Source organism: Grampus griseus (assembly GCF_964374135.1).
Source record: "Grampus griseus genome assembly, chromosome: 2".
NCBI classification, from domain to species: Eukaryota; Metazoa; Chordata; class Mammalia; order Artiodactyla; family Delphinidae; genus Grampus; species Grampus griseus.
Genome location: NC_139018.1, coordinates 49,566,825 through 49,711,003, shown reverse-complemented (window position 1 = coordinate 49,711,003; position 144,179 = coordinate 49,566,825). Strand labels below are relative to the sequence as shown.

General features: G+C 40.1%; 1 protein-coding gene across 9 annotated transcripts; it reads right to left on the bottom strand.

Moving 5' to 3' along the window:
• Positions 1-28,283: 28,283 nt before the first annotated feature.
• On the bottom strand, positions 28,284-133,211 carry NIN (ninein). 9 transcript variants are annotated; one of them, XR_014296334.1, is made up of 33 exons: positions 133,148-133,211; positions 132,591-132,644; positions 124,235-124,438; positions 113,423-113,504; positions 101,437-101,606; positions 82,719-82,758; positions 80,894-81,084; positions 76,912-77,058; positions 76,260-76,427; positions 75,648-75,784; positions 75,170-75,310; positions 74,741-74,915; positions 71,835-71,945; positions 71,372-71,461; positions 67,884-68,022; positions 65,907-66,088; positions 64,303-64,808; positions 61,236-63,380; positions 59,812-59,937; positions 59,634-59,703; positions 57,417-57,632; positions 54,544-54,657; positions 51,297-51,419; positions 48,821-48,934; positions 47,870-48,016; positions 46,449-46,628; positions 45,285-45,434; positions 44,298-44,345; positions 42,466-42,567; positions 38,234-38,434; positions 34,225-34,338; positions 31,871-32,140; positions 28,284-31,198 (listed from the first exon to the last, which is right to left on the bottom strand). XR_014296334.1 is itself a non-coding variant. In XM_082647872.1 (33 exons), exons 3-33 carry the CDS (start codon positions 124,415-124,417, stop codon positions 31,171-31,173), a joined length of 6,543 nt encoding a protein of 2,180 aa, XP_082503998.1. In that variant the 5' UTR covers positions 124,418-124,438; positions 132,591-132,644; positions 133,148-133,211; the 3' UTR covers positions 28,284-31,170. The 9 variants fall into 9 exon arrangements, 8 of the variants coding, with proteins under 8 accessions (XP_082503998.1, XP_082504000.1, XP_082503999.1 ...); XM_082647872.1 differs by having other exon boundaries at positions 31,938-32,140; XM_082647874.1 differs by having other exon boundaries at positions 31,938-32,140; positions 65,907-66,028.
• Between the last annotated feature and the right edge of the window lie 10,968 nt (positions 133,212-144,179).

Below are 144,179 nucleotides of genomic sequence, written 5' to 3'. Positions count from 1 at the left end.
GTCCTCTTTTGTATTCTCCCTTTCCACTCCTTCCCACAACCTTCCATCTTGTCTGCTTTATGTCACTACAGATTAGTTTGCAGGTAATTGAAGTTTATATAAATGAAATTATACATATGTACTCTTATTTTCTGGTTTCTTTTACTCAAAATAATTATTTTGACATTCATCCATGTTGTTTGTATGATAACTCATTGCTTTTTATTGGAATAGTAGTTCATTCTATGAACATACCACAGTTTGTTTGTACATTCATCTGTTGATGGACATTTGGGCTGTCCTTAGCTTTTTTTTTTTTTTTTTTTGCGGTACGCGGGCCTCTTACTGTTGTGGCCTCTCCCGTTGCGGAGCACAGGCTCCGTAAGCACAGGCTCAGCGGCCATGGCTCACGGGCCCAGCTGCTCTGCGGCATGTGGGATCTTCCCGGACCGGGGCACGAACCCATGTCCCCTGCCTCAGCAGGCGGACTGTCAACCACTGCGCCACCAGGGAAGCCCTGTCCTTAGTTTTTGGCCATCATAAAGCTACTATGACTACTCATGTACGTGCCTTAACATGAACATGTGCTTTCATTTCTCATGGTTAAATATCAGGAAAGCAATGACAAGGTATACATATATTTACCTTTTTAAGAAACTGCAAAACTGTTTTCCAAAGTACCATTTTACAGTTTCACCATCAGTGAGTGTGTGTGAGAATTTCAGTTACTCTACATCCTTACCCACACTTGTTTTGTTCACTCATTTATCGTTAGCCATTTTAGTAGGTATGTAGTGATATCTTATTGTGGTTTTAGTTAGCCTTTCTGTAATGACTAATGATATTAAGATTTTTTTCATGTGCTTATTTGCCATTCTTATATCTTATTTGGTGCCTCTTCAAATCTTTGTCAGTTTTTTTGGGGGGGGCAGGGCTGCCTTGGGTCTTCATTGCTGCACATGGACTTTCTCTAGTTGTGGTGAGCGGGGGCTACTCTTGGTTGTGGTGCGCAGGCTTCTCATTACAGTGGCTTCTCGTTGCAGAGCACAGGCTCTAGGTGCATGGGCTTCAGTAGTTGCAGCATGCGGGCTCAGTAGTTGCGGCATGCTCTAGAGTGCAGGCTCAGTAGTTGCAGCACACAGGCTTAGTTGCTCTGTGGCATATGGAATCGTCCCGGAGCAGGAATCAAACCCATGTCCCTTGCATTGGCAGGTGGATTCCTAACCACTGCACCACCAGGGAAGTCCCTTTGTCAGTTTTTATTGGGTTTATTTATTGTTGAGTTTTGAGAGTTCATCATACTTGGTAAAAATCTTTTAAAAGAAAATTTACTTTGTATAACTTGAATCCTCTTAAATGTATTGAGATTTGTTTTATGGCTCAGAACATGGTCTATTTTGGTAAATGTTCCATATGCACTTGAAAAGAATGTGTATTCTGCTGCTGTTGGGTGAGATGTTCCATAAATGTCAGTTTAAATTGGTTGATAGTGTTCAAGTCTTCTACATCTGTGGTAGGCACACTTATAATCCCCAAAGATATCCATGTCTTAATCCCCAAAATTGTGAATATGTTTCTTTACATGGCAAAGGGGACTCTGCAGACATGATCATGTTAAGGGTATTGAGATGGGAAGATGATCCTGGATTGTTCAGGTGGGTCCAATTTAATCACAGGTCCTTAACAGCAAAGAACTTTCCCCAGCTGTAATCATGTTACCAAGACAAAGCTCATACTGCTCCTGCACAACAGGCCAGTAAATCGAGAGGCAAGCTGTTAAGGCAAGGAATAGCACTTTTTCAGAAAGCCAGCAGACTGAGAAGATGGTGGATTAGTGTCCCAAAGGACCATCTTGCCTGGGTTTGGATGCTAGTTTCTTGTATAGAGCAAAGAGGAGGAGGTGAGAAGGTACCGTGAAAAAGGCCATAATCTGCTGCAAATATTTCTTGTTCTGGAGAGTCGCTGGAGAGAATGTGTTAATTTCTTCTTTCCTGCAGCTATTCACAGGTGGACCTGGTCAGGATGTTTCCTATGAGCTAAATAAGGGTATTTTAGCTTAAGCTCAGGCACAGGAGGCAGGGTCCCCGGGGGTGAGCCATTATGCAATATATTTTAAGCTATAGGCAACATTCCTTTAGTGATTAACTTGTAGCAAAAACAATAGAATACAAAAGTTAATGTAAAAGAAACAGATCCAATATGGAGTCAGATTTGTCCTTCCCTGTTACAATCAGAGGGAAACTTACTATGGAAAAAGGGTCAGAGAAATTCAACATTGCTAGCTTTAAAGAGGGAAAACACCAGAAAATGTAGGTGACCTCTAGAAACTGGAAAAGATCAAGAAATGGATTCTTTCCTAGAGGCTCCAGAAAGGAATGCAGCCCTGCTGACATCTTGATTTTTGGCCCAGTGAGACCTGTGTTGGACTCCTGATTTACAGAACTGTAAGATAAATATGTATTGTGTAAGCCACTGAAGTTGTGCTAATTTGTTACAGCAGCAAGAGAAAAATAATATGTTTGCCCATGTAGTTGGAATTTCCAGTGCTCTTCATTTTGTTTTTCTTTGTTTAGATCCAGATTTCCAATTGGTATAATTTTCTATCGATGTAAAACTTTCCTTTAACACTTTTTATAGTGCAGGTCTACTGGTGATGTAATATTTCAGCTTGTTTATGTCTGAAAAAGTCCTTGTTTCACTTTTTGTTATTTTAACAATTTTTTGTTTGTTTTTTCATTGGGTAAAGAATTCTAGGCTAGTAGTTTTATTTCCCTTCAATATTTTATAGATGTTATTCCAGTATATTCTTACTTACATTCTTGAAAATTCCACTGTCATTTTAGATTTTGTTACTCTCCATGTAATATGTCTTTTTCTCTTGCTGCAGAAAAATGAGTGGAATATAGATTGATAAATCATGGTTTATGGTACCATAAAAATGTATTGTTTGATGAAAAGTGGATAAAATAACATCAGGTTGACAAAATTAGATTTGTCTGTAGGCTAACAGTATATAACATGTAATAATGGTTCTCAAACTTTTTGGTCTCAGGACCACTTTGCCGTCTTAAGAATTATTGAGAACCTCAAAGAAATTTTGCTTACATGGCTTATATCTATCAACATTACCTATGTTAGAATTTCAAACTGAGAAAAGTTTTAAAGTATTATTTAAGACAATAATAATAAGCCCATTACATGTTAGTACAAATAACATATTTTTGTGAAATGACCTTATTTTCCAAAACAAAATTATCTGTTGAGAAGAGCTATAAATAAATCTCTTTAGCTTAATAGAGAATAGCTGAATTATTCCATCTGCTTCTGCATTCAATCTGTTGTATGTCTGTATTGTTTTGTTCGAAGAATATTAGGAAAACCTGGCCTCACATAGGTAAGTAGTTAGAAAAGGGAGGAATATTTTTATACCTTTTTCAGTTAATTACAGATATTATTTATTGATACTAAACCGAATACAACAAATTGTAGTTTCTCAAAGGTAGGTTGTAGTGTGGAATCTGAAACGATACCAGTGAACTTTTTGTACTCTGTTACATTAATACCCATTGGACTATCTTGGAATTTGTATCTTTTATCTACCCATGATTTTATAACACCATGCATTGGTCATTTGGAAACTACCGATACTGAGTTATGCAGGTCTTCTACCTGCTGATGCGTATCATTACAATATCTTAAAATCACATTCATAGATATCACCACTGATTTAACCTAAAATATCTTTAAATATTCGGAAGCTATCAAAGTCAGACAGCAGATACAAGTTTTTCAAAATTTTAACTTTCTCTTGAAAGCTTAAATTTGGTCACTGACAATAAATATAGTCAGTTGTTCTTGAAATTATAGGTTCACTTCATTCATTTTCAAGAAAATGTCCAGATATCAGATCTGAATAACTATAGTTTTCCTATCATTCTTTTTTTCAGCTTTATTGAGATATAAACAAGATATACAATATAACATTGTAAGTTAAGGTGTACAATGTGATGATAGGTTACATGTATATATTGCAAAATGATTACCACAATAAGGTTACCACATCCATTACCTCACATAGGTACAATTTTTGTATGTGTGTGGTGAGAACTTTTAAGATCTACTCTCTTAGCAACTTTCAAATATACAATACAGTATTGTTAACTGTAGTTGCTGTGCTGTACGTTACATACCCAGAAGGTATTTATCTTATAACTGGAAGTTTATACCCTTTGACCACTTTCACTAATTTCCTCCACACATCCCATCCCTACCCAACCTTTGTCAAGCTCCAATCTATTCTCTGTTTTCATGAGTTCAGTTTTTTCTACATATAAGTAAGATCATACAGTATTTGTCTTTCTCTGTCTGAAATTATTTCACAAGGTATAAGGCCCACAAGGCCCATTCATGTTGTCAAAAATGGCAGGGTTTCCTTCTTTTTATGGCTGAATAATATTCCATTGTATATATGTACCACATTTCCTTTTAAAAAAATTTTTATTGAAGTATGCTTGATTTACAATGTTAGTTTCAGTTTTACAACATAGTGACTCAATGTTTTTTATAGAGTATAATCCATTTAGAGTTAATATATCATTTAAAGTTAATATAAAATATTGGATATACTCTGTGTGCTATACAACATATCCCTGTACTTATTTATTTTTATACATAGGAGTTCATACATCTTTTTTTTTTTTTTTTTGTGGTACACAGCCCTCTCACTGTTGTGGCCTCTCCCGTTGTGGAGCACAGGCTCCGGACACGCAGGCTCAGCGGCCATGGCTCATGGGCCCAGCCGCTCCGCGGCATGTGGGATCTTCCCGGACCGGGGCACAAACCCGTGTCCCCTGCATTGGCAGGCGGACTCTCAACCGCTGCACCACCAGGGAAGCCCTGGAGTTCATACATCTTAATGCCCTATCTTGCCCCCTCCTCCCTTCTCTCGCCCCACTGGTAACTACTAGTTCACTGTATGTTTCTCATTTGTTAAACTCATTCCTTTGTTTTATATTTTAGATTCCACATATAGGTGATAACATTACAGTATTTGGCTTTCTCTATCTGACTTATTTCACTGAGAATAATACCCTGAAGTTCCATCCATGTGGTTACAAATGACAAAATTTCATTCATTCTTTTTTATGGCTGATTAGTGTTCCATTGTAGGTGTGTGTGTGTGTGTGTGTGTGTGTGTGTGTGTGTGTGTGTGTGTGTATCTCCCACATCCTTATCCATTTATGGACATTTAATCCCATTGATGGACACTTATGTTGCTTCTGTAGCTTGGCTATTATAAATAATGCTGTTGTGAACATTGGGGTGCATGTGTCTTTTCCAGTTAGTGTTTCTGTTTTCTTTGGATATATACCCAGAAATAGAATTGCTGGATCATATGGTAGTTTTAGTTTTTTGAGAAACCTCTATACTGTTTTCCATAGTCACTGCATCAATTTACTTTCCCACCAACTGTGTACAAGAGTAGACTTTCCTCATGCAGCTCAATATTAAAGAAACAAACAACCCAATCCAAAAATGGGCAGAAGACCTAAGTAGACATTCCCCAAAGAAGACATACAGGTGGACAAGAAGCACATGAAAAGCTGCTCAACATCACTAATTATTAGAGAAATGCAAATCAAAACTTCAATGAGGTGCCACCTCACACTGTTCAGAATGGCCATCATCCAAAAATCTACAAACAACAAATGCTGGAGAGGGTGTGGAGAAAAGGGAACCCTCTTGCACTGTAGGTGGGAATGTAAATTGATACAGCCACTATGGAGAACAGTATGGAGGTTCCTTAAAAAACTAAAAATAGAATTACCATATATCCAGCAATCCCACTACTGAGCATATACCCAGAGAAAACCATAATTCAAAAAGACACATGCGGGCTTCCCGGGTGGTGCAGTGGTTGAGAGTCTGCCTGCCGATGCAGGGGACACGGGTTCATGCCCCAGTCCGGGAGGATCCCGTGTGCTGCGGAGCGGCTGGGCCCGTGAGCCATGGCCACTGGGCCTGCACATGTGGAGCCTGTGCTCCGCAGCGGGAGAGGCCGCAGCAGTGAAAGCCCCGTGTACCGCAAAAAAAAAAAAGACACATGCATCCCAATGTTCATTGCAGCACTATTTACAATAGCCAGGTAATGGAAGCGACCTAAATGCCCATCAACAGACGAATGGATAAAGAAGATGTGGTACATATAGACAATGGAATATTACTCAGCCATAAAAAGGAACGAAATTGAGGCTTTTGTTGAGACGTGGATGGATCTAGAGACTGTCATACAGAGAGAAGTAAGTCAGAAAGAGATAAACAAATATCGTATATTAACGCATGTATGTGGAACCTAGAAAAATGGTACAGATAAACCAGTTTGCAGGGCAGAAGTTGAGACACAGATGTAGAGAACAAATGTATGGACACCAAGGGGGGAAAACCACGGTGGGGGGTGTATGGTGGTGTGCTGAATTGGGTGATTGGAATTGACATGTATACATTGATGTATATAAAATTGATGACTAATAAGAACCTGCAGTATAAAAATACAAACAAACAAACCAAAGAAACAAAAAATGAAAACAGTACACTTTTCTCCACATCCTCATCCTTATTTGTGGTCTTTTTCACCATAGCCATACTGATAGGTTTAAGGTGATACCTCATTGTGTGTGTGTGTGTGTGTGTGTGTGTGTTTAAAGTATAGCTGATTTACAGTGTTATATTAGTTTCAGGTATGCAGCATAATGATTCAGTATTTTCATAGATTATACTCCATTATAAGTTATTACAAAATAATGGCTATAATTCACTGTGCTGTACAATATACCCTTGTTGCTTATCTATTTTATACATATTAGTTTGTATCTCTTAATCCCCCACATACACATACACACCAAGTCTTTATCCATTCATCTGTTGATGGATACTTGGGTTACTTCCATATCTTGGCTATTGTAAATACTGTTGCTGTGAACACTGGGGTGCATTTATCTTTTCAAATAAGTGTTTTCCTTTTTTCTGGAAATATACCTAGGAGTTTTTTATGGTCTTTTTGACCATATCCATTCTGACAGCTATGACGTGATACCTCATTGTAGTTTTGCATTTCTCTGGTAATTAGCCATGTTTAGTATGTTTTCATGTGCCTGTTAGCTATCTGTGTGTCTCCTTTGGAGAAATGTTTATTTGGTTCTTCTGCCCATTTTTTCTTATAATTTCTTTAAAAAATTTATTTTATTTATCTTTGGCTGCATTGGGTCTTTGTTGTTGCATGCGGGCTTTCTCTAGGTGCAGCGAGTGGGGGCTACTCTTCGTTGAGGTGCATGGGCTTCTCATTGCAGTGGCTTCTCGTTGCAGAGCATGCTCTCTAGGCACACGGGCTCAGTGGTTGTGGCTCGCGGGCTCTAGAACGCAGGCTTAGTAGTTGTGACGCACGGGTTTAGTTGCTCTGTGGCATGTGGGATCTTCCTGGACCAGGGCTCAAACCTGTCTCCCCTGCATTGGCAGGCAGATTCTTAACCACTGTGCCACCAGGGAAGCCCTTCTGCGCATTTTTTGATTGGGTTGTTTGTTGTTTTGATATTGAGCTGTATGAGCTGTTTATATATTTTGGATACTAAGCCCTTGTTGGTCACATTGTTTGCAAATTTTTTCTACCATTCTGTGGGTTGTCTTTTTGTTTTGTTGGTTTCCTTTTCTGTGCAAAAGCTTTTAAGTTTAATTAGGTCCCATTTGTTGTTTTGTTTTTTTAAAAAAATTTTTATTTATTTACTTATTTTTTAACATCTTTATTGGAGTATAATTGCTTTACAATGGGGTGTTAGTTTCTGCTGTATAACAAAGTGAATCATCTATACATACACATATATCCCCATATCCCCTCCCTCCTGCATCTCCCTCCCACACTCCCTATCCCACCCCTCTAGGTGGTCACAAAGCACCGAGCTGATTTCCCTGTGTTATGCAGCTGCTTCCCACTAGCTATCTATTTTACATTTGATAGTGTATATATGTCCATGCCACTCTCTCGCTTCGTTGTAGCTTACACTTCCCCCTCCACATGGCCTCAAGTCCATTCTCTGTGTCTGTGTCTTTATTCCTGTCCTGCCCCTAGGTTCTTCAGAACCTTTTTCTTTTTTAGAATCCATATATATGTGTTAGCATACAGTATTAGTTTTTCTCTTTCTGACTTACTTCATTCTGTATGACAAACTCTAGGTCCATCCACCTCACTACAAATAATTCAATTTCATTTCTTTTTATGGGTGAGTAATATTCCATTGTGTATATGTGCCACATCTTCTTTATCCATTCATCTGTCAATGGACACTGAGATTGCTTCCATGTCCTGGCTATTCTAAATAGAGCTACAATGAACATTGTGGTACATGACTCTTTTTGAATTATGGTTTTCTCAGGGTATATGCCCAGTAGTGGGATTGCTAGATCGTATGGCAGTTCTACTTTTAGTTTTTTAAGGAACTTCCACACTGTTCTCCATAGTGGCTGTATCAATTTACATTCCCACCAACAGTGCCAGAGGGTTCGCTTTTCTCCACACCCTCTCCAGCATTTATTGTTTGTAGATTTTTTGATGATGGCCATTATGAACGGTGTGAGGTGATACCTCATTGTAGTTTTGATTTGCATTTCTCTAATGATTAGTGATATTGAGCATCCTTTCATGCGTTTGTTGGCAACCTGTATATCTTCTTTGGAGAAATGTCTGTTTAGGTCTTCTGCCCATTTTCAGATTAGGTTGTTTATTTTTTTGATATTGAGCTGCATGAACTGCTTGTATATTTTGGAGATTAATCCTTTGTCAGTTGCTTCATTTGCAAATATTTTCTCCCATTCTGAGGGTTGTCTTTTCGTCTTGTTTATGGTTTCCTTTGCTGTGCAAAAGCTTTGAAGTTTCATTAGGTCCTATTTGTTTTTTTCTGTTTTTATTTCCATTTCTCTAGGAGGTGGGTCAAAAAGGATCTTGCTGTGATTTATGTCATAGAGTGTTCTGCCTATGTTTTCCTCTAAGAGTTTGATAGTGTCTGGCCTTACATTTAGGTCTTTAATCCATTTTGAGTTTATATTTTGTGTATGGTGTTAAGGAGTGTTCTAATTTCATTCTTTTACATGTAGCTGTCCAGTTTTCCCAGCACCACTTATTGAAGAGGCTTTCTTTTCTCCATTGTATATTCTTGCCTCCTTTATGAAAAATAAGGTGACCCTATGTGCGTGGGTTTATCTCTGGGCTTTCTATCCTGTTTCATTGATCTATCTTTCTGTTTTTGTGCCAGTACCATACTGTCATGATTACTGTAGCTTTGTAGTATAATCTGAAGTCAGGGAGCCTGATTTCTCCAGCTCCGTTTTTCGTTCTCAAGATTGCTTTGGCTATTCGGGGTCTTTTGTGTTTCCATACAAATTGTGCAATTTTTTGTTCTAGTTCTGTGAAAAATGCCAGTGGTAGTTTGATAGGGATTGCATTGAATCTGTAGATTGCTTTGGGTAGTATAGTCATTTTTACAATGTAGATTCCTTCACCCCAAGAACATGGTATATCTCTCCATCTGTTTGTATCATGTTTAATTTCTTTCATCAGTGTCTTATAGTTTTCTGCATACAGGTTTTTTGTCTCCTTAGGTAAGTTTATTCCTAGGTATTTTATTCTTTTTGTTGCAATGGTAAATGGGAGTGTTTCCTTAATTTCTCTTTCAGTTTTTTCATCATTACTGTATAGGAATGCAAGAGATTTCTGTGCATTAATTTTGTATTCTAAAACTTTACCAAATTTATTGATTAGCCTTAGATGCTAAAGGCTAGTATATGATACTAGCCTTATAGTATATGATATGATACTATAAGGCTAGTATGATACTTATAGTATATGATACTATATATATCATATACATATACTTATAGTATATGATACTATACGTAGAGAATGCTAAAGATGCTAAAGTAGCATCTTTAGCATTCTCTACGTATAGTATCATATCATCTACAAACAGTGACAGCTTTACTTCTTCTCTGATTTGGATTCCTTTTATTTCTTTGTCTTCTCAGATTGCTGTGGCTAAAACTTCCACTACTATGTTAAATAATAATGGTGAGAGTGGGAAACCTTGTTTTGTTTCTGATCTTAGAGGAAATGGTTTCAGTTTTCACCATTTATAACGATGTTGGCTGTGGGTTTGTCATATATGGCTTTTATTATGTTGAGATAAGTTCCTTCTTTGCCTACTTTCTGGAGGGTTTTTATTATAAATGCGTGTTGAATTTTGTCGAAAGCTTTTTCTGCATGTATTGAGGTGATCATATGGTTTTTATCCTTCAATTTGTTAATATGGTGTATCACATTGATTGATTTGCATATATTGAAGAATTCTTGCATTCCTGAGATAAACCGCATTTGATCATGGTGTATGATCCTTTTAATATGCTTTTGGATTCTGTTTTCTAGTATTTTGTTGAGGATTTTTGCATCTATGTTCATCAGTGATATTGGCCTGTAGTTTTCTTTCTCTGTGACATCTATGTCTGGTTTTGGGTAAGGGTGATGGTGGCCTCATAGAATGAGTTTGGGAGTGTTCCTCCCTCAGATACATTTTGGAAGAGTTTGAGAAGGATAGGTATTAGCTGTTCTCTAAATGTTTGATAGAATTCGCCTGTGAAGCCATGTGGTCCTCGACTTTTGTTTGTTGGAAGATTTTTTTTTTTTTTTTGTGGTACTCAGGCCTGTCACTGCTATGGCCTCTCCCGTTGCAGAGTACAGGGTTCAGACACGCAGGCTCAGTAGCCATGGCTCATGGGCCCAGCGCTCTGCAGCACGTGGGATCTTCCCAGACCGGGGCATGAACCCTTGTCCCCTGCATCGGCAGGCGGACTCTCAACCACTGTGCCACCACGGAAGCCCTGTTGGAAGATTTTTAATCACAGTTTCAATTTCAGTGCTTGTGATTGGTGTGTTTATATTTTCTATTTCTTCCTGGTTCAGTCTCGGAAGGTTGTGCTTTTCTAAGAATTTGTCCATTTCTTCCACATTGTCCATTTTATTGCTATAAAGTTGCTTGTAGTAATCTCTCAGAATCCTTTGTATTTCTGCAGTATCAGTTGTTACTTCTCCTTTTTCATATCTCATCTATTGATTTGAGTCTCTCCCTTTCTTTTTTTATGAGTGTGGCTAATGGTTTATCAGTTTTGTTTATCTTCTCAAAGAACCAGCTTTTAGTTTTATTGATCTTTGCTATCATTTCCTTCATTTCTTTTTCATTTATTTGTCATCTGATCTTTATGATTTCTTTCCTTCTGTTAACTTTCCGGTTTTTTGGTCTTCTTTCTCTAATTGCTTTAGGTGTAAGTTTAGGTTGTTTATTCGAGATGTTTCTTGTTTCTTGAGGTAGAATTCTTTGCTTTAAACTTCCCTCTTAGAACTGCTTTTGCTGCATCCCATAGGTTTTGGGTCGTCGTGTCTCCATTGTCATTTGTTTCTTGGTATTTTTTGATTTCTTCTTTGATTTCTTCAGTGATCTCTCGGTTATTTAGTAGTGTATTGTTTAGTCTCCATGTCTTTGTATTTTTTACATATTTTCCCCCGTAATTGATAGCTAGTCTCATAGCGTTGTGGTCGGAAAAGATACTTGATACAATTTCAATTTTCTTTAATTTACCAAGGTTTGGTTTGTGACCTAGGATGTGATCTATCCTGGAGAATGTTCCATGAGCACTTGAGAATAAAGTGTATTCTATTGTTTTTTGATGGAATGTCGTATAAATATCAATTATGTTCATCTTGTTTAATGTGTCATTTAAAGCTTGTGTTTCCTTATTTCCATGCTCTTTTGATTACTGTAGCTTTGCAGTATAGTCTGAGGTCTGGGAGAGTGATATCTCCAGCTATGTTCTTTTTTCTCAAGATTGTTTTAGCAATTCTGGGTCTCTTGTTGTACCATATAAATCTAGGATTATTTGTTCAAAATAACTGTTCTAGGTCTGTGAAAATGTTATATTTTGATAAGGATTGCATTATATCTATAGATGACTTGGGGTAGTATGGCAATTTTAACAACATTAATTCTTCCAATCTAAGAGCACAGGGTATCTTTCCATTTCTTTGTATCATTTTCAATTTCCTTGTGAGTGTTTTATAATTTTCTGAGTATAGGTCTTTTACCTCTCTGGTTAAGTTTATTCTTAGGTATTTTATTCTTTTGATGCAATTTTAAATGGGATATTTTTAAACTTTCTCTTTCTGATAGTTCATTATTTGTGTATAGAAAAATAACAGGTATCTGTAGATTAATCTTGTATCCTGCAACTTTGCTGAATTCAGTTATTAGTTGGAATAGTTTTTTGATGGAGATTTTAAGGTTTTCTGTGGGAAGTGTATCATCTGCAAATAGTGACAGTTTTACGTCTTCTCTTCCAATTTAGATGCCTTTATCTATTTTCTCTTATCTGATTGCTGTGGCTAGGACTTCCAATACTCTGTTAAGTAGAAATGGTGAGAGTTGGCATCCTTATCCTGTTTCTGAATTTAGAGGAAATGCTTTCAGCTTTTCACTGTTGAGTATGATGTTAGCTGTGGATTTATCTTAAATGACCTTTATTATGTTGAGATATGTTTCCTCTTTACCCACTTTGGTGAGTTTTATAATGAATCGATGTTGAATATTGTTAAGTACTTTTTCCGCATCTATTGAGATAATCATGTGATTGTATTTTAGTCCTTACTTTTGTTAATGTAGTGTATCACTTGGATTGATTTGCAAATATTGAACCATCCTGTAGCTCCTGGAATAAATCTAATTTTATCATGGTGTATGATCCTTTTCATATATTGTTGGATTCAGTTTGCTAATTTTTTGTTGAGGCTTTTTGCATCTATATTCATCAAAGATACTGGCCTGTCATTTTCTTTTCTTCTCTTTTCCTTCTTTCTTTTTTTTCTTTGTGTGTGTGTGTGTGTGTGTGGTGTCTTTGTCTGGTTTTGGTATCAGGGTACTGGTGGCCTCATAGAATGAATTTGGGAGTGTTTTGTTCTCTTCAATTTTTTTGGAATAGTTTGAGAAGGCTAAGTATTTGTTCTACTTTATGTTTGGTAGAATTTCCCTGTGAAGCTCTCCAGTCTTGGACTTTTGTTTTCTGGGAGGTTTTTATTTTTTTAATTACAAACTCAGTTTTACTACTAGTGATCGGTCTGTTCAAATTGTCTATTTCTTCTTGATTCACTGTTGGAAAGTTGTATGTTTCCAGAAACTGTTCACTTCTTTTAGGTTGTTAGAATTTGTTGGCACGTAACTGTTCATGGTATTCTCTTATGATTTTTTTTTTATCTCTGTGGTATTTTTTGTTGTTTCTCCTCTTTCATTTCTTATTTTGTTTATTTGGGTTCTTTATCTTTTCTTCTTGGTGAACCTAAAGGTTGATCAATTATTTTTATCTTTTCAAAAATCAGTCCTTGGTTTCATTGATCTTTTAAATTGTTTTTTTTTTCTTTATTTTATTTCATCTCTGATCTTCATTATTTATTCCTTCTGGTGACTTTGGTCTTTGTTATTTTTCTAATTCCTTTAGGTGGGAGGTGAGGTGGTTTATTTGAGATTTTTCTGGTTTCTTGAGGAAGGCCTGTATTATTACAAACATCCTTCTTAGAACTGCTTTTGCCACATTCCATAGATTTTGGAATGTGTTTCCCTTTTCATTTGTCTAAAGGTATTTTCTGTTTTCTCCTTTGATTTCTTCATTGACCCTTTTTTTTTCTTTTTTAGTAGCATGTTGTTTGGCATTCACAGGTTTCTTTTCCCATTTTTCTTTCTGCAATTGATTTCTAGTTTTATAACTGTTGTGGTTAGCAAAACGTGCTTGATATAATTTCTATCGTTTTAAATTTGTTGAGACTTGTTTTGTAGCCTAGCATGTGATTTGACCTGGAGAACATTCCTTTTCATCTGAAAAGAATATGTATTCTGTTGTTTTGGGGTGGAATGTCCTGTGTATATCTGTTAAGTACATTTGATCCAATGTGTCATTTAATGCCAGTATTTACTGATTTTTCCGTCTAGAAGATCTGTCCATTGATGTAAGTGGGGTGTTAAGGTTTCCTACTATCGTTGTATTATTATTGTCAACTTCTCTCTTCATGTGTGTTAATATTTGCTTTATTATTAATGTGCTCCTGTATTAGGTGCATATATGTTAATGAATGTTATACCCTCTTCTTATATTGATCCCTTTCTCAGGACATAATGTCCTTCTTTGTCTTTTGTTATAGACTTTGTTTTAAAGTCTACTTTGATACAAGTATTGCTACCCAGCTTTCTTGTCGTTTCCATTTGCATGAAATTTCTTTTTCTATTCTTTCACTTTCAATCTGTGTGTGTCATTAAGCTCTAATGTGAGTCTCTTCTAAGCAACATATAGGTGGGACTTAATTTTTTATCCAATCAGCCACCCTATGTCTTTTGATTGGAGCATTTAGTCCATTGACATTTAAAGTCATTATTGAGAGGTATGTACTTACTGCCATTTTGTTACTTGTTTTCTGTTGTTTTTATACTTCTTCTGTTCTGTTATTTTTTTAAATTGAAGTATAATTAATTTACAATATTGTGTTAATTTCTGTTGTACAAAGTGATTTAGTTATACACACATATATAGATTCTTTTTTAAAATATTCTGTTCCATTATGGTTTATTATATGATATTGAATATAGTTGTCTGTGCTGTATAGTAGGACCTTGTTTATCCATTCTATGTATAATAGCTTACATCTACTAACCCCAACCTCCCACTCCATCCCTCTCCTAGCCCCCTCCCCCTGGGCAACCACAAGTCTGTTCTCTATGTCCATGTGTCTGCTTCTGTTTTATAGACACGTTCATTTGTATCATATTTTAGATGACCCATATAAATGATATCATATGGTATTTGTCTTTCTCTTAATGACTTCACTTAGTATGTTGATCTCTAGTTGCATCCAGTAATGCTGCAAATGGCATTATTTTGTTCTTTTTTATGGCTAAGTAGTATTCCATTTTATATATTTTACATATATAAATTTATATATATAAATTATATATATTTCATATATATTCTACCTTTACATATAATTTTTATGTGTATATATATATATATATATATATATATATATATATATATATATATATACACACACACACACACACACACATACCATATCTTCTTTATCCATTCACCTATCGATGGGCATTTAGGTTGCTTCCATGTCTTGGGTATTGTGAATAGTGCTGCCGTGAACACTGGGGTGCATGTATCTTTTTAAATTATAGTTTTGTCTTGATATATGTTCAGGAGTGGGATTGTTGGATCATATGTTAATTCTATTTTTAGTTTTCTGAGGAACCTCCATACTGGCCTCACCAAGTTACATTCCCACCAACATTGTAGGAGTGTTGCCTTTTCTCCACACGTTCTCTAGCATTTGTTATCTGTAGACTATTTAATGCTGGCCATTCTGACTGGAGTAAGGTAGTACCTTATTGTAGTTTTGATTTGTATTTCTCTAATAATTAGTGATGTTGAGCATGTTTTCATGTGCCTACTGGCCATTTGTATGTCTTTGGAGAAATGTCTATTTAGGTGTTTGCCCAGTTTTCTACTGGGTTTGTTTGCTATTTTTTGCTGTTGAGTTGTATGCGTTGTTTGTATATTTTGGAAATTAATCCCTTGTCGGTCTCATCATTTGCAAATATTTTCTCTCATTCTGTTGACTGTCTTTTCCTTTTGTTTATGGTTTCCTTTGCTGTGCAAAAGCTTGTAACTTTGATTAGGTCCCATTTGTTTATTTTTGTTTTTATTTCTATTGCCTTGGGAGATCTGACCTAAGAAAACGTTGGTACAGTTTATGTCAGAGAATATTTTGCCTTTGATCTCTTCTAGGAGTATTATGGTGTCATGTCTTATGTTTAAGCCTTTAAATCATTTTGAGTTTATTTTTCTGTATGGTGAGAGGGTGTGTTCTAACTGCATTGATTTACATGTTGCTGTCCAACTTTCCAAACACCACTTGTTGAAGAGACTGTGTCTTTCCCATAGTATATTCTTGTCTCCTTTGTTGAAGATTAATTGACTGTATGTGTGGGTTTACTTCTGGGTTATCTATTCTGTTCCATTGATCCATATGTCTGTTTTTGTGCCAATACAGTGCTGTTTTGTTTTCTTGTTTTTTGTTTGTTTGTTTTGGCCACGCCAGGTGGCCACATGTCTTGCAGGATCTTACTTCCCCAACCAGGGATTGAACCTGTGCCCCCTGCAGTGGAAGCACAGAGTCCTAACCACTGGATCACCAGGGAATTCCCAATACCATGCTCTTTTGATTACTGTAGCTTTATAGTATTGTCTGAAGTCCGGGAGGGTTATGCCTCCTGCTTTGTTTTTTTTTTTTTTTTTTAATTTTTAACATTTTTATTTATTTATTTTCGGCTTGCTGGGTCTTCGTTGCTGCGCGCAGACTTTCTCTAGTTGCGGCAAGCAGGGGCTACTTTTCGTTGTGGTGCGTGGGCTTCTCATTGCGATGGCTTCTCGTTGTGGAGCACAGGCTCTAGGTGTGCAGGCTTCAATAGTTGTGGCTCGCAGGCTCTAGAGCACAGGCTCAGTAGTTGTGGCACATGGGCTTAGTTGCTCCACAGCATGTGGGATCTTCCTGGACCAGGGAACGAACTGTGTCCGCTGCATTGGCAGGCAGATTCTTGTCCTCTGCACCACCAGGGAAGCCCTCCTCCTTTGTTCTTTCTCTTCAGGATGGTTTGTCAATTGTGGGTCTTTTATGGTTCCCTATAAATTTTAGGATTATTTGTTCTAGTTCTGTGAAAAATGTAATGGATAATTTGATAGGGATTGCATTAGATCTGTAGATTGCTTTTGGTAGTATGGCCATTTTAACAGTATTAATACTTCCAATCCAAGAGCATGGGCTATCTTTCCATTTCTTTGAATTGTGTTCAATTTCCTTTATTAATTTTTTATGGTTCTCAGAGTGTATAAGTGTTTCACCTCCTTCATCAGGTTTTTTCCAAATATTTTATTCTTTGGGGTGTGATTTTTTTTTAACATCTTTATTGGGGTATAATTGCTTTACAATGGTGTGTTAGTTTCTGCTTTATAACAAAGTGAATCAGTTATACATATACATATGTTCCCACATCTCTTCCCTCTTGCACCTTCCTCCCTCCCTCCCTCCCTCCCTATCCCACCCCTCCAGGCAGTCACAAAGCACCGAGCTGATATCCCTGTGCTATGTGGCTGCTTCCCACTAGCTATCTACCTTACGTTTGGTAGTGTATATATGTCCATGCCTCTCTCTCTCGCTTTGTCACAGCTCACCCTTCCCCCTCCCCATATCCTCAAGTCCATTCTCCAGTAGGTCTGTGTCTTTATTCCTGTCTTACCCATAGGTTCTTCATGACATTTTTTTTCTTAAATTCCATATATATGTGTTAGCATACGGTATTTGCCTTTCTCTTTCAGACTTACTTCACTCTGTGTGACAGACTCTAGGTATATCCACCTCATTACAAATAGCTCAATTTCATTTCTTTTTATGGCTGAGTAATATTCCATGGTATATATGTGCCACATCTTCTTTATCCATTCATCCGATGATGGGCACTTAGGTTGTTTCCATCTCTGGGCTATTGTAAATAGAGCTGCAATGACCATTTTGGTACATGACTCTTTTTGAATTTTGGTTTTCTCAGGGTATATGCCCAGTAGTGGGATTGCTGGGTCATATGGTAGTTCTATTTGTAGTTTTTTAAGGAACCTCCATATTGTTCTCCATAGTGGCTGTACCAATTCACATTCCCACCAGCAGTGCAAGAGGGTTCCCTTTTCTCCACACCCTCTCCAGCATTTATTGTTTCTAGATTTTTTGATTATGGCCATTCGGACTGGTGTGAGATGATATCTCATTGTAGTTTTGATTTCCATTTCCCTAATGATTAACGATGTTGAGCATTCTTTCATGTGTTTGTTGGCAGTCTGCATATCTTCTTTGGAGAAATGTCTATTTAGGTCTTCTGCCCATTTGTGGATTGGGTTGTTTGTTTTTTTGTTATTGAGCTGCATGAGCTGCTTGTAAATTTTGGAGATTAATCCTTTGTCAGTTGCTTCATTTGCAAATATTTTCTCCCATTCTGAGGGTTGTCTTTTCGTCTTGTTTATGGTTTCCTTTGCTGTGCAAAAGCTTTGAAGTTTCATTAGGTCCCATTTGTTTATTTTTGTTTTTATTTCCATTTCTCTAGGAGGTGGGTCAAAAAGGATCTTGCTGTGATTTATGTCATAGAGTGTTCTGCCTATGCTTTCCTGTAAGAGTTTGATAGTTTCTGGCTTTACATTTAGGTCTTTAATCCATTTTGAGCTTATTTTTGTGTATGGTGTTAGGGAGTGATCTAATCTCATACTTTTACATGTACCTGCCCAGTTTTCCCAGCACCACTTATTAAAGAGGCTGTCCTTTCTCCACTGTACATTCCTGCCTCCTTTATCAAAGATAAGGTGACCCTATGTGCGTGGGTTTATCTCTGGGCTTTCTATCCTGTTCCATTGATCTATCTTTCTGTTTTTGTGCCAGTACCATACTGTCATGATTACTGTAGCTTTGTAGTATAATCTGAAGTCAGGGAGCCTGATTTCTCCAGCTCCGTTTTTCGTTCTCAAGATTGCTTTGGCTATTCGGGGTCTTTTGTGTTTCCATACAAATTGTGCAATTTTTTGTTCTAGTTCTGTGAAAAATGCCAGTGGTAGTTTGATAGGGATTGCATTGAATCTGTAGATTGCTTTGGGTAGTATAGTCATTTTCACAATGTTGATTCTTCCAATCCAAGAACATGGTATATCTCTCCATCTATTTGTATCATCTTTAATTTCTTTCATCAGTGTCTTATAATTTTCTGCATACAGGTCTTTTGTCTCCTTAGGTAGGTTTATTCCTAGATATTTTATTCTTTTTGTTGCAGTGGTAAATGGGAGTGTTTTCTTGATTTCACTTTCAGATTTTTCATCATTAGTTTATAGGAATGCAAGTGATTTCTGTGCATTAATTATTTATCCTGCAACTTTACCAAATTCATTGATCAGCTCTAGTAGTTTTCTGGTAGCATCTTTAGGATTCTCTATGTATAGTATCATGTCATCTGCAAACAGTGACAGCTTTACTTCTTCTTTTCCGATTTGGATTCCTTTTATTTCCTTTTCTTCTCTGATTGCTGTGGCTAAAACTTCCAAAACTATATTGAATAAGAGTGGTGAGAGTGGGCAACCTTGTCTTGTTCCTGATCTTAGTGGAAATGCTTTCAGTTTTTCACCATTGAGGATGATGTTGGCTGTGGGTTTGTCATATATGGCCTTTATTATGTTGAGGAAAGTTCCCTCTATGCCTACATTCTGCAGGGTTTTTATCATAAATGGGTGTTGAATTTTGTCAAAAGCTTTCTCTGCATCTAATGAGATGATCATATGGTTTTTATCCTTCAATTTGTTAATATGGTTTATCACATTGGTTGATTTGCATATATTGAAGAATCCTTGCATTCCTGGAATAAACCCCACTTGATCATGGTATATGATCCTTTTAATGTGCTGTTGGATTCTGTTTGCTAGTATTTTGTTGAGGATTTTTGCATCTATGTTCATCAGTGATATTGGTCTGTAGTTTTCTTTCTTTGTGACATCCTTGTCTGGTTTTGGTATCAAGGTGATGGTGGCCTCGTAGAAGGAATTTGGGAGTGTTCCTCCCTCTGCTATATTTTGGAAGAGTTTGAGAAGGATAGGTGTTAGCTCTTCTCTAAATGTTTGACAGAATTCACCTGTGAAGCCATCTGGTCCTGGGCTTTTGTTTGTTGGAAGATTTTTAATCACAGTTTCAATTTCAGTGCTTGTGATTGGTCTCATATTTTCTATTTCTTCCTGATTCAGTCTGGGCAGGTTGTGCATTTCTAAGAAGTTCTCCATTTCTTCCAGGTTGTCCATTTTATTGGCATAGAGTTGCTTATAGTAATCTCTCATGATCTTTTTTTTTTTTCTCATGATCTTTTGTATTTCTGCAGTGTCAGTTGTTACTTCTCCTTTTTCATTTCTAATTCTATTGATTTGAGTCTTCTCCCTTTTTTCCTTGATGAGTCTGGCTAATGGTTTATCTATTTTGTTTATCTTCTCAAAGAAGCAGCTTTTAGTTTTATTGATCTTTGCTATTGTTTCCTTCATTTCTTTTTCATTTATTTCTGATCTGATTTTTATGATTTCTTTCCTTCTGCTAACTTCGGGGTTTTCTTGTTTTTCTTTCTCTAATTGCTTTAGGTGCAAGGTTAGGTTCTTTATTCGAGATGTTTCCTGTTTCTTAAGGTGGGCTTGTATTGCTATAAACTTCCCTCTTAGAACTGCTTTTGCTGCATCCCATAGGTTTTGGGTCATCGTGTCTCCATTGTCATTTGTTTCTTGGTATTTTTTGATTTCCTCTTTGATTTCTTCAGTGATCTCTTGGTCATTTAGTAGTGTATTGTTTAGTCTCCATGTGTTTGTATTTTTTACATATTTTTCCCCGTAATTGATATCTAGTCTCAGCATTGTGGTCGGAAAAGATACTTGATACAATTTCAATTTTCTTAAATTTTCCAAGGCTTGATTTGTGACCCAGGATATGATCTATCCTGGAGAATGTTCCATGAGCACTTGAGAATAAAGTGTATTCTATTGTTTTTTGATGGAATGTTGTATAAATATCAATTATGTTCATCTTGTTTAATGTGTCATTTAAAGCTTGTGTTTCCTTATTTCCATGCTCTTTTGATTACTGTAGCTTTGCAGTATAGTCTGAGGTCTGGGAGAGTGATATCTCCAGCTATGTTCTTTTTTCTCAAGATTGTTTTAGCAATTCTGGGTCTCTTGTACCATATTAATCTAGGATTATTTGTTCAAAATAACTGTTCTAGTTCTGCGAAAATGTTATATTTTGATAAGGATTGCATTATATCTATAGATGACTTGGGGTAGTATGGCAATTTTAACAACATTAATTCTTCCAATCTAAGAGCACAGGGTATCTTTCCATTTCTTTGTAACTTGATCGTGGTGTATGATCATTTATTGTTTTGTTGGATTTCGTTTGGTAGTATTTTGTTGTGGATTTTTGTGTCTGTGTTCATCAGTGTTATTGGCTTGTGATTTTCTTTTTTTTGTGGTATCTGTCTGGTTTTGGTATCCAGGTGATGATGGCCTCACAGAATGAGTTTGGGAGTATTCCCTCCTTTGCAATTTTTTGAAATAGTTTCAGAAGGATAGGTGTTAAGTCTTCTTTAAATGTTTCCTAGAATTCACCTGTGAAGCCATCTCATCCTGGACTTTTGTTTGTTGAGGGTGTTTTTGTTTTTTTTTGCGGTATGCAGGCCTCTCACTGTTGTGGCCTCTCCCATTGCGGAGCACAGGCTCCAGATGCACAGGCTCAGCGACCAAGGCTCACGGGCCCAGCTGCTCCGCAGCATGTGGGATATTCCTGGACCGGGGCATGAACCCGTGTCCCCTGCATTGGCAGATGGACTCTCAACCACTGCGCCACCAGGGGAGCCCTGTTGAGGTTTTTTTAATCACAGTTTCATTTTTAGTACTTGAGATTGGTCTGTTTATATTTTCTATTTCTTCCTGGTTCAGTCCTGGGAGATTGTACCTTTCTAAGAATTTGTCCATTTCTTCCTGGTTGTCCAAGTTTTGGGCATATAGTTGCTTGTAATAGTCTCTTATGATCCTCTGTATTTCTTTGGTGTCCACTGTAACTTCTCCTTTTTCATTTCTAATTTTATTGATTTGAGCCCTCTCCCTTTTTTTTCTTGATGAGTTTGGCTAAAGGTTTATCAATTTTGTTTATCTTTTCAAAGAACCAGCTTTTAGTTTCATTGATCTTTTGTATTGTTTTCTTTATCTCTATTTCATTTATTTCTGATTTGATCTTTATTATTTCTTTCCTTCTTCTAACTTTCGGTTTTGTTTGTTCTTCTTTCTCTAGTTGCTTTAGGTGTAAGCTTAGGTTGTTTGAGATTTTTCTTGTTTCCTAAGGTAAGCTTGTATTGCTATAAACTTCCCTCTTAGAACTGCTTTTGCTGCATCCCATAGATTTTGGATTGTTGTGCTTTCATTTTCATATGTCTCTAGGTATTTTTTTAACGTATTCTTTGAGTTCTTCAGTGATCCATTGGTTGCTTAGTAGTATATTGCTTAGCCTCCGTGTGTGTGTGTTTTTTTACAGCTTTTTCTTTGTACTTGATTTCTAATCTCATAGCATTGTGATCAGAAAGGATGCTTGATATGATTTCAATTTTCTTAAATTTACTGAGGCTCATTTTTGGGCCCAGTGTGTGATCAGTCCTGGAGAATGTTCCATATGCACTTGAAAATATAGTATTCTGATGCTTTTGGATGGAATGCTCTATAAATATCAATTAAGTCCATCTGGTCTAATGTGTCATTTAAGGCCTGTGTTTTCTTATTGATTTTCTGTCTGGATGATCTGCCCTAAGTCATATTAAAGAACAGAGATTGAACTTGAGGACATGGGGAGCCACTGAAAGATTTTAAACATTAGTGTGACATGCAATTTTATTTTAGGACTACTTTTTGAGGCTGTGTGGAGTACAGGTTGGAGTGGGGTAACTTTAAGATTCATGGTGACATTGGCAAGCAGATTTGGTGAAATAATGGGGACAGGCATCTGAGAAGAAAGCAGTCCCAAATCTTGGCCTTTCAGGTCCTTGATCTCATTTCTCCTGATCTTTTCCTCTACCCACTTTACCACCATTATGTAGACCACCTCAGAAGTCTTATATACATCACTTTTTACCTTCCAAACTCATCTACTTTAGCACCCTCACTTCAAAATGTCTTTACTCCAAAACACTGGCTCCATCACTTCTCAGCATACAGTCATCTCTCGGTTTCCACGGGATATTTGTTCTATGACACTCCCTCACCCCTCCTCAGATACCAAAATCTATAGATGCTCACCTCCTTTACAGTTGGCCCTCTGTATATCAACCACTTACCCATATCCAACTCCTGTCCTCACTGCCCTCTTTACCTAGCTTAGATTCCATGCTCCTCACTAAACCTCTGCCCTGGACACATCCCTAATTTTCTTGTCCTTTTCTCTTTATCATGACCATTATTTCTGTTATTCCCCCCTTTTCCACTGGCATCTTCTCACAGCATTTAAACTCAACCATCTCCTATCTGAAAAACAAGTCTTTTCTCTAGGCCATATCTCCCTCTACCACCTACTCTCCCTCCTCCCTTTCACAGCCCAACTTATTTGCTGCCTAAACTCTTTACTTCCTCTGCTCTTGTCATTTATGTGCAAATAGAAGTCACCAAGGATAATGATAGGAATATTTGTTGAGAATACAGTGACCCAGGTGCTAAACTCTTCAATAATGGGGGTAAAGGAATGCGATAGCCTAAAGGTCAGGAGATGGGACTGCTGTACAGTCTTAAAGAGGAGAAGGACCATTCAATTATGACTGATCACTGATATCAGAATGAGCAGCTTGAAGCCAGATTTATACTAGTTAAGGGAAATAATGTGGCATTCTTTACATAGAGGGAGGGGGAGGAAAACCACTGTGGAAGAAACTATATGTACATGTCTGTAAATATGTATATACATGTATGTGTATGCTATCATTTATATAAAATTGTGTAAGTGTGAATGTGTGTATGTGTGTCTGTAAGCATAAAATTATGTCTGGAAGAGAGTTCACCAAACTATTGATAGTGGCTACCACTGGGTGGTAGGATTTTGGGTAATCTTTACCTTTTTTATAGTGCTCTTTTTAAATGCTTGAATATTCTTTCAAAATATGTGTCATCTTTGAATTTAGGAAGATGCAAAGTTACTTATCATTTTGGGAGAAAATTTTAATGGATTGTTCTGAAGTGGCTCTGGTCCTTGCCTTATCTTCAATTTAACTACATGTATAATGAGCAGGAGAACAGAAATAAGGAGCAGATGGGAAGTGACTTAGTCTTCTTGTACCATGGGATTATTAGATTTAAGCAGGTGGGTGAAAATTTGTTGTAGGAAGACATCTGAATCACATCTAGGCACAAGCCTAGAGGCAGAGGCTCATCCCACTTCCTGACATCGGAAAATAAATCAACTTTCAAGTTTTTGCTTCCACCAGAAAAAAGGATAATGTTGGAATTTATTGAATAGCAAAAACTAAACATCACATTATATGAGATAACATAAGCCAAGCACCGCTACCAAAAAAAAGCCACAAGAATTTTGTTCTCTTCCTTTAGAAAATGTCATATTTAATTTGTTGCAGTTGTTACAAACCACTAATCTGAGTAAATATCATGAGCTTGTAGTACTTATTGTCAGAGTTATTAGATTGTGATTTATGGGCCCAAAAGGTATATATACTCTTTCAACTGCTAGAATATAGCACTTAATTTTTATCACACTGAAAGATGATGTTTCCTTAAATTACTTGGAAAAATTTCTTCAATTGCTTGCTAATACATTTAAAATTTTTTGATCTTTTAAAAAATAATAAAGACTGAAAACATTAAATTACATGCATAAAACAATTAGCATACATACTCTCCTGTGAGTGCCACTACAGGATGACAAACTCAAAATAGAAATGTACATACTCTTCCATCTGTATAATGAATATTGACCACCAGTTTTGTTTTCGGCATTGAGTTGGTAACTGGGAATAGCATGGTGATAAGACAGCAATCATTGTCTTAAAAGATGAGTCTAATGGAGATCAGACAAGTTAGTAGGCAGTTACACGGAGTGGCATCTGCTTTACCTGGGAATGTGCAGGGTGCTCATGTGAGCACATAGTAGGGGCTCCTACCCCATTCTTCAAGAGTAAGGGAAGGTATCTTGAAAAAGTTCAATAGAATTTTTTTATTCATGGTCTTAATACAAAATTTAAATCTCTTTTAATTATATTTTTCAAAAGACCTCTAACTTTTACCTTCTCTGGCAATATCTGAAATAAGTTACTTCAGGATTATGCCACTTAAGTAGGATATGATGGGTGGCATTTATTATACCCACTGTGACTTGGATGGACACCTTGATGAAACTCTATATGTGATATCTAGAGAATATGTAGGAATCAGGACAAAGGAGTATGGGCAAGGGACAAGGACAAAAGATAGGGTAACAGGAGTACTAGTGACATTTGTCACCAGGCAGCATTTTAAAATGGTGCTTCTCTTTGAATAGATAGTACACTTCCATAAAAATGTGAGTAAACATGAAAATCTTTATTTGAGATTCTACCTTTTAAAGCCATTTTTATCTACTGTCTACACATCTTGAGTCTAAATTTCCCTCACTAACTGCTCCAGCCCCTTATTTGTGAGAGTATTCTCTGTGATGTGGTGGCCTCTGCAGCTTGTATCCCAAGATCATGACCCTTGCTGGCCATAGTTGATTGGATTATGGGAAGACTATGCATGGTCAATCAGATTCCTTGAGAATTTGGAATTGTGACTTGGAAGTAATTGTTGGACTCCATTTGGCACTTAAACAAGAAAGTGAGATAAGACAGGAAAAACAAACAACAACTCCACCCCGCAACACTGCCAGCCTCAACAAACAGGTGCAGAGGAGGAAAAACAAGAGACCAAGTGATGAGAAGTAGGGATAGAGAAGGAGGGGGAGAGTAGGGAAGAGCACCAAAGGTCTTTGTTTTAATGCCTCGTGAAGTCTGTATTTCCTGCCCTTTGGTTCCATGAACCAAATATAATTCCTTATTTTATTATATAATTCCCCTTTCACATAGACTAGTCAGAACAGGTTTCTGTTTCTTTGTCAAATTCTTCCTAAGGTAGCAACAGAATAAAAGACATGCATAAAGTGTCTCTTTTACCTCAAGAAAAATACTTGTGTGCTATCAGGTGTAGAGATAGAGGAGGGGGCAGTGTATACTAGAGATATCCTGAGCCCCCACTGGACCTTTAGGTGTTGCTTCATGACTGTCATTTGCATGTGTGTGTGGGATTCATTTGCTTAACAGCCCCTCCTGTTCCTTATGCGCCCCCTTAATGCTTCATTTTGGCATTTACCTCTTCTGCCAACTGCCTCAGTTTCCCGTTTCCCCATTTTCTACACGCCCAGGGAAATAGGAAAAATGTCTGATTATGCTGAACTTTTCATAATAGACCACAGGCATGCGGATAGGCTGCCATAAATGGTTTCTAGTCAGTTTCCTCTTCTGTACCATTGAAATACCGTCTACTCTTCAGAATTGCTATGAGGGTAAGGAAGGTAAAGTTAAGTGCCTAGTACCACACTTAGTAAATTTCTATCTATAACATTTTAAATGTTTTATTTAGAAATAGTTTCAAACTTAAGATTGCAAGAATAATGCAAATAATGCTTGCATACCCATTACCTATTTTTTAAAACATTTTGCTTCATTGATTTGTTTATATCTTTCTGTAATTTTGTTATGAATCATTTGAGAATAATTTGCGTACATTACGGTTACATATCCCTAAATACTTCAGTGTGTATTTCCTTAGAATATAATCTTACATAAACACAGTACTTATAGACTTAAGTAAATCAACATTGATACAATACTGTTTTCTAATCTACCATCCATATCTAATGCTTATTTATTGCTTAAGATCTTAAAGACAGATACTCAAACAGGAAAGAAAAATGACTGGTAAATGCTCATCTGGGCTGTAAGGACTGTTCAGAGTTGTTTACTTTGCCTTAACTAGTAAAGCACATCTCATGTAATCATTTCTCAGAATTAAATATTATTTTAACCTAAGGGTTTCCAGCTCTGTTTTTACATTGTTGCCTACTCTTTAATTTATAGCATTTCACTGATTCAGTTTATAGTTCCTTTTTTGAAGTTTTAATTTTTTTTAACATGTCCATTTGTCAAAATTAGCCATTTTTCCTGATTGCAAAAGAGGCAAAACCAAACAAAGAATAAACAATTTTGTGACTTATAACATATTAACTATATTAAATTTAACTTTACAGATTATAGATATTTTGCATTAGGTCAAAATTCTGATCTTTTGGACAAAATTTGACCATTATTATGGGAAAATGTATATCAGGTATATATTAGAAAAATAAGACTTTTTCAATGCAAAATGAATAAAAGAGACTACAAAACAAACAGGTTACACTAATCTCAAATAAGTGCAGAATTATACTTAATGCTAGGTTAAGAACTTTTCCCATTTCCTGTATTAAAATACCTGAGGGCACTAATATTCCATATCTTAGTGCCTATAGCACTGAGTCCATCAATAAAACTTGATTGTCTTCTGTATCGATGTAATTTTTTCTAATTTTTTCTTGTGCATAAATCTCACTGCTCTACCCAAGTCTGTAAACAGAAAACCAAGAATTTTAAATATTTTTCTTTAGAGTGCAGTGCACAAGATAAGTATTCAATAGCACCAATTAAATGTTGTTTGCCGGAAAGAGAAATGGATACCTGTTGCAACATATTAATACAGACAAACCTGCTCAGAGAGTCCTGAGTCCCCTACTTAGCTGGCTCTGTGGCCTTGATTAAGTCATAACTTAGCTAAGTTTCAGTTTTCTCATCTGTAAAATGGGGTTAATAATAGTTATTGCCTCATAAAGGCAGTGTGAGATTGGTATAAAAGGTTTGCAAATAAAACAAGCCTTGTGAGATAAGTCTAGTTTGGCCAGTATTTCCATTCTAAATTTCAGTACTCAGCATATTAACTTAATGTGCTTTTAGGTTAACTTTTATACCAATAGTTGCATATATCTCATCATTTACAAGTAGCTCAACTGAAATAGTCTGAGTCACCCACAAATACGGCAAAGTGAAATAAAGCCACCTCTGAAGCTCCCAAACTCCCAAGCAGGGCCTCACCTGAGTTTGTCAGGATTTTAGAAGTAAATTATGAACCACCACAGGGTACAGGGATCTCAAACTGGCTGGTGTGAAAGTCATCAATTCTGTTACAGAAATGGAGTCCCAGTGCTCTAAATCACATAATTTGGGGATTTTTTTTTTTAATGCAGACTCTAATTCAGTAGGTCTGGAGTGAATGCTCCAGAGATTTTGCATTTATAAAATATGTTTAGTGCAATGTTTTGATGCTTTCACTCTAAAAACCAATGATAAACATACTGAAACTGTTTATAAAAGTTCAAGGTGTATAGAAAAAAAGAGCCATATTTGCAAAATTATTTATTTACATCTTAAGCTCATGGTAAAATCTTTATAGGATAGAATGGCTAAGATGAAATATACAAAGTCGATATAAACACATAAGCATTAATCTTTACATGAAAAGAATCTTAGTGATGGCTATCAGTGAACTCGGGTTTTCCTTTATAAAACCAATGTTCCCTTCAATCATGCTGTGATAATGTCTTCCAATAAGAACAGATTTAATGAATATCATTCAAAAAAAGCTGGGAAACAAAAAGCTAACTTGGATTTATTATTAAACCACTATCCATATGTCATAAAACCAAAACTGTTTTACAGGGCTGAGATGTTTGAATAGGTCCAAACATGATATAGTGAATAAGTTTTAAATAACGAATGCTTTGGTTATTAGGTTTTGACTTAGTTTTGGCATAACTTGTATAATTTATATCATTCTAGTGAGTCATTAGGTAATCCGTTCAAAACAAGACTTGCTTAATACTATCACGAAGCACTTAGCCTTGCCTTGAGTGAGACTACCTTTAAGATGCTGACAATAGCAACACATTTCTCTTTTCCTTTACTCAGAAAAAAGAAATCACAAAAATAAAAAAATCATTTTCACACGTTAAAGTCCACCATAAACTCTTATTCATTCTTAAAAAAACAAAAGTTCCTCATCATAATACCTGCCCTGGGTATTGGTACATTATTGAAATATTAGACCTGTAAGAACTCCTCATAAACCTTGAAAGCCTATGACTGTGATCTACTTATGTTTAAGGTTAAATATATAAACGATGCATTTGAAGCTTCTGGGAAGAATTCATATTTAAAATAGTTTTAAAAAAATCTGGGTTTATTAAGTTTTAGAAAAATAAATACTGTGATTGGTTCTACCCCTCCTCTTCTACTTCTCTTCCTTCACAAATTTGAACTTAATAGCTCAGGCTTCTAAAAAGCAGAAGAAAGCAAAATAGAACAATGTAGGTTTTATTATCCACACTTTCCTTTTCTAAGGGTAACATTATCACAAAGGCAAACTTGATTTTCTTTCCTTGAAATGAAGATCCTATCTCCTAAGACTTATTTAAATAACTGTTCTTAAGAAATCAAGAGAATTTAACAACCAGTACTTTTAATAAATGAGGAGTTAAATGCCTATAAGATATATAAGGTGACTGTAAAGAGTTCTATTATAAAGTCTGAAAGCAAAATCTAAACATTTAATAGTTTACATTTAATCTCTTTAAAAGGCCTTTTAAAAGCTGTAAGCTATATTATAAATTGCCAGTTAAATTCCCACTCTAGTCTACAAAAATAATCTGCTGCACAAATATATAATTTAAGGTAACTATATATTTCTTGTATTGATCTTTTTTCCAATTTTATGAGTGCAGTGAAGCAGAAGTAAGCACCGAGGTGTTAGTTAAATTAACTTTCATTTGAGCAGCATTTTGATTTTAGATAAAGGGATTCTAAATGTAGTCTAAAATTTTCCAGAAGTCATATTTACATTCATTGTACAACACTTTATATACACATACAGATTTATAAGAAACAAATTAATCTATACTTTTCATAATGTAAAAAATAAAGATAAAAAACACAACATGTGTGATCATATGGTAAGCCATCTATTTGAGAAATGTGCTTGGTGTTCAGTTCTGATGGCAAAAACCTTGAATAACTTAAAGCATATCACATAAATATACCACAGGTGCTTAGTTTATTTATGACCTTAACCTAGGCCTATCCACAGTTTTAAGTGTTAAAGTCAATGCCATACAAGTAGTTGAGTTTACTAGTAATGTTTGCACTGGAGAAAAATGATTAGGGGAGGCATGACAGCAGATATCAAATGTTTTGAAGTATAATTGTAGGGAGGGATTAAAATTAATTCTTTTCCAGGGGAAAATCGGGACTTTCTGATAATAGAGCTATTCAAAAGTGAGAAAGTCTGCTTCTGAAGCATGAACTCCCAGTCCCACAAATGACCTTGCCTTGTCAGGGCTCTTGTAGCAAGGACTCCTGTGTTGGCAGGTAGGACTAATAGTATATGGTTAGGCCCAAGGAACCCTAAAGTTCCTTAATGCAAATTATTTTGTTGATATTGAGTTTCTGACGTGGCTTCTTAAGCAGTTTGCTTCATCTTTTTTTCCTGCCCATAAGGCAGTGTTTGATTTTCCTGTGACACCTCTTATAAATTGATGGGCTTGGCTTTCCTGGAATTTATCAAAGTGAATTTTTCTGATCTAATTACTCTTCCACAAAAACAAATAGGTGGCTGTGATGAGCTCTTTAGGTGGCTGTGATGAGCTCTGTTTGTGTCCCACATAGTAAGTTCTTTACCAACCAACTCCTGGCTGAAGTAGGCTAGAAGCAGAGATTTTACCTGGGGAAAAAAGTTATTCAAAATGTTTACTGTTCTATAATGTTCTAGTCTTGAGACTGAATGGAAAAATCCTATTTGGCACTCCTTTACCTCAGATGGCATGCGAATGCTTATCACAGTAAGAAATTCTTATCAGATTTGAGGTGCAGAGGAATAGGAAGCATGGAAATTTTGACCTATATTAAACAAACAAGCAAACAATAACTCTTCCATATGTTAGAAGAGGTTTTTAACTCTAAAATCAAGGCCTTTTTCCAGAAAATTAAATTCACTAAAAATGTAGAAATAAAAATCCCACTATGGCTCTAAATATATGACAAATAAATAAGGTCACATGGTTTATACATTTCAAATTCTTAACGAGGCCCTACAGTATTTCAGGAAGACGTCTTAAAGTATTGTTCCCTGAGTTCTTGAGGCAACCCCAAATATAAGTTCATGAAATCCAAGACTTTAGAGAGAGAAAAACCCACATGGTTTACTTCTCTCTCTTCTAGGAGTAGCTGTTTACTCCAAAGCAGTTTGTTCAGTGCTTACCCTATAGTTCAAATGCTTTAAGAATGTGGCTTTATCCATTTCTTAGAAGACAAGCTCCCAAATGAAACTTCTAAGAAGGAAAAAAAAAAGAAAAAGACTGTTTAAAGAAGGTAAAGTTTTAACATTAGTTAACAGTGCAGTTGAATAAATGAGTTTTAGATCTCTAATACATAAAGAGTGGTAATACTGTCATAGGTGTTAGAAGGTAGAGTTCTATGGACTCTGGCATTTCTGACCTCAGTGGTATTAACACCAGCTTCTCTTACCAAACAGAACGTCTAACAATTAATTCAAAAAACCAGAACTATTAGAAACGGAATGACTTTTTCATATGTAAATGTATGAGAAGATGTACATTTGGTTATAAAATAAAGATCAAAACAGCCAGCTAATAATTTCTCAACTTTTAAATATCTGCAATTTACATATAAACTTATACATAATAGTAATTTTTAAAAATTCATTCAAAACTGGGGTTTTAAGATTCTTGAGTTGTTTTTGTATCACCTTCTTGATGGCTATTAGAATATTTTTAAAAATTCAAAGCTTGGGAATAATTCAAACAGTGAAGTATGTATTTGTTTGCAACTTCCATTATAGTCTATTTAGAAAAACTAATTACAATGAATGGAGATTTTAATTCTGTTGCTGGAAGTTTTACGTTAGGCTTAACTTTAAGCCATTAAAGTTTAAAAAAAAACCCAAGAAAACCCCACAAAAAACAACGGTTGAGAGAACATACTGAAATGCTCCATCCATTTCAGTAAAGTGCACAACTATGAGTGTTTATCCTTTGGCTTGGCTATGACCTTAAGGGAGGTGTAGAAGTCAATGGTGCTGGTGTCAGATTCCTGACTATATTACTGAGGCTGGCAATCTTCTCCTCTAGGAGGTAATTTTTCTTCTCTGCTGTTTTTTGTCGCTGTTCAGTTATTTCCAGAGCTTTCAACAACTGGGCATTTTCCACATACAAATCCTTCACCATCTCATCTGCTTTAGTATTCTTGCAGAGCTAGAAACAGAACCAGAAACATCTTGACTCCATTTCTGTAATTCTCTTAAATTTAAGGTCTGACATAGGACAGTTGTTTATAAAGGCAAATGGCTTCTATCAATTATATTCTTTCATTTTACAATACAGCTTTAACATCAGACCTGGCACCAGGGATACAAGTAGAGCAAATCCACTTATTCCAAGCTGTTTCTCTGCATAATATGTTTGTAGAAGTCACTAATAAAAAGAACAAATTGATATTTGAGGGCTCGAAAATGAAGGTATTTTTCAACCTAATAAATTAGGTATTATTTCTTTATTCATTCTCTAAAAATACCAAAATACTTTTATAACTTAAATTTCTGAGGGTGTGAACTGTGTTTGTTATTAACAATAGGTGCTTGAGTTTCCCATTCATAACCACATACAACCTACTGATTGTTATAATACATGAGCCAAATTTTAAAATAAAGAGAGAAGATTTGGCGGTTACTTCTCCTTAACTCTCCCTCTTTGTATAAAACCTTGTCTAGAAGAGATATTCTAATCTTTATTGTTAGAATATACAGTCTTGGTTAGGGCAGGAAAACTTGTCAGCAGCATTAGGATAATTTTATTATTGCTCCTGTTAGTTAATATCTTATAATCTCCTTTCCCTCATTATACCTTTAACTCCTCATTTTACACCCAGTTTCAGGCAGGGCATCTACAAGTATAAAGGTTTAAGGGAGTAAAGAAAACTAAGGAGTGGTTAATTAATTTACATAATAGCATTTCAAAGGGCAATGATAAAGACTATCACACTGAAGCCCAGAACCTAAGTGACTGGCAAGTTTAACATAATACTAACATACTTTCTATCGAACTGTTTTTATACAAACTTTCCTCCTTTCCTGCCATTAAAAAACGCTCTGATGACTCTTATCTACTACCGAATGAAATTCAAACTCTGTGGCTTAGCACTAAGACCCTCTACTGTCTGCTCTTCCCTATCTCTCATTTCTTTTTCTTCTCCCAGGACAGGATGAACAGTTAATGCTAGTGTTTGTAGATGACCACACCCCGTGTTACCCATTTTCTTTATTTTTGAAACTGCTATCTGGCCAAATGCTTGATACTGTGAACTACACTAGTAGCTGTAGTAAGTGAACTACTCTCCATATAGGCAGGATTTTGTTTTGTTCATTGCTGTATTTCTAGTGCTTAGAACAGAACCTGGCACGTAGTAACTATGTGTTGAATAAAGGATTAAAGGATTGAATCAATAAATGTAAATACAGGTCTTTCTCTCCATTTTGTGTATTAAGATATAGGGCTGAGGAAAGTTCCTGTCTACCTCTGCATTTAGACTTTCCCTTGGAATTCTTCTTCTTGGATTTTATATATCTGAAAAACCAGGTTGGGCAATTTCCACCTTCCCACTCCCGCCACAGTTTGTCTCAATCTCAGATTCCAGAGAAGTTATAAAACTTTCCTAGAAAGTAGTCCTTCTTGTATGTCTCTTCAGTGGATGCACAAATAATTTCTAAGCACTGAGGCCACACCTGCCACCAGCAGGAAAAAAGGATCAGGCTAACTAGTGGTCCTGAATTCAAGAGTCCAGATTCTAATTCAAAACACAACCTTTTGGGGTCTGGCTATAGCCATAAGGTTGTTTTTGAGGCTGTCATAGCTGTTGCAAACAGGAAAGCTAAAGTTATACTTATTATCCCCCAATTTTTTACCAATATAAAATTTCTTTTTATTTAAATAGGAATATTTCCTCTCTGGGGAAAAAAAAATCTATAAAATTTCAATTTAAATTGAACCTCATTAGAAATGCTTTAGGTCCATGAGAGTCACTGCTAGCAAATATACATTTTTTAAATTGTAGACAAACATATGACTCAAAAGAACTTTGGAAAAAAACAGTGTAGAATACAGAATTCATATTTTTGAAATGATATGGGAAAGAGTGACTCCTAAATTCTTCTAAACATTTATAATAGAATTTGCTTTTATTAGACAACAAAAGTTAACAAGTTAATAGCAATAGAGGAATGTAAAATTGGAGTTAAAGTTGAATATGAGGTGGGTGGGTAGAGATGACCTGGGAGGCTCACTTGTTCTTTGAGCTGATTCACTTTCTCCTGAAGAAGCCTTTTCACCAGTTTCAATTTTTGTTCAACTTCCATCATTCGTTCCTCCATGACAGTTACCAGGTGTTCCTGGTTTCCCTGAAGGAAAGAAAAAAATTTGTATTATCATTTGAAAATCATGCCACACAAAAGCACTAATAGTTAATTTTCCCCATAAAATGCCTAGAGAAAGGACAGCAAATGTTTGCCTTTGAACAGGAAGGGTGGATTTCTGATGAAATGGGAGCTCTGAACACTGCATGGGTTGCACATGTTAGAAAAGTAACCCTATTAGAGAAAGAATCAAAGACAAAAGAAGAATCTTACCTGTGTTACCATCTTCCCCTGAGATAAAGCAAAATTCTTAAAACCCATAATTTAAGATCTGTGTGTACTTATTATAGTAAAATAGGTATCCAAAGTAAATTAAAAGATGGTTCTCAACCTTTCATCTGTGATTTGAGTCTTTGCAATACTGTGGGCATCTCAACAACAAAATAATCAAAAACTGAGTTTATTTAGGATCACCTAACATTTCCAATTAGCTTGCAATATGTGTCTGTTTTTCCTTTGAAATGGCTGATTACTGTGAGGGTGTTAGTGTTTCTAATAGCCTCTTCCTGCTAGTTATTCTGGTTATTGGTTTCCTAATTTGACCTGTCAATGTGAAGCACATATCTGAATTGGAGGATGGGTTTATCATTAGAACAGATTTAAAACTGAAAATCTCCCCATAAAAAAACTCCTAGACAAAACAAGAGGGCAGAAAAAGGACCCTGGCTTCTCCTTCTCTCCTCATACAACAGTGATGGATTAAGGAGTGTGTGGGTTTTGGAGCGCAGAGTGACCTGGAACAAGATTTAGAGTGCAACTGACGGCCCTTTCTCCCAGTCCACCAAAATGTTCACGTAAAGAATTTCAGGGCTTCCCTGGTAGCGCACTGGTTGCGAGTCCGCCTGCTGATGCAGGGGACACGGGTTCGTGCCCCAGTCCGGGAAGATCCCACATGCCGCAGAGCGGCTGGGCCCGTGAGCCATGGCCGCTGAGCCTGCGCGTCTGGAGCCTGTGCTCCGCAACGGGAGAGGCCGCAGCAGTGAGAGGCCCGCGTACCAAAAAAAAAAAAAAAAAAAGAATTTCAGATTTTAAAAGGTTCTTCAAATGTTTAAGCAAGACTCAGGTATTAATGGCTGATGGCATAACCTGTCCTTAAAAATATTCCCGGGGCTTCCCTGGTGGCGCAGTGGTTGAGAGTCCGCCTGCCGATGCAGGGGACACGGGTTCGCGCCCCAGTCCGGGAAGATCCCACATGCCATGGAGCGGCTGGGCCCGTGAGCCATGGCCACTGAGCCTGTGTGTCCAGAGCCAGTGCTCCGCAATGGGAGAGGCCACAACAGTGAGAGGCCCGCGTACCGCAAAAAAATAAAATAAATAAAATAAAATAAAATAAAAAAATAAAAAAATATTCCCAAAAAGGTGTCCTTTAAAAAGCACAAAAAGAATGACCAAATGTGAGTGGAAAGCCAACATGTGTTTGGATATTAAATAATAACATTTATTCAAGCATAAAAGAAACAACTAAGCCATAAGACTAATTTGAAGAGAAAAATCGTAGTAGGCAAAAGAGTAATGCAAAATTTCAAGAAACCAGGTCTTAAGAACATCTAAAATCCTATATTTTAAAAGTTATAATGGCTTTTTAAAGTTCAAACATAAATGGAAAATGCCAGATTTCCACTTGCCTTAAAAGAAAAAAAAAAAGCTAAGCAAACCAAAAAAAACCCCAGATAATTAATTCAAAGAACACGGGGCATGGCAAAAGAGTGGGGAAAGAGGAAAAACAAAAGCAGTCATATATTTAAAATTTATTTTATTTCATCAAAAATTTCCTTTTTCCTGTCAAAAAAGTATTATACATCTTATATAAAACAGTATAAATAACCCTGATTTTCTTCAAATTTCACATATAAAAGTAGTACCTTTTGTTAAAAATAGTTACAACATATGGAATGAGAAAATATATAGAATACATCCTTTCAAGAATCTCAAGTCCACACTCTTTAAATCGTATAAATAATTACGTGTAACAAGCTGAAATTTGTGAATTTGATTCACAAAATCTGTCATTTCTACATAAATAGGAAACATAATACTGCAAAGGCTTAACAACAACAATAATAATAATAAACTTAAAAGAGCACTTGATTCCAAAACATTTCTCAGCTTATGTCTCTGTTTGTGTGGTGTGTGTGGGTGTGTGCATTTGAGTATCTGCCATGGTAAGAAATGCCAGCAATAACAGCCCAGTGTTCACAGGTGCCCAATCCTTCTGTAGGAATCTGCATGCACTGCTCGCTGCTCCGGTAGCAAGGCCTAGAGAAAGAAGGCAAGTGGTACACTTCACCCTGATGTCAAGATTATGTTTTTTGGGGGAGTCTAAATTCACACATTTATAATGCAAACAATTTTTAAAAGCAAACATCAATACTACATATGCAAGCAAAGCAACACAAGGCAGAAGAAATCACATCACTCCACACACACAGACAACGTGCAGATTCTAATAGCTTTCTATATTCTTAAAATTAGTGTCAGCTTAGTTACCAGAAACAGGAGAGCCTGCCATGGCATTCTAGTGAGAGCAATAAGCAGTCCACCCTGCCATCTGGAGAAATTCTTTCTTTCTTTCTTTTTTTTTAAGTACAAAAGTCTTAAATTTTGTCTATCTAATCCTCAAATAATTGAAGTAAAAGGATTAAACACTGGTGGGTGGGTTGGGAAGAGCATGTTTTGAAAATAGTGTATATGAAAGAGCAATGAGTAGGATCTTAGTCTAATCATTTGGTTTTAAATGTCCATTAAAAACTGAGGTCACTCAGTTTATAATGAAGAGTTGAAGCATCTGTCCAACACCCACCATCACAATTTTAATTCTGGAATTAAATTTTAGTATTTGGAAATTGAGTGTAGGAAGCTTCCAAAAACATGGATTTTAAGCCTCTGTTAGAAAGAATAGATGACAGAAGTACATCATGCAAAAGCACAGATATATACTAGTAGGAGAAGAAAACCAAGTTGTTACAATGTATAATTATGGTGCTAATGTGACTTTGCAAAGCCAGGGTGAGGGGATTACAGAAAGAGAGGTGGGAAATTCCTTGTCAAACGTCAACTGAAAAGTAAGGTATTTGAAAACAGAAGAAGAGCATCCAAACTAGAACAAACTAATTTAGAATTCTACAAACTAAGGAGTAGTTTTAATTTTATTCCTAATTCTGAATAAATGGGCAAGACCAAAGAGTCAAGAGACTTCTGAAAGAGGAGAATCATGAATGAAGCACTAAAGAGAAATAACTATTTGAAAACCTAGGTAATATAAGATTGTGTCTGGTAGTGAGCTGGGATAATGCTAATTCAAAGGGAAGAGGAAGAGGAAGAAGATCTTTATTTTCTTAAAAATAGAGTTTTTCAAACTAGATCATTAAAAAAATAAGTTAAATGAACTATGTCAACTAAAAAAGTCACTGATGACACATTTTACTTTATTAGTTGAGAAAAGTGCCCATTTGTGAATCCCATGGAACTCAGCAGGCTATACTCCTCTGGTACAAGAAAACTCAGGATGCTCTGTTAGTAATACATATCCTAGAGTTGCACTTGAATTCTGTAATATCTTTGGCATTAGACAAGAGTGTTAGGTCAATTGTGCAATATGCTCAAGTGATCCTGAGACTTCATCATCGATTACAAATGTGCAAAGGAGACCCAGAACACTTAATTACCTAGCTTAGAAGCTGAGAGCTCAAAAGCAGCACTGCAAAAAACCAAAACCAAAACAGCACTGCAGTTCCGTGGATTTGTAATTCAGGTAAGGTGTAACTGCCTGACAAAAGATTTAGGTTCTTCATCCCCACATGTGAACTGGTATAACTTTCAAATAAGCAGGTAAAATTAAATTAGGTGATCTGAGTTTACTATTAGAAAAAGATCCTCATACCTGTGGTGTGTTGATTTCAGAAGTCCTGTTTTCAAGTTCCTCCTGCAGGCACTGGTTTATCCTTTCTGGCTGTAGCAGCTGATATTGAAGCTGCAGAAATTGCTCCCTGGGAACCATTGGACAGGCTTGCTGCTGGAGCAGCTGCAGATCCCAAGCATGAGGGGATGGGCTAAGCATCACAGTGGACCTCAGGTGCTGCATCTAGAGGATAAGGGCAAAACCCTGGTCAGCTGCAGTGCCTTCAATCAGAGAGTTGCCCTTGAAAGTGGCAAGCAGAGATTAATGAAGTCTATGAATTCATTAATGGCCTCTCAGACTCACTGGTAACTTGAAAGCAGGCAGCACATGATCCTGAGTAAGAATAAAGAATCAATCATTTTGCTTAGGAGATAATACATTTAATGCATAAGCAGGCCTTAAAAGTTTTAGACTTAAACTGTACTTCCTCATTCTTAAGTGACTATAAGACATGAGGTACATGATGTACATATGTCTGAATTCTCCTTTTTTCTTCTTACACTAGAACATTTAATTATCCCTCTTTTTTTTTTAAAAAAAAAATGGTTGGAATAGGCAAAGGGGAGAATGAGATTATGCTTTAGAGTTTTGCCACTTACCACTCATAAAGATTCTTAAGAGTGAATGTTCAATGACTACATTTTTTCCAAGTTAGCAATTTGTTTTCAAGATTCTCATCTTGCATCTCAAATTATTTTAACCTATCTTAGTTTATCAGACAGGCAATTCCGGGGCATAAGGTGATACCCCAGAACATCTGGGAATTGAAGTACATGGAATGAAAGTATTTATTCAAGACAATGAGGAAACGGTATGTGTATCGCAAGCCAGTCAAAGTTGGGGCGAGGGAAAGGAGAAGGCACTGCATTTGGCTATTGAAGCATGCCACTTCACATCTGTCAACACATTCAGCAGACACAGAGCTCAATGGAAGACATGCAACAAATATGACCAAGTACTAAGCTCAAGAAGAAGCACCCCCAGGCATGTGAGAAGGGAAAAAGGCCCTCTAAGACACATCTATAATTAAATGTTATCATGAAACTTCAGAGCCACTATCCATTTCCTTAAATCTAAATTTCTGAGGTGGGGTGTTACCCATTTTGAAATATTTCTAGTTATAGATTTAGAAAACCCACCACTTTATTTTTAAGAATAAAGAATATGGAGAATTATGATCCCCTGATTTTATATCAGTGGGATGATTTTCTTCACACACGTCTTCAAATACTAAGGAAAATCCTGATGTAAATGTAAACAGATATATTCCAAAATTAAAGCAAAATGAAAATGAATATTGGCTCTTACCTTAAGTATTTATTAACTGTCATAGTGGCAGAAATGATTACATGAACAAGGAGTTTAATGAGATGTCTCCATGCCATGAAATTCATTGAAAGAATGTTCTACCTTCACACACTATCTCAGGCAGAGAACTGCACCCTTCTCTGCTAGTTCCAACCACAGAGTTCTAGGTACAGGTTAGCCACAGATAAAACAAAAACAAAAGAGAATTAAGGAGTTATACAAAGAGGAAGAAAATATGAGTTATAAAGAGAAAGAACAGTACAAATTGTGTATATTATATACCTGACCACATGTGCTCTAGTCAGTAGGAACTTAGAACCAACATTTACATTTCTCCGTATATAAATTTTACAGATATTAAAATGTCTCACAGCTCTAATTCTGCAGCCACTTCCTCATCTATTGCAATTTGGTTGGTTTACGAGCTTGCTACCTTTACCTCCACCCATCCCAATATAATAATTCAGAAGATTTCAAGTCCACTATGGAATGGACCTGATGTTAAACACCTTGCCATGTGGAGATGCAGAATATAAACTATAAAACATTTTTGTTGTTCCAGTGTCTGAACTGTTGGCTAAGAGGTACACAACAGACTTTAAGAATTGCTAATAGTCTATAACCCTGTTTTTGAGTGATCAAAATGAATTGCTTATAGAACCCTGCTTCATACAGTTGGAAAAAACCCTGGAGTGGGAGGCAGATTCTTCCATATTCTTGTCTAGTGATTTGGGATCTTTAATTACCCTGGGGTAGGGCTATGTATTATGTTACATCAGTGACTTTCAAACTGGCATATAGGGATGAGGAGAAACCCCTTCCCCCAAGGGGGTGCATACATCAGATTGAATCACCTAGAAAGCCTTCCCTAAATTTCTTGATCCCAAAGATTCTGATGTAGGAACATCTCCCTGCCTACTTACTGCCTCTCCCCCAAACCCGATGAGAATCAATGCCAGAGTGAGAGGCATGTACCTATCCCTCAGGTCAGGTGGGCACAAAAAATGGTGTGAAAACCACTGTTCATCCTCAAATTTGGCCTAATCTGTAGATATCATAACATAAATAAAAATCCAATTTACAGGTCTGGTGGGAAGGTGGAATGGAGTGATACTGGCGAATGGTTAGTGTTCCTGTCTGGGGTGATGAAAAAGTTTTGGAAGCAGTGGTGATGGTTGTAGAACATTGTGAAAGTAATTAATGCCACCGAATGCCACTTAACAAAATTTGTCATTTTAACCATTTATATCTATCTATCTATATGCTTAGCACAATTTTTAAAATAATGTAATATACCCAAACCACTGAATTAGACACTTTAAATGGATGAATTGTGTAGTGTGTGAGTTACATTTAATAAAGCTGCTGAAGAATCGAATTTATATGTCTGGACAGAATTCATAGCTCGGTCTTATTTCTAATGAAACTTTAATTAGAACAGTGTATGAGATGTTCTTTTCAGTGTTCCAATTAAAAATTCATGCTTTTTCTTTTTCCAGCTCCAGGGCCAGGAACACTCAATTTCCCTCATCCATTAGCAAATATTTACTACTAGATCAGGGAGAAGAGTAATGAGGGGAAATCGCTTATGATGATTAATCATGTAAAGTAGGATTGGGAGAGAAGGGGGCTTCTGAGGCCAGAGAGAATGGTGGGAGAAGAACTGGCCTGTTGACAGAGCATTTGGAGAGAATCTGACAGTGATTAAGTATACCCTTGTTACTTTTCAATCAGGTACCAGACATGTCACGCTTAGCTTCAGATATCTTATTCATTAGAGTATATAATTATTTCATCAGAAAAGCATATCTACATCTAAACACAGCCTGCAGCCCACGGTTTTAAACACATTTATTATACGCTGTCAGAGAAATAAAAAATGGTTTGGATTTCACTCTTTATAGTTTCACTAATCTCCCTATTAGTGGATAAATCAGAGAACATAAAATTGACAGAAACCTTAGCGGTCATTTAAATGTCAATGTGATATGTTTGCCCATATTTCGTATATAAAAACCGAGCATCAAACTTACCTTTGCATGTATCCAGCTTCATGAAAGAAAATATTTACATATCTCTCTTCCTTCCTATAATTCTGGCTTAAAAATATTTGTATACATAGTACTTTTTAAGAGCACAGAAAGACATTTTCTACCCAGGCCTCTATACCTTATATAAATTTTACAGGTCATTAAATGTTGGATTAATTAATATTTTCATTACCCAAAGCAAAGTATCTCAATGAAATTTTTACTTATTAAGGAGGATTTTACATAAGTTGTTTTACATCCTATAATTGTGCTTGGTATTCAGAAAGCAATCTATTAGACTGGAAACTCAATGTCCAAGCTGACAGGTTTTACAAATCCACTTTTATATTTATCAGATGTACCTCTCCCAAGGCAGTGCTGAGTTACAAATATAGTAATGAACAACAGCAGCCCTTGAAAATTAAACCTCTAAATGCTAATGCTCTTAAATTCCCTGCATACATTTCCCAACTGAACAGGTTGTTACAGAGCAATCACATCTATAAAACACTACACTGTGGGATGTATCAGGAAACTGTTAAAACCACAGCAATGGCGAGAGAGCTCTGAGCCTCTTGGTCAGTACTGAACAGAGTCCCTGCCACTTGAATTTGTTGAGGTACAGGTCCTTGCATTTTAAGATAGTCAACATTATTCCTTCCTCTGTGAAGCAGTATATATTCCTATGGCTGTATAATTAGCAAAAATATCTATCAAACTTGGTAAGACAGACCAAAGAATCCAGCTTGGCAATGTACTTAGATTTTCACTGTTTTCATAATAGGAATTTAATGCTATGCTAGTCTCTCTCAACAAATGGCTCATTCATGGATTAAAATATTCTTCATAGCTAAGGCCATTTGCTTAAAAACTTACCTCCATTAGCTGCTCATCCAGTTTTACTTGTTTCTTTTTCAGGCCTTCATTTTCCAAATGAATTGTTTCTAATTCTCGTTCAAGGGAATTCATCTGACTAACCTGTTAAAAAACAAAAAACTCCCTTAAAACCAAAAACAAAACACTTGAGTTGCTCTACTTTATTTTGACGAATTTACGCTAGTCACAAATCTCAACTCTTGGAAGAAAACTGAGTTCATTCATCAAGGGAAAACAACAAACAATATAATTCAGTGTACTGATTATATTTAGGTAGTCTAGTTTTAATCACCACTCCTCACATAGAACAGATTCCAAAGGCAGGTAGCTTTCAAACTTCAATGCCACTCACTGTAAGCAGCACATTTTCTCTTGCAACCCAGTACAAACACCCACACCCACATATGTGTGTGTGTGTGTGTGTGTGTGTGTATGAATATATATACGTAATCAGTTATAAGTATATATCACTAAGAGAAAAATTTCATGAAATTATCCTTACCATGAGCCATGCACTCTGATATTTTCTAGTATAATTTAATAACTTAAAATGCTGCTATTTAACTAGATTGATTTCATGATCCTCTACTATGGATCTGCAGTAGGGAAAAACATGTCTTAAGGCAAAGTTTAAAGGTTTAGAACTGAGAATACATAAAACCTGATTTAACTCCTTTCTCAATTTTAAAGAAGAAATTTGAAGATTTTATGAGTATCCTTTTTTGGAATTCTCTTTATTACAGAATCTTACGAGAATCTAATGAGCTAGAGGACACTGGGACTCAGAATATTGCTAAGTAGAAAACATATGACACTATTCTAGAGTGCTGATTTTTGTTTCTATCAAAAAGAACTGAGGAGGGGGCTTCCCTGGTGGCGCAGTGGTTGAGAGTCCGCCTGCCGATGCAGGGGACACGGGTTCGTGCCCCGGTCCGGGAAGATCCCACATGCCGTGGAGCGGCTGGGCCCGTGAGCCATGGCCGCTGAGCCTGCGTGTCCTGGAGCCTGTGCTCCGCAACGGGAGAGGCCACAACAGTGAGAGGCCCTCGTACCGCAAAAAAAAAAAAAAAAACTGAGGAGGGTAGCAAGAATTGTTAAATGGAATTAAGTGTAATCTTTCTAAGTACATTTAAATTCACTGTTATTTTAAAACCTATCATTAGACTTTTCCTTTGGTAAGCAGCTAGATGAAACCCAATGTCTTTCTGAAAAGTTTACTTGAATGTACCTAAACTTAAATGACATTTCAGCTTTAGAGCACAACCAGTCTCCTTACTGCCAATGGTCGTAACTTTCACAAACTTAAAAAAATTTTTTTGAAATATTTATAACAAAAGGAAATGACTGTTCATCATTCTTTCCAGATTTTTAAACAAACCATAATTTTCAGAAGAGGAAGGTAATACAGGCATACCTTGTTTTATTGCACTTCACTTTTATTGTGCTTCACAGATACGGAGTTTTTTACAAATTGAAGGTCTGTGGTAACCCTGTGTCGAGCAAGTCTATTGGTGCCATTTTTCCAATAGCATTTGCTCACTTTGTGTCTCTGTCACATTTTCATAATTCTCACAATATTTCAAACTTTTATTATTATTATTTTATTATTTTATTATTATATTTGTTATGGTCATCTGTGATTAGTGATCTTCAATGTTACTACTACAACTTGCTGAAGACGATGGTTATTAGCATTTTTAGCAATAAATATTCTTAAATTAAAATATGTACATTGTTTTTTTAGACATAATGCTATTGCACACTTAACAGACTACAGTATAGTGGAAACAATTTTATAGGCACTGGGAAACCAAAAAATTTGTGTGACTCACTTTATTGTGGTGGTCTGGAACTGAACCCAGAATATCTCCAAGGTGTGCCTGTAGTGAAAACTCTTGAGTTTAGTTTAGAAAAAGAAAGGAAAACAAGTAACAACAAGAACTCCCACGCTAACACTGGCCTAGAACTCTAACTTCATGGAACCAAGAATAGAAAACAAACTGAGTCATGCTACAGAGGTTTAACCACGTAGTAGCCAGCCTCCAAGAGGGTACCCCGTGATCCCTGTCTTCTGGTATTCAAACCCTTGCCTTGTCCCCTCCCCACTACACCAGGATTAGTCTGTGTGACCAATAGAATACAGCAGAAATGATTGTGTGTGACTTCTGGGATTAGCAAATAAAACATACTACAGCCTCCATCTTGGTCTTTTGGGGCCTCTCTCTCTTGGATCATTCATTGCCACAGCCTGAGAAAAGGCCAGGTGGTGAGGAGCTGAGCCTCTGGCGATCAGCTAGCAAAGAACAGAAGCCTCCTCCTAACAGTTATATGAATACATCTGGAACGGATTCTCTAGTACCAGTGAAGCCTTCAGATAAATGCAGTCTCAGCTGATATCTGGACTGCAGTCTCAGGAAAGACCCTAAGCCAAAACCACTCAGCTAAGTTGCTTCCAAATCCCTGACCCACAGAAACTGAGACAATAAATGTTCGTTGTTTTAATTTATTACACAGCAATAGTTAACTAATACAGACCATATTAAGATGTTCCTAATATTCAGGCTTATAGAAGCTTATGATACTAATGAAGATAATTAACCATCTTCTTTATAAAAACTTAAATTGCTCCTTTCTAGCGGTCACTCAATCAAAAAGAACTATGATACTGTTTTGACAAGATTACAAAAGCATAGATATAAGGAAGAACCAAAATATGCCATTGTAATCATTTCCTGGAAGCATGCAGGGGAAGAAACATACACTTAGGGATGCATCATAGTCAGAACACAGCCACTTGGTATTAACTCTCAAAAACTCACCTTCCTATTAGCAGGAGATCGTTCCTTTTGAAACTGTTCACACTCTCTCTTTAAGCTCAACTTTTCCTGCTCTGTGGGCTTCACAGTACCTGATGAGTTTAGATGTTTTGGGAGCTTAGGAGGAAGAAGGTTGGATTCCAGTTGACGGACCTAACAAGAACCAGTATAAGAGGAAGAAATGCTAATATAACCACCCAGCCAGGAAAAACAAAAAGCGAACATAAGGAAAGTTTGTATTCAGTGCTTGGGTTTTGTTGTATTAAGAAAACTTTTTCCAGTCAAGTCTGCCAATTCTTGAAGCTTATTACATTTTTGGATTTCAAAAGATCCTTTCTAGGTAAATCTATTTTTAGTCTGATGCAACACTGAGGATCAGAGAAGGACAAAGGGACTCCTGGCTCAGCCAAACAACTGGGAGTCAATAGTGTGACGTGGCTGCCAAAAAAACATAGTCTGTAGGCACCTCTGCTCTGACATGAGCATAACTTTTAGGAGTGAAGGGGGTGACAGTCCCATTGACTTTGTATTGGACTGTTCACACCTGAAACAATGCATTTACATCAACTAAGTTCCACGAGGACAGCAACCATGTTTAGTCTGTTCAACACTGCAACTTCAGTGATAGCAGAGTTTCTGGCACATGGTAGGTGTTCTAAATGAATATGTGACTCCTAAGAGAGTTCCTCCTCAAAAGAGGTATTTAAGCATAGGTTAAACATAGTTGGTCAACTGCTTAGCAGAGGTAAAGAATTTAAACATCAGCTTAGTGATGAAAAAGATGATCTTTAAAGACCATTCTAGCCTTGAAATGCTCTCTTTTAAAAGGGGCACCTTTTCTCTTACAAGAAGTTAGACCCACAAGAACTGAGTTTAGTTTTGCCATTTTTATACTACCAGTCTTGGCGGCTAGCCTATTTGAATGAGGAATATATGGTTAACATAATTTCCATTCATAAGATCACAGATTTTAATATAGAACTGCTTATACAAAATGAAAAATATTATATAAACACAGCATGATAAAATTATATTGCAAGTAAATGATAAATTATACATTCTTAAAATAAGTCTGCCACACCAGAATACTCAAATCCATACCCTAGAATCACCGTATCAAAGAATCATTTACAAACATATGCCACCATGTACAACTTTTCAAGTTACCTTCTCCCGGGAGTGTATGAGTTCCGCTTTGGTGTTCTGTACCACAGTTTGGAGTCTCTCATTCTCTTGCCAAAGCAGCTGTTGTTCCTCATTCATCAGGTGATCCAACTTGTCCCAGGACAGCCTTTGCTGTTGGTTATGGAATCCTGATGGATGGGTGCCTATTTCTGGGGCCCAGTTCTTAAGAGAGAATTGTAGAGTTAAGCCTTAAAAACAAGCTGATTTCTTTTTTGAGCATCTTCTAATGAGAGTGAGCACATGTATATCTAGATATAAGTAAAACAATATTCTTGAATGTTGATTTTAAAAAAAAAGGTTTGGAAACTCTCTGTTTAAAATGATCTTTGGCAAAATAGTCCCGTCAAATCTAATAGCAAAGATGATTGTAGGGCAAGTCCCAGTTCCATATAGGACCCAAGCGCATAGAGATTGGGGACCTTAAAAATTACCTCATTCTTATGAAGTTATGCTTTGAACCCAAATAACTATTCTTTTGGTTAACAGAGAACACAGAGAACTCTGAAATGCACTGCTAACTTGAAAGCTTTCCCTTGCTAAACTCTACTTTCATTTTCACATATGCAATCATATCCTTTTTTAGAATCCAAAGCACGTATCATCCACATAATTGAGGCCTGAACTCAGGAATATGCTTTAAGCTACCACGGTGATTTTTTTGGATCCTGAAAAATGCTTTAAAAAAAATTTTTTTAAAGGTAAAAAAAGGGTTAGGGTTAGGGTTTTTTCTTTTTCACGTTTTGCCTTTTAAGCCAAAACATGAAAAGGAAAAAAAAAAAAAAGGTACAATCTCATTTTGAAAAAATTTTCAGCCCAGAAGTAATTTTTTAAAAATGGAAGCAACTATTATGTTTTTTTAAAAAAACACAGTTTAAAAAAAAGTATCACCAAGAGATAAAGTAGCTGAATTTAGTGCCTACTTTTATGGTAGGACAAAGTCTTAACATCTACCCAAGACTGACATACATACATTGTTCTTAATTTATTTGCACATAGGTGAAACAGCATTGTGATATATTAAAACGAGACTTACTTTCTACAACATCAAAATGTTTTTATTACTACAAAACAACTCAGCCATGGTCTTCTGACTTGCACAATTACCTTGTCACTATAGTTCCATTTATGTGAGGTTCAGAAACAAGCATCCCTAACCTATGGTGGTTCCCTTGAGGTTATCAACTGAAGGGGACACAAGAGAGCCTCCTGGGTGCTGGAAATGTTCTTTATTTTGAGCTAGGTGGTGGTTACACAAAGACAAACATACATATATATTTTACCTATAACTGTGTATATTTACATATACATACATATATGTGTATAAAAACAATCAAGTTATAGAGTTAAAATTTATGCACTTTACTGTATAAAGTTAGATCTCAATAAAGAAGAAAAGAAATTACCTCGTCACCAGCATTCTGAAGTTGCTTGTGTAGAGACATCACTTCTTGTTTTAAAGCCTCCTTTTCCTGCTGAGTCACTCGTAGATCAGATTTAATTCGGGACATTTGCAGGTTTACATTCTGCAGGGTGTCTTCTAAATTCTGAACCTGCATCATGAGAACAGTCATATACTGCGACAAATCCTCATGGTCTCACCTATAGCATGTCCATGTATGAATGAGCTAAGACAAGAGAACTCCAAGGTCCCTTCTGCTTCTACTTACTATATCCAGGTCTTTTCAGTTGCTCAGTGCAAATCTAGGATATTATGTATCTTTACAGGATGTTAAGTTATATTTAGGACAATAATGAACTACACCTAGAGCAAGGTATTGCTGGTATAGTCATCTGGTATATTACCAAGTGATATCTTACAGAACCAAGGAGTACCAACAGGCATCATGACAGATGATTTTACTGAACTTTGTAGAAATTACATTTTAGACTGTGATGTTGGTTTGTAAAGGACCTCTTAGATGAAAATAAAAACATACTTTGTAGTACCCTACTCCATGCTAACAGCTCATATATATTTCAATTTTAAAAAATTTAAATTGGTAAACAGAATGTTAATAGAGAGCTTTAACTATAATAGGGCATGAACCTGCCTTAGAAATCCTAATTCTAAATTAGAAATAAGCAGTCATTTTTACACACTATTCTCAAGCTTTCATAAATAAATAATCTCATAATGATGAGATAATCTTATGATTATTTCATAATAATGAACTTTGGGAGAAACACTGTTCAAATTATTTTACTATACTGTAAGGTGTCAAATATTAGTTAAATTGAATCATTCTGAGCCCTCTTAGACCACAACCACCTGGAACATTCTTTCCACTTGGAGTTCTGTTGGGAGATATAGGAAAATATTAACTGTGCAGATGAAATAAGAATTGTCCACATACCTTTTCCTGTGAAGCCACTAGCTGTGATTTCAAGCTTTCGCTCTGGTGTTCCCAAGACTTCTGTTCTTGCTTCATAGTAGCAATTCTGTGCTCTAAAAGACTTGATTTTGCCAACTGATTCAGGAAAAGAAAAGAGGTAACAGCATTTCTACAAACATGTCTAGCCTCATTTCACGTGCCTTCACTTATACTGAAAAGATCAAGTACCATCTCTCTACAAAGGGGATCAAGACAAGGTAAAAGAGAGACATTTCCTTGACTCCCTTTGTACCTTTAATTTTGAGGAGTCTCTTCTCTTTGGGGATTTCAATTTTTCCTTCTCATTGCCTTATGTTTTTGGGTGAGACGTGGTGGGCTGGAAGGCAATTAGAAATCCCAAGAGTGTGCCATAATAGAAAAATATGGAATGCCTATTAAGGCAGGTGGCACAAAGGCAGTGTTTTTGGATTTGCTAGGGAAAATACAGTAGAAAAAAAAGTGTCTATGTAATGGATTTCAGATTATTAAACACATAATATTTATATTATTTATATTATATATAAGTAGAATAGTGATGTATTTAAATAATATATATTAAGTAGCATAGTTACTTATTAAAATAAGACAAACTTTATATTACCGTACTTAATATTTACTAAACAACTAATCTAGACTCCTGTTAAAATCATGGCTTCAGCAATCTACAGATTTAATGTGATCCCTATCAAATGACATTTTTCACAGAACGGGAACAAATAATCCTAAAATTTATATAGAACCACAAAAGACCCAAAATTGCCAAAGCAACCTTGAGAAAAATGAACAAAGCTAGAGGCATAACCCTTCCAGACTTCAGACAATACTACAAAGCTACAGTAATGAAAACAGTATGGTAATGGCACAAAAACAGACATATGGATCAATGTAACAGAATACAGAGTCCAGAAATAAACCCACACACCTACAGTCATTTAATCTTGGACAAAGGAGGCAAGAATATATAATGGAGAAAAAAGAGTGTTTCAATAAGCAGCATTGGGAAAGCTGGACAGCTACATGTAAAACAATGAAGTTAGAATACTCCCTCACACCATACACAAAAATAAACTCAAAATGGCTTAAAGACGTATATATAAGACATGACACCATAAAACTCCTAGAAGAGAAAATAGGCAAAACATTCTCTGACATAAATCGTAGCAATATTTTCTTAGGTCAGTCTCCCAAGGCAAAAGAAATAAAAGCAAAAATAAACAAATGGGACCTAATTAAACTTAAAAGCTTTTGCACAGCAAGGGAAACCATCAACAAAACAAAAGGACAACTTTAAGACTGGGAGAAAACATGCAGAAACGATGTGACCAACAAGGGATTAATTTTCAAAATATACAAACAACTCATACAACTAAATATCAAAACAAAACAAAAAAACAAAAACACTAAACAACCAAATCAAAAAATGGGCAGAAAACCTCAACAAACATTTCTTCAAAGAAGACATACAGATGGCCAACAGGCACATGAAAAGATGCTCAATATTGTTAGTAATTAGAGAAATGCAAGTCAAAACTACAGTGAGGGATTACCTCATACCAGTCAGAATGGCCATCATCAAAAAGTCTACAAATAATAAATGCTGGAGAGGGTGTGGAGAAAAGGGAACCCTCCTTCACTGTGGTGAGAATGTAAATTGGTGCAGACACTATGGAGAACAGTATGGAGCTTCCTTAAAAAACTAAAAATAGAGTTACCATATGATCCTGCAATCCCACTTCTGGGCATATATCCAGAAAAGACAAAAACTCTAATTAAAAAAGATATATGCACCCCAGTGTTAATAGCGGCACTATTTACAACAGCCAAGACATGGAAGGAACGTAAGTGTTCCTTCCTACAATGGAATATTACTCAGCCATAAAAAAGAATGAAATAATGTGGACCTAGAGGTTATCATACTAAGAGAAGTCAGTTAGACAGAGAAAGACAAATATTACATGATATCACTTATATCTGGAATGTAACAAATGGTACAAATGAACTATTTACAAAACAGAAACAGACTCACAGACATAGAAAACACACTTATGGTTACCAAAAGAGGAGGAGGAGGGAGGGATAAATTAGGAGTATGCGATTAACAGATGTACACTACCATATCTAAAATAAACAACAAGGATTGACTGTATAGCACAGGAAATTATATTCCATATCTTGTAATAATCTATAATGGAAAAGAATGGGAAAAAAGCAGTACATACACACACATACATGTATAACCGAATCACTGCTATGCACCTGAAACTAACACAATATTGTAAATCAACTATACTTCAATAAAAGAAAAAAAATCATGGCTTCAGGAGCTCTAAGGTCACAAAATGCTGTTCTAGGAGACTTTTAGGCTAACATGTAGCCCCCCACGTGCCACTGGTGTTAGAGAAATGCTCATTATGGTACACACTGTCCAATGATGGTAAAAAAGTCTTATTTTTACTACCTTATCAACACAGCTATTTAATTCTTCACTTAGAGCTTCCTTTTCTTTCAGCAGTTTTTCATTGTGGCTTAGAATACTAGAAATTTTTTGCTGGAAGTCAGAGAGATTGGGACATCTGTGCAGCTGTAAGAGATAAACAAGCCCACCCATCACGTCTCATGGTTGTATTTAAAAAGATGTATTTATAAACAGGACATTTTCATGGCTGCTGCTGTTTCCCTATCTGTAGATATTTCCCAGGACATATAAACTCTAGGGGACTATAATTAACTTTAACAAAATGTTCCCTGCTGGCTTCTCTCTATTCTTCAACTGACTGCTGAAATGTCTGCTTGGACAAAATCAACCAGACATTAAGTAATGGTCCTAGCTTTCTGTTTTACCTTCAGGATAAAATAAATAACATACTTCCATTCTGTCATGAATTTAACTTGTATACATATAGCACAAAACATTTTCCCCATGTTTTTTAACTAGAAAAAAATCTTTTTCAATCAAGACTATGGAATTGGCATCAACCAAGTACAATGTATCAACCAACAAAAGGGGAAGTTTTTTTTTTTTTAATATTTATTTATTTATTTGGCTGTGCCGGGTCTTAGCTGCGGCATGTAGGATCTAGTTCCCTGACCAGGGATCGAACCCGGGCCCCCTGCATTGGGAGCACGAAGTCTTTCATCGCTGGACCACCAGGGAAGTCCCAAGGGCAAGTTTAAAGATAAATCAAGCAGTGTTTTTCAGCACGTTCTGCATACCCTTCCCTTTGGAAGATGCCTAAATTGACTTGCTAAGAAAAAGGTTGCTGGTATGTACACACTGGCTTCGTCCTCTGCACTTTATGGCATCAAGACAAACGGAAAACTTTTTGTTCCTTTTCATCATCAGCCTTAGCACTACTGACATTTTGGGGCAGGTAATTCCTTGCTGTGGGAGACTGTCCTATGCACTGTAGGGTGGTTAGCAGCATCTCTGGTGTTACCTATTAGATTCCAGTAGCACAGCCTGCCTCCCCATACACTGGGTGTGAAACCCCAAAATGTCCCCAGACATTGCTAAACGTCTTGGGGTGGGGGAGCAATTTCCACCTCCCCACAACCACTGCTTTAAGGAGACTGATTGTTTCTTACACTTCTTAACCCTTCCCATAGTTCATATGTTTTCAATTTCCCTCTACTTCACTTGGCTTTCAATTTTCAGTTATTTATTGTCATTATGATTTTACGGCCATCTTTCAACTTTTTACCTAAAGTTCTTTTACATTTAGCTTTAGGAATAGTATGACAAAATGGACTTTAAGGATTGAATCTTGTCTTCAACTGGCAACAAATCCAGCATAATTTACAAATCTAAACAAGTCAGAAGGATGAAGGAAAGTGTAAAGAACCTGGGCATTGGTTAACAAAGGCCTTTTTTCCTTTGCTCACTACCCCATCCCCAGACCCTCACAAAGCCTGGTACCATTTTGGGTGTCTACAGACTGGTATGTGACTACTGCTGATGCTATTCGTGTTTCTTTTCAATGCAACAGATAATACAAATAAAAATGTTTTGTGAACAAGAAATTATTATGTCATACAGAGCAGCACAGGCTTTCTAGGTCCAAGCTGTGTGGAAGCAACAATGGGCTGACACCACCTTAACCCTTGTGATCCAAGAGTCCAGGTGCCTTGAACAACTGCCCACCAAAAGCAAAAGGGCTCACTGTTTTTCCATCTCACTATTTACATCAATGCTTCAAAAAAAAATGCAATAAAAATGTGCCAAATGATGTCCTCATCGTACTATTTTACTCCCAACTCGGCTCCTTTTCTTCTGATCCCTAGCTTGGCAAAATCACAAAGCATACATTTCCCATGCTATGGATTTGGAATCCACCATTATCATCTGAAAGGTTGAACAACAGACAGAAAATGATAAAGGAGAAAAGTATGCCCAAGTTAATTAGGATTAATTTAGTAATAACAGCTCTGGAATACTTATATACCACAGAAGAGCCTTTTAACTTCTGGAATGTTTATATGGACAGACAGCTTCTGCTATGGCAGAACAGATAAACTTTGCATAGCAGCATCTGGCTTGAAAAGGTTCTTATAAAGCACCTATCGGGTACCAGTACTGTATTAAGCACTGTAAGAGATACAAATTCCCTGAGAGTCTTATAATCCTATTAGGAAATCAAGACTTACAGGTGTCAATTAGGAATCAACATGAACATAACACACTCAGTGGTACAGACTCAGCATTCAGAGAAGGACACCTTTATGCTCATAGGCTGAATAGGTATAAGAATTTTATAATCTAAGGATATCATAATATTAAAGTAATCCTTTGGTGAAGCAAATAAATAAAATGGAAAAACTAAATTCTCCTAGTGTAAATCAGGATTGCTCAAACTGAGGGATTCATGTGCTCATTGAAAAATTCAGAATAAAGAATAAAATTGGACAACGTTCAGAATATATTAAGGTGAACCCTCTTTTATACTTAAAATTAGGTCTTTGTTTGAAACTTTGAAATGTGCTTCTTAAAGCCAAATTCATAGGTGAGACTGCATCCCTGATAATGTTCTAGAATCTACTCTCCTGCCCAAGATAGATGCCTCAAACTCACTATGAGAAAAAGGGATGATGAGGGACCAGCTTCACCTGTGTCTCACAAATCTGGGTGAATAGTTATTAAAGTTATGAGTAAGAAAGTCACCATCTTTTTAGACAAATTTATATTATTTAACACCTGGCCGGGAGAAGGTAGAGCAACAAATTTCCTTTTTTTTTTTTCCTGCTGTACGCGGGCCTCTCACTGCTGTGGCCTCTCCCATTGCGGAGTACAGGCTGTGCAGGCTCAGCGGCCATGGCTCACGGGCCCAGCCGCTCTGCGGCATGTGGGATCTTCCCGGACCGGGGCATGAACCCGTGTCCCCTGCATCAGCAGGCGGACTCTCAACCACTGCGCCACCAGTGAAGCCCAAATTTCTTAAACTGAAGTGGTTATGGTTCATTTATAGTAACAGAATGTCAGTCTACAACATGTAAGTTACATAACTAGAACAACATTTAGAGAATTAGCAATAGGAGCCCTTATAAATAGACTTGTACTGCAAGCCCTCAACTTTACTAAGTAATAAGCTAGTTAACAGGACTCAGTAAAAAGGACATTTGGTGGCTAGAAAAGTCAGACCATCAGGTGCATATTATTCTATGAGCCCCCCCATACCTCCTGTCCCCACCTAAGCAACACACAATCTTACTTGTTTCATTTTCTCCAGTTCATCTTTGAGAAGGAGGTTTTCCTGTTCCACAATATGAATTTGTAGTTTAACTTCAGAAAGTTCTGCCTCCAGAGAAGACACTAAAGTAGAAGACTAAGAAAAAATTTTAAAAGTCATATAATACACATATTCATTTAGCCTGGGGAAACTTAGTAAGTTCACAAAAGGCAGCATTAAGGAAACACTAGTACAAATTCAGTGACACACTGTTTAATATCATTTGTCCTTATACTCAATGGAACTAACCAAAACTATCTTTTAATAGACTTTCCACTAAAATGGCATGAACATGATTTCTAAGTTTTTGAAGATTTCTTCACTGTAAAGTTACTATCTTTCTCTGGGGGGAGATGCTTTGAGACCATGCAAATAGTGTGTTTCCTTAAGCTTTTGCTTATTGATTTTAGTGTCTATCAGTGGATTTTATCTACAACAATTATTACTCTGGTGTTTGCCTAATGAAGACTTTCTATTTCCTTCTTCATACATTTATTAATTGGAATTCTCTTGTAAGGAAGAGCTGTTATTTCTCCCCCCATTATTTATGTATTCAATTTTTTTATAACAGTATGGACCTATAGATATTTATTTTATTTTGCATTTTATAATTCTTTTATGCTATGTTTTATTTTATTGATCAAATTATTCCAGCTTTGGCCATTAAGAGCTTCTTCAGGTTGTGCCCTGTCCTTTTGACATACCCCATCTTTTGGGGGGCACCTTTTTCTTTCTGACACCATGAGATGTTCCAGGCTCATCTTGAATTGACCCTGCCCCAGCCTTGGGAGCAACCATTTTTCCAAGTAGCCCGGGCTCCTCTTATACGAGAATAGTGTTTAGAAACCAAGATCTGGGTACTCGATCCATATACACACATCTACATCTCTATATCTATCTATCTGTCTATATATTAAGAAATACGAGTTTATACTAATACCTCAAATTCCAATCCAATATCAGAGGGTTCATTTTAGCCTTCTCAGTTTCCCCACTTGCAACTTCCTTTTCCAAAAATGAGAAACACAGTTCTTATTATCTACACTACGTTTACTTATCTGTTCAATTCTAGTATACACAGAGTAGTTCCAGAATTACTAACATACACCCCCATGAGAAACACATTTACTCACTAGATTATTATTGCCTTTATGTACACTTCTTTTTGTCTTAACCCTACTGTATACAGTCAAGATACTAATTTCTAAATTACTTATTTTCTTCCACACTGTAGCTATGTTATCCATTTACAATACAGTTAGGTTCATTTGTTAGTGTTTGTGTTCCATTTTGGTACCCCCCCATCTTTGTTTTCTGGATTGGTTTTAATTGTGTGTTTATTTGAGGGGGTATGCGAAGAGTATGTAAAACATTACTATGGTTCTAAGCATCAGAGCTATGTGCAAATGTTCTCAGCAGTGTCACTCCCTTCCTCATTCCTTCTATCACATTCCCATTCCTCTCTTCCATCCCTTTCCCACTCGCCCTCTATAGGTAACCATCTCTTTAGTTATCTGGTTTATCATTCCCATATTTCTTTTACATAAATTTCTGTATTTCTTTTACACAAATACATGTGTATTGCCTAATATCCCCTTCTTTCTTACATGGACGGAGACATACTATCTTAGATACTCTATTGAGCTCTTCTTTTCTCACCTAACAGTATGTCCTGGAAATCATTTCACACGAAGAGATCTTTCTCATTTGTCCATTCTTTCTTTTTCTTTTTATATAGCTGTATAATACTACTCCATGTGTGGCTATACCCATCACATTTATCCAACAACTCTCCGATGTACGGGCATCTAGGTTGTTTCCAATATTTTGCAGTTACAAACAATGCTGCAATGAATAACCAACGCTTTGCGGTGAATTTTCATATTTTTAGAGGAATATCTTTAGGGTAAATTCCTAGAAGTCAGACTGCTAGGACAAAAGGTAAGTACATATGTAATTTTGTTAGATTTGCCAAATTTCCTTCCATAAATACAATATCAGTTTATATTCCAGCAGCAATGTATGAAAGTGCCTGTTTTCCCAAACCCTTGACAACAGAATATGTTGTTATATTTTTAAATTGTTGCCAATCACATAGGTGAGAAATGAGATATCAGCGTTATTTGCATTTCTAATTCTGAGTAATTTTGAACATTTTTTCAAGGTTTGAGGGCCATTTTTATCTCTTTTTTTGGTGTGTGAATTTTTGTTCATGCATTTTTTCCTATTTGGCTATCAGATTTTGCTCCTAAGCCCTTTGACTTTTAAGAGTTCTTTACATAGTAGGGATATTAGCTCCACTCTTGGTGGTATATGATGCAAATATTTTCTCCCAGTTTGTGAGCTGTCTTTTGACTTTGTTTATGGTATTTTCTTGGTCATGCAAAAATTTAAAAAATTTAATCAGGTCATTTTTTTGCCTCTAGTTTATGAGTCATAGTTACATAGCCTTTCTCTACACCAAGCCTAAAGATGAATTTGCCCAGTTTCTACTAGTACTTGAATGTTTTACCTTTTATATTTAGACTCCTAATCCAATTGGAGTTTACCCTTATGTATGGTATAAGATATGGATCTAATTTTATTTTCAGTTGTCTACCCAGTTATCTAGGCACCACTTATTAAAAACTCCATCTTTACCCCAGTGATTTGAGAAGCTACCTTTGTTATATACTAAGTTTCCATATGTATTTGGGTCTAATTCTAGACTTCTCTTCCACTTATCTGTCTATTCATGTGCGAACACCACACTGTTTTAATAATTGGGACTTTATGTATAAGAAATTAAATACAAGCATTTCTTTTATTTACTGGGATTTCCTCCAGAAAGGCTGTAGAGTGGCTGTAGACCATACCTGCACTTTACAGTGTTCCAGTTCTTCTTTTAGATTAGACTTCTCTTGTTCCCATTCCTCACATGTACTGTGTCCTGGCTCTTTATCCTTCTGACTTAGCATTTCTGCCAGACGTTGATTAACTTCTTGCAGTTCTTGCTGATTTTGAGAATTCTTTTGGCTAAGCTCCATATTTTCCAAATCCAACTGTTGGTTTTTGGTTTTTAATTCTGAAATCTAATTAAAATTGAAATAAGTCTTAAAAACTAGTTATCCTACTTCTGCTAAAAATATATTTAGAGACTAATTGTTTTACTTTCTCTATGTAAAGTTATACACACACACATTTAATAACAGAAAAAATACATACTCATTATTACAAAGTCAATCAGTTCAGAAGTGTATGAAGAAGTGACAGACACTCTGTCCAATCCCATTCCACAGGGGTAGCCACTGTTCACAGCTGGGTACGTATCCCTACAGATTGTTTTCTATGCATACACAGACCTATATACGTGTAGTTTTTTCCTTCTTTAGAACATGCTTTTTCCACTTATAATATCTTACAGGCTCTTATCTTTCCAAATCGGTGCATTCAGAAACCACTACATGCTATATTTTTAGTGGCTATAGGGCAGCGGTCGCCAACCTTTTTGGCACCAGGGACCAGTTTCATGGAAGACAATTTTTTCACGGACCTGGGCTGGGGAGGGGTGGGGGGTGGGTGGGGTCAGGGGAGGGGGATGGTTCAGGCGGTAACGCAAGTGATGGGGGGCGGCAGATGAAGCTTCACTCTCGACCAACCGCCGCTCACCTCCTGCTGTGTGCCCGGTTCCTAACAGGCTGCGGACCGGTAGTGGTCTACGGCCCAGGGGTTGGGGACCCCTGCTATAGGGTATTCCATGTATCAAGACATTCCATACTGTATTTATCCATTCCCACACTGATAGACATATAGGTTTATTATCATTTTTTCTTTTAATTATGAAGAAACAAAACAATCTTTTGGAAAATTCATTTACACATGGTAGCATTTTGTATTTAGGATCTTATTTTTGGAAGTAGGGCTGCTGGGTTAGAAGGCGTGCATATACATTACTGTTTTGATCGATATCCCCACAATGTCTTCCTCACAGACTACCAATTTATAGTCCTATCAACAATGTATGAGTATATTTGTTTCCTCAGTCCCTTTTTAATACTAGACCAGATCAATCTTTAATTTTTGCTAATCTGACAGATGAAAAAAAGAGACTCATTTAATTTGCCCTTCCCTAATTACTAATGAGGCTAACCATCCTTTTATATGTTCTCTTCTTTTTTTCTGACTTGACCAATCATATAAATTATTCACTTTTCTACTCCATTTTGCAATTTGTTTGTAACAGTACAGAATATATTTTGGATGTTAACACCTTGTCTATTTCAAGTGCTGAAAATAGTCTTTTCCCAGGATGTCCTTGTCTTTTGACTGTTTCAGATAGATTCTCAAATGGCTTTTCCCCACACAATTGCATATTGTTGAGATTATATAAATTGGGCACTGAACGGCACAAGCTATCTAAATAAATCATAATTCTGTGAAAATATACACAGATTAACTAGTATTCTATATCTGTAAAATGCTGTTCTTAACTTTCTGCTTTTAATTGTGGTGAGGAAAGAGGAAGGAGCTAACATGAATCAAAACCACATGTGGGGACCTCCCTGGTGGTCCAGCGGATAAGACTGTGCACTCCCAATGCAGGGGACCCTGGTTCGATCCCTGGTCGGGGAACTAGATGCATGCATGCTGCAACTAAGGAGTCTGCATGCTGGCAACAAAGATCCCGTGTGCTGTAACTAAGACCTGGTGCAGCCAAAATAAATAAATATTTTTTTTAAAAAAGCCATCTGCTACAAAGAGCACAACTGAATCTAATTAAAAACAAAACAAAACAAAACCAACATAGAGCTAGTATTTCACAGGTTCGGTTTTAGAGGTTATCACCTCCCCACTCCCACTGATTATAAAGCTAGTATTCAGCACCAGAGTCTAGAAATAATATATATATTATTATATTCACAAAAAACAGAAACCTAGTTTAGAATTAGCATGAGGTGAGTTTCCATTTTGAAACTCAGGATTTACAACCTTACCATTATTAGCTATGTTTCCAGTAGCATGTGCTGTAAATTTCAAATTTAAAAAAAGAAAATTTTAGAATCAGGAAACATTGGGAAATATTCTCTCCTTACCTGTTTCTTTAAATTTTCAACCATCTTCTGAACTGCAGCTTTTTCCTGTTTTACGGTTTCTATTTTTTGCCTAAAGGGACAATGAAAATATAACTTAAGAGTTAGGCTTTAACAGTTGAAGTAAAATAGCTTTAGTCCTCACAAAAATGCCTTAAGAACATTTAAATATATGTCTTACCACATTTCTTCCTGAGATCCATTTAATTTCCCTAATTTCAGGTTAGAAATGCTGTCTTCTTCATTTAAAGTAGTAATTTCATTTCTCAAAATAGAATTCTCCTCTTGAAGCTTCTCAGATTCATATCTGAAGTACAGAGATTTTTAAAAAATAGTTATAACAAGGCAGTCATCTGGCATCTTTGGAAAATACTTTATAGTAACTTCCAATTAAACACGTACTCCATGCCAGTTAAAAAGAAAAGCCTAAATTAGTAGTCTCTTGGTGCTTGGAAATCAAGCTACGACATATTGACTCATTTCTTTTGGGATGTAAGAATTTCACTAAAAGACATTAGGGAAGTGTGACTGAAACACCTGAGCATGGAGACAGAAAGGAGACTCAATGCCCATCCTGGTTGCTGACTTTCTCAGTGGCAAGCATATGCTTTGAGCAAATTATTTATTTCAGTCTGAAGTCCTGCCTGCTCCTAAAAGACAAAAGCCACATTACTAAGCTGTATGAGCTTCAGTTTTAAACCCCAGGGTACCTAGAGAAAGAAGATTCACTACATAAATGAAAGGGCCATGTCAAAATATGTACACTAATGTTTACTTTGTGATTTCTTTCATCTCATTATGGTTTTTAGAACTAAATATGGTCTGAAGTAAAACGAGGAAAAACTACGCCGAGAATTATTTTGTTTTTTCATATCTTTAAGATATTTCAGACATGATGTAGTATTTTACAAGTTTTTTTTGGAACCAAATTTGTTAGAAGGCTATTGCAATCATATTTTATAAAGTTGAGTGAGCAGTGGTTCAAATTAGTATGTTTTTTGTCTTTGTTCTTCAAGCACGTTTATTAGAATCTGATAGCTCCTCAAAAAATTATATGTTCTAAGATAAATTTCCAATGTTTACAGAATATCAGCCTGCACTTCAAGTGATATAAGTGAAAAACTATAAGCCATGAGACACAACACTTTTTTTCTATATTAGTGTAAGAAGAGACTCCTTATCTACCAAGTGAGTTAATGATACACGAAAGGCATTCATTCTCATATAACTTGTTTCATCAAAATGAAGAAAATAACCAACATTGAGCCAAAAAAACCCCACCAAAACTATCCATCCAAATGAAGTGCTACAGAAGAGTTAAAGACTTGACATACATTGATGATGCACATGGTTAAACAACTAACACTCTCCATCATGAACTTTCACACCCTAAATGAACGACATTTATGTCCTATAGAGGAAGCAGTGCCTCCTAGGCAGGGTTATTCTACTTGTTAATACGACACAGAAGCAGAAGGAAGTCTAAAGTACTGCTCTCTTCTTGAAGACTAACAGGTTAGTTTCTCTAGGCACAGCAAGCAGCCAAGTTAGATTTGGTGAGGTGCTCTGTGGGATTCCGTGAAGTGTAGAAGGTACATACATTACCTCAGAAGCTCAACTTTTTGCTGCATCTCACTGCACGTGATTTGCAAGTCATGCATCATTGCCTTCAGCTCTTCCTCCTTTTCTCCTTGAGAAGGTACATCTTTTTGCTTAACTAAAGCAGTGACTCTTTCCCTCAACTTTCTAGTCAGCTCCTGCAGCTTCTTTTTCTCCCGTTCTAACTCTGTGATTGTGGCCTGGCGCTGAAAATGTTTGTCCTGAAGGCTGAGGAGAGCGGTGTTTTCCTCCAGTATTACTTGGTTCTGTACTCCAGGCTTTTCTTGATGTGTCTGGAGTGTTCCATGTAGCCAGGCAATTTCATGTGCCTTTACTTTTTCTAAGAGCTCTGTATTCTCCTGCTCTAGGTACTGGTTTTCTTGACAGTGTTCTTCTATAATATGGTGTACATTCATAATCTTTGGTACACACTCTTCCGGCGTCTGATTTAGTTCCAGGATCTTTTCATCAGGTCCGACTTCCAGGTTATCTAAATGGGCTTCCCATAAGGAGAAGCAGTCATACTGCAGCACTGCTCTTTCTTGCAGTTTCTCCATCTTGTCTTGAAGTCTCAAAACCAGAACATGCAGTTCCTCATTTTCTCTTTTGACCTCGTCATAACTCTTTTCCAGGCTAAGGAATGTTTCAGTCACTTCTTCAACTTTCTTTAGCTCATCCTGTAATCGGAACATTTCTGAAGTGAGTTCTTTGTTATTTTCTAGTGCTTCATCGTACCGCGTCTCCATCACTCTCAGCTCCTCCTGAAGACACTCATTTTCTCTACTAGCATCTTCATATAACAATTTATACTTGGCGGAAGCCTCAGGGATTCTTTCAAGCGTCTTTAATTTCTTTTTTAGCACAGAAACATCAAAAAGTAAGTCCTGTTTCTTTTCAGAAGCTCTATCACAGTCTGCACGTAAGATCATTAGCTGTTCCTGAAGCTGGCCAATCTGATTCTTTAGGTCCCAGGTTTCAGTCCTGGTCTCCTCACTATTTTCAAGCTCAGAAAAACTCTCTATTGATGCTTCAGACTCCTCTCTTCTGACCTCCTGTCTCTGACCAGAGCTTGTCCCCGTACTTTCCAGATCCCGGACCTCATCGCCTTGCAGGTCACTTAGGACGTGCTGCATGGTTCCACCTTCTACTTGTTTCATTCGGTTTGGCAGTAAAAATGGCTCTGTTTGTTCCACGGAATTTCCAAAAAACCCAGTAGTTGGCTCATCTAAACAAGAAGACATTACCGACTCTGGCTCTAATTTTTGCAGCCTCTGTTGCAACCTAGAAATTTCAGTTGCCATTTTCACATTTTCCTTCACTGCTCGTTCATGAGCTCTTTGCAGGCTTAAGAGGACATCTCCGTTCTCTTCCAACAGCTGCTCTCCTTGCTGGAGCAGGGACATGGCTCCACTTCCTTCCACTTCCTCCCTTCCCATTGCCTGGCAGCCATTCTGAAGCCTGGAGGGAGGAGATCCCACCTGCTCCATTTCCTTAATTTTGTTCTGAAGCCTGGAGATTTCTGTGCTCATCTCAGCCCTCTCTCGATCTGCTTTCTCACAGGTCGCTTTGTAGACACTCTCCATGGCCAGAAGCTTGGACATCATTTCCTGCCTCTCCTGGTCACGTTCCCTTTCGAGCCTTTCGAGCCTCTGGCTGGCCAGCTGCTCCGAGGCGCCTGCTTGGCACAGGACCTGCTCACGGTCCTTCAGTTCTCTTTCGTGACTGCTCTTCAGCTCAAGTATCTGGCTGGACAGCAGACTTTGCTGACTTTCCGACACAGTTCTTAGATCTTCCAGGTCTTTGAGTAGCTGCTGTCTCTCAACAACCATGCTATTCAAATGTTCTGTGTATGTTTTCTCCAGCATCTCTCTCTCCTGGGTCAGGACCAGAGAAGTCGCTTTCTCTCTCTGGAGAGTCTCTTTAAGCTGCTCCTGGGCTTCTGCACACTCCTGGGTGAGCTCATCCTTCTCAAACTCCCACTGGGATCTCTCCTCGCGCTGTTGTTCCAGGACCTCCTTCAGCTCTCGGTGGTAGTGCCCCTCCAGGCTTCGCAGAGCATTTTCATATCTCTCAGCGACTTTCTGACAGTCAGCCTGAAACTGGGCTTCTATCTGAGAGGTTCTTCTATTACACTCAGTTTCCATTTTTTCCCTAAATGTGGTCAACATACAGCATTACTGAAACTGCCATCAACTCCAGAAGCAAACAAAAAACATTTTCCCATGCATAGAAGAAGCAGCCAAGCAAACAATTCAAATATTTTCTAAACATGGTCTCCACTTATTCCTATGTGATTCAGTTATACTGAGAAGGGATCTCATTTCTGAGAGCCAGTGCTGGCAGCCATAATTAATTTAAAAGACTGACTTACCTCTCTCTGCATTTGGAAGGAAAATTTAGAAACCCAGTTCTTTGGTTTACTCCCAGACGTATTTGTTTATGGATTTTTAGCAAAAACGTAGGCTGATGTTTCACATTAAATGTTCAAATGCATATTAGCCTAAACCCTAATTTGGGAAATACATAAAATTCTTCCATTTTACTTAAGTAGACATTGGTGGATAAACAGTCATATAAACCACACATATTAACAAATTCATTATGTTTTGCTTTTTATTTAATAAAGTAGCACCGGGTTAAAGTATGAAGCACCGAAGCCCTGAAAAGTACCTGAGATTTCACGTGAGGAAAGTAAGCACAAAATGGTGTTTCATAACTCTGGAAGGAAATGTCACTTTGCCCAGAATCTAGCTTATAAATGGCCTTTCCCAGAAAACAGCAAGACTGAACTAGGAAGAAATCACATTTGTGATAATCTTATCCTCATCTGGAACCTTAAAAAGTACATGCCTGATACAAAAAATACTTTCCTCTTTCTAAAAAAAAGTTTCAATACCCCAAGGTAGGCTTATATCTAAACCACGGCAAAACAATCTGAAAAACTAAAAAAGAATCTAGTCAGTCAGTGGGCTATTATGTCTTCTGATTTTTCAAAGTCTCCTTAATTGACTGGGATTTCTGGTGCCCCCAAGGAATGGTGCCCCATGTTCCTCCATTTCCCCCATTTTCTTACCTTCCCTCATGTAGTTCCCTTTGGTGTTTTTCCAAGAGCTCTTTTTGCAATTCCTCTTTCTCAAGAGTATGCTTCTCCACCAGGCTTTTCAGCTGCTCCTGGTGAACTTGTTCTAGTTCCTGAGTCAAGCTTCTCACCTTCTCTTCTGTCCAGGCACCATTTTGAATGAGTTTTTCCCTCTCTTCATTAAAGCTTTCCTCTGCCTGCTGCAGCCTAGCCCTCAGCTCCATCTCATGCTCCAGCCTCAACTCCTCCTGCAGGTGAGCCTTTTCCTCATCCCACTTCATTTCCAGTTGTTTTTTCTCCTCCTCATGTCTGCAGATAGCCGTGTGTTGTACCTCCTTGAGTACCACTGTCTGGCCCTGAAGTTCTGCAATTTCATTTTTAAGGTCACTTATTTGTTCTTCCAAGATGTGCACTTCATCCTCATACTTTTGCTTCACGTTCTCCTGCTCCTTTTTACAGGCAACCTTGGTTTCATCTAGCTGCTTTTCATAATGATGCACCTAAAGCCGGAAAGTAAAACCACCCCAATGTTATTCAACTCAAGGCCATGGAAAGGTGATGGGGCAGTAATTACTTTTCTCCTACAAGACATTCCTCAGTTTTCCCATTTTTTGTTCTAAAGTAACAATTCAAAAACACATTAAATAAGATATTTTTAAGTCAGGCATGGTTTGATTACCTTTTTAACTTGGTTGAATTTTATTAGTTTCTGAACAACCCTATTAAAACTGACTAGACCTTCACAGAGATACCATTTGTCTCCACGGGCAAACTCAGGGCCTTAACATAGTTAATTAAATTTAAGTATTTGTTTAACACCTGTCAGGTACCCTGCAGGCCTCGTGAGGACACAAAGTTGGGTAAGACATAGCCCCTGTCATTAAGGAAAAACCACTCTAGACATGCTCATGACAACTACAAAAAAGTATACTACAAGTCAGAATAAAACATATCAAAGGTATAGGAAAAATAGTTACAATGTAACCTGGGATTCAAAGGAGGGAAAAATCACATTTGGTTGGGAGAATTCAGGAATGTAAGAGGTAGCATTTGATATAAACTCTCAAGGTTAAGTAGACTTTCAAGAGGTAGAAAGAAATAATAACACAGCACGTAATAGCATGAGCAAAAGAGGACAGTTTGATGAAGAGCAGCAAACTACCTAGTTTGGCTGGAAGATAAGGTAACTCAAATGAATGGTAAAACAGAAGACTGGAAATATAACCTAAAGCAACACGGTAAAGGGTTTTGAAGGCCAAGATTCACCTAATTTAGGAAGTAATGCTATATCAAAGGGCTTTTTAGTTTTATTAAGATGTCTTTCAATGAGGTGGAAATAATGTAATTGTCTGCAAGTTCCATGCTTGCTAGGACTGAAGGTACTACATTTTAAAGAAGCTCTCTCCTATGAGGAAAAGGCCTCACCCTTGGCCTGTGAAGCCATGCTGAGGTAGTGCGTTCCTGGTAGCCAACAGGACACAAGAGGAAATGTATAGAAAGTGCTGCTCTTTGAGGGAAAAGAATTGAGAATGTCCTACATGCAAACGCTTGTCAGAGCTCAAAGAAATCAGAGAACAGGACTGATAAAAAGGTCTTACTTTATCTTCAAGCTCCAGTCTCAGGCAACACAAGTCCCTGTGATGTTGTTCTTTCATCTGTTCGATGACCAGCTCCGCCTCGATGCTCATATTCAATGGATTGCATTCTTCAGAACCAAGCCCTGAAAACACATCGGATCTGTTGACCCTGCAGCAGGTTCTTTCAATAACACAACTGGCATCTAAGGAAGGATATCCAGTTTAATTGAGGAATAATTTTTAGCTTAAATTACTACAGATGAGATCTACTAGGAAACAACAGAAGCCAAGTATTAGGGGAAACAAGAAAAAGTGAAGGTGAACAGATTCTTTCATGTACAGGCAATGTACCAAACCTTAATAGAATCCAACAAAATAGGAGGTGGGAGTAGATGTGGAAATTGTTGCTTAAAGGTGACCTCCTCCTAATGAAAATCCTGCAGAGTGAGGTAGTTAGGTCAAACCAACCAGCCTTCTTTCCATCCAATGAATACTGAGTGACAAATTAGCAGAGGGGCAATGTGGCAGGAGAATGCATGGCCAGCATACTTGCTATGCTTTGAGGTGTTAACTTCATGGGTCAAGATATCCAACCCACCCCTCAACATTACAAAAGATTCAGTATTGTAATATTAATTTCCTGTAGTGCAGATAGGGCCTTACCTTAAATTATCAGCTAAAATTTTTTAAAGACTAGGGCATAGGTTAGGAACCTGGATGTAGGCAGATTCGACAGAAAATTCTCGACTCATTCATATGAGTTCACCTCTGCAACTGCCCATGATGATGACTGAGAAGGACACTGAAATGTGGAGCATAAGCTGAGGGCTGAGCTAGTACAAGGACAAAATGATTACATCTACTACTACGCAGAAATCTCTTAAGGCAGGCGACACAAAAAGGCTTTTCATGTGGAGATACACAGGCAGATGCAAGAAAGAGCATAAGTCTAGCATCTGGAATTGACAGTCCTGCTCTGGGCTTTCTCTTCATCTATCATGGCACATCCCCAACTGAGAAGTGATACCTGGGGTGTAAACCACCCCAAGATGACACAGCCTCATGTACCCATGAGGAGAACTCCCAGCCCTTGGTCATCTATGGAAAAGCCCAGAAAAGCTTCTGAGATACATCATATCAGTTGGGCTCCATTCTTATACCACAGTAAGGCTACAGAGTACAGACTTAGAGGAAAGGTGTTCAAGCCTGTCCCTGTCCCCCCCCCCATCCCTTATCTATTCCAGAATAAATAGGTAAGGAGAAGAATAAACAACCCTTGTAAGAACCTGTACTCCTGTTCCAAGGAGCAGTGGGGAAAACTACTTATGATGAAGAATTTATTATAAACCCTTTCTGAAACTGAAATTCAACACACGGGAGGAAAGGGGCAGGATGCCAGGAGGGAGGAAAAGAGCTGATAATGAATGTAGGAGGGTTCCCAAATGACTCTGCCTTCCAACCTTGCGACTCAAAATCCTCCTCAAAGGTACAGGCAACCAAGGTTTATTTATCTTATTTGTTGTTTTGCAGACATTTAGCACAGCCAGCATAAGGAAATCAAATTTTGTGGTTTCTGGCTGGCTCGCTCTCCAAAACACTGTCATACCAGTTAGGCACTCTTTTAGAAAGGGAGGATTCAGCAATAACTCAGTGACTGAATTCTAACACTCCCAAGGCCTGGATTCTCAGACTTGTGGCCAGTTTTTTTTTTTTTTTAAACGAAGCAAATATCCTTGTGGTTTGATTTTTCCATTTCTTTGTTGATGCATATAAAAATCAGATGGAAATACTCTCATAAAGACTTCAAGGACAAATGAAAAAACAGACCACAAGTGAAACAGCTCAAGAAAACAGCACTGCCAAAGTCTTTTTTTTTGACGGGGGGAGGGCTGGGGTGGGGTGGGATTGCCAACATTTTGCAATTCTACATTCAACCACGGTTTTAAAAACAAAAGTCAAAGGCAGAGACTCTGAAAAGATGGCGTCTGAATGGCTTACCCTGGTCAGGCTCGACGCAACCACTGTTAATATCAAGTTCTTCTGATGGTGAGTTTTTCGAGGGAAGTCTGAGCACTTTGCCTTGTGCACGATATTCTTCCAGCTCAGACTGGAGTTCATCTACTTGGTCTTGTAATAGCTGGAGTTTAAAAACCAATACAAGTCTTAGATGTGATGTCAAAAACACAAGCAACAAAAGAAAAAATAAATAAACTGTACATCATCAAAATTAAAAACTTTTGTGCTTCAAAGGATACCAACAAGAAAGTAAAAACACAACCCACAGAATGGGAGAAAAGTTTTTGTAAATTATATATCTGATAAGGGACTTGCTTGTAGAATATATAAAGAACTATTACAACTTAATAATAAAAAGACAAATAACACATTTCAATATTCAACAAAGGACCCAAAGACACATTTCTCCAAAGAAGATAAGCAAATGAAAAGATACTCAGTGTTATTAGCCATCAGGGAAATGCAAATCAAACTCACAATGAGATACCACTTAATACCCACTAGGATGGCTAAAATAAAAAAGACATACATGTATCCCCATATCCCCTCCTTCTTGAGCCTCCCTCCGTATCCCACCCCTCTAGGTGGTCACAAAGCACTGAGCTGATCTCCCTGTGCTATGCAGCAGCTTCCCACTGGCCATCATTTTACATTTGGTAGTGTATATATGTGCATACCACTCTCTCACTTCGGCCCAGCTTCCCCTCCCCCACGTGTCCTCAAGTCCATTTTCTACATCTGTATCTTTTTTCCTGCCCTGCCACTAGGTTCATCAGTACCATTTTTTTAGATTCCATGTATGTGCATTAGCATACAATATTTGTTTTTCTCTGTCTGACTTACTTCACTCTGTATGACAGACTCTAGGTCCATCCACCTCACTACAAATAACTCAGTTTCGTTTCTTTTTATGGCTGAATAATATTCCATTGTATATATGTGCCACATCTGCTTTATCCATTCATCTGTCAATGGACACTTAGGTTGCTTCCATGTCCTGGCTATTGTAAATAGAGCTGCAATGAACATTGTGGTTCATTGCCACAATGAACATGACTGAATGAAACATGACTCTTTTTCAATTATGGTTTTCTCAGGGTATATGCCCAGTGGTGGGAATGCATATGTATACATATAGCTGATTCACTTTGTTTGTGGTACGGCAGAAACTAATACAACACTGTAAAGCAATTATACTCCAATAAAGATATTTTTTTAAAAAGACATATAATAACAACTGTTGGCAAGGATGTGGAGAAATTGCAACTCTCATATTGGTGGGAATGTAAAATGGTGCAAACATCTTGGAAAAAATTTGGCACTTCCTCAAAAGGTTAAACATACAGTGATCATATGACCCACGAATTCCACTCCTAGGTACATACCCAAGAGAAATGAAAGCGTATGTCCACACAAAAATTTGCACACAGGACTTCCCTGGTGTCACAGTGGTTAAGAATTCACCTGCCAATGCAGGGGACATGGGTTCGACCCCTGGTCTGGGAAGATCCCACATGCCGTGGAGCAACTAAGCCCATGCACAACTACTGAGCCTGCGCTCTAGAGCCCATGAGCCACAACTACTGAGCCCATGAACCACAACTACTGAAGCCCGCGCACCCTAGCGCCCTCACGCTGCAACTACTGAGCCCACGCACCGCAAATACTGAGCCCACGCACTGCAACTACTGAAGCCCACGTGCTCTAGGACCCGTGTGCCGCAACTGCTGAGCCCGTGTGCTGCAGCCAGTGAAGCCCGTGTGCCTGGAGCCCGTGTGCCACAACAAGAGAAGCCACCGCAATGAGAAGCCCGCACACCGCAATGAAGAGTAGCCCCCACTCACCACAACTAGAGAAAGCCCACACAGCAACAAAGCAGCCAAAATAAATAAATAAATAAATAAACAAACCAGTGTGTACGTGTCCATCCCAAACTCCCAGTCTATCCCTCCCTCCCACCCTTCCCTGCTGGTAACCATAAGTTTGTTCTCTAAGTCTGTGAGTCTGTTTCTGTTTAAAAAAAACAAAACAAAACCAAACTTGCACACAAGTGTTCACAGCAGCATTGTTCACAATATTCAAGATAACCCAATGTCCATCAACTAATGAATGGTTAAATAAAATGTGGTAGAGCTATATAATGGAATATTATTCAGCAATGGAAAGAAATGAACTACTGATACATGCTACAGTATGGATGAACCTTGAAAACGTATGCCAAATGAAGGAAGCCAGTCACAAAGGATGACATATTGTATCATTCCATTTATAGGAAATGTAAAGAATAGGCAAAATCAAAGAGACAGCAAGTAGATTATTAGTCGTCTAGGGCTGGGGGTCATGGGAGAGATTACAGCTAGGTGGAGAGGTAGTTTCCTTTTGGGTGATGAAAATGTTCTAAAATGAATTATGGTAATGGTTGCACAATTCTGTGAATATACTAAAAGAGACTGAATTATACACCTTCAATGGGTGAATTGTATGGTTATGAAAAACTGTTTAAAAAAATAAATAAGTGGACAAATTTGGGGAATTTTTGGAGGTAGAGCTGACAGATTTTACTGATGAAATAACTAAAAGCATAGGAGAAAACACCTCTACTTGATTAGAGTCAAGAGCCATAACTTATTTATAAGAGTGGCATAAATGTTTCGTTTCTTTTCTCAAAGCGTGCACGTGTATTTCCTGAGAAGGCAGGCTATGAACAACCTCATAAGGAGGTGATTGTTTTCTTCATTTTTGCCCAAGTACAATGTTCACCTAAAGCAGTTAGAACTCAGTTATGCCTACCTTGTTAAAATAAACAAGTGTCTGTGGCTTAAGGAAAAAAAAATACCCCACATTCCTGAGCTTCGGAGAGTTACTTTTTTAAAAAATCAAAGATTCCTATTATTTATAAGGATGTTTTTGTGTCCTCTGGTAGGAATTTGTAATGCCTTACTACTTAAAGACTTGAGTGGTTTCTGCTCCATTTGCATTTTGTAAATAAAATAAGGACTGTATTCAGGAAAAAAAACCACAGAACAAAAGCAAATTATATCAGCCTGCGTTGATTGCTCAGGAAAGACTAGTTTTGGAATAAGCACATCAACATGACCACGTTTTCCTTCTCTTAGAATAAAACTTTATTTTCCTCCAATTACTGGCAATTTCCGACCCAGATAAAGCAGACAAATGCAGTTTGCATGATTCTCTCGTATTTCAGGATACTAAACAATAACATTAACAACCAGCACGTAGGTTAAGTGTTTTCTGTGTCTCAGGCTCTGTTCTAAGCACTTTACATATATTTACTCATTGACTCTCCACAACAACCTTATCTGGTGGGTACTCTTATTTTTGCTATCTCATAGGTGAGGAATTGAAACACCCGCAGATTAAGTGATGTGCTCATGGCCACACAGCTAGTAAATGGTGAAGCAGTATTTGAACCCAGGCACTCCTCCGCTAAGTTCTCTTCAGTCACTCACCCTGCACTGCTGCCCATATTCATTTCTCATCTGTGTCAGCCTTTCTTCTTGCAAAAAGAATTCAGCACTGCTGGGATCAAGGTCACCAAACTAGAAAATGAAAAGGGCAAAGTTGTCATTTTTTCCAAGTGTCCTTCTTTGACCTATAATGTACCAAAGACCCAAGTTTCTGGTGTTCACCCAGTGTCTGGAGTATGAAAGGAATGTGACATTTAAGCAGAAACACCATCAATTAGATGATGGGGAGAAGATTCTAGAGTGATGTGTTCAGTCAAAGCAGAGATTGTTTCTCAGTGCCACGCCATGTTTCCCTCGTATAAATTAAATCCCTGCAAAAATGACAGCTTCCTTTAGTCACATAAATAATTCCATAGAAGAAATTTTCTTGGTGGCATAGCTTCTGTTCTTTTGAGTGAACTACACTTTGGGGCTACATAGCAGGAAATCAAATTTAAAGACTTACCTTTTCTGCCAAAACATTTTCCAAATTTCGCTTAAGTTTGTTTGTCAGATTCTCATACTCTGCCAACTTCTCTGCATTTTCCAGAAGCTCATTTTCTAGACGACTGTTTTCCTGAAGAAATTTGAGGAAATTAAGTGGGCACAGATTAAGAAATAAACTGTTGTACCATTTTATAGCACACATACATCAATGCTCTAGATCGAGAAAATGTGTTCATCTTGAAAGTTTCAGTACATTAGAGCAGAAAAAGTAAATATTAAAAAACTTATATCTATCTTATAACCTCAAAGCATGTCTCCTGGAGGCATGCTTTTCTTGATCCTACAGAACCATGCTGCCCAACAGTGGTCACAAGCAGTCACAGGTAACTATGGAGCACCTGAAATGTATACAGCACAAACTGAGATGTGCTGTGAATATAAAATATTCACCAGATACTGAAGAGTTAGAACAAAAACTCAGTAATAATTTCTGTAGATGAATTACAAGTCAAAAAGATACTGTTTTGGAGATATTAGATTAAATAAAAATGATTTAAAATGAAATTCACCTGTTTCTTTTTACCTTTTAATGTGCCTGTTTGAAAATTTGAAATTACATATATGGCTTGCATTGTATTTCCAATTCGACAGCATTGCAGTAGAAAATTTAATGAGGTGAAAAACATTCTCAATAAACTGTCAGATGAAAGACTGGTTGCAGAATACCTTGTTCATCTGACAGCAAAAGAGAACTCAAAAAAACTATAAAAAGTAGGATAGCTCTAACAATTTTCATTTAATGATGATATAGATATGTTATATTTAATTTGCAATTTTATTTTGGTTTAAAGATGTAAAAACTATACATACAGGTTTTTCATAATTTTTATTTTGAATTATTATAATAAAATAACATATCAACCAAAGTCCACAAAAGGTGGGGTTTTTCTGTATATAAAACACTTGTAAGATTTCCACCCACATTTGTCAAAAAAATAAATGTGCCATTTGACATAGTTTCTATTCCAATGCTATAGGATAATTGGAAGAACATTATTTTCAAAATATATTTTGCCAAAAGGATATAGAGCCAATATATCTTAAATACATTCTTGTTCACACCCTCACACAGTAACATGGAGTGAAAAAGAATGTGCCTGAAGTGTTTTTGAAAAATACTACTTCCCCCAAAATGCAAGTTCTACAACTCTAATCTTCCAAAGTGTGTCTAAATTTAGATGTTAAAACCATCAGGAGCAGGGCTTCCCTGGTGGCGCAGTGGTTGAGAGTCCGCCTGCCGATGCGGGGGACACGAGTTCGTGCCCCGGTCCGGGAAGATCCCACATGCTGCGGAGCGGCTGGGCCCGTGAGCCATGGCCGCTGAGCCTGCGCGTCCGGAGCCTGTGCTCCGCAATGGGAGAGGCCACAACAGTGAGAGACCCGCGTACCGCAAAAAAAAAACAAAAAACAAAAAACAACCAATCAGGAGCAATTTCTGTGTATCGGGCCTGTGTTGATGCTCTGGAAACTGACCAATCAGCTTCTGTTGCTGACCACAGGGAACACACAATGGGGACCGTGACCGGAGAGGCAGATATGGATACAATTATCTATGATGTGATAGAAAATACGCTATCTTCTGGCAAGAAAAAAAAAAAAAGTGTAATGGGAATGAAAAAGTAGTTTGGCCTGCAGTGTTGGAGAAAGCAGTGAAGGAGCCTAAAAGCTTACTGAGGAACTGAGACAGCTGATGGCAGGTGCAGCAGGGTTGAGGGCATGGCCCTGGGGGTTGCTGGCAGGATCTGAGGTTAGAAAGGCATGAGGACAAGCCCCCTTTCAGGGCCCTTCAGTGCTGCCATGTTGCACTTTTACAGAGGGAACAGCATGATTTTAAGTGTTCTTAAGTAAGGTAACTCCGGTGACAATATGGAGGTTGGATAGATGGAAAAAAGGATGCACGTAGGTCAGCTGAGAAATCGTGATGAATTGTGAACCTCTTCAGAGGCTGTGGAAATGGAGAGATGGGATAAATCTGAGAAGCATTTCAGAGCATCAACGGGACTCAGAAACTGATAATCAAGGATGACTGAGGACTTTAGCTTCTATGACTTTCAGCACAGGTGGTGATGTAGATTAGGGAGAAGATTCCAGAGAGGAAGCAGTTTGATGGTTAGGAAGTGAGAATTAGCTCAGTTTTTGATGTGTGGAGTTTCAGGAACCTTTTATAACTTCAACAGTAGTGAATATTCCATAGGTACTTATTACCTTCTAGATACTGTAATATGTAGCAACTCATTTAATCTCCAAATCAATGCTATGGGGGTAGGTATTACGATGGTGCCTCTTTTGTGCATTAAGAAACAGGTTTGAGTAACTTGATCAAGGTTTTCTGTAAGTAGTGGTATCCAGATTGGGACCAGGCAGTCTTGAGGCCAGACCCCCTCCTACCCTGCCCACCCTTTATCTCTAGATAACACTGTACCATATTATCTGGTGTCAGAGTCCAATAAAGAGAAGGATCACTTCCTCTACAGAGGCACAGGGAAGGACAGGAGGATGTATAAGGGAAAAGGTACATTTGGAAGCAAAGAAACAAAGCTGATGGCCTCTGTGTGGCAGGAAATAAAGTCATCTGCTAAGAATGAGGAAGGGGGAGTGCAAGGAAGGAACAGAGCATCAACCAGGAGCCAAACAGCTCTGAGGACCCAGTGCAACTTCAGGGGGTAAGAACAAGATACGCTGTTGGCAAACCAGAAGCCTAGACACCCCTGAAATCTAGCTCCCAGTGGGGGCTCTACCATGTCCGGTCATGACCCAGCTGGGCAGACTTATGAGCCCCGTGCAGACCTGTCCTCTTACAGAGCTGTGGTTTTCCATGTGTATTCCCAGCAGGGACACAGGCTGTACAACCAATAGGATAATTACCTTTAAAGAGAGGGCAAGGCGGTCCCGGGTGTAATTCTCTTCTGTTTTTGCCTTTTCAATTTCCTGCTCAAGTTCCAAACGCTGCTTGCCCACCTGTTGTAGGATCTGTTCTCTCTCCTTTCGAAGCTCATTCTTTAAGGCTGCTATTCGTTCCTTGTACTCTTCATCCAGTTTCCTGTGAGGAGGAAAGACTGACAAGCTGCCATCAGATCCCTCAGAGGTCCCTACATGGATCCACCAAAAATGGAAACACAGAGTCACAGACATGGGAAGCTCCTTGAGAAAGTGTCTAGTGAATCCTGCTTTCCTTGAGGCTTAGCCACACCTAAGTCACTCCGGCCAGGTGTGGCCAAGCGGGCAGGCAGGCTGAGCCCCACTGCCCTGGGCCAGGGCGGTGGGAAAGGAGGGTCCTGGCCGAGCCAGTCGTACCTGAGGTTGTACTCATTCCGCCGCTCTATGGCTGCGTGGTGATCGTCCACCTCTGAGGCCATTAGAGACTTGAGCTTCTCAGCTTTTTCCAGATCTGACCGTAGCTTCTCTTTTTCTCTGACCACTTGATCAACTTGCTCCCTAGAATCAGAAAGAAACCAAGTATGAGGGAAACTGTTTCTAAGCAACAAGTAGACCCCAAAAAGCTCTCATCTGGCTTGCTTCAATACAAACACAAAACCAAGACAACCAAAACCCTTCAAAAACACACAGACATTCCACACAGACATTGAAGAGACATTCCTCTTCAACAGACTACATGCAAATCTAAGCTCTACCTCATTTTCACAGAAGTGAGATGATAGGCGATTAGCCACAACTGCGTACAGGATGGAAGAATGTATGCCACAGGCATCTGAATGACTTGCTCGACAAGTAGGAAAGGGAATAGAGCAGGTGAACCTTCTGCTTAACTCACAGCAAATGCCGGATCTCAGCCTTAAAGCTGGCCAGAGCTGCCTGGTGAATGCTGTTCTTGGTAACCAAAAGTTCATTTTCAAGAGCCAGCGTCAGTTCTGTCAAATTAACATTTCCATCAAGGCTGAAATCCAAGGCCTAGAAATCAGAACAAGTTCAAGACAATCACAAGTTCTATCCTGTGAAAGCAGAAAATGTGAAGCTGAATTTACAGTCTCCAGGCTGGATGCTACATTTCTTTAGTGATTGCTTAGAAACAATATTCAATCCACAGCATAACTAAGCTCTCTCTAAGAAAAACATAACATGATTATTTGCATGTTTAAAAAAATTGCTCTCTGGCACTGTAAATAAACACCACGGTAAAACTCTAATCTTTACCAACCAGAGATCAGCTAAGAAATTTCTTATCAATAATTTAGGGGATAAAAACATGGAAAGAGGTTATCGATAATCCTGGTTGAAGTGGGTAGGAAAAGTTACCTCTTACGTCTGAGATCTTGTGAATAGAAGAATCATTAAGGAGAAATCGAATCAAATCACAGTTTTAAAAAAATGGAATTTTTCAACCCTGCCCCAATTCGTCATTTTTCTCTCATTTTAGCTGCCACACCTTCAGGATCTCCTGGCTGTTCTCAATGCCCTCTTCATGCCAGGTGTCAAGTATTCTCTCCACTGATGCATAGCCCATCCCATCGTCCAGGCAGGAGAAGACCCGAAAGCCAATGGTACTTGTCATCGCAGACGGGGTTGTGGTCCGTCGTCCACTCTCATCGAAAGACTGGAAGAAGAAAGAGACTTAAGCAAGCTCAGGCATTGCAACATGGTGTTGGTCAAGACCAAAACTGGTCAGTCCTGACCACAAGGAGCAGAAGGCGTGTCTCTCTAATTTATACTGCTAGGATAAGAAGTCACGCAGCCCCTTTGATCTCCCTTTCCTAAGTCAGCCTAGAATGCAAAGCTTATCAACAGTTGACCTGGCCGAGAGTTCCTTCATACAGATGAAATGTGCCTCTACTTAACACCAGGTTTCTTCTGACCTACAGCCAACAAGAAGGGGCATAATTAGTGGTCTGCCTACTGTAATTTATGGTCATTTCTCAAACCCAGCTTTTCCTTCCCCAATGGTTCAGTCTTTCTTTACTACTCTTCTTTTGCCTCTCTTTCTCCTCAGTATTTTTCTTTAGACAGCAGATTAATTCATTAGAAATTATTCAAATGGATTTTAACTTCTACTCACAAAGAAACCACTTCCTATTTCTTACCTGCATGGAGAGGTGCCTTTTCAATTGTCTATATGGGGTAGATGCTGATGGGGTAAGGGATTTTCCATTTTTGAACAAGCCGTAGAAAAAATCTTCTACACTCATCGTACCATCAGGATCAAGATTATGGAAGACTTCTTCAAGCATCTAGAAAAGGGCAACCATATATTTTAACTATTTCACTCAAAAAACCCCAAAGGCCCAGAGTACACTTCCAGCCAACAGAACTTGGCACCACTCTTGATCCCAGGACTCCAGAAATATAACATGTCCCTTTATTCTCACTTGACTGAATTTTTTTTCCTTTCTAGTAATATGTCCTTCCCCCTCACATAAACTAAATAAAATTCATTTTCAACACCTTCATAGTTTTATGCAATTTAGCATTTAACTGTTTTCTCTTTTGCTCACACTGTTAGAACGGGTAATCTTTAATGTTACTACACGTTATTCTTGCGAATTAAAGAATTACTTAAAAATATAAAGATATAGCGTCCCAGTGTTGTAACAACAGAAAATAGTTAGACGTTCATTAAGCCGTTATATTACGGTGACTCCACATGATATTTTGCTGATATTGAATTTTGGAAATTGGTACGTCAGCACGGCAGAATTGGGTCTGGGACAGATGGCAATGATCTAACAGTTGGGGTCTGAAACCCGTGACTTGGCATTTAGAACATTACTTGGAACAGCACTGCGTGTTTGGGGTCTTTATTTCTTTTAATGCTTTAGCACAGGAGAAGTGAGGACTGGATAGGAAGGATGTCATGTGTATGCAATAGAAGGGTCCCTCCAAGAGATGTAAAGAGAAGGGACTTTTGCCTGACTGCTTTGCACCCTGTGACAGTAATCAAGTAGTCCTCACCACATACAGTCCCTTCTAGAGGCTTGCCTAGGAGATGGTTTGTTCCCCAGCTTGACAGAGGAATGGAAAAGGGAATAAGCAGCACGAATCGTGGATACCGCAAAACAGGGAGGGAAGGCGAAGACCTCCACCCTCACAGTCGGCTTCCTCTTTATTTGGGGGGCTAACATTTTTCTATAGGACATGCCCCCAGTGTACAAAATAGAAATCACCTGAGAATCCTGTTAAAATGCAGACTCTGATGTAGTTAAATCTGGGGGTAGGGCCTAAGATTCTGCATTTCTAACAAGGTGATGCCCAGTTTGCTGAGTAGCGAGGACTAGAACAAGCAACAAACTTACTCTTGTTGCATTTGAGCCTACACCTGGTTCCATTCTCACAAAGGCCTCTTTGTAACAAATCCTCAAATTTTCAATATTCACTTCTTAAGTCCGGACTATGGCTAGGACTCCTGTCATCTCATAATTGTTGATTTTATCCTTCATCTAAGTGCCTGAGGCACTTCTTTTATCCAATGCTTCTTTTTCCAATTCATACCCAATAGGAAACATCTGTCTCTATTCTTGTTTTTATACCACTTCCTCTGGAGAGGACTCTGAAACAAGAAAATCATTCTAAAGAGTGGAAATCTTGGGAAGAAGCAACAGTTCCTAATAGAGGAGCATATGATGAAACAGATGGAAAGGTAGTTGGGGCAAAATTCTGAAGTTGCCAAGCTCCCTTAGCTTCTCCGTCTGGTTCTTATCAACCAAAAGAACACTTTCTTAGAGGACTAGGCTTTCAGGACTGTCAAACCGTAAGTCACAGTAAAATCCAAGTGTGCTGACTGAAGTGAATCAGCATATTTGGCTCTAACCTTAGCTCCACGTGGGTTGGCCCTGTGACCTTGGCCAAATCAATGCACAGCTTCCTGACTGCCTAAACACCCATCACCTGATCCACCTGAAGTGGTGGAGTAAGTAAATCCCGCCAGTTACTGTACGTGGGGGAGTGGACAAGCAGTGAATAAAGGGATGTGGATTCAGAAGAGGGTGGATGGGCAGGGCTGGGCTGACAAGAATGCAAGTCAGTGGGCAACTAGGGCACCGCCTGCAGTCTGTGCAGGAGCTGAATCTAGAACCCTGAGGACATTCTTACTCCCCATCACCAGCCAGGTCTTTGGATGGTTGATTTCCCAATGTGTAAGTTGGGAAATAATGCACTAGAATAGGGATCACAAATACCTCGAGGGGCCAGGAAGGTGATGTAAATAAATGAGGCAGGATGGTCTTGAGACATTAGGAAGTGGTGCCTTTTAAACCAGCGAACGGAACACGAGTGCATGCCCTGTCCAAAGGGGCTAGCTGCTTCTCACTGCCAGCAAAATGGAGCCAAATCTTCTGATTTTTAGAAAAATCTCCTGATTTTAAAAAGTATAGCAAAAAATTCAATTTTTAAACATTGGGTAGGCGACGTAGCCCTTAGGTCACATTTGGCAGCTAGGGTGACAGTTTGCCATCCCTGCCCTACAGTCGTCCTTGCTTCTGGAAAGCAGGGCACTAGTTTTAGCCTTAAGACAGTGAATCTAGTTTCCCTTCGTGATGATGGCAACAGGCAGCAGTGATCTCTTTCTTTATCTATAAAATGAGGGGTGACTAGATCTAAAATTGCTTTCAGTCGTAAAATTCTAGGATTCCAAGTTGTATGCTGATGAGATCATCTTGAACTTTCAGCTCCGCTGTGGTCTAGAGCTAGTAATACAAAGTACTATAGTGTTTCATGATTTTGGTGGGGAGGAAAAACACTAAGTAAAAGCTACGTTCAATTAGCAATCCTTTACTCATCCTCACATCAGAAGAAAATAAATGTGCTGCTTCTTTTCCTGGGTTCTGGAGTCTCCACCACAGAAGAAAATGCAACTCCCCACAAATAGCTAAGTTTATTCCAAGATTCGTTCTTAGATAAATAATCCAAGTTTGTGCAATATTTCTTGGCAGAACAACCCAAGGTTCTGCATACTGCGCTGGTTTATAATTTAGGAGGATGAATTTAATTTTATGACTCAACAGCCATCCCTGAAAAATAAATGACGACTGAGCCATTGAAATGTAGTCAGAGGGTGTGCAATGGTCACATACACAAGGGAGAAGGCGGGGAAAGAACTTTTCTGCAAGCTACACTACTTGGAAGCTTTTGATAATAAACCTCTTTCTGGTTTAGGAAAATAATACCACTTATCCTCTGAGCAAGCAGATAACATGGTTTCAAATATCATTATAATCAAAGTTTCCCAAAGCTACAACTGTAGCCCTAACCTCTAAGTCCCTCCAATCCTTATTTTCAGCTCTTTGAAAGACATATCTTGGAATTAATTACATTCTTATGTTTCATGGCTGTTCACGCACCCAGTCCTGCCACCCCTCTTAATTTTTTAGAAAACGTGAAGTTCAGAATTTTACCGAGCAAGAGTCTTCCGGGGGCTCCTTCAGGACTCTTCTGTTGTACATTTTCAAAACCACCAACCTACCCTTTTCCCTTTCCTCATGACCAGATTATTGTGATGGCTCCTGGCTGGTCTCCTAATCTAAGGCTCTCTTTACACCACTATACCCCATAAAAGAAGTTCAGACCACCCTCATTAAGTAAGTTTTTCCTACGTACTATTACTTAATCTGCTTAAGAACCCAGGGGTGATACTGAGATCTTCTCTCCAACAAACTAAACTTATTAGCCTGGCCTTCAAAATATTCCAACTCAAATCTCCTGAACTCCCCTCTTCGTCCTTCCTCGACACCTTTCCCACATTTTGCTCCGTGAATGCCACATCTACACATAGATTGACATCATGCTACACTGAACTGGTGTCTGATAGTAATGTGGGGTAATGTGCTTAGCACAGTGAGGGGCACACAGTACGGGTTCAGTAAGTGTCAGCTATTGTCAGTTTTTCTTTTCCACAATACAACATGAGGTCCTCAGAGACAGGATCTTCATGGCTGACTTCCCAGGAAAAAAAGAGAATGGAGTCTCTGTAACATGCTGCAGGAAACCGAAATATGGCTATTCCTAGCCTGTGGCCAGTTTAGCTTTTATCATGATTACTATTCCTGAATAAAAATATGATGCAAGGCTTACCTCTCCATCGACATTCTGCAAACCATACTGCTCACAGATGGAGATCAGCTTCTTCCGGTTTAGGTGACCATCACGGGTGATCCCCAAATCTTCACAAACCTCCTGCAGTTTCTCTTCTATCCAGTCTTGGGGAGGGGAAGGCCCACTTTGTGAGGCATTCAAATCATCTGGGTTCCAAAATCTTAACTGGCCTAAAATAAAAGCATACAGTGTGTTGTCCCTAAAGGAACTGAGAGCCTATTCTCAAAGAAAAATGTGCTTTTTGAAAATAAATGCTATAATAAAGAGACTACAGATGTTGATTTGATTTGATCCTGAAGTTCAAATGAAGTGGAACCACTGGTTCTTAGGCTGCAACTAGGGCCAACAGACACTTTTTTGTTCATTGGCAGCCATACCTATGTAAGAAATACCATCTCCTGTGCAGTAATGCCAAGGTTCTAGGCTCATTTTATTCCAAAGGAAAATATGCACAGGCTTAGGCTTTGGTGTGATCGGAAGGAAGGCTGGTTGAGAGCCATTCTAAGGAGCTTTATATGCCCTACCTCAGCTATAGCTACCAGACTTTATTATCTCCACTTTCTTTCTAGTCTAAGCTCTGCTTCTACTGCGAAGGAAATAATTTCATGATAAATATCATAACATGATTATAAAAGGCGAGATTAGCCTGTTTCCAAATCTTTACACATACAAATATTCTGACCTATAAGGATTCCAACTTGAAAGAATAAATGTTTGCCAGGGCAAGCTATTAATTACTGGTATATTAAGGATAAGCTCTATTTGAAGATTTAAGGATCAAACTACTTATTTAAAAATAAAAATTTATTTATCCTCTATTAAAAGTTCTCACTTCTAGTTAAAATTTACTTCCATATTAGAGATTCTGTAAAGTCATTACTTAAACATGAGCTAATTACTGACAAGATTGTGTGTGCCTGGAAGAACCTCAGAGAGTTGAGAAGAGCATTTAGTGCTACCCCTACTATTAATCAAAGCCATTAAGCCCATCACCGCTGTGTCTTCACAGGTTGGAAACCTAGAGAACGTGTAATTACACTTAAGTACAGTTAATCCAGGGTAGGCTGTGAAGTGGGCTGAGGTTCCGTCAGCTGAACCACAGTGCCATCTGCTGGCCAGAAGATCAACGTGTTTTGATCTATCTTAAATACATCTGAAACTTGCCAAGGGATACATTTTTTTAAACATAAACTTATTTATTTATTTTGGCTGCGTTGGGTCTTCGTTGCTGCGCGCGGGCTTTCTCTAGTTGTGGCGAGCGGGGTCTACTCTTGGTTGTGGTGCGCAGGCTCCCCACTGCAGTGGCTTCTCTTGTTGCGGAGCACGGGCTCTAGAGCGCAGGCTCAGTAGCCGTGGCGCACGGGCTTAGTTGCTCCGCGGCATGTGGGATTTTCCCGGACCAGGGCTCGAACCCGTGCCCCCTGCACTGGCAGGCGGATTCTTAACCACTGCGCCACCAGGGAAGCCCTGTCAAGGGATACATTTTAATAGGTAACTATTTAGTTTTGGACTGTTCATAGATTAATGTGAAAGTCTATGTAAGAGAGTAATTAACCCATAAGTGAAATTCTACATCTTAGTTGCCACATCTTGCATGATGCTAAATGCAAGGATTTAAAACTATGAGCTCTCAACTGGGAATGAATTTTTTGTTGCTGTTGTTCTTCAGGTTATTTCTCAGTTGGCCTCCAGCAGGCAAGGTGGTTAGTAAGAAGGCAAGGGATGCAGGAAGGGGATGCGGAGAGCGCCCTGTGAATGGCAGCCCCTCCTTCCCAGGCAGGTCCCACGCACACTCAATTCCTACCTTCTGCTTCATACTCCTCGCTGCGCTGCGTCTTCCAGTTCTAGAGGAGGCAAGAGAAGATGAGTGCGTTTTAGAACTAATTCTGTTCTCCAAGACCCGATCACTCTCTGGCTCTGAAATCATCATCTGAGGGAGTCACATGATTCGGGACCCTTCAGTGCCTTCACAGTTCTGTATTTCACAGTTCTGTATTTCACTCAGAAAGATACTGAAGACAGCACCAGTTCAAAGTGTTCACCAAACTTTGCCACACTAAGCTGAAACCCCAGACTGACAGCACTGAGATAAATTATTCTTGCCACAGAGAGACATTAAAAAGGCTATAATTCAAAATATATTAGCTCACTACAACTCATTCAGATTACAACTGAAAGTCACTAATATACATGGTATATCTATGGAAGGTGAATTGGTGCACAGTGTGATTTTTTACTTGTTTGTGATTACAATTATATCAGGCTACATTTCCCCATAAAGACGTATCTCAACCCTGATGGATGGATATGAGGTGTGAGGGTGGGGAGGGAGCAATGGAGGAAATAGCACTCTAGATTTTCTTACTATTGATTCTGGGCAGAATTCAATTGTTTTTACTTTTTTTATTTTTTAACATTTTTATTGGAGTATAATTGCTTTACAATGGTGTGTTAGTTTCTGCTGTATAACAAAGTGAATCAGCTATACATATACATATATCCCCATATCTCCTCCCTCTTGTGTCTCCCTCCCACCCTCCCTATCCCACCCCTCTAGGTGGTCACAAAGCACCGAGCTGATCTCCCCGTGCTATGTGGCTGCTTCCCACTAGCTATCTGTTTTACATTTGGAAGTGTATATATGTCAATGCTACTCTCTCACTTCGTCCCAGCTCACCCTTCCCCCTCCCCGTGTCCTCAACTCCATTCTCTACATCTGCATCTTTATTCCTGTCCTGCCCCTAGGTTCTTCAGAACCATTTATTTTTTAGGTTCCATACATACGTGTTAGCATACAGTATTTGTTTTTCTCTTTCTGACTCACTTCATTCTGTATGACAAACTCTAGGTCCTTCCACCACACTACAAATAACTCAATTTCATTTCTTTTTATGGGTGAGTAATATTCCATTGTGTATATGTGCCACATGTTCTTTATCCATTCATCTATCGATGGACACTTAGGTTGCTTCCATATCCTGGCTATTGTAAATAGAGCTGCAAAGAACATTGTGGTACATGACTTTTTTGGATTATGGTTTTCTCACAGTATATGCCCAGTAGTGGGATTGCTGGGTCATATAGTAGTTTTATTTTTAGTTTCTTAAGGAACCTCCATACTGTTCTCCATAGTGGCTGTATCAATTTACATTCCCACCAACAGTGCAAGAGGGTTCCCTTTTCTCCACAACCTCTCCAGCATTTACTGTTTGTAGATTTTTTGATGATGGCCATTCTGACTGGTGTGAGGTGATATCTCATTGTAATTTTGATTTGCATTTCTCTAATGATAAGTGATATTGAGCATCCTTTCATGTGTTTGTTGGCATTCTGTATATCTTCTTTGGAGAAATGTCTGTTTAGGTCTTCTGCCCATTTTCGGATTAGGTTGTTTGTTTTTTTGATATTGAGCTGCATGAGCTGCTTGTATATTTTGGAGATTAATGCTTTGTCAGTTGCTTCATTTGCAAATATTTTCTCCCATTCTGAGGACTGTCTTTTCGTCTTGTTTATGGTTTCCTTGCTGTGCAAAAGCTTTTAAGTCTCATTACGTCCCGTTTGTTTATCTTTGTTTTTATTTCCATTTCTCTAGGAGGATCTTGCTGTGATTTATATCAAAGAATGTTCTGCCTATGTTTTCCTTTAAGAGTTTAATAGTGTCTGGCCTTACACTTAGGTCTTTAATCCATTTTGAGTTTACTGTTTGTGTATGGTGTTAGGGAGTGTTCTAATATCATTCTTTTACATGTAGCTGTCCAGTTTTCCCAGCACCACTTATTGAAGAGGCTGTCTTTCCTCCATTGTATATTCTTGCCTCCTTTATCAAAGATAAGGTGACCATACGTGTGTAGGTTTATCTCTGGGCTTTCTAACCTGTTCCACTGATCTGTATTTCTTTTTTTTTTTTTGCCAGTACCATACTGTCTTGATTATGGTAGCTTTGTAGTATAGTCTGAAGTCAGGGAGTCTGACTTCTCCAGCTCTGTTTTTCTTTCTCAAGATTGCTTTGGCTATTTGGGGTCTTCTGTGTTTCCATACAAATTGTGCAGTTTTTTGTTCTACTTCTGTGAAAAATGCCATTGGTAGTTTGATAGGAATTGCACTGAATCTGTAGATTGCTTTGGGTAGTATAGTCATTTTCACAATGTTGATTCTTCCAATCCAAGAACATGGTATATCTCTCCATCTGTTTGTATCATCTTTAATTTCTTTCTTCAGTGTCTTATAGTTTTGCGCATACAGGTCTTTTGTCTCCTTAGGTAGGTTTATTCCTAGGTATTTTATTCTGTTTGTTGCAATGGTAAATAATTTCTCTTTCAGATTTTTCATCATTACTGTATAGAAATGCAAGAGATTTCTGTGCATTAATTTTGTATCCTGCAACTCTACCACACTCATTGATTAGCTCTAGTAGTTTTCTGGTAGCATCTTTAGGATTCTCTATGTACAGTATCATGTCATCTGCAAAGAGTGACAGTTTTACTTCTTCTTTTCCAATCTGGATTCCTTTTATTTCTTTTTCTTCTCTGATTGTTGGGGCTAAAATTTCCAAAACTATGCTGAATAATAGTGGTGAGAGTGGGCAACCTTGTCTTGTTCCTGATCTTAGAGGAAATGGTTTCAGTTTTTCACCACTGAGAACAATGTTGGCTGTGGGTTTGTCATATATGGCCTTTATTATGCTGAGGTAAGTTCCCTCTATGCCTACTTTCTGGAGGGTTTTTATCATAAATGGGTGTTGAATTTTGTCAAAAGCTTTTCTGCATCTATTGAGATGATTATATTGTTTTTCACCTTCAATTTGTTAATATGGTGTATCACATTGATTGATTTGCATATACTGAAGAATCCTGCATTCCTGGGATAAACCTCACTTGATCATGGTGTATGATCCTTTTAATGTGCTGTTGGATTCTGTTTGCTAGTATTTTGCTGAGGATTTTTGCATCTATGTTCATCAGTGATACTGGCCTGTAGTTTTCTTTCTTTGTGACATCTTTGTCTGGTTTTGGTATCAGGGTGATGGTGGCTTCGTAGAATGAGTTTGGGAGTATTCCTCCCTCTGCTATATTTTGGACGAGTTTTAGAAGGATAGGTTTTAGCTCTTCTCTAAATGTTTGATAGAATGCGCCTGTGAACCCATCTGACCCTGGATTTTTGTTTGTTGGAAGATTTTTTATCACAGTTTCAATTTCAGTGCTTCTGATTGGTCTGTTTATATTTTCTATTTCTTCCTGGTTCTGTCTCGGAAGGTTGTGCTTTTCTAAGAATTTGTCCATTTCTTCCAGGTTGTCCATTTTATTGGCATACAGTTGCTTGTAGTAATCTCTCATGATCTTTTGTATTTCTGCAGTGTCAGGTGTTACTTCTTTTTCATTTCTAATTCTATTGGTTTGAGTCTTCACCCTTTTTTTTCTTAATGAGTCTGGCTAATGGTTTATCAATTTTGTTTATCTTCTTAAAGAACTAGCTTTTAGTTTTACTGATCTTTGCTATTGTTTTTTCGTTTCTTTTTCATTTATTTCTAATCTGATCTTTATGATTTCTTTCCTTCTGGTAACTCTGGGTTTTCTTTTGTTCTTCTTTCTCTAATTGCTTTAGGTTTAAAGTCAGGCCATTTATTTGAGACGTTTCTTGTTTCTTGAGATAGGACTGTATTGCTATAAACTTCCCTCTTAGAACTGTTTTTGCTGCATCCCATAGGTTTTGGGTTGTCGTGTCTCCATTGTCATTTGTTTCTAGGTATTTTTTGATTTCCTCTTTGATTTCTTCAGTGATCACTTGGTTATTAAGTAGTGTATTGTTTAGCCTCCATGTGTTTGTATTTTTTACAGTTTTTTTCCTGTAATTGATATCGAGTCTCACAGTGTTGTGGTTGGAAAAGATACTTCATACGATTTCAATTTTCTTAAATTTACCAAGGCTTGATTTGTGACCCAAGATATGATCTATCCTGGAGAATGTTCCATGAGCACTTGAGAAGAAAGTGTATTCTGTTGTTTTTCGATGGAATGTCCTATAAATATCAATTAAGTCCATCTTGTTTAATGTGTCATTTAAAGCTTGTGTTTCCTTATTTATTTTCATTTGGATGAAATGGTGAAAGTGGGGTGTTAAAGTCCCCTACTATGATTGTGTTCCTGTCAATTTCCCCTTTTATGGCTGTTAGCATTTGCCTTATAAATTGCGGTGCTCCTATGTTGGGTGCATAAATATTTACAATTGTTATATCTTCTTCTTGGATTGATTGATCCCTTGGTCATTATGTAGTGTCCTTTGTCTCCTGTAATAGTCTTTATTTTAAAGTCTATTATGTCTGATATGAGAATTGCTACTCCAGCTTTCTCTTGATTCCCATTTACATGGGATATCTTTTTCCATCCCCTCACTTTCAGTCTGTATGTGTCCCTAGGTCTGAAGTGGGTTTCTTGTAGACAGCATATACACGGGTCTTGTTTTTGTATCCATTCAGCCAGTCTATGTCTTTCGGTTGGAGCATTTATCCATTTACATTCAAGGTAGTTATTCATATGTATGTTCCTATTACCATTTTCTTAATTGTTTTGGGTTTGTTATTGTAGGTCTTTTCCTTCTCTTGTGTTTCCTGCCTAGAGAAGTTCCTTTAGCATTTGTTCTAAAGCTGGTTTCATGGTGCTGAGTTCTCTTAGCTTTTGCTTGTCTGTAAAGGTTTTAATTTCTCCGTTGAATCTGAATGAGATCCTTGCTGGGTAGAGTAATCTTGGTTGTAGATTCTTCCCTTTCATCACTTTAAGTATGTCCTGCCACTCCTTTCTGGCTTGCAGTTTCTGCTGAAAGATCAGTTGTTAACCTTATGAGGATTCCTTTGTATGTTATTTGTTGCTTTTCCCTTGCTGCTTTTAATATTTTTCCTTTGTATTTAATTTTTGATAGTTTGATTAATATGTGTCTTGGCGTGTTTCTCCTTAGATTTATCCTGTATGGGACTCTCTGTGCTTCCTGGACTTGATTAACTATTTCCTTTCCCATATTAGGGAAGTTTTCAACTATAATCTCTTCAAATATTTTCTCAGTCCCTTTTCTTTTCTCTTCTTCTTCTGGGACCCCTATAATTTGAATGTTGATGCGTTTAATGTTGTCCCAGAGGTCTCTGAGACTGTCCTCAATTGTTTTCATTCTTTTTTCTTTATTCTGCTCTGTGGTAGTTATTTCCACTATTTTATCTTCTAGGTCACTTATCCATTCTTTTGCCTCAGTTATTCTGCTATTGATTCCTCCCAGAGAATTTTAAATTTCATTTATTGTGTTGTTCATCATTGTTTGTTTGCTCTTTAGTTTTTCTAGGTCCTTGTTAAACGTTTCTTGTATTTTTTCCATTCCATTTCCAAGATTTTGGATCATCTTTACTATCATTATTCTGAATTCTTTTTCAGGTAGGCTACCTATTTCCTCTTCATTTGTTTGGTCTGGTGGGTTCTTACCCTGCTCCTTCATCTGGTGTGTATTTCTCTGTCTTCTCATTTTGCTTAACTTCCTGTGTTTGGGGTGTCCTTTTCACAGGCTGCAGGTTCGTAGTTCCTGTTGTTTTTGGTGTCTGCCCCCAGTGGGTAAGGCTGGTTCAGTGTGTTGTGTAGGCTTTCTGGTGGAGGGAACTGATGCCTGTGTTCTGGTAGATGAGGCTGGATCTTGTATTTCTGGTGGGCAGGACCGCCTCCGGTGGTGTGTTTTGGGGGATCTGTGAATTTATTATGATTTTAGGCAGCCTCTCTGCTAATGGGCTGGGTTGTGTTCCTGTCTTGCTATTGTTTGGCATAGGGTGTCCAGCACTGGAGCTTGCTGGTTGTTGTGTGGAGCTGGGTCTTAGCGTTGAGATGGAGATCTCTGGGAGAGCTTTTGCTGTTTGGTATTACATGGGGCTGGGAGGCCTCTGGTGGACCAATGTCCTGAACTCGGCTCTCCCACCTCAGAGGCTCAGGCCTGACACCCAGCCGGAGCACCAAGACTCTGTCAGCCACTTGGCCAGGTATGTGGGGAGTTTCCTGCCTTTGGGGAAGTCTGAGGTCTTCTGCCAGCATTCAGTAGGTGTTCTGTAGGAGTTGTTCCATGTGTAGATGTATTTATGATGTATTTGTGGGAAGGAAGGTGATCTCCACGTCTTACTCCTCCACCATCTTGAAGGTTCCCTCCTGTTTTTATTTTTAAAGTTTAAGTCAATAAAACCCCACTAATAAAAGCATCCTGTCTGTCCCTCCACATTTATTTCCTCACCCAACAGAGCAAATGACTGAAATGCTCGTACTACTTTGGCACCCAAAATGGTGAAAATTCAGTATTCAATATATAAGTTGGAAACACCCTAAAATGAAATCCATTCGGTCAGTCCACCTAACACAAATAAAATAGTGGTGTTGGGAAAGTTGGACAGCTACATGTAAATCAATGAAATTAGAACACACCCTCAAACCATCCACAAAAATAAACTGAAAATGGCTTAAAGAGTTAAACATAAAACATGACACCATAAAACTCCTAGAAGAGAGCATAGGCAAAATATTCTCTGACATAAATTGTACCAATGTTTTCTTAGGTCAGTCTCCCAGGGCAATAGAAACGAAAACAAAAATAAACAAATGGGACCTAATCAAACGTACAGGCTTTTGCACAGCAAAGGAAACCATAAAAACAACAACGAAAACAAAAACAAAAATGAAAAGACAACCTATGGAATGAGAGAAAATATTTGCAAATGATGCAACAGACAAGGGCTTAATCTCCAAGATATACAAACAGCTCATACAACTCAACAACAGAAAAACAACCCAATTGAAAAATGGGCTGAAGACCTTAATAGACATTTCTCCAAAGAAGACATGCAGATGGCCAGTAGACACATGAAAAGATGCACACCATCACTAATTATTAGAGAAATGGAAATCAAAACTACAATGACCACCTCACACCAGTCAGAATGGCCATCATTAAAAAGTCTACACATAACAAATGCTAGAGAGAGTGTGGAGAAAAGAGAACACTCCTACACTATTGGTGGGAATGTAAGCTGGTGCAGCCACTATGGAAAACAGTGTGGAGGTTCCTCAGAAAACTAAAAATAGAATTACTATATGATCCAGCAATCCCACTCCTGGGCATATACCCAGACAAAACTATAATTCAAAAAGGTACATGCACCCTTATGTTCATAGCAGCACTATTCACAATAGCCAAAACATGAAAACAACCAAAATGTCCATTGACAGATGAATGGATAAAGAAGATGTGGTACATATATACAATGGAATACTACTCGGCCATAAGAAAGGGGGAGGGAAGGATTGGGAGTTTGGGATTAGCAGATGTAAACTATTATATATAGGATGGATAAACAACAAGGTCCTACTGTATAACACAGGGAACTATATTTAATATCCTGTGATAAACCATAATGGAAAAGAATGTTAAAAAAAGAATGTATGTGTATAACTGAGTCACTTTGCTGTACAGCAGAGATCAGCACAGCATTGTAGGTCAACTATGCTTCAATTAAAAAAAAATAATAAAGTTTTAAAGAAAACAAAAAAAATAGGTTTCTATCATCTAAGAACCATCAAGATAAAACCTACCAAATTACTAGTAGGGGATGATTTTTAACAGCACAAGCTGACATGAGAAATGGCAGGAGAATATGCATCACTGGACAAGTCCCTGCTGGGATACACAGCTGGAAAAATGCAAACACATACCTTCAAAAAATCCTTGGTAAGAAAGCAACAAGGTTATATTGCTACAGAAAAGTTTATTTCTTATATTTGCTCACCTACTTCTTGATTCATTTGAAACTAGTGAGCAATTAATTAGTTCAAAGGAGCAAGAGGCTCCAATATACTGTTTCCAACATCTCATGAGTTTATGCAACTGGGTGCCTCATCTGATCCACTCTTCCCGGATGCCCTCTTGCCCTGATTCTCACCTCTAACTAGTAAGAAATCGAGGGTGGAAGCCAGACTGCCTGGCTCTGAATCCTGGCTTACTTACTGGGTTAAGCTTGGATAAGTTTCTTAACCTCTTTTGCCTCAGCTTCTCCATCTATAAAATAGGAATAAAGCAGTACATATTTCACAGAGCTGGGTAAAATGTTTAGAATTGTGCCTGGCACCTAATAAGCACTATAAATTTTGATATTATTTTTCTTGGACACATGTTTATGTAGTATATATTAAGTTTATATTTGCAGGTTTTTTTCATTACCATGTTCAAACTTAAAGCATTAATTTGAGTGACGCTGGGGAGTACCAGTTATTTATATAAATTTGTAAGAAAAGTGCCAAGTATCCAGCAGATATGCAAAGAATACAGACAGACAATTCACATAAGAGGCAACACAATTAAACAGATATGGGGAAAGGTTCATTTCAATAGCAATTAAAGAAGTATAAATTAAAACCAAGGAATCTTTTTGTTCCCATTAAATTAGCAAAGTATTTAAGAATATAACTCCTATTACCAACAAGGTTATGATTTAAAATAGGCCTGTTTATGTTACTGGTAACAATGTAAATGGATATTACCCTTTTAGTAAAGAAAATGGCTTTATGTATCAAAAGTCATGAAAATGTTCATGCTCTTTGATCCAGTTTCATATGATTTCTGATGGCAATAAAATCAAAGAAAGAAAAAAAGTGTATATATAAATATGTACATTTAGCACTTTTTGTAAAAGTACAGTACTGAAAACAATTTAATATTCAACAATGGGGCATAAAGTATAATGATACGTCATAAAGTAGTCGATAAAAGTATAATTATAAAACAATGTAGGAGCATGAAAAACATGAAATGTTAAATGAAAGACCACAACAAAAATGTCATCAACACTATGATGGAAAAAAATATTTATACAATTAGACAAAGACTGGAAGGAAACAGAGACAATAAATATATATATATATACTTGGTTGAGGGAATATGGGAAACCATTTTATTTCCTTTACTGTTATAAATGTTGTTTATACCATATAAATAGGTACAACTTCACTATTTCTTTTGCCCACCTGCCCCTGAATTCTCACTAAATGAATTCCCTGTGACCTGGGGGTGGGGACAAAGGGAAACTTCTGTCCCCTTGGTATGTACCACTCTGCTAGTCAGCCACGTCCTCCTGTACTGTGACCTGTGATGGAGAGACCATGCTTGGTGGGAGGTCCAGGCACTTTCAGGAGGGTGAAAGCTGCTCTGTGCCAATGCCTCCTAAACTTAGCAGAGTGTGGGAAGATCAAGGACACTCGTCTGAGATCTGCCTCAGGGACTGTGACCACAGCCATCCAAAGAGGCATTCTTCAGACAGCCTAACCCAATGGCGTCAGGTACAGCAGTTTAAGTGATTTCACACGAACTCTTAGGGCAAGTAGTGGCAAGGTAAGGGATAACTTATTTTAACATCTCCAAGGGTAACGATTTCCCAAGCATTTCTCCATGGCCCTGTGTAAGAAGCCTAGATCCAGCTAAGACCAGCCCTGCTAGAAGGAGAAGCAAGCTTATGCTAAGGGCTACATTTTCATTCCAAGACCACTTCAACCGGAGATTGAGTTTGCCACCCAGATGTTTTGCTATGCTTCTTCCCCATCTCCCCCAAGGGCCTATTCCTTTAAGAAGGGGTAAGCACATGGTGGCTGAATGTTTGTTATTAAATTGCATTTTCGGTGGGATAGGGGGTGGGTGGGAGCAGATTCAATTCACTCACAGCTCTTTTATTTTCATTCTCACTGCCTGGGGCCAGTAGTTCCAATTAAAAAGCAGGGGGAGAGGGAAGGGAAGGCAGGTTAGAAGGTTGGGGGGGGCGGGGGGGGATTTGATCATTTGGCTACTGGAACACCACCAATAAAAGGAGGCATCACTCTGGAACAAGGTCTTTTAATTGCTGAGGGTTTACCCAGCACAGTGAAAGCCTGGCAGGTGGCCTCTAGACACAGATCAGCCATGAGTACTGGAAGGGGGGTGATCACGAACATCTCTGGAAAAGTGGGAGAGGAAGGGGGTGGCAATTGCTGGGATGTGTTCTCCATACTATTCATAAAAGGAGAGTAAAAGGAGTTTCAACTTCTTCCTTTGAAATCTTATGTAGCCTCTCACTGGAGAAAGAATGGATATGAATAAGTTTTTAAAAATCATTCAGCAATTCCTGACTCTGGAGGCAAAATGGTAGCCGGGGGAGACTGCTGGGGTTAAGTCTGGCCCTGCCACTTTATGTGACCCCTCGACACCTTACTTCATCTGCAAAGTGGGAGTGACCCGTCTGATAGGGACACGGAGGCATATGCCTGGCTCTTAGGAAATGTTAGCTCTTGTTATTATTTCAGCCAGAACAATGACGTGGTTAAGGGTTTAGACTCCAGAGCCGGACTCTTCACTTACTGGCTGTGCAAGCTTGGGCAAGTTACTTAATCCCTGTGTGCCTCAGTTTCCTCGGGGGTAAGTGAATAATACCTACCTACGAGGGTGTGCTAGTATTTGGAAAGCACTTGAAACAGTGCCTGCTGCGAATTAAGTGCTGTCTGTTAAGTAAATAAATTTTATAATTACTATTCCTACTACCTGGGTGTTCAACACTAGGACAAGGGCAGAGGAAAGAAACAGCAGACAGACCAGTGCCAGCTTTAAGAACAAACCCAGAAGAAACTCTGCAGAAACTCCAGCTTTGAGTGTGTTAGTTCTGATGAAGCAATCAACTGTTGATTCAACGTAGGAGCAGGGCCTCCCCTGGGGCCCTCCGCACTGTGGACAGTGTCCCCTGGGTGGCCACATCTGTCAGGGCCCACCATGCTATGTGTGCTGGCCAACAGGCCCCGTGAGAGCGGACAGAGGGGAGACGGTCAGAGGTTGCCCGGTCCTAAAAAGGCTGCTGCAGAAAGAAGTGCCCAGCACCGCCAGGTAGGCTGACAAAGGGAGTGCCACACACCGCCGCCGTGGGCTGCGCGTCTCAGTAACGCTGGCCACTGTGGTCAACTCTCGGGCTGTCCTACAGCTGGACAAGGGTGCCCTGCACCTGTGGGCTGCACTGCTTTCAGGAATGCTTTCTTTGGAGGGACACCTGCTTCACTGGACGGTGGAACAGATGGCCCGAGCCTCTTGGATCCCGGGGCTTCCAGCCCCGAGGCCGGGCCAGCATCTGCAGACTGCGGGTCTGGTGCAGCCCCTTCCCACAAGAGCCCAGCCGCAGACCCACCAGCCATCTGCTCCGGCGCAGACCTTTGTGCCCCTCAGAATGTTCGGCTAATTAAAGCGATTACGGGGGGCGCACACGGGGCTATTCTTTCCCAGCAGAGGTTGCTGAACTGATCTCAGCAGCCTTAAGCAGATTTTTTTTTTTTTTGTAAAAGGGAAAGTCCTGCAAGCCCAGAGAGAAGAGAAATTTATTAAAGCAACAAAGCTCCCGCAGCACACTGAGCCCTGGTGTCCATTTTACAAGAGCAGCGCACTTAAGTAAGCACAGGAAGTCTCTGCAGAAAAACAGGATCCGTTTAGGAGATACTTACGATGGAAACCTTAGGACTTTTAAAAACACAGCATCTATCTCATAGTTAACTAACAATCCTAAATACTGATAAAGCCCGTGCTCTGGGCAGGGAAGCTAAGTGCACCCAGCAAGGCTGGCTACTGTTTCTGCAGCGACACGCTTCTTAGGACTTCATCTCCCCCTCTCCCGCATGTGAAGGAAGGCAACGGGGCGATGAAAGGGGGCCTGACAGCCCCGCTCCCAATCTCTCTATTCTGAACCCAGGGACAAGCTGCTCAGTTGCAGGGCTGTCATGACTAGAATGCAAATCAGTTCCTTTATCTTTAAAAGCAGTTAAGAGCTACAAGTAAGTGTTGGGGATAACAAGAATCGATGTATGACTTTTAAGTGCACACACATTTAGATGAGTCCCGCTACGGTGCCAAACAGCCTTCAGTACCGCCAGTGTGAAGAAATGCTGAATTTCAAGAAATCTGAGACTTAAGCCTCTTCTACCAAGGTTGGGGACTGGTTTTGTTTCACTGGATTTTAAAGTCCTTAAAGGAAAGGGATTCTTTCATACATCTGCTTGTGGTATCCTGCTTATCAGAGTTGCTCTCAACAGATAGTGAATACTGCTCTCCTATTTGAAAAATACTTAATGGTATAGTTGGAAAATGTTACTATTATCATTAAAATTAACTTGTTCACTTTTGATGTGTTGTCGATTTTATTTTCTAGTTGGAAAATAAATACTAGAAATTGTTGACCTGCAAGGAGGTGAGAATGAGGGCTAGACTCCAAGGGAACTTCCTCTGGGGCCAAGACAGGAGGACTTAGCAGAACAGCAAAGGCTGAAAGTCTGAAAGCTGAATCTGTGTTAGAATGAAAACATCTTATTAGCTTTGAAGGGGCTTCTTTATATCACTTTCAAGTGATTTATAGTTGCTTCTTGAATGAGTGTTTCATCTCTGAGAATAGCCAGAGATGATCTAATAATACTCAAGAAATATAAAGGGAAACACTGGAATTCCATTAATAAAAAACCTATCCTGATGATGTCATATTATTTGATGGAAACAAATGGCATCAGTAATGAAATTGCTTACTTTGTCAAGGACTAGAACAAAAAATGTAACGGGCGAGTAATTGGAAAATAGGTGCATTTCAACTACAAAAGCTCTTAGAAAAACTTCTCTCAGTCATTAAGAAGTTTGCGCCAGAATGAAATCTTTACTCTATACAATGTAAATGAATAATTTATGAAGTTCAACCGCAAAGTTATGCATATATGAAAATGGAAATAAGGGGGACACAAGTCAGTTTCGCACTTCTGGAAGAAGATTGATTTTATGGAGGGCAGTAAAATCAGTTTGGGGGTTCTTTGTGTTTCTGTTTTTGTTTTTAAATAATGACCACTCATCCTCCTACCCTCACAGTCCGACACAAGGGCTTGGTTTGCTTGTCCATTCTCCGCTGAATGAAGCAATTGGCTTTAACTTTTCTCTCAGGTCCTCACTTAAACTGCATGGTTTTGGCTTACACTACTATTGTCTACAGTTGAAGAAATCATTGTTTAAAGCCTCTGGCTCTTGATAAGAATCTTACTAGACCCAATTTATTCCCTGTGGAGGAAAACAGTTAACAAGGTATCCCCTGTTTTGAACAAGGGCAGAAAGCAAAGTGGCCCTGCCCCAATTGTATTCATTGTCAACCTTTCCTACCACGCCTGAGTAATACAGAATAAAACCAAGAATTAGTTTTGTTTTTGTCCCCGACTTCCAGCTACCCTTAGAAGAAACCCTTATAAAATTCAAGGTCAGTTCAGTAGCCACTGCATATATGGGGGGCGGGAATATATACTCTTCAGAATCTAAAAACTCCAGAATGTGCCCTTTGTTAGTCTGGATTAATCCAGAATAGAATGTCTAACTGAATTGCCTTGAGTGAAAATGATCCCACAAACAAAGAAAAATCACCACTTTCCTTTCAATACCACCCCAGATGAGAGGTCAGACTCCCAAGGGATCCATTTGCCAGGTAAACACAGTAAATTGGAAGGTGAATGCACATTTCAGCCAGACAGTGGAACCCACCTGTCACTTGTGAACTAGCACATTTTGCTTCGGGGTTTCTAAATGAAATTCTGAAATACACATATTAGTGCTGAAAATTTAGCAAGATTACAGTGGTCTTTCCCTGTACAAAGGCTTTATGGCCTTGTAAAGTAAACTTGGTAGGGGAGACACACTTAATAGTTATGTTAGATATTTTCTGGTTCATCAGGAAAGAAACTGACTGAATAAAGACGGGGGGAGGGGAGGGTGGAGATGATTAAAATGTTTACAATTTATGTTAGGGCTTTAACATGCAGACTGAAACAAAAGTCGAACACAACCACCTAACAAGGTTAAGACTTATATATTCTATTCAGCGGATGAGGCCAAAGCGTGAAGCACTTGCGATCCCACAGTCACAACATGGGTTCTCACCCAAGCCATCACAATGGTGCACCATGAATGGTCATGGGGGGAGTTCCAAACTGCTGTAACTAAAGAAGACTGGATACTCACATGGAACTTACGTTAAAAATTTAGGTGCTTGAAAGCAACCTCTACAATAGCATCACTCTTACTTGCCTTCATTTCTGTTTTCTTGGATGAGGCAGAAATGGTGGAGTTACAAGTAGACTACAGAGAATCATGACTACTGAGAATTACCTATAAATTTATTGTACATGGGCTTCCCTGGTGGCACAGTGGTTAAGAATCTGCCTGACAATGCAGGGACATGGGTTCGAGCCCTGGTCCGGGAAGATCCCACATGCCGCGGAGCAACTAAGCCCGTGTACCACAACTACTGAGCCTGCGCTCTAGAGCTCGCGAGCCACAACTACTGAGCCCACGTGCCACAACTACTGAAGCCCGGGAGCCTAGAGCCCATGCTCTGCAACAAGAGAAGCCACCGCAATAAGAAGCCCATGCACCGCAACGAAGAGTAGCCCCTGCTCGCCACAACTAGAGGAAGCCCGTGCACATCAACGAAGGCCCAACACAGCCCAAAATAAAATAAATAAATAAAAATTTGTTGTACATGTGGGAGAAGGCCTTCCAAACAAGGATGCATAAAGAACATCGTGAACCACTAGTCCAGGAGCCTAGGAATGAAATGTCCACTCTTAGCAATTCCCCAACTCTTGAACAACCCCAGAGGGAAGCAGGGAAGGGATTACTCTTTTATCCCTTCAGATGACTGTCTGCTCACATATCCCTACAGGATGAGTTCCTAGAAGGAAGCGAGCCACCCTGAGGACAGCTTGTATAGGTGGCTTGTGACACCATTCCATTGCACTGCACCCCTCCCAAGTCCTCAGATACATGAGATAATTACTTGATTCATCTTAGGGCTGAAATTAGTCTCCTGTTGGGTAGCAACAGCCAGACTTCTCCACAGACCTTCTGACAACAGATTCAGGTTCTTTGGTCTTCAGGAAAAATGAGGCCTGTCTGAGGACAGGAGAAACTGCAGTCTCAGGGCAAGCTAGGAACCCCTAAGCCAGGACCCAGGAGTCAAAAGAAACCCACAATCAAACCAAGAAGGCTTGTCTCCAGCTCCCCATCTCACTACTCCTCATGAAATATTCATGTCATGGGAGACCCAGCCCCCTCCCACCTTCAATACTGCCCAGCAGCACTGAGATGAGGTATGAGTCCCTGATCACAAACACACCCAAGGAAGAAATTCTTTTTTTTCTTTTTTTTGCGGTACGCGGGCCTCTCACTGTTGCGGCCTCTCCCGTTGCGGAGCGCAGGCTCAGCGGCCACGGCTCACGGGCCCAGCCGCTCCGCGGTACGTGGGATCTTCCCGGACCGGGGCACGAACCCGTGTCCCCTGCATCGGCAGGCAGACTCTCAACCACTGCGCCACCAGGGAAGCCCAAGGAAGAAATTCTTAACACCCATGGGCAGGAGACAAATGGGCCTGAAGCAACCAAAAGGGAGAAAAAAAGCCAGAAGTTCAATAAAGAACTCCTGACAGGTTCTGAACTCCTTGTAAGTTAAGAACAAATAAATCCCACAGTTCATTGAGAATCTTGCTCTCCTCATCTTCCCCACCTGAGGGCCACTCTAGAATAGGGAAGATGACCTGGCACTCCGCTGAGCCCTAGGCAGCTTCTGTAGAAGGGAGGAGGGTTTCTACGGCAAGGCTATGCTGCCCAGAGCGTGAACTGTGTTGGCCAACTGAGTGGCCCTCAACCGCTGAGGCTACTGCAGAAACTGGCCAGGAAACAGGAGCGCTATCTTGACACAACAGGATGCAACAAGACCGACGCTGAAGAAACTATGCCACAGCCCGTGAGGGCAGCGCATGTGACCCATGGCCATGGTTACTGCATGAAGCTGGGGCTGGCCCTTCTTACTGCCCAGAGGAACATCAAAAACATCACACATGGGTCTATTAACTTTGTAAAATGATGAATCAACTTGAAAACTGACAGGCTCCATTCAGCTAGCAAAACACTTCATTTTTAGGCAAGAAAGCAGCTGGATGAACTTTGGTTTGAGTCCACTTTCAGCAATTAAAAAAAGGGGGGGAGGTAAAAATGTGTTATGTGATTCTACTAGAGGCTTTCTGGTTGGGATATAACAGACTCTCAAAGTCAAGTCAGTAGAGTCCTTGGGGAGAGCAGACACAGAGATAAATGACTCTCTACAGCACTCTATTTGCTCTCTATTGATGGTGGGTCGTTACATTAAAGCTTCTGTGGCTAGTGTCAAAAGGTCACACTTGGGCTTCCCTGGTGGCGCAGTGGTTGAGAGTCCGCCTGCCGATGCAGGGGACATGGGTTCGTGCCCCGGTCCGCGGGGATCCCACGTGCTGCGGAGCGCCTGGGCCCGTGAGCCATGGCCGCTGAGCCTGCGCATCCGGAGCCTGTGCTCCGCAACGGGAGAGGCCACAACAGTGAGAGGCCCGCGTACCGCAAAAAAAAAAAAAAAAAAGGTCACGCCTAAGAGGTTTCTGGAGGAGTTAGGGAAGCTGAAGTTCATTGGGGGTGAAATGATTCTCCCAACATACCCTCTCACTAAGACAAAAGCAGCAAGATTTTGCCCAGACTCAGGCCTCAACCCTTCATTTTATTTACACATAAAACCAAAGCCTCACTTTTTAAACAGTACATCTCCCTGGAAATCAGTAAATATTAGATTAAATAAGGATAAAAGAAATATCCTGCCAGCAACAAAATCAGCTCTGCCCAAGAAGATTTCTGAGTATCCCCAGGTGGTAACTAGAAACTCTCTTCTCAAAAAAACAAGCAACCATTTAATTTGTGAGCACCAAGTAACAGTGCCTCAGGTATTGAAAATAGTTGGAGAAAGGAGATACTAGACTTAAAGGTGTTTTCTGTATAAGAAAAGCTTCCCCCGTAAAGTGTTGAGACCTATTTTAACCATTTTTTTCACAGAGAAATGTCTCAGATACATTCCACACTCTTTAGGGTTATGAAACAGATTTAATGTTATAAAATGATACCCTTCCTGATAGCAAGATATTATGAACACTGCAATAACTGAAGTATGCAAATTACTTGCCTCCCTGAAATAGTACATATAACACTTTTGTGCATGTGAGTCTATGTGTTTTCTGGGGAAAGGGCCCTACCTAAATTCTCAAAGAGACCCAAGAAAGGGTCTCAAAACGACTGAACCAAGATGGGAAGTAGCCTCTGCCCCAGACCCATTGGTCCCCAGTGCTGTGATGTTCTAGGCAATGTTTTCCTTTTTGCTTCTCATGGTCTTTCTGTTTTCAGCTGTCACTTCTCACCCGCACCACTCACACCATTTTTGTGGTTTCTGTCTCCCTTCTCCCCTCTAGCTGCTTTTCTTCCTCTCTTCTCACTCACATTTCTGCCAGTGCTCCTTTACTTCTATTGTGAGGATAGGTATCACTGGATTTTAAAAAAAAAGGTGATCTGATCAGCAGACCAGTCACGTGTCTTCTAACTCGCAGTACTTGTGGTTGTTTTCATTTTTGCTCAATACTTGAGCCCTTTCCAGTTACCTTTGAGTTTGTGGGGTTTGTAGGTATCTTTGGGTTTGTGAAGATGCCAGATGTCTGACTGCTGGGGACATTACTGGAGCAAGCTTCTTGCAGATTTCAGCAAGCTGAACATGGACTTGAGACAGCAACAAACACTCATTCCCCCCCCATCAACCTACGATCTAAAGACTACTTTAAGAAACTTGAGGCACTTTGTCTCCTTCCCAGCTTATTATGAGCATCTGAAGTATCTGCATCCCCAGTCTAAGCTGGGATTTACAAGAAATATTTAGAGCTTGCTCAGCATGGCACCTTCAATCATGTTCTATAAATGGTATGCTGGTAAATGAGCCGTAAAGAAACAAGAAAATGTCACTGCTTCTCCTTAATTGGTAGATTATAGCACCATGTCAAATGGAAAGAAGGGAGATGAGGGAGGCAGGGTAATCTCTGACTGCTAGGGAGCCAGACATGCCAGGTGGGACAGAACCACTAAGAACCCTGGTAACTGCCGGGCACTGGGACAAGGATGAAGTTGCAGAGCTGCTTCGTCCCACCACAGAAGACAAGATGCTGGCTCTTGAAATGCCTAACCACACTGCCTTCATTTCTTACCTGTCACGGCGGCTGTCTTATAGTCTGCGGGGAAGGAGCTGGTTAGCTTTTTACGTAACTAAAAATAACAGTGCTGTGGAGGAGAGAGATATTCCCAAGAAGAGCTAGAAGTGGCAGACCTCAGATAGTATAAAAATAACTGAATTCAAAAATGTATAAACATAAAGCATGCACAGAAAGGTCAGCTCTCCAAAAGTTGAAACAGATGAAACGTATAAACAACAGAAAAAGTAGTCACATATATCCAAAAGGCAAGTAATAAGATCAGCAAGTAGTTGAAAAAAATGGCTGAGAAAAGCCATAAACCCCTCAGTTCTCCTGTCTCTGCACCACTGTGATGTGGCTATCCATGGCTATCCACACCTGTGATCCAGAAGGATGTGCCTGTCCAATTTCTTACCTCACCGCGGTCGCTGGCTGGGATGTGTGAAGGCCTTGCTTCTTCATCGAGTGGCTCAATCACTGTCACCTCTGCAAATTCCTCCACGGATCCTTGAAACTCGGGTAAGGACCTTCGTCCATAACGCTTCCCACCTCTAACATATTTGGGCTGAGCTTCGAGAGTGCAGTCTGGGCAAGGAGACAAGAGTTGAGGCCACATTACATGACAATCTCAGCCCCTATCTGACACACAGCCTTCGGACACAGCCTCTTATACCAGCCCCAAAATAAACCACCACCGTTTGCCAGTTGCGGTGGACGTGGGCGTATATGAGCCAGTAAGTCAGATGCAGAGCACAGCTTCTAATTCCGAATGATTTATAGCACCCCGAGTATATCTCAGCATGTGGTGGGAGAGATGAGGAGCCAGCAGTGAGGGATTTGTTTAAAACTAGGGAATTAAGATCAGGACAAAGCAAGCGGTCATATGTGTTCTTCTGTTTATTAAGCTCTGTTTTGCAGACAGAGGGAACAGGAGAGGGAAGGATCATACTACCAGAGACATGTTGGAAAATGATGATTAAAAAGAACACCTTATCAGCACTGTAAAGTTAGCATTCACACCAATTAGTCTGGAACACACCCCTCTAGTACCTTAGTGAGTCCTTTGTTAACCATCCCACTTTCTGATCCATCAGACAAGCAGGAAGACAGAACAAAGAAACTGACACAGTGGATCCTAATCAATTAATGACAGCTCACTGTTCATATGAAACTTGTCATCAAGATCTCATTATAAAATTAAAAGCTGTGGAACAAAATAGCAAACGCAAAACTGCATTAAGAAAATAATATATGATGTTCTTTTCTCTTCATGAGCTTTGTGTTGTACAAAATAAAAGGAATGTGTGTAAGGGGAAAGTCATCTCTTGACCCTGAAGGACTTCAGCGTTCAGCAGAACATGTCTCAGGTTCAGCCTTCACCACCACCCCACCATCATCACCACCAACACCACCAACACCATCACCATCACCACCACCACCACCACCGCCACCACCGCCACCACTGCCACCATCACCACCACCATCAACATCACCATCACCACCACCACCACCACCAACATCACCACCACCATCACCACCACCACCACTACCACCGCCATCACCACCAAAATCACCATCACCACCACCACCATCACCACCACCACCACCACAATCACCATCACTACCACCACAATCATCACCATCACCACCACCACCACCACAATCACCATCACTACCACCACAATCATCACCACCACCACCACCACCACCATCATCACCACCACCACCATCACCACCACCACCATCACCACCACCACCACCACCGCCATCATCACCACCACCACCGCCATCATCACCACCACCACCACCACAATCACCATCACCACCACCACAATCATCACCACCATCACCACCACCATCACCACCACCACCACCACACCACCACCATCACCACCACCACCACCACCATCACCACCATCATCAGCACCACCGCCACCATCACCACCACCACCATCATCACCACCACCATCACCACCAACATCACCACCACCACAACCACCACCACAACCACCATCACCACCACCATCACCACCATCACCACCACCACATACTAACCTTTCTCTACAATGGTAGCTTTAGAGCAATAAAATAAATACTTCACTCATTAGAAATGTCAGCTTAGAGACACACTTTTTTTAGCACCTTGAACAGAATTAGGAGAACAAAATATTCCATTAAAATATAAAACTGGCAATGCTTTGATTTCAGTTCTTATCACTCACATGGACATACTGTCTCTCTGGAGAACATAATATGTGTTCTGTTTGAACATGACAGTCTTAACAAGGTATGTCTGAACTCAGACATGTAGATTTTTAGATGAGGGCTGTACACAGATCATCAAAACAAGGGTAACTGATTAGATAAGAACTAAAAGAACAAAACCTTTCCTTTATCACCACTGAAACCATGTTGGGGGTAGCTATTACTTTGTAGTCTCCCTGGGAGGACTGGTGATCCTGCGTGACTAACTCTGTCCTCCCCGCTCCCATGCCCTTCCTCTGGGATAAGCTTAGGTTTCACAATTGTGGTCAGAAACATCCTGAAAATGCTCGGCAGAGCTCAGAGTGAAGTATTTATGCTTGCTCTATAATTTCTAGCAATATTTATATCCAAAGTTCCAGCCAAGTCATTTTATTAGGTCGAGCGATTCTCTTACAGGAAGTGTTCAAGCATACAAAAGTTATATTGAAAGTCGCATGCATATTTGAAGGTACCTTTTATCAGAAGACAGTGTGTCAGCTTGTGAGCGTTCAGGAGCGGCCCAGACACCCGAGCTACTTGTTGGCAGCTGACACCCACAGATGCTAGTCAGATAAAAGGCAATGTAGAACCATCCTTAATTTATTACATATTCTTAAATTTTAGTGGCAGACAACAAGATACACCATTAGTGATGATGGGGGTTTGGAAAAGATTAAAGGGAAAATGTATAACGTCAGAAAATGGAACGTGGGATTTTCCCGGTATGAGAACATAAGTCATGGTCTGGGGAAGGAAGTGGCAGAGGAACTCTGAATGCATGCCGCACTTTTTCAGAGGAAAAAAAGCAGTGGGGAAAAGCCACAGTCTTAAAACAAACAAACAAACAAAACCACAACCCACTGTGATTTAATCCAAAATCCACCTGTGGATGAAATATTTACTACTAAATGTTTCATGCTGTGTAGGGAGCAGTGGTAGATTTGAAATAGCTCTTTTTCTAAGCAATGAAAGATAACAGACTGTGAAACATTAGGGATCCTGTGGAGTTCTGGTTTATTTATACACTTACTTATTTTTGCATTGCCAGGAACTTTAAATTAATTCTTAAAACTCGAAGTTAATATCTTTCACAGAATGTGCATACATCACAAAGTCAATTTCTAGAGAAATCTATTAAAATGTAGAATCTTTTTGAATAAAGATATTAGCACAAAGGAAAAATGGGGCATTAAAGTTTCCTCGTAAGAAATTTCACAACACTTCCATACAATAAAGAATTAGACTAATCACACCAATTACAAATAGTTATATTTTAGACTTGAACACACTCCTACAGCCTTCTTTTATTTAGAGCATCAGCCTCATTGTATTTACAAGATAAGAAGGGGAAGAAAGGCATTAAAAGTAAGGAGATCCAGAGAGAACATTCATGGTCAACAGCCATTGTTGTGCTAAGCCTTTGAAAACTCCAGCGTTCTCCTGATGAATTTCAAGCAGGGCTTTACAAGTGCACAGTAGCAGTCCACCAAACAGGAGGCCTTCGTGGGGATTTCAAGACACTCCTGCCCACCCAAATTAAAGAATGCCTTACCCCTCCCTTACCATGCCCAACAAAGACTTGCCAAACCACAGCCCTGGGGCAAAGTGTCTTTACTTTAATGGGCACATCCAGATGTGATGTATGTATTTCAGGGGTTTAGCCTGGAACAATTTTATCTATGCCAGATAATATAGGGTTATTTAATTTATTAAGAAATGAAATTATTTACACACAGCTTCCTTTAACATAAGTGTAAGTAACTGCACCGATCGTAAGCTCCAAGGAGGGACATGAAATGCCAGCGGAAAAAAAAAAACCAAGATATAAAGGACTGCTTGTACTTCCGGTATTTTATTTCCTTGAATGTATATTTATGATTCTACCTAGATTGTCAAGCTTCTGAGCCAGTTCCCCTTCTTTCCTATTTTCCCTGTTTGGCATCACTACATAAAAATACAAATGAGCTTTGAAGGAAAGCAGACAGGCCCGGCCTGCCCAGAGGAGTCTTAGACTCCTGGAGCCCCTGGCGAGCTCACAATGAGACGCACCAAGAAGAGAAACTCCAGAGGTGTGATCATGTTCACTTTCCAGAACCAGGATGAACCACAGTGCACATGTATGACTTGTGACCAGAAGGTCTTGCACTTACAATAAAAGAAAAATTGAAATTCAATGTTAATGAGGATGACCACTTGGCACGGGCCAGCTGCAGCCAGGGAAAACAACCAGCCCCCCACCTGTCCCTTCGCCTCTCCCTCCCTTCCCCCCTCTAACTGAGCAGGGCAGTTCACACTCTGTACTCTCTCCCAGAACTGCCCCAGCCACCTGTGTGATGTGGATGGCCACTTGGAACACGCAGTTCTTCCAATGACCAAAGGCGAAGCAATGAGGACCCAAGAGGAAGGTGAAATCGTTACCCAAAAACCTCAACACTATTTATTCCATCAACGTTTTTCTTGAAAAACACAAGGCTTAGGACATGGGATGAGGTACCATCCTCAGCACATACATGGGAAGTTAGAGGAGAGTTTCAAAGATGCACTCCAGTATTAGGTGGATTCATTTAACTTATATCTATCAGACACCTGCCGTGGGCAAAGCATTCTATCATACTTGTGGAGGGATAAGATGGATATTGTTAACACTTTTTGATTCAAACTTCCCTGTTTGACCTGAGGATGCTTCCAGGGTGAAGAAGAAAGCCCTGCCTTTATGGTGCCTGATCTTCCTGTTTTGGAATTGCTCATGTAGACCCCCTTGCTTTCTACTTCCCTTCCTGCCCCATTTCGTTAACCTGGGAAATCATTCCCAGAGACCCCACCCCCTTCCAAAGGACCTGGGCACGGGGGATCATCTGAGGCCCTGTCTATACTACATTTCTGCTGAACTCACGGGATTCCTGAAACCCCTCTGAAAATAAGGAGTCAAAAATGAAGCACGTGTAAACCGCAGGACAAGCCCCCCACGAGAGGCAGTCACGCAGCAAATGAGCACCACCAGCCCCACTGCACCTGCCACCTCCTCGCCTACTCTGAACGCACCGTTGCACAGGGCTTACACAGTCAGAGTGCAAACCCACACCTGATACTAAATAAGAGAAAAGGGAAGAAAAGAATCAAATCAAAGAGAAAAGGGAAGAAAAGAATCAAATCAATTGTTGATCATCAAATTATCAACACAGAAGGAGACAGAGAGATCGAGACCAATAGCAAGGGAAGGGGGTGAGGGACAGAAGACAGGCAGAGAGCTGGAGGCCTATGTGGGGATGGGGGAGGGGAAGCAGGAGGAACTGATGGATTGGGGACCAAGAGGTAGGAGAAGAATGGAGTGAGGGGCCAAGAAGGAGAGGAGAGGAGGGTGGAGGTGAGTTGGAGAAGTAGAAAGAAGGGATGGGGAGGGAGATGTCCCAAGGAAGCGAGGAGAGAAGAGAAGCCAAGAGAGAATGAATGACATAAAAAGAGACACCCGGAAAGCCTTTGGACACTATCGGCCATTCCTTCTGCCTCCCAGTGTGCCCCGCCTCTGCAGGGACCGTCAGCAGGCAGGCTCCCCACCCCAACACTTAGTGTGCACACAGCCCTTGCCAAGGCAGCTGCTTCCCAGCCACTAGCACCCCACTCCCCAATCACGCCTCTCTTCCAGAATCTTCACACGAGATGCAGAGGTCAACTGGAGCTTTCAGGTCCTCCCCGGATGCAAGGACAGAATTTTAGGAGCAGTCTTCACATCATTTCTTACCAATCTGCGTGATGTTTCCTGCACGAACACAGGGGCTTCTGGGCACAAAGGTAATAAGGTGGCTCTGATTAGCCCTGCCTGGAAGGAAGCATCGAGGGGAAGGTTAGCACCCCGCAAGGGTGCTGAGGATGGTGGATGGGTGTGGTCTGGCAACCCCCAGGGCTGACTGGTCTGATCAGATGGTCTATCTAAGCCCTAGAGCAGGTGAAGGTCCGTCAGTAAGAAAAACTCTTCGAGTTGATAATGATGATGTGATTGTTCCCCAACCTTCTTCCCAGGAGGATCGGCCTGCCTGCATCTTGAGCCATTTGGGGGATAAAGGCAGAGATTCACTTATCACCTAACTGAGTCCTCCCCATCGTTCAAGGCTCAACTCAAAACTCATTTCTTTCAAGTAACTGCTTGGCGCAAGTTTCACGGAACGTTTTTTTCTGTGAATTTAGTGCGACCCATACTGTTGACAGCTCCCGATTTAATAACGATCACGGTCATATTTTTCTAAAAGCATCTTACATGTTAGAATTACCTACCCAGCTGGACTGAATGCTTTCCAGGGCAGCAGTGCTTCATGGAAAGAGCCTGTGGGCTCTGCATTCAAACAGACCTGGACCCTCTGTCCTTATCAAGGTGAGGAGGACCTAACGTCCTGAGGCTTGGTCTCCTCATCCGGAGGAAGGGAATACAACAGGAGTTCCGTGGGGCAAGGTCACTATTCTGTCAGGTAGTGTCCTCCCACCCAGACTCCTGGGGGTCAGCGGTGGCTCAAAGCCAGCAGAGCAGAGTCAGGGAGAGCCTCACAGCCCCCAGTCCCGCAGTAGATTCCCTGACCTCATCTGTCGCCATGGGTGAGATTACTGGCGAACACACAGTGACGACATCCAGTCTGTCATCTCAGAAACTGAGGCTGCCTCCGACTCATTCATGCCCTAATTTTCTCTTCCTTGTCATCTCCTTTCCCTTCATCAATGGGCTGACATGAGAGGACACACCAATTCTCTAAGACTCCCTGCAGAAAACTACCATTTTCATGTCCCCAGTTTGGAAACCTTCTCATACACTGGAATTGAAATAAACTTACATCAGCACAACTCCCAAGCAAACTGTTTCATTATCAACATTCGCACCAGCCCTATTTATTTAATTTTAAATAACAGGAGTATCTTTTTTGCACATACACATATTTTTAAAAGAGTGCCTTCTTACTCCTTGTAAAATCATAACAATAAGTATTCTTCTATAGGACAGCTGAATAGTTGCTTAGTCTTTGATTCCACAGATACATTATAATTTGCCTAACCAAAATACACTGTCAAATATTTATTCTTGAGATATATATATATAGTTTTGGGTTTGTTTTTTTTTTACTATTTTAAATGACTATCCTTACACACACATCTTCATGCACATCCATAATTATTTCCATAGCATAAAATCTGAGAGTGGCATTGATTGGCCAAAGGCATTTTTATGGTATTGTTTTACATGATTCTAGGAAGGTTTTATCAGTTTACATGACCACCAGTGGGCGTGAACGTTTCCAATTCCCTCTGACCTTAGGAAATGGGTCCTCACACCCTCTTTTGATAGTGGTGGTGGTTAGTGGTAGTGATTTTACCTTACTTTTAATTTTTGGAGAAATTTTCTGGTGCTCACTGTTAGCATCTCATACATACCAAAGGAACCGAGGACTAAGCCCTTACTCAACCAGAGAGAGGACAAGAGAACACGCCTGTTGGGCCATCTGTGTATATCTCCTAAAAACAGGGTCCTCAGCCAGAGTTCAGTTCAACTCTGAATACAGCTGCAAACACAAATCTTCAATCACTGCAAACCAGGATCTAGCCCACTGTCTGGCCATGAGACCTGCCTTGCTGAGTGAATGAAGAGATATTTGTTTATTATATTTATAGCTTCCCAAAATATAAGGAAAATAACTAGAAATAGGGCAGTTTCTGGAATCAGTAATGTTTATGACCAAAAAAAAAAAAAAAGAAAAAGAAAAAAACAATCATCTGCCGTGCCTTTTTTTCTAATGATTTGGTTTTTCCAAACCTGAGTTTTCCCTCACCAAATAAACAAAGGAGAGATATTTTACATTAACCGCATGAGGGAAAGAAAGAGCTTCCTGCATTATGCTAACATCTACTACAGAACACAAATCTAATGTAAGATGCATCAAACAAGGACAAAATCTCTGGAGAACAGATCCAGACAGCATGTTGGTACCACGTAACTTAGAGCCTGTGCCAGCATCTCCATTATAAAAATTAAATTGTACACATAGACATGAGGGAGCGACGCCATCGGTGACGTTAATCAGTTTGGAATTTACAAAGGACTCTCTACATCCCCAACCCATTTTTCTGACCTTATCTGAATTTCAGTACTTTTCATTGTGTACTATTGTTGTTTTAGGGAAAAAACTCTCTCCTAGGGGTCTTAGAATCATACACATCAGCATTAAAAAGATGCTGGAAATCATCTAGTTCGTACCCGCTAATTTTAAAAATAAAGACACTGTACCGCAGAGACGTTACAAATGGCACAACCCAAGACTACATAAATAATGACTTAATTCCATCTCCTCTGACATCCTATTATAGCTCTGTGTTTGTATTATTTATATACAACTGCCTTTTATTAGAAGAATATGAAAGCATGAACTATACTGGGCATTTGTCCTTAGGAAGCAGACCCTTATAGTGTCAACTTATGTTGGGTGAAATTTTATAGAAACACAAAGCTAGCTTTCTGCTAAATGTAGATGTCATTTAGATATTAGGAGACAACACAACTGAATCTTGGAGCTGAATGGATTTTAAGTATTTTCCAGCACAACTACTTTCACATACGAGGCAACTGAAGACCACAGAGGTTGTGACGTATAAGGCCACCAGATTAGAGGAGCAGGGCCGGTATTTTGTAACTCCTGGTTCAAGGGTCTTTCTACCTCATCAAGCTGGATTTTCTGTATTACAGTCAGGTGCAACACCTGATATTTTTAACTTATAAAAATCTTGGATGTTATAAAATATCAATTCATGACCCACTCAATGTCTAAGGCTGTGCACCATGGCCCTCCGATTTTTGCAGTCACCTTCCATAGTTGAAGAGTAACCTTTTCCCTCAAAGTCTAGGAGGTCCACTGATTTGAAAAGGCAAGACAAAAATACAACAGCCCTGGCCCCTTACGGCAGAAGATGAATTAAGTCCTGAACAGCCAAATAATGTCACTAATGATCAGGTGAAACCTGCTCTTATTTGCTCCTTCCTTCTGCCTCTGGCCGCCTGTCAGAATCTTTCCGGCCAGGCTGCACTGACTGAGGACTGCTGCCCCCAGCTCATCCATCTGAGGGTTAACATCCTCAAGCCAAAGCCTCCTGGAGTCCCATCCCTTGGTGATACAGTGTCAGCATCCTCCCCTGCTACTATCTGTGAGACTTCAATTAAGCCACATCCCTCTTTGAGCCTCAATTTGCTCATGAATAAAATGGCAGCATTTGCTCCAGCCCTACAATCATATGGTCTATGAGTTAAGGGAGAGTTATTTTCATAAAGGGGAAGGAGGGGGCGAACTCAAGGGGCCTCTCGATATACAGCATTTGAGTCCTGATTCTTCTTTCTCTGTCTTTCGCCAGCCAAGCCAGACAGCCTATGGGGGTGGAGTCACATTTTCAAGTGGGTGGGAGAACATCTGAGTGGAAAGCGATGCACGATCCCCAAAAACAACTGGAAGGGCCAGGGAGCGATGGGCAAAAGATAGAAGAAGCAGAGATTCTCAGGAACAAAGAAGGAATGACTCCCAGCCTCATATGAGATAAAACACTCTTAAGGCACAGGCTCAATCCTGGATTTTACGCTGCCAGGCCAAACCTTAGGAAGTCGCATACACGCTGGATGAAATGCTATAATTACTTTGCTGCTTCATTACACTGATTTGGGGCAGCTCAGTACAAAGGTTTGCTGCAGCCCACCCAAAGGATGGAGCACACGGTGACCTATAAAACTCCCTCTGCGTGTCCCCCTGGAAGATTTGTCCAAATGATGGCCTCAGCCTGCACAGCACTGAGGCATATACATAACTCTGAAACTACCGCCTGGAGCTGAATTCATAAACCTTACTTCCGAGCTGTTACCAAGCTCAGCCAGCCATTGTCTACCTCCCCATCATGCAGAGCCCTCTATGGGGCACCCTTCACATTTGTGGTCACATCAATCTGTACATTTATGATGACACTTTTCTGGCAGGTGATAGGAGAGGTTTTGAAGAAAGAGCAGCAAAAGGACCACATGAACTAGTGGTAGCACTGCCTGTTCCAAACCCATATTATGGTAATACAGAAGAACACTTAACTTAAGCTTACGTTACCTATGCTCACATGAAATAAAATAGATGTGGTAATGTCACCATAGCTCTAGTCAGGGTCCCTAGATCTTGCACTATTGTCATCAAGATGACAACCTTGGGGCTTCCCTGGTGGCGCAGTGGTTAAGAATCCACCTGCCAATGCAGGGGACATGGGTTCGAGCCCTGTTCCGGGAAGATTCCACATGCCACGGAGCAACTAAGCCCACGCGCCACAACTACTGAGCCTGCGCTCTAGAGCCTGCGAGCCACAACTACTGAACCCATGTGCCACAACTACTGAAGCCCGTGTGCCTAGAGCCCGTGTTCCACAACAAGAGAAGCCACCGCAATGAGAAGCCTGCACACCGCAGCGAAGAGTAGCCCCTGCTTGCTGCAACTAGAGAAAGCCCGCGCACAGCAACGAAGACCCAACACAGCCAAAAATAAATAAGTTAAATAAATAAATTTTTTTAAAAAAAGATGACAACCTTGATTTCAAATTTTTATTTATTTATTTTTGGCCGCGGGATCTTAGTTCCCTGACCAGGGATTGAATCTGGGCCCCAGCAGTGAAAGCGCCAAGTCCTAATCACCGGACTGCCAGGGAATTCCCAAGATGACAACTTTAAAAAAGTGAAACTGCCAATAAAATGTGAGACCCCATAAGAACAAAAGTCCATGTTCCAGCAGTGGTCACCTACAGAAATTCTACTTTTTGTCTGGAAAATCTCTAGAATGCAGTAACCTCCCTCCTAGGCCCACTGGGGGCTTGCAGAGAGCTCTGGAAAGCCTCAGAGTTGGCAATAACCTTAGCAAAAAGGGGGAGACTCCATCTGGAATCCAAAACACTGCTAAATGCAGAGTTCACACATATGACACAAATCTGGGGCATTTCAGAAGATACGATGAAGAACTAGATCACCAGTGAGGATGAGACATGAGTTCCCATTGGTGCTTCTTCTAAATAGGTCACACTGAGTGACTCCTTACAGTGACAAACTGTCAATGATTTCTCCTCAGTCTCAGCACTGGACTATATTTTTAGTGAGCAACTCTATGGGTTACACACACTGGTAAGATCTGTAGCCACCACCACAATCAAGATATAAAACAGTTTCATCACCCCCCAAATTCCCTTGTGCCCCTTTATAGTCAACCTCTAATAACCTCTAACAACCCCTAATAACCTCTAACAACCTCTAACAACCCCTAATAACCACTGATTATTTTTTTATAAAACCAGACTGTATTATAATATAAATTCCAACACTGTTTTAGACTTCCCCTTAAATATTTACCATATTTCATTGATTTTAAGACATAACCTCCCCCCACACACCCCTAGATTAGAATATTTTGAAATTATTATGTGTCTTACAAACAATGGCATTTTACCATTATAATTGAGAATAATTTTTCTTTTTAGAGGTATATAAAACAATTGTGTCATAATTTATGGTGCCTTTAAAAAAATCAGTGAAGTATAATATTAAGTTTTTCATTTCATAACGTTCATTGGATACTTACTATGTGCTAAACGTCCTATTAGGCACTAAAAGTACAAAAATGAATAAACGTGGACCATAAGGAACTATCACTCAAGCGGAGATAGAGAAACAATTATAATATAATGTGATAAGGTCTGTAACAGAGGGCTATCCGCTCAATAGGACTGAATAAAATTATCTCTTCATTGGCCAACCTTCTTCTTTCAGACAAAACTCCCCCCCAGTTCATACCGTTCCTCGTTCACAGGAAATGAGGGGGGAGGAAGTACCATCCAGCCCCACTCTGCTCATTCCTAGAATGAGTTTTGGCCACACCATCTGACACATCTCCTAGGAACAATCCAGTGATTTCTTCCACAATTCGCTGCTGTGGTAGAGAAGGCTCATCGTAGTGGGCAACAGCTGCAAGGCTTTTATGACCATGTCAAAAGACCAAAAATAACCACTCAATCTGTGGGAGGCGGATGCCCCAAAGCTTTCACAGACATGCTTCAAGGTCCCCAAATTCTTCCCTGGACAAATTTTAAAGCAGAAGGAAGAGAGGAAAAGTTAGTGTGCTTACCTGGTTCTTGAAAGTGTTCTTCATTTGATAGAGTTCTAGACAAGATAAGTATTAATGCTTCTTTAAATTGGTCAAAATGCACCTAAAAATAAACAATTCAAAAGAAATTCAAAATAGTTTCCACAGCCTTAAGGAAGCAAATCCATCTACAAGGTTCCAGAACCATTTGTTAGCATCTGACAGCCTTGAAGTGAGTCGTATAACCTGTTTTTGTTCCTTTTTTTCTTCATTTCTCTAAAGCACTAAAGGGAAAATAGGCTGATCATTTTACACGCCAGTGTCACCAACACTAATATCAATATTTATTCAACCCTGAGGGGGAAAACTACACATCAAAACCCTCTTTATAAACTCAGAAAAAGATAGGTTTTGAATTCTTAGCTCCTTTAATTTTTCTAAACAAGACCGGAAGAGAAAGATGTTAGGTTAGGTACTAGGAAAAACTTTCCAAGTAAATGATCCTCTGTAACAATGTCCCAAAGATGCTTTCATCTCTTAAGATATTCTAGAAGAGGGGAAACTACCTTTCGAAGATGACTTGAAATACAGTCTTGCTTGAGGCAGGAATATGTTATATATTTATCTCCCAAGGCCCCTGTAATTCTATAAACAAATAGAAATCAATAGCAAACACAAAGAATAAAAGAACCTTGGGAAGCATTCTCCTGAATTCTTAAAAATACAATTACCTTGACTGAAGTAGGAAAGAACCTGAGTTTCACTTAAGTGAATACTCAGAATTGGGATATTACTTTGGTTAACGGGATAAAATAGTTTTCTTTATGGTCAAGTACATTCTTCTATAACTTAAATTTACATGATCTCACCATGCGGCAGAAGGGAGAGATGGTATTTCTTCTCATCATAATTGTAGTTTAATAACGTGGTGCCTATTTATACAGAACCCTGTATGTAAATACAAAGTTGGTAAATTTATAACTTGTGCTGCTATGGGTCTCTTTAGACATCATTACAAAACGTTGCCTAGGAGATTAAATATAGTGACAGATAAAAACCACTTCTGAATTAAATGTGGAAAAGCAGCAAACCTTGTTAGTTATCTAAACAACGAAGGAAACCAATCATATGTCTTATTCACGCAAATCAGTGCAAAGGAGAGGAATCCACTGAGATTCACATGTCATAAAATAGCATATGCTTGCAGTTTACCACTCTCTCCCAAAGAATATGTGATTTCTCTACCACATTCATTTTGATTACTTGAAATTGCTTTCTAAAATCATATTCCTTTAGATCACACAGACTAAAAGTCAGCATATTTGTGCAGCCAGAGCAGAAGTCTGTTCAGGAAGGGAGGGCATCTGCTAAAGAGCCAGGGTGGTACAATCAGTGAAGGACTAAAAGATTACAGAATTATAAACTGTGCTAATTAGGTTTCATAGCTGATGAATCACAGAGAAGCCTGGGGGAGGAAGGAGAACTAGGTTCCGCCAGAGTCAGGGATGGGCTTCAGGCACCGTGGCATCCAGCTTCAGTTACCGGGGGCGAGGCCATCTTCCCAACCAGCCGGCCCACAAACAGCACCTACCCAAGCCTCTCCCACTCAGGGGCATCTCCCACCCTGGCATCTACTATTTCCTACCAGAATCAGGCTTTCCTCTTAGGGTGGGCAGGAGAAGGGTGAGGAGTGAAAGCTCTAAGCTGGGGCAGCTGGGTCTAGGTCCTGACTCTGGCTCAGCCTCTGTGAATTGGCTCAATTACCAAACCTCTCCAAGTTTTAGTTTGTTCCACTTGAAAAATGGGTTATCTAACAACTCATCTTTATGATTCACTCAACAGATATTTATTGGGCCACTGCTATGGGCCAGGCCCTATCCTAGGCCCCGGTGATAGAGCCGCCATGGAGCACGTAGTCTCAAGAACTGTCACAGGGAATCAGGTAGGTACTGCTAAGGGCACTGCATGTATTTTATGTTATTTATACTACCGCCTCCCTCATAGTGGCTTTAGGGAGATAAAATGAGAGTTATGGAAAGTGTCTAGAACTTTCTGGGACTTGCTAGGTAGTCAGCAAGTGGTAGTTAACACTACTAACAGGACTAGTAATGGGGGTGACTGTTCTCACCACTTTCACAGAGAAACAGGGCCATATTTCAAGCAAAGCAACTGGCCATGAGAGTGACCCAACCAGCCACGTGGTAGGGCGGGGGTGACAGCAGGAGGCCCAGGAGCCTGCCTCCCCCCAGGACCTGTGCAGCTGGCCAGCATCAGAGAAATGGATCCGGTCTGCTGTGTTCAGGGACCCCAACTCCGAGATTCTCCTCTCCCTTAGGGTATCAGTGGACACAACCCAAATGAAACCAGAGTCCCTCACTGCCACAGTAATGAGTTGAACAGAAAGAGGCTCCTGTTTCAAAAGGGACGTGGTTGCCTTGAGACTTCCACATCCTTTATATCTGACTCTGTGGGTCTCTGCTGGGTCTCCTCAACGTGTCAGTTTTGACAGAGGTCATTGGAAAGAGCCCTTCGGAATTTAGTCCTAACATAGTTCAACTCGGCGAGGATTAGCCATGCAGGTAACTCAAGGGTTTCTGTATCTCAAGTTTACTTCCCCCAACCTCCAAACATGACAAAAACGTCAATAACCTGGAAGTTAATTCTAACCAACTTCTAAGACTTTATTATACCAGATTCAAGGGACACTTAGGCCTCATACAAACACACCCACTTCTGAGACAGTATGTACCTCACTGACATAGAGGTTGCTCCTCTCTCAGCCTCAGTCCTCTAGAGCATGGCAGACAATCGGGAAGCGGACACGTGGTGTCCAAAGCTGAGGAAGGTGTCGTAAAGCCCACTCGCTCTTCTTGTAGAATATGCCCTGGAACCGACTCAGAAGCTATTTCCTCTCACTCTACATGATTTATTATCAGCTTCATTTTCCTGCTTCCCAACCCCCTACAGATTAGAAACAGCAACTAAAAGACAGAGACACTTCCAGGTAAGTACAAGAAGTAGCTACTGACATACTGGGATTGAGAGAAGACATTAACTATACCCCCTCGAACAAAAGTAAAGTATAATTTTTTATACTTAAAAAAAGTTTAAAAGACATACGCACTCAAAACCTAATAGGCTGGGGTTATTTAGTATTGAGGCAAGGATCTACGTGCTGCTAAATAAATCCTGAGGGTATTGTTCTTATAATACAGAAGAATAACTGACAGACCAAGAAGATTTTAAATGATCAAGAATAACCTCATGATGTTTATTATTCTATTTGGTAGGGTAAAACTTTAATAAAATTTTCTCAATCCCCAATGGTTAACCCCTTTTTAATTTTTTTAAAGTTTGCCACTAAATGGGGTAAGAGATCCAGTTATTAGAAAATTATATTAATGCGAGTTCTGGGAGCATTACTGTAGGCTCATTCTGTCCTGGATATTTGGCCAGTTGAATCTCACGACATCCATGAGAGACGGTCAAGGTCCCTCCTTTGAACTGAGGGGAGAGAGGCTCAGAGGAAGCATGTGCCTTGCCCAAGGCCACCTGTCTTGAAGTGATAGAGTTACCGGGAGAACTGAGGCCTTCTGAATGGACTCATCAAAGTCCAGCCACCCTGCCTGCCCCAGGCCCTCTTCACTCCTGGTCTGACCTCTCAGGGAAATCCCTCTGCTGCTCCAGGTCAAATCCTCAACTTTACACAATGTCACCAGGTACAAAGTAGGACACTGGGGACTCAGAGGACACAAGAGCAAGAGAATATATAAGATTCTAGAGTGTGGGAGGGTGGAATGGGGAAGAAGAGAAGAAAGTTGATTAGTAACTATAATACAAGGCAGAATCTAGCAAATACTTTGAGAGAGACAGAAAAAGCTGGTAGGGGCCTCTGATAAATGAGTATGTCCTAGTAGGCCAGCGGGGAGGAAAAGAGGGACAGTTTTGTGACATCTGACTTCTACAAGATGTTCACAGGCAGAGCTTAAAGGTTTCCAAATGGACTTAGGATGTATTAAATCAGCCACATTTTAGAAGGAAAAAAATCTATAAAAAACTAAACACGGGGGCTTCCCTGGTGGCGCAGTGGTTGAGAGTCTGCCTGCCGATGCAGGGGACACGGGTTCGTGCCCCGGTCCGGGAGGATCCCACATGCCGCGGAGCGGCTAGGCCCGTGAGCCATGGCCGCTGAGCCTGCGCGTCCGGAGCCTGTGCTCCGCAACGGGAGAGGCCACAACAGTGAGAGGCCCGCTACCGTAAAAACAAACAAACAAACAAACAAAAAACTAAACATGATTATTAACTCAGGGGTTCTTCACAATCCAGCAATGCCTATCTGGGTGACACCCTTCTTCCCCCACAAAAAGAATCTAAAAATCCAAAACAGAAAACCTGGCAAGCTGATCCAAAAACAATTGGAGCAGCTTGAAGTCTTAAACTGCCCTTTATTTTCCTTCTTGTGAGGGCAGAGACACCGGACCCTCTGCTTTAAATAGCAGTAAATTCCACATCTTTCAAGAGAGTTCTCTAATAGAGGCCGGTGACTACTATTTTCCATCAATGCTCATGAATACAGATGGGGCAGAAAAGCCCCTCAGGGCACAACCAAGAACCAAAATGTGAATAAACGCCCTCTATTGTGAAGAAATGCACGTCAGTGGGCTCAACTCAGTTCAGTCCCTGTAATTTTGAAGTACCATTTTTTCTCCTCCAGGGGAGCTTTACTACTGTATTCTGTTAAAATTTAGAAATCTTCAGAAATATACAATGCGATTAAATCTCACATGGTAACCAGCGAGAGCCATGTGTACCTCGGCTGGTACCCCCTCATTTGAATAATAATTGCCACCATTCATTTTACAAGCATTCTTATACCTTGTATGCCTCAAAGGGCAGTTTGCAGCAATGGGAAAATTACATGACTGACTAAAAACACACATGACATTTACACTAAATTAACAGGAAGACTAGTTAAATCTGATATTTTTTGTCATGTGTCACCACCGCTTAATAGAAATTTACCTCATCACTTTTCCTCCCCAAATTTCATAGGAATGCTTTTTGAGAAACATAATTTGCCTTTCTGAAAAAAATAATTTAAGCACAGCATAAGAAACAAATTCTATTTCAAACCACACACAAAAAACCCTGTAACAGGAAGTAGAATGAGGAACTTAACGTTGCATAAAATCATCTCGAGCAATCATGGAGATCAGATGCATACGGTTTCCCCATGTGTGCAGGCAGCACTTCAAACAGACCTGAGATGACAGGGCTCAAGCCGGCGTTCAACAAAGTGGGCTTATTAGACCAGACAAAGGCCCACGTAACTCTCATCACACTTAGGAGGCTTGCAGCTATTAATACACAGGGAAATCAAAGAAAGGACATTCAAAACATTAAGTGGTAGCTAAAATGGGTACAGAAATATGGACTCACCAGAAGGTCAATGTAGAGGAAAATAACTGACAGCATTATGCAAAGAGAAATGACACAGAAGAACAAAGAGACATGGTTTCATAATGAAAGATACAGTTACAAATGTTTTCTCCTAAATACAGCATTTAGGTTTTTGCAGCTTAGTAGTCATTTACTGCAGACAACGTGGAGAGAGGCAAAGGCCATTTTAAGAGGCGGGTTTGTAAAACCTAAAGCGACTGTGTGAAGTTGTACTCCAAGATGGACCCAAGGAGCCCTGCCTACAGATAGAAACAGATGCAAACCACCGCCACACAAGAGACTTGCTAGCAAATCCATTCCCTACTCTAATGAGCTTTCTCAGAAAATCATTCCTGGGAAGTCACCATTTATCGAAAACCCACTCTCAGTGTGTAAGAGATGGAGGGGGGCAGTGTACAGGGAGACACAGGACACAGTAGTTAACTGTGTTCCTGGCTCCTAGATGGCCTTTGATACACATGCTCTAAGTCAACCTCATCCCAATCTTATAGGGAGGGTATTATTTTTCCCATTATAGAGATGAAGAAACTGAGGCTCAGAGTATTTAAGATAATGTACATACATGGCTAAAAAGTGGCAGGAGTCAGTACTTGAATCCAGGTCTGATTCAAAGACTGCTCCAATAGCATACGGCATCCATGTGGTGGGGGAGGGAGTTTGAGGATCGGGGTGGGTTGCGGGGGATGGAGAATGAGATCCATATTTGCATATGTGGAGTCTGAGGAGGCTGTGGAGACATGCATTCAAACTCAGGGACTGGGAAATCTGGGTTCCCATCCTGATGCTGCTTCAAATGAGTTGCCTGACCCCAGACAAGTCACCATCTTTTTCCAAGTTCTGGGTTCTAGGTTTCTCTGTCATACAGATGAACACTGAAGTCTAAAATCTGTGCTGGACACTGAAGAACTTTAAGTCCCCTCCATCCAAACAAGAAGCTACTCATAAAAGTATAAATGGAATACTGCAGAAATCTAATGAGCATTCCTGATCATACTTTCTCTGGTGGGAGTGACAGTCATTACTGAAATAAAGTAGGTAGAGAAGAACAGCCATTTAGCTCCTGCTCATACCTCTTGTCGAGAGTAGAAGGCCTTCCCAACAGGCTGCTGGAAGGCCAGCCCTCCCCTTTGCCCTTGCTTTATGTCAAACTAAATACCTTGCGAGGTTCACAGTATACAACACCAAAGTCAATTTTGCAGTGAGGTTGACAAGAAAGTGTTAATAAAGAAAAGATGCAAGTCTTGCAGCCTCTTAATCAGAAGGTCTTTTTGTTTATAAATGTGAACTATAGACCCTTAGGAGTTCAAATCAACCCCACAGAGTCACAAGACCAAAATGGAATTAGAAAATATCCCTCACTGTTTCAGGTTAAACAGTAAGATAGATGGCAAATGTTCAGACATTTAAGAGATGTAATGAGAAATGTTCCCACCTTTCCCTCCAACTCATTCAAAAAGCCCAGATCAATAATATGAAACAGGAGTATGAACATGGGGTGGTTATAAACAGGCACTGTTTGATGATCAAGGGTAGTTTTGCACATAGAGAACAAGTACAAATAATCACCACCAGAAAGTACTGCTGTACTTCTGATTCACTTTTCAAACAGTTAAAATGTATATAAGTGAAAGAAATCTTAAAAAGCTGAATGAAGTGGAAACAAACCAGCAAATGGCCATATACAATTAATCGTGATGTTTATAAAAGAACACAAGCACTTGAAAATGAAAACTGCAAAAGCTGAGTGGAATTATATACTTGTAGTTATCAAATTTTAATACAAAAAATTCCAAAGTGCCTTTGATGACCAAAGTCCACACACCTATGGGACTCTTTGGAAGCCAATGGTAAGTTCTGCTACCACGCGGCTTGTTCTGATTCTAAAGAGTGTCAAGAACATGAAATATGTCAGCATCTAGATTCATATTAAAGAGTAGAGCAGGGAAGCTCAGGGGATGGGGGAGGCAGCTTTGTCTCAAAGTTAGTGTACTCAATAAGGAAAGGAAAATGTATTTCTAAAGCTGGACCTAACTAAATAAAGGCTTCAACAAAACCAAGGTAAATTATCACCTTTAAGTTCTGATTTCTTTTTTTTTTTTTTAGGTTCTTATTTCTAATAAAGGAAATAGAGAGGCATGTGGAAACACTTCCTTTAAAAGGCACAATAAACAGGAAGCAACTACAACTGGAATTAATTGCTTGGGTGGAAACTTCGTTCAATAAGTGAGCTAACATGGTTCCCTTTGGTTTTTTTTTGTTTTTTTTTTTGCGGTACACGGGCCTCTCACTGTTGTGGCCTCTCCCGTTGCGGAGCACAGGCTCCGGACACGCAGGCTCAGTGGCCATGGCTCACGGGCCCAGCAGCTCCGCGGCACGTGGGATCCTCCTGGACCGGGGCACAAACCCGTGTCCCCTGCATCGGCAGGCGGACCCTCAACTATTGCACCACCAGGGAAGCCCGGTTCCCTTTCTTAAATGTTTGTAGTATTTACTCCCAGTACAATTCACCTGCCAGGAATGTTACCTGACCAGACTATAAGTTCCTCAGTGTTTCAAGGAATCCCTTGTCTTGGGGGTCTGACCCACCTGACAGGTGCTCAACTGATGACAAAGATATGAATGGAGCTCTTTTGATAACCTAGTAGGAAACACCTACCAGCAATGTCCTCTTTCCTTTATATCAGTGATCCGCAATCTTTGGGCATTTCAAACATTTACAGGGTAACCACCATGCTCAGGGGAATATGGTTTCAAGTTATAAAGCAAGATCAGACAGATTAATTTGAGGGTAAATGGCCCATTAGTAAAATGCATGAAAATGGCAAGTCGATTTAAGTTACTTTCCTTGACAACTGTCATAAGAAACATTAGGCTTTAAAAAAAAAAAGGACAGGAAGTTATGAAAGATGGATCTTAAGATAAAAAATAAACAGATAATATTCTTAGTTGAGGGAGAAAATGCTTTTTACCTTATTTCTTTTTCAACAAAAAAGATTAATTCAGCTTAATACCAAAGGAGGTAAAACTCAGATGTTTTCTTTTATTTAAAAATTATACTTGTTATGATATAAAAGACAAAATTAAAACCACAAGCATCCAGGAGGCTGATGGGTACTAATGTGCTCCAAAAGCCAATTTAATGGAAAACTTTAGTTTACAATAAACATAAGTTGCACTCATACCATAAGACCATTAGAATGCTGACATACCGGACATACACAATACATATTTTTTGAATTAACGAATAGATGAATATATTTAGGTTTGTCATGCTGTTATTTCTTTCTCCTTTTTATGAAACCAAACTGCTAACTCTTACATATTTTTCTATAAATACCATCTAAAGAGAAGAAAGACGGCTGGTATTAGAAACAGCTTACAATTTTATAATGTTACAACTTATGATTCCTCTTCAATATATCAAGATGGTAGAACTTGGACTTCTCCAGTGAAGTCTAAGGAAATTTTTTTCTTTATAATTTAAAATTGTAGACCATACAGAGTATCTTAACAGCATATGGCCCAGTTTATGTGATCATCTGAGAATAATTCAGTTTCATAGAAAATGCAAATCTAACAGTAGTGCATTACTTCATGCCAACCCTGCTCTCAAGACAACCACCAGGGACCTCCCCCATGAAATCTATATGCATACATCTATTTAACTTTTATCACTGGCTCACTAAGTAAATATCAGGCTATAGACCACTTAGGTATTCATTATTCGCAGGCGAAGAGCAAACGTAAAGGCGGGCTGGTAGTGTCAAGTCATTAACGAATCAATCGATAACTGGGCCCCTGTTTTAGTCTGCCAAAGGAGGGCAAGGATGTGTGGCATCTGGAGAGCAAGCTGCCGATCTGCTGCCAGGGAGCAATCTGTTTACAGCAGCGGGTTCCACATTTACACTGGCTCTCAAGGAAACCTGAAGTTGTATCATGTCTTCTCCGGCTTTAATAGGTGTGAAAACAGATCCCCACTTTGATACTCTTCCTCAGATACCCAAAGGACTGAGATCCCCAAGGACGACAGGGAGAAACGCTACTCTGTTGGCTCCCCGAAGTCTCTGAGATTGAGGCAGAACTAGAAAACATTGGAGTGCCTTACACGATGAGAAGCAAATCATTTAATTCTCAAAGCTCCCATCTCTATTGCTTTCAAAGCAAGATTTTTAGCATTTTTTTTAGGGATCACGGGTATTCACAAGCAGCTAATGCCCCCAAAGTTACCAAAAATGGTTCTAATTTTACAAAAACTCACACTTTCTTTAAGTGTGAGCCCTGTTAAATGCCACCTCCACAGTGCCAGGCCCCCAAGAACATCATTCAGCTTCAGGATGATCGCCACTCCCGTCCATCTCACATCACAGAGAGCCAATACACTGCACTGTATCTGAGGCCACCTGCCCAAAGCTTCAGCTAAGAGACAGTGAAAATGAAATGAAGAAAAGGAAGTTTGGTCACTGGAATAAAGTTGAGTTTCACAGCTGCTTCCTCAATTTATACCACGTGATAAAAACGTACGTCTACAAAGTATCAGCGATGGCAGCAACAGAGCTCAAAAAGTACGGCCCATTTTTCCTTCTCATCATGCAAAACACCAGCAGCAAGATTCAACTCAAAGCCATACAAATGATGCTCTCAATTTTAATTATGAGAACTGAAGACACTGTCAGGTCAAGACATCCTTCCCACTAACAGCAAGAGGGAAAAAAGGACCCCTTCTCACCTCTTACTCATCTGTGACTTGATCTACGGGGAGAACGTGACTATTTGTTTTCGTATGTAAAAGCTAGTATCAGTACACACGCACACCCCTGTTGGAAGCAAGTCGTGCTGGGTTTTAAGTAAAACTGCACTTACCCTTCTGTCTTATTTTCTGGGTGAAAGGTTTAATTAATACTTTACCCTAGGAACAATCCTCACGAGAAATAGCTTTACGGGGAGTGAAAGTCGTAACAGCAAGCTGCTCTTCCTGGCAATGGCAGTTTTCTTACTGTACTTTCCTTCACTTCCATGGAAATCTCAGCCCCCTCTCTTGATGAGTGTGGAGTCCATAAAATGATACACAAAGAATAAGGAAAGCACCGGAAAACATCCTCTTGTTACCTTTTTCTCTTTTCAGCTGAGAGGCTCAGAGGACACCTTCATTCCAGAGCACAAATTAAAGCGGGCCCTCATCACCCGAGCAAACTTCGCTGCTAAGTCACACCCATTACTTTTTAATTTTTCCTTTTTCTTTTTTCTGTTTATCAGGTTAACAGCTAAGAGCACACACCTCCAGGATGTTAGAAACAAGTTGCAACACTTGTGGTTCGCCCCACCCCCAGCGCCCGGGCAGAAACCACACCCACTTCCCAACCCCCCACCCCCACCCCGCCTCTTCCCAGGCCTTACCCTGCCCAGGAGGTTGTCCTGAAGCAGCGTCTCTTGCAGCACCGGGGCCACCTCTTCCAAGCTCAACATGTGGCAAAGGTCGGTGAGTTCCTCCTGTCCCAGGGACCCGGTGCCCGTCGTGTCAAAACTGTCAAACAGCTCCTTGAGTCGGGCCTCATGCTGGTCCTGCTCTGCCTCATCCATCCCATCGCCCACAGCGCTCACCTGTGCGGGACAGAGAGGGGGATGGGTGGTGGCAGCGCTGGAGTCCTGCCACCGCCCCTCCACTAGCCACTCCTACCCCTGCCAGCCCCTTGGGAAGAACACTCTGTGTGTCCCGGTCCCCTCATGCTGGTCCATCGGGACCTTGTGAGGGTCAGCAGGGGAGGTAACACTACACCTCCCGCTCCAGAGGACCTGCCAGATGTTGCAACTTGCCAAGGCATTTCCCTTCTCTTTCTTCAGCCTACTGCCCCCCACCGTAGTCAGACTGGAGGGCTGCAGCAAAGAGGCACTGCATGAATACTTCTGATACAAAACCACTCCCTGTTTACATAAGATCAAACACTTCTTACATGAGTTCCTCAAAAAACAACTCAATTAACTTCACTGGTGCAATTACATGAGGTGTGACAGGAAGAGTATTCCCTGAGGCTCGCTTCAGCCCCAGGGAGTTTTAGGTAATGCTTAGTTGCCTAGAGAAAGGGGAAAACACAACTGCAGCCTTTCAATGAGGTTCGAAGGAGCCACAGACCACATGTGAATCACACAGCATCTCAGGACCCTCCACTACCTAGACAGTCTCCCCTCTGTACTCCTGGTTAATAGGTCTTCCATCTCTCTGATCCACCCTAACCCCAGACTTTCCATGTTTCCACATTTCATGGGATTTGTGAAAACACAGAGTCATCAATATCTCTCAGAATCTTGTTTGCTAAAAATATATATCATAAAATTCTAGGTCCCTCAATACTTGAAGAATGAAATCTGGTTTTTTGCTTGCACAATAATTCACTTTTAATGTGTTGGGTTTTCCAGTGGAAGCCTGAAACCTTCGCATGTGAAGGTACCTTCACAATGATGCAATGGAAGCCAAACAGAACGTATGCCCTTGAGAGGGTGACCTCAGCCAGCTCAAACAAGGCTCGCAGAACCAGCCCCTTGACTATAAAAAGCAGCACCTTTTTAAAAAAGTATTTATCTTGCCAATATAATTTTTTATTGTGATAAAAATCACATAACATGGAACCCACCCTATTAACAACAGTTTAAGTATGCAGTACCGTATTTGTTCGCTACACACGCACTGCTGTACAACAGATCCCTAGAACTTTCCCATCTTGCATGACTGAAACTCTATACCCGCTGCCCAGCAACTCCCATTTCCCCTCCCCTAGTCCCTGGCAACCAACACTCTACTTTTAAAAGCACACCTTTAACTAAACCGAGTCCTGGGTCAGAAAACTCTTAACTTAGAGGTGATGTTACAGGGAAGATCATTACAGCACGGGAACCACACACGTTAAGATGCTGAACGCGGCCAGACCTGAAAATAAGCGAGCCTTCTGTAACACATCCGTGCTGCTCTAAGCTGGGTTGCTTTCTTTTCAGAGACAACTGTTCAAAACATGACGAGCTAAAACAGAGCCAACGACTATCCCAAGGGTTTCAGCAGAATGAAGTTAAGTCAGAATATGGATCCAAACAGCTGGGCCACTCATTAAAGCAAAGAGGTAATGTTCTGGTCCAGGCTCCTGGCCTCCCAGGTCTCTTCTCCTAATTATCAGTTTTTCTATTACAGTGCTGCTAGCTCTGGCTGCCTTCCCAGGGTTGGTCTGTTGGGTTAACTAATCACCACGTAAATGTTTACAAAATAACCTGAGAGTGCTAAATAAACAACAAAGCATCCGAAATGAAAAGCCAAGGTGTTAAGCAAAGCCTCAAAAGTTAGGAATTTAGACAGGGCCAAGGCTTAGCTAATGAGATTCACTTAGCATCCACCCAGTTCATCATCACCTAAGATCTGCTGAGAATCCCCAAGATGCACTGGGATTTTCAGGGCTGCCACAGCTCTCAGACTCACTCTCTGAGTTCTACAGTGCCCTGGGCTGCAATCTGACCAACGTCAGAAAAGCAAGACTATTCTGCTTCTGCTTGACTTTACATTTAAAAAAAAACAAGAAAAAGAAAAACTCAAAAGTGAAAGAATTCTAACACTCCCCCTTTTAATAATTATTTTAAGGGGTGGGGATTTGTCCATCTAAACCAATGAAAGAGGACCATAAAGGTCACAATGGTAATGTGTATCTGTTAATCCCATCTTCCTAATTTATCTGCCCATTGGTAACTGTAACCATAAGTTTGTTTTCTATGTCTGTGAGTCTATTTCTGTTCTGTAAATAAGTTCATTTGTACTTCAATATAAAAAAAAAAGTCTCACAACGTACTGAGAAGTCCCAATCTTATCCACGGCTTTGAATCTGATACGCTATCATGCCCTGCTCTCTGGGAGGTCATTGGATTTCCACTAAATCAAACCTCTTTCATTTCACAGCAACTTTCCTTTGTTATCTCTTTATTTCATCTCCCTGCTTCTCAAGAACTGTGCTTAGTAAAACATTCTTTTGACTTAACAGGGAAAACGGCCCCACCGCTGGAGAACAAATGATCATATGGAAACATCCAAAAGACGTTACATATGGTGACAAGTTGTCAGTACTCTTCTAGCACAGAAGGCATTTTTACTGGCTGATTTTATTCCCCAAACGTTCATCAGTAATTTCATGTGCAAGAATTATTTTTCTCCCCACTTGGCAGAAATTTCTTGAAGGGCAAGGTTCACAATTTCAATTTCTTTTATAGCTTCCCCCAAATGCATAGTACAGTCTGTTCTTCACACCAGGGACTCAGTAAAACATCATGGACTGACTTAGGATATGGAGGTTCCTTACAAGGAAACTTACCCTGAATGAACGCTACAGAAATGAGCATAGGAAGACTTTGAGACACCTACTTCTTCCACAAGCATACCTCTACTTTCCCCATCCAACCCCTTTTCAAAGGCATTTTCAGTCTTAGACATATCCAGGCATAAGTAGAAAGCGAGCACCCACTGCCAGACTGTACCACGTAGAGCCATCTGAAGTTTGATTCTATGATTTAGTCATTAAGCCAGTGGATTCAATTTTCAGCTGCATTTTTGTTGTTGTTATGGGATATGACTTTGGAGGAGAATCTGTATTAAAATACTTTCCCAAGTCCCCTTGTTTATAGAATGAGAATAATAATACCCATCTGGAAGGTTGTTCTCAGGGTTAAATATGGCAAGCAAGAGCGGCTAATCCCAGAGAAAGCTGATACAAGAGGGGAATTGAGAAAACAACTAAGAAAATACCTGCGATTTGCAAAGGAGGGGTAAACTGACGAGGGGTAACTTACATACATCAACAGGTCATAGATCTGCCTTCCTAGAAGCAAAACAGGAGCTGTGGAACACCATAACCCAGAAAGCAAGAATGGGCGAGGGACATATTATAAACATAAGCCATATCATATTACTAAATGGTAACAGTAGTAGGTAACGTTCAGTGCTTCCTCAGTCTTCAAAGGCAGATTATTGATAAATTTAATGTCAAACTAAAGCAGAAAGCCTGAAATATAGTTGGAAGTTCAGAAGACACTTTTTTTTTTTTTAAACTTCTGAGCATTTACTCTAAGTCTGGCCTATGCTGAGTACTTAGCATAAATGCTTTCATTTAATCCTCCTAATTCTTTAAAGGAGATCTCACATTCCCATTTAATACGTAGAAACTGGGGCTTGGCAAGGTTAAGCTACTTGTCCAATGATACAACGCTAATAATGGTCATGGACGCGCGATTTGAACTCTGGTCTGACTCTATACTATCTCTTAGTCCTACACATGCACACAGAACACGTGAATGGGACCATGGAACGGTATCATTGACAAATCACTTAGCTCCACTTTTATGTGTTAACCAGCTGTACGGTAACAAGAACTAGAAATGACCATGGAACACTTGGTGGCCATAAACTAAACTCCTCCAAAATGGAAGGAGGAGGGGTGGGGTTCCTTCCTCCCTATGTGCCTTGATTCATTTATTGACTAATTATAGCCTATGAGACACTAAGGATACACAGAATAAGCATTCTCTTTTTTCTAAAGTAGCTTTGGGATTTAAAGGCAAAGAAGACAAGCACTTTTACATAAATATGATTATGAAGAGTCCTGTGTCTTCGATAATGGGCACAGTCCAGAAACTGATCATTGTTAAAGTACTTCCCCCCATAAATATTTAAGCATGTCTAATCTGTGCAATTCAATGCTTTCCAGAGTCAGAGCCTAGCTGACACTCACCAGTGACAGGAATCTTCCTTAGAGATGAAGGAAGTTGGGTTTTGAATGATAAATCGTCCTTCAAATTGCCAAGGACAATTCCAGTTTTATAAAGCCTGCCACAAACCTGGGCCTCTCATCACCATCTACCTTCCCAGTCAAGTTGCCAGAAGCCTTCATGACTCCTTTGGAATAAAAGGGCCAGTGTGGGCAATATTTTGGAGTTCTAACAAGGGATGGTTAAATAAGAGGCAGATGCAAAGGGCCATTAATCATAACAATTACCACCCAACAACCGCCCATAATAAGAACTATTCAGAGTATTTTCCTTCCAGATAACTCAAAACAAGGCTGCCAGAATGAGCAGACCCTGACAGGGAAGTCCATCAGAGACTGGTGTCACTGTGCTCCCTTTGGCAGCCCTGGCTGATGAAATCACAGTGCCAACTGGGATCGGAAAAGAGCAAGGTGGAGGTGCTGCTGGGATAATGAAGTCCCCAACATAAGGTCCACATGAAGTGGATCCATGAACTTGTGAACTTTCCAGCATCCAAGGTATAGAAAGGAGCTTCTAAGAATGGCAGACCAGCCAAAGGGGACGTCTGCTCTGGGCCAAAGGGAGTGAAAAGGAGACAAAGTCTGGCAAGGAAAAACCAAATAATAAAATGAACACAATGCCAGAGCCCTAGCCCAGGCCTTTTATTTCCCCTCCAGATGGTCTAGCAGCTGAACAGCTACAAGGAATGTCTGGATGCCCCTCCTGGCTCAGCAGCTTTCCCTGGGTATCATAATAGATGCTTTCGGATCTGTGTTCAGACATAGCTGTTGAGGGTCCACAGTCCAGGCAGTGACCACCAAGTGACTAATTTACTTTATAACTAAAGAGATGAACATGGACAAACTCTGCTTTGGCAAAGCTTTTCATTCACGCCTTTAGCTTTCACCGTTTGGCAAGTCAGAGCCTCATAAGGCCAATAGTCAAAATAAAATGTTTCTTTTTTCTTCTCTTTTTTGCAGACACTTGAATTTGCTGCAAAGATTTCCAGGCTTACTGTTTTGGACTAACTTCAGCACAACGTGAAATAGTGACGAGAATAAATTCAAGTTTAGCAAAAGCTTAATAGAAAAAGCAATTGTCCCCATTTATGTGTTGATAATAGAATATTTCTGCCCAAAACTGCTGCCCATCAAACTGATTACTGTCAGATAGCCTCCTCTCTGCTCAGATAGCACCTCACTTCTAGCTGGATACTAAAAGCACAAGAGTATCAGCAAGAATAAAATCAGAGTGTAAGAATATAACACAAAAGCTTAAATGCCACCACACCGGAAAAGAATCATATTAAATTGGAAAGAAAATAACAACCTTTGCTAGCTACAGAAAAAATTAATTTAACTAAGGGTATCCCACTAGCATTTATTCTAAAACATAAACAAGCTTTAGTATTTTACCACCCTGAATGATGTAGCAAACCCAAGCTTTTGTTAAACCTAATAGCTAGGTGGATTACCCAATCAAGTCATTAACTCAGGATGGCTGGAGGAATAAAATCATTAGGTTAGCACATGGTAGATTCAATAACCTGTAATCAGCTACTAAGTAAAATTACGGAAGCAGAAAACAGCTGCACTTTTGCTACTTTCTTAAAAGAGACAGCTTGTAACAACTTTCACTTCTTGAGCCATATTTACTCTAATTAATTTAGAATGCCTGCAGCTCTGACTACCGTTCCCTGGGGTATAAAAATGAAGCACTTCTCTATATCTATAAACAGTATTTTCCCAACTTTGCTTTTTAAGGGAGGATTAGATCATAAATAGTTCATCATTTTTGTATCTAGAAGCTTGAATAAATGGTTACTTGCTGATATAAATTGCAATAAAGTGTCCTGATTTCAAATAAAGTTGCTCACTTGCATATTCCCATAATCTTTTAAAAATTCTATTTTATTTGTGAATAGGATAAAAATATCTTTTTGCAAGCTTCAGTAAATCTCTCCAGAAGACCCTGCCCAACAGATGTAAGTTCAATAGCCAGAATTCAAACCACATAATTTATTGGCTTACAAATGAATTGGCACCTATAAAAATAAACCTCCTGAAAAAGCTTTAGGCTGTTTGAATCCCTCTAAAATGATCTGGCTAAATGTGCCAACCCTTTATCAATGTAAGACTGATAAAATGTATTTTCATTATCAACATAAAATGGAAGCACCAAGATTGGTGAAATGATAGTATACAAAGTCATTTGCAGTGACACTTAAAACAATTTATTGGAACAACATTTGACTTATGATAAGAACGTTGTCTATTAAGATTGACTGTTCAAAATTCACTGGAGCCCTATTCTCCCCCTCTGACAGTTAACATCTTTTGATATTAAGGGTCACCACATATCTAAAATGAAAAAAAAAGCAAGAAAAAAGACACCCATGCCATTCTGAGTAAGTGTCTATTAAGATGACTGATCCTTGACATTTTACTGCAAAGACCGTGCCTGCGATGGCTGCCTTTCCGTTGCCCCCTGTAAAGCCTTTTCCTGCCTTGGCAATATCTTTGCTGATGTCCAACCCATTTGGAACATCCGTAAGTCCTACACTTTATCTATACTGCAGTTCAGAATGCTTTCCTCTAAGGAATCACCAGAGACCAGGTGAAAATAAACACATCTGCAAAGAAACTCTCCAGCAGTTTACTTCACCTCTCTAAGGACACTGACAACAGCTGAGGAGACCACAGCAAACTGTTTTATCAGCCAGCCTGTCATGTCACTGTTACACACAGTCTGGGAATTTCCACATCCCTCTTCAACTCCACAGCAAGACCTGCCAATATTTCAGGTCAGCTACCAATACGTTAGCCACTAGGGAAGACTCAAAATTAAGCTGACACAGAAAAAAATACATATCCTTGCAGATTGTCAATCCTCAGGAAACAAGTAAACATATATACATTTATGTTAATGTATTTAAGGGAGCGGGATCGAGAACCTTCCATGGTCTCAGAAGCTTAGCTCATGTGCCTCGGTTGACTTTATTAGGATTCTAATCCTAAAACATGCTTCCACCTCAGTCACAAAAGACAACCATGCGATCCATTTTGATTTCACAAATTCAGGAGTTAAGTTCTATGGCAAGCTCATCTCAGGAATTCCTCAACACCAGGAGGGGATCTGCCCCAGTCAAGTAAAGAAAGCAGAAGATCTCATAAGAGCTAAGTTGTCTAGAAACAAGGTGCATGGTAGGACAATCTTTCCAGCTCCATTTTACTTGCACCGACTTAGCCCCGGTTTGTCAGGGCTGAGGCTGGGAAATCGCCTCTTCCTATCTCTATCTCTTTCAGCTTCACAGAAAGAGCTTTCAGCAGTAAACTGTTTCCATCAGCTTTGTCCTTTTGTCAGAGACCGGTTTGGTAGCTGCAGAAGCCCAGCCCCTGGAACCCTGGAAGCTTCTGCCGCGACACTCCACACTTCCATTCCGTGGGTCTGGCGGTCAAGGGTTTCAGGCAATAGCCGAGCGTCATTTTGTTCCTTTCTTAGTAGTCGCACTGGGTAAAGTCTTTCTCTGTGCCTTGATCCCTGACACCTTCTACAATGGGTCCAAACAGCTCTCCGCTACTCAGACAGCCCAGACTAACACCTCGGGTTTCCCCAGGCAGGTTTCTCTCCAGTTTCCCAGTCACAGGGGTGCCTGGGTGGCACAAGGCAACAGAACAACCACCCTTTCTGCTCCCCCCCCCCCAACCCCGGGACTCAAGTCCTCTCCTGGACCAGCACACAGTAGCCGCCTTCAGCTGGCAGCGCGGGCGGGGACAACGCGGGTGGCGGAGGTGCCCAGACCCGGCTGCGCTGCAAAGCCGGGAGGCGACGTGCGGCTGGAGCGCGGGCGCGCCGCCCAGGTCCCCGGCAACGCGTGATGCAGATGCGCCCCCGACCCGCCCGCCCATCGCCACCCCCGGAAACCCCAGACACCCCATTGTGTCCCCGGGCAGCAGCTCTCTCGGCCCCCACCGTCCTCGCTTACCTTCTGTCGGCCTCTCCGTTGCGCCCGAACAGCCGGCCGCCTGCCTCCAGTGCTCTGCAAAGCGGGGGAGGACGCTTTGTTAGGGCTCCAGAAGCGGGACAATACTTCGCAGTCGGCGCCGGGGTTCAGGGCGGGCGTCCTTCAAAAGGACGCGAATGGGGACCCGCGCGAGCGTCATTTCCATTTGTAAGGGGCCAGCGCTCACAAAAGCGCGGCTCCTGGGGGCTGCGGTGCGCATCCTCCCCGCCCGCCGGCCCGCTCTCCCGGACCGACCCCTCCTCCGCCTCCCACACCGCCCCCTCCCCGCGGGGTCAGCCTGGAGCGCCCCGGCCCGAGCTGGCCGCCGGGCCACCCGCTTCCTCGCTGCCGCCCCCTGCTCCCGGCCCGCGGGGACAACCACCGCCCGGCCCCAGCCCGGCAGGGGAAGCCCCAGCCTGTTCCGGTGCCTGGGCCGCCAGGGCGCGCAGGGCCTCGCCCACAGCGCGGGGGCAGCAAGAGGCCTCCGCGCACCCCCAGGCCGCGGGGCGGGGGTCCGCGGGAGCGGGCTCCGCGCTTACCGCGTCCCGGGGCTCAGGCGCCTGGCGCTGCCGCGGGGGCCATGGCCGCGGGCGCACTCGGGGCTCGGAGGCGGCGGCGGCAGTTGCAGCGGGACGGCCGCGCCCAGCGCGCTCGGCTCCCGGCTCGGCCGCGGCCACCCGAAGCTTTGGACGCAGGGGAGGAAGGGCCAGGCCCGCGCGGGGAGGAGGAGCCAGGGCGACGCCGGCCCGGGCGCGGCTCCTCCTCCGCGGCCCGCGCAGCTGGGGCCGCTGAGGGAGGAGCGCTGGGCACCGCCCGGGCCCTCGCGGGGTCCGTCCCCCCCACTCCACCCCTTCCACGGGGACTGCGCCTCTGGTGGCCGGAGCACGGAGGAGTCCGGTCCCGGCTTGGCTGTGACCCTGGGGCGCTCGCCTCGGAGATTTGAACTTGGAAGCTCCGGCGCTTGCCGGGGCGCATATGGAGGAGGTCAGCAGAGGTCGACCCCCTTCCGGATAGCTTCTCCTTCCTTCCAAAGGCACCTGCACGAACCCCTCTGTGCCTAGGACACCCGGCCTGCAACGTCTCCGGGTCGGGGAAGAGTCCCCGCCTCCAGCCCGTGGGACTGAAGGTGGGGATCCAGGTGCCTCTCTTTCCCCCAGGCGACCTTGGATTTCTCAGCCCTCGAGCGCCCATTGGCGGTCATTAGAAGAGGGGTCCAGGAGGCTGAAGAGCTCCAGACTTGACTCTGAACCCTATGGAGCGAGTGCGTCCCTCCTACCAGGTCTAGACTGACTTCCGCACCTGCCCACCATGTCTTCTTAGGCTCCCACCCCCATCCAGGCTTCTGTGGGTGCATCCAACCCTCCGTCACTAGCCACGCGGGACGGATACTCCTTGGAGTCGGTACCGCTCAGGCCAATGATTGCTCGGTGTTTACCGCCTCCTCCCCCCCACCCCTACTCCATGGGCTCCCCCAGAGTCTCCGCTTCTCACTCCCCCATCTCTACATTTCTACACAAGTCTGGTTATTTCAGCAGGAAACTGGAGAACGCTCCCTTGCTACTGAAAGAACAAGGGATAGACGGGAAGGAAACTAGCATTTATTGAGAATCCAGTGTACTGGAAACTTGACAGGAATAATCTTACCTAATCCTCACACCACCTTTGGGAGGCAGACTTTATTATATCCATTTTGCAAATTAGGGCCTTAGAGAAGTTAAGGAGCTTCCTCAGGACCACACAGCTAGTTGGCAGAGCTGGGATTCAAAACCAGATGACGTATGTGACAAAACTGCATAGAACAAAATATACAAAAATGAGTGAGCATAAAACTGGTGTCATTTGAATAAAGCCCTAGGATTGTATTGACATCAATTTCCTGGTTGTGATAGTGTACTACAATTATGCAAAATGTTATCATCGGGAAAAATTGGGTAAAAGGTGTATTATTTCTTATAACAGTGTGAATCTACAGTTAACTCAAAGTTTGGGGGGGTTGTTTGCTATTTTTTTTAAGCAAATCAGTCTTATTTTATTTATTTTTTAAATAAATTTATTTATTTTTGGCTGTGTCAGGTCTTGATTGTTGCTGCGCACGGGCTTTCTCTAATTGTGGCAAGCGGGGGCTACTCTTCTTTGTGATGCGCAGGCTTCTCATTGTGGTGGCTTCTCGTTGTGGAGCACGGGCTCTAGGCATGCGGGCTTCAGTAGTTGCAGCACGCAGGCTCAGTAGTTGTGGCTCACGGGCTCTAGAGCACAGGCTCAGTAGTTGTGGCGCACAGGCTTAGTTGCTCCGCGGCATGTGGGATCTTCCCAGACCAGGCCTGGAACCCGTGTCCCCTGCATTAGCAGGTGGATTCTCAACCACTGCGCCACCAGGGAAGCCCCAAGAAGGTCAGTCTTCTTTTAGAACCCAAATTCTATTCCTTCAACACAATGCACCTGGAGAATAAGAAAAAGGAGAGATTCATGCTCCTCTCTCCCGCTTTTTAACAATCTTGTGCAAGCATGCACACACACACACTCATGTACTTTATGCGTGGTTGTTCAGTCTAGTAATAATTACACAACACACATACACACTCTTTGTTATGGGAATAGCTAACCTGTTACCAGAATCCTTACATAGGTGTCATCTTATAAATAAGAGAATATGTTCATTGGGGACTAAAACAGCCAACGGTCTTAGAAGGTAAGAATGAAGAGTTTGTTTTTTTTTTTTTCAGAATGAAATAATGCCATTTGCAGCAGCATGGATGGACCTAGAGATTATCATACTAAGTGAAGTAAGTCAGAAAGAGAAAGACAAATACCATATGGTATCACTTATATGTAGAATCTAAAATACAACACAAACGAACATATATGTGAAATGGAAACAGGCTCACAGACATAGAGAACAGACGTGTGGTTGCCAAGGGGGAGGGGGGTAGGGAAGGGAAGGATTGGGAGTTTGGGATTAGCGGATGCAAACTAGTGTATATAGGATGGATAAATAACAAGATCCTACTGTATAGCACAGGGAACTATATTCAGTATCCTGCAATAAACCATAATGGAAAAGAATATGAAAAAGAATATATATATTTAGATTTATATATGTTATAGATTTTTTTCTTGTTTCAGCTAGTCTCTGCCATGGGAACCTCATCCTACAAGTTCTCTCTCCAAGCATCCCTTTTTAACCTGCAAGAATCCTTAAGGATGAGACTGTCATTAGTTTCAAGCAGTGATTCTTGGGGGCCAGGAGATGTTCCCTATAGAGAAAGATCAGAATTGGTGGGGATTGTGTAATTTCAAAAACACAAGATACTCTTTCATGAGGGGAGTTAATGGGGTGGAGTTAATGCTGGAAATTACATATAACTTCCAGCTTCCCTACAAAGGAGGGGAAAGTGTGCAGCATGGCTACTTCACAGTGTAGCTTTGCACAAACAGTCCTGCTAACTCAGATAATTTGACACAATGTGCCTGCAATTTAGGTTACACAGCGTGAAAGTTTTGTCTTAGTCCAGACTGAGCTACTGGAAGAAAGCAGGAATTTACCTTAGAAGCTATCAATTGAGCTTTTCTCTGTTAAACAAAAAATAAAGATAACAGCAGAAATAGTAGCCAAGCTCCAATACTACATTATATGCAATATAAGAAAAAAATTAAAAGAAATGTAAATACCCAGAGTTCATACCCTTTACAAGCCACATTTCTTATCTGTTGCAGTTTATCTGCCTCTGATATCAGCTCTCACCTAAAAAAAAGCCTTGTTCAGGGACCCAGTATCCTTAAGGTGTTTATAGCCGAAATTTTTAAATGGCTTTTCTGCTACATTTTTCAGTACTGGACTGGCTTTCTTCGAGTGGTAAAAAGCTGTAAAAAGTTAACAAATAATCATCATCCAGGGAAAAGAAAGTTATTCTTTGTTTCCCTGGTAGCACAGTGGTTAAGAATCCGCCTGCCAATGCAGGGGACACGGGTTCGGTCCCTGGTCCGGGAAAATCCCACATGCTGCAGAGCAACTAAGCCTGTGTTCCACAACTACTGAGCCCGCGAACCACAACTACTGAAGCCCGTGCGCCTAGAGCCCGTGCTCCTCAACAAGAGAAGCCACCACAATGAGATGCCCGCACACCACAATGAAGAGTAGCCCCTGCTCACCGCACCTAGAGAAAGTCCACACACAGCAACGAAGACGCAACGCAGCCAAAAATAAATAAATAGACTTACATTTTTTTAAGGGTTGGGGGTGAGGAGAGAGAGGGAAATTCAGGCTTCGTGAATTTCCTGGGATCTGCAGAGTTATTTTTTTCTGGTTAAAGAAAGGCTAGACCTCTAACCAAACTCAGTGTACTCTCCCTCAAAGTCATAGTTGGGTATACATTATTTCTTAATCACAGAATAGTCAAAAAAAATTCTTCTATCACTATGTAGTAGCTCCCAGCTCCTTCTACACTTCTTTAATAAGTGTCTTTCTTATTTCTCTGGTGATTTGAACTAATCAGAACGGTGTTCATGTGAGCTGTAGAGCTATATCAGGGAGGACCAAGTAGATAAAGCAGATTAGCGGGAATAATCCAACGCAGGGACTGTCTGGGTGAAAAGGACATTATACTCTCCCCAAGGCCCTAAGGAAATGGTGAAAGGAGGAAGGGGGAAATCTGGGTTCCAGACATGCAAATCAAAGACTAGGAGTTTCAGTGACAAAATATTTATGGTAAGAACCCAAGAAGATGCCAGCAGGAAATGAGAAAAACACAGAAGAGGGATGGGAAAGAGACAGAAAGCAAACAGGTTTACACTTCTGCCCTGAAGGACCTCTATTAGGAATTAGGATTCTCCATCTTCCCTCGTGAAATATATGAATGAAGAAGAAACAGGGATTCAGCACTTTTTTTTTTTTAACATAAGCATTAAACACCTATTCTGTGCCCATTACTATCCTGGGAGTCATGTTCAAAAGAAACATCAACCTGGGTCCTTGCCCTTGAGGAATGTGTTACTCTCCTTTGGGGAAGCAAAACTATGCACACATGAGAGAGTGAGGGAACACTGTGAGGTGGCATTGGATTCCAGTCAGGTCCTCCAGTTGGGAGACATACACATATATAGCATGACAGAGAAGAGAGGTGTGATTTCCTGAAAACATGGCTTTTATCAAGTCATTCAGCCCATTGCCTTTCATATCAGGTCCTAGATCTCCTTCCTGACATTCAAGACCCTACTTGATCCATGCAGATATATGTATCCTCACTGTCTGCAGACAACCTACCCTCCTTCCACTGTGCTCATAACTGCCTCTGCAGCTTCCCTCTGCTGCTCTTTCTGCCCAGATCATCAGTCTGAAGGTATATCCGATGCCCTGTCTCTGTCCACTGTTCTTTATTTGACCCAGCAGTTATTGCACAGCAGAAACATGAGCCTTTTGGAGCTCACGGATTGAGCTATGAGGTGCTTTCCAAATACTTGGCCCTTACATGGAGAAGAGATGTCACATGTGTGTGCATGGCAGCACAGGGAGACTGGTCTTCGCTTTTGGAAATACCTTTTTTCATGTGTCTGGAATCTGGAAATGTTCTACTGTTCTAAAGACTTAAGTGCCTAAAGACTGACACTTATAGCTTACTTCAAAGCAGAAGAAAATAAAATTCTAGTTTAAGAAGCATTGGTATTCCTTCACCTCGCACTTTCTTAAACATTTAGCCAACATGACATGAAATCTTTACCTTTAAAAAAAAAAGGGGGGGGGCTTCCCTGGTGGCGCAGTGGTTGAGAGTCTGCCTGCCGATGCAGGGGACACGGGTTCGTGCCCCGGTCCGGGAAGATCCCACATGACACGGAGCGGCTGGGCCCGTGAGCCATGGCCGCTGAGCCTGCACGTCCGGAGCCTGTGCTCCGCAACGGGAGAGGCCACAACAGTGAGAGGCCCGCATACCACACACACAAAAAAAGAAAGACTTTTGAGTGGAAAATGACGTAACATTTTTTCCCCAAGCAAGACTACTTTAAGTTTTCTAGTATTTGATGCACACGTAAAATAGGAACCCAGAAACATATTTTAAAATAGTCCTATAAATAAATAAACAGTTCTGTCTGAAAGAAATATAAAGTGAGCTACATGTGCAATTCAAAAATTTCTAGTAGTCACATTTTTAAAAGTAAAAGCAAACAAGTAAAATGTTTATATTTTATTTAACTCAATATACCCCAAATATTATCATTTCAACATGTAATCAATATAAAAATTATTAATGATATGATTTACATGAGTGGTTGTACTAAGTCTGAAATCGTGTGTGTATTTTGTAGCTCATCTCCCCTCAGACTAGCTGCCTATGGCTGCTGGCTCATGTTTCAGGGAGTGTAATGTTAGAACAAGAAGAGGGTTGTTACTTCATCCCACCCAATTCCTTGTTGTGACAACGAGCCTGGGTTCAGGAGGGTTTGGTGCTTTGTTCAAGATCACATATCAGTCCCCTGGGCTGGGCTCATCTACACTCGCACTCGCCTCCCATGCAGGTTCATGGGTGATGCAAACAGCCTTCTTGGAATGAAACACAGAGTTTTTAAGTATTCTTAAAAGCCACCACCCTCTAAAACCTTTGGACCCCCAAAAAGTATTTAAAAAAATAAAATTTCAGGAGAAAATAGCCCAGTGTACCCTATTTTAATACTTAAACATGACAACCCTGCAGGCCATTTGTTAATACCTGTCTCACAGCCTACCTGTTTTCTGCTCAGCTGTATCTGCACCTGCAGGGGACCCAGAGAGAGAGGGGTGGAGGCTCAGAGGGCAGTCACTGCTGTGTGTGCCTGTCCTCTAAGGATGAGTGGGAGGGGCGTTGCTCCATCCTCTATCCTCTGTCCCGCCCACATCAGCTACTGCTGGCATCCTAAGGAGCCGTGTTGTTTTCCATGATTAATCTCAAAGGCCTTGAAATAACTGGGTGACCTTTTGTCTTCCACTCTGCACATTTTGCAGTGCTTTATATTCGGAACCAAGCCAAAGGTGAATGCAGGGGAAATGACCATTTCAGAAACAGAAAATGAAACCAATAAGAAGACAGCATCATTTCCAATAATGAGGACATTTGGGTCTAAACTGAATAATGAGGGCATCTTCGCATCTGGATTGATGAGAAAGCAATTAGATCCTTCATTACCAAAAGTGACATAAATCTTTGATTTGCATTTTGTTTTCAATTTGGACAGAATGGGCATGGTTCTCTAAGGATATAATCTAGACCTCTTTGTGCCAAAATACTGAGGTCAAAGTGATGATAAATCTTATGGCAGTGAGCTCTGTGAGTCATATTTCAATCTGCCAAAAAAAAAAAAAAAAAAGCCATCTTGGAGATGAGGTTTGGGGGCTATGCTGAGATGCCCAGATGCCATGCTCAGACTTTAACAGAAAAAGCATTTTGTCTGATTTTTTATTATTGAGGTCTCTTCCCCAACATCATGCAGCCTATTTCTGGACCCCCTGGAGTACAAATAAGATAAAAGGGGAAGGAGGGAAATCAGCAGAGAGAAAAATGAGTGCCTATTTCTGTGAATCTGGTCACAAAGCAAAGTCAAGAATGGGCCAAACGTGTGTGTGTGTGTGTGTGTGTGTGTGTGTGTGTGTGTGTGTGAAAATAGGTAGGTGTGCTTGTTTGTCCTTCCAGATGCCCCCTCTACCCTTCTCTACTGCTCAATTCCCTAAGAGGCCATCAAAATGTATTGCGTTAAGGGACTCCTTTGCACCTGGCATCCCGTTAGGTTCGGCTGACAGGGTCACTGGCAAAAGATTGGAAGGTGGAAAGAGCATGAGGTTGGGGTATTTATTCAGCCAGCTGCCCCCTATAGGGTCTCTGTAGGCCGGCTGCTTCCCTTAAGATCACAGCTTCTGTGGCACAGTCTTTGCTACACAACTCTCAGTCATCCGTTCTGCCACTCAGGCCTGGGCTTGGTAATGGCACCCCTGTTATCAGCTCCCAGGCAGGCACTATCCTTGTTTCTTTGCACCCGACCTACCCTTTTGTAAGTAGTCCCTTTATTAACTATCCTCCAAATACCTAATTTGAGCTTATCCACTATTTCCTTCTGAGACCTTGATTGATAAAGGAGGTATGCATACATTCCTTGCTCCAGAAAAAACTGTCTTCCCTCTGTTAGCACAAAATGCCTTTAGTTTTTCTATTGTCCATAATTTTAGGTTGGTTCCCCAGAACTAGACCCTGAGATGAGGATTTGTGTGCATGAGTTTTATTAAAGAAATGCTCCAGCAGAAACCCGTAGGGGAGAGTGGTGGAGGAGGGGGAGGAAGAGGGGGAAGACACAGAGAGCAGAAGAGAAGAAGCCGGCCAAGGGCAAAATTTCAGGCAAAGTCCCAACCTCAGCCTAATCTTGAGTGGAGCTCTGGAGCATAAACTGCACCTCAGAGTTTGCCCTGACTTGAGTTAGAGGAGCTGGGCTTTCTATTTCCTGCACCAGTAAGTCAGGGACCCAAGGGCATCCAGGCGGAGCACCATCGATGTATACTTCACGTACATCCCTTGTAACATGAAAGTATTTAGAGAGGGGAGACACACTGTTTATAAATTGGCTTAATAATGGAGTTGTTGGTGGAGAGGAAAGCATTGCCTCCAGATACCAAAAAAGCTCACAGCAGATGCTAAAGGGACACATACTTTGAAAAAACACTGCACAAAAAACAAATAGTATTTTATTTTCATGGATTTGGATTATATACTTTAATATTAGTAAAAATCATATCAGGGCTGAAAGTCTTCTTAAAAAGCAAAGGCATCTTTGTAGGAATCTTAGCTACCAGATGCAGGTAGTAGTTCTATGGTGTGTGTGCATGTGGTTGGGAGGGGAGTATATCAACACTTGCCATTTCCTTCTGAAGCTTCTAACACTTGGAAATTTGTCATAGAAGCTTTTCTCATCTGCAGCTCAAACACTTTTTTTCAGCAGGAATTTAGCTGAAGTTGAAATCACCATCTGGCATCTCATATTGAAACAGGTCCTTTCTGTGCCAAGAACTTCTTCTCTTGGCAGTGATGCTGACTGTGATCTTTCAAAAATGTTTCTTGAGTTGGCAGTCTTGACTGAGCAGAGCAAGCAGCCTGTCTTGGAATTTAGGAAGAGATGTGCTCAGCAAGTTGTTGCCCCAGGAAGAAAAGCGCAATGTGAAAAGTTGAACCATAGGTTTTGAAACCCCAGAAGCCATATCTTCTATTATTGAGCTAAAACCAGCTAGGGGGAAAAAAACCCATCTCATCAGTATGATTAGTAGCAGCAAAATGTTGCACAAGACCTAGGAAAGGAGTATTCAATTTGAACCAACAAATGTTATTTAAGCACTTTCGAGGTGCAAAGTGATACCCTCCATGCTGTGGGGACGTAAGGATGACTAAGAAGGGTTCTCTGCCCCCAAGTGGTTGGGGATCCAGGGATTGGGGAGGCTTAGACGGAACCAAGTCAGCCTATACTAAGGAGCAGAGCTGACATTGTCTGCCTCCTCCCGGATGTTCGGGGATCCCTGTCACCATTTCTGTGCCCCTCCATCAGCTGATGTGCTTTTGCTTCCACTGGGCTGACCTAGTGTCTCTTCTTCAGTTGCTACCCCAGGGTACTATGTACAAATTTAGAGAGCAGCAAGTGCTGGGGAGCTTAATTCCTAGCAGTGACTGCTCAGTGTGGGAATAAAAAAAGCCCAGCTCCCTTTGCCTTAGAGCAGGACTTAAGTTAATGTCCAGGCTTTCCCTACCAGATCAGGCCGAGCTACTCCTAGGACTTTGCCTTGTCTTACATTCGCTCTGTCTCTTTTCCTTCCCTGTCCTACTTCCCTCATACACTTGCCAGTCTCTTCTGGGAACATCGCCTTAGTAACACCTTTGCCTACAAATGCTCCTCTCAGGTTCTTCTTCTGGGAACCTGACCTCAGACAAAGGGCATAATGATATAAACAAAATGCTGTGAGAGCAGGAAGGAGGGATTAATTCTGCCTGGCGATCAAGGACCTTTCCATAAAAGGAGGGGTATTTGAACTAGACCTTGAAGGGTTATTTGGATTTTGCCAGGCAGATGGAATTGAGGAATGTCATGGTAAATCTGGGGAAAATACATACACATGCAGGGATAATGAAGGTGATGGTGGGGAGTGAAAGGTGTCATTAAAGAGTTTGGGCTTTTTAAAAATTGGTCAGGGTGAGGCATTTTCGATTTCCAAGCAGGGGAGAAATGATACACTTCTCTTTTAGGAGAGAATTGAATGGAAATATAAAGGATGGGTTGGAGGGATAAGAGATAAACAATGGAAACCACTTTGGGGGTCAATATTCCACGTGACAAGGATGAGGGACTGACTTAGGGCAGTGGGTGTGAGAATGAAAAGGAAAGGATGTATCTAGAGATTAGACGAATGGACTTGTCAACTAACTGGCTCTAGGTGGGAAAATCAGAGTGATCAAGAGTGGCCAGAGTATTGGGTTAGATCAGAAGGTGAAGGACGGTACCATCAGTCAAGAGACAGAACACAGAGGAAAAAGCCAGATGGGGAAGAAATCAATGCGCTCATTTTTGGATGTGTTGAAATTGAAGGAGACACCAGAAAAAATCCCTAATAACTCAAAGACATTTAAATGAAATCGGAAAGTAACCTGAGAATAAAGAACAAACAAATTTTGGGATATTCAAAGACCCATGAAATTCCAGTTCAAGGTTAGACCAAAGAGACACTTTTAAAAATTAGCTCTCTGGATAAGAATCAAACAAGAAAATCAACAACAGAAACTTGGACACCGTTTACGAATAAGAACACTTAAAATGCACTTGCGACAACAGTGCAATGCTTCAGTTTCAGTATGATTTTACTTTGATGATTAAAACTAGAGTGGGGAGTATATATGATTCAAAGATTAGATCTGATATGTTGCATTTGTATGGTTGTTTCTATGGACTGTGAAATTCTATGGACCATGAAAACAGAGTCCTAAGACAATGGTGCTGAAAGAAGAAAAACAGTGCCTTTAGCATTTGCAGCCTATTACCTAATGTGACACATTGCTGGTGGAGGGACTGCTGGAGTACTAGTTCCATCAACGGAGAGTGGCCATTTCCTGGCCCTTAATTATTGCTGTTCATTTGCTTATGGACTTGCATTGACTTTTTACAAATAAATCAATGTGTCCACGTGGAAACTGGCAACCCTGCCTGGCATTATTTCAAGCAGCACACAATTAGAAAACAAGCACAAGTCCAAATTCTTTAAAAATGTTTCAGTTTGAGGAAAAGTCTACTCTATACAAGATACATTGTTTCAAAACCCAAATGAATTTTAGGGCAGCAGAGAGGCCTCAGCACTCTGTAACAATGTTACACTTAAACTCTTCTCTTTGAGAACACAATACTTAGAAACAATACTTCCTCCTCTCCTAGGTAGGATGTTAGGGTAACAGAAGCCAAGTTACCCATGGAAGTAAGAGGAAGAGAAGGTAGAAAATATAGAGGAAGGAGGACATTAGTTGTGTTTATTCATTTAATCTCTCTTCCTCCCTCCCTCTCTTCCCTGCTCAGTCCCTCCCTTCCTCCCTC

Coding starts and splice junctions, on each gene's coding strand:
- NIN (XM_082647872.1), bottom strand. CDS start 124,417: ATGGATGAGGCAGAGCAGGACCAGCATGAGGCCCGACTCAAGGAGCTG. Junction 59,938..61,235: donor CAAAAAGTTGAGCTTCTGAG/GTAATGTATGTA, acceptor TCTGTACTTCAG/ATATGAATCTGAGAAGCTTC. Junction 48,935..51,296: donor TAAATAGCTGTGTTGATAAG/GTAGTAAAAATA, acceptor TTCCTGAATCAG/TTGGCAAAATCAAGTCTTTT.